Source organism: Myiozetetes cayanensis, unplaced genomic scaffold (genome assembly GCF_022539395.1).
Source record: "Myiozetetes cayanensis isolate MyiCay16 unplaced genomic scaffold, myiCay2020 scf23, whole genome shotgun sequence".
NCBI lineage: Eukaryota > Metazoa > Chordata > Aves > Passeriformes > Tyrannidae > Myiozetetes > Myiozetetes cayanensis.
The window spans coordinates 8,395,855-8,500,286 of record NW_026087445.1 but is presented as its reverse complement, the minus strand read 5'-3'; the positions used below and the strand labels follow the sequence as shown (position 1 = coordinate 8,500,286).

The 104,432-nt window shown below is 49.6% G+C and overlaps 2 protein-coding genes across 6 annotated transcripts; both read right to left on the bottom strand.

Moving 5' to 3' along the window:
- Positions 1-271: 271 nt before the first annotated feature.
- NACC2 (NACC family member 2) lies at positions 272-58,301 on the bottom strand. Of its 5 annotated transcripts, none has more exons than XM_050319868.1 (6): positions 58,128-58,301; positions 19,558-20,490; positions 10,622-10,789; positions 7,970-8,075; positions 7,557-7,654; positions 272-5,739 (listed from the first exon to the last, which is right to left on the bottom strand). In XM_050319868.1, the coding sequence occupies exons 2-6, from the start codon at positions 20,426-20,428 to the stop codon at positions 5,240-5,242; spliced, it is 1,743 nt and encodes a 580-aa protein (XP_050175825.1). In that variant the 5' UTR covers positions 20,429-20,490; positions 58,128-58,301; the 3' UTR covers positions 272-5,239. The 5 variants fall into 5 exon arrangements, with proteins under 5 accessions (XP_050175825.1, XP_050175829.1, XP_050175826.1 ...); XM_050319872.1 differs by lacking the exon at positions 58,128-58,301 and adding an exon at positions 28,066-28,151; XM_050319869.1 differs by lacking the exon at positions 58,128-58,301 and adding an exon at positions 21,963-22,579.
- A 17,146-nt stretch (positions 58,302-75,447) lies between these two features.
- On the bottom strand, positions 75,448-78,886 carry TMEM250 (transmembrane protein 250). The gene is made up of 3 exons (XM_050320181.1): positions 78,763-78,886; positions 77,529-77,699; positions 75,448-76,008 (listed from the first exon to the last, which is right to left on the bottom strand). Exon 3 carries the CDS (start codon positions 75,891-75,893, stop codon positions 75,474-75,476), a length of 420 nt encoding a protein of 139 aa, XP_050176138.1. The 5' UTR covers positions 75,894-76,008; positions 77,529-77,699; positions 78,763-78,886; the 3' UTR covers positions 75,448-75,473.
- Between the last annotated feature and the right edge of the window lie 25,546 nt (positions 78,887-104,432).

Genomic DNA, 104,432 nt, shown 5'->3' with positions numbered 1-104,432 from the left:
TGGAGGGAGGGAGGGAGTGTGTGATGTGTCCAGAAAAAAAGCCAAAGATGCCCAAACCACCTCAGGAGAGCGGGAGAGAGCCCAGAGCAGATGAGGGAACTCCAACAACACTTCCCCCTCCCCAAATTTGGGCAAAACCCTTCAATTGGCCAAGTTTGGGGATTGTTTCATACCTGGAATGGGAGCCTCTGAGTCCTGCCAGCACCTCTTAACAATCCGTCCTGTTCACCACCCACCACCCAGAAAGACAGAAAACAGAGCGAAAAAGACCTTTTAATTGTAATTTACTTTATTATTTTGTAAATGTGAATTTTACAAAGCGTTTTACAATTAATGATCACATTGGGTTGGTTGGTTTGTTGTTGTGGGTTTTTTTCCTTTTTTTTTTTTTTTTTTTTTTTAAATGGATTTTTCATCATATGAAAACAGCTATGAGCACAGTTCCAGCTCGGGGTGGGGTTGGGGGGGGGTGTCTTCATCTTTTCTCTCTTTTTTTTTTTTAGTTACTGATATATCGTGTCAGCCATGGCTACAAAATAACAGTCTGAACTATACAGAGTAAGAGCACATAAATACTAGTGAATAATGCACGATAAAAAATAAAATAAAATAAAAATAAAAAAAAGAAGCTAGCATCGTTCGTGGCTGAGACAGTTGAGGAACATAATTCAGTGGTACTGTGAGATTTCCTTACAGCACAGAAAGTATTTTTAACAGTCATGAATTACAGTACTACTTAATACCCTATGAAGACGCTTTAAAAACAACCTTGTACTTTAAGTCCTTTTTTTTTTTTCCCCAAACATTCTGTCCAAAGGATTAATGTTCTATTTGAATCAAGTGCCATCCAAATGTTCAAGTCAAAAATATTTATACATTTATACTCAGTTGTTTGGGGTTTTTTTGTACTTAATAATTAATTTTTTTAAATTATTATTATTATTATTATTCTTGTCTGCTAAAAATAGTATTGCAAGTTTTGGCTTTTTTTTTTATTATTTTTTTTACCTTGACGTAAAAATCGCGATTTTTATTTTTTACCTTTTCGTCTGTTTGTGTGTGCAAAACGCTTTAACAGTGGAAGAAACTCACGGGAGGAGTTGAGGGGTTTCCAAAGGGAGCGAGCTCGAGTCCAGAGCCCCCTCCTTGGGGTGAGTCTGGGGGTCCCACCCGCCCCTCCCTCCGGCCCCGGCGCGGGGGTCCCTTCTCACAGCACGACGATTGGGAGAGCAGGAACACTTGGAACAGCAGTTGAATCCCGGGATGGCTGCGGATGGCGATGGGATGCTGGGGGCGGGGTGGGGGGGACACACACACAGCCAGGGAGGCACCCGGGGCTCATCCCGGTTTCCCACGGGTCCTTCTCCACTCGCAGCGAGGGGATTTCCAGAAAAAACGAGGGGTCTGAGCACAACCCCGGGGGCCAAGGGCTGGCAGGAGGAGCGCGGGCTCCGCTCCCCCCAAGGCCGGGGGCGATTCCAGTTTTGGGGGGGAAAGGGGGGCTGGGTGGGGTGGAACCCCTGGGAGCCCCGGAGAGTGCCCAAGCTCAGCTCCCCGCACCCCGCGGGGAATTCCCAACTCGAAGAACTCACCCGTGGGGGCTGCCCAAAAGGACCCGCGTCCCATCCCTCCTTCTCCTGCTCCTCCCCGGCCCCATCCCACGCTCAGCCGGGACCAAACCGGGGCGGGAGCGGCGATTGAGCCGGCGTGGGGATGTCCCCGTCCCGCGGGACAGCGTGGGGGGCACGGCGAGCCCGGGGTGGGGGTCATGCAGCCCCCCCGGAGAAGCGTTAATTAGCGCTAACGAGGAGGAGAGCGGCTGGTCCTACACTACGGCAGCGGCAGGAACTGGGTGCTTACACTCTGCGCTCTTTTAAAAGGTGCTTGGTATAACTTTAAGATATATAATATACAGGTAATATTGCTAATAGTCAAGCATAAGAATAAAGGTGCAGACATACCATAAATACTGATGCTCTGATTTTACACTGTCAGACCTAGATGAATGCAGTTTCCTATTCACATTATTAAAGCAGCCCCAAATTCTAGAATTTAAAATAGTGTCGTAAACAAAGAGGAGGAAGGAGTCGGTTATGATCTGATCTTCTTAATCCGTTTTCCTTGGAAAAAAAATGATCAAGAAATTCTAAGGCACTCAGGAAAGCCGCATACAATCGATGGACTGCTCTGTTCTCACCTTACATTCAGTGTTTTAAAGGGGTTATTTTTTTTTTGCTTTTTTTTTCATTGTTTGTTTTTTTTTCTTTTTTTTTTCTCGGAAGAATACAATCATTACCATATAACATTTTCAAACATATCATTAATCCTCCACACACAGGAAACATTAGTGCAAAATGCTTGCCCTCATCTACCAAGATAAGGAAAAACCCAACGCCCTTCACATTTTAGAAGTTTGCCTTCCTAATAATAATAATAATAATAATTAATAAAACAAACCCAAATCAAAAAAAAAAAAAAAAAAAGGAAAGGAAAAAAAAAAAAAAGAAAGAAAAAAACACCCCAAAATATACAGGAAGTTGTGCTAGGTATAAAAATATATATTTTCACTGTGCAACTTGACTCTCTCCAGACTCTCTGTCCTAAGCCATTCAAGTACTTTGCTGCTGCCCCCCTGGAGGCCCTGCTGGCTGTCTGGGAACAGGTTTGGTCCAGAATTAATCCCTACAGCCAAGTGCAGCCCCCAGCTGGGGGGCTCAGCCTGCTCCCCACCCCCAGCAAGTGCCAAAAAGGAGGAGGAATCCTCTGCAATATCTTTTCTCTCTCTATATTTATATATATATATGCACACAGACACACACAGAAGGGACGACTTTTGATCTCTGACACCCGGATCCGCTCCCAGCTTGCCTCAAACTTTTGGCAAACCCAAACTTTGGGGCATCAGGAGGGTCCTCCAGCCAAACCTGACCCCCTGAGCCCCACCAAGGCACCCTCCAGCAGCCGCTGCTGGGGGGCACAGGGGACACCCCCCAGGGCCGAGGAGGGTTGGGGATGGCTGGGGACAAAGCAAGCCCACCCCGAGCTCAGCCCTGTGGTCCCCAGTTCCGTTTAGTGATGTGGGTAAAGTGCAAATAGAGCCCCTGGCTGTGCTCATTCCCACTCTTCCAAAGCATCCCACACCTCTCCACCAGCATCAGCCCCCTGACACCTGGTCCAGGGTGTCACGGTCCCCCCACGAAGCTGTGCCAAAACCCAAGGACGTGGGGCAGGACCCTCCCCCCCCCCGCTGATTTTTTTGTGTCAGGAGCAGTGGCACAGGCTGGGCAACCTTGTAATTACGATGCAAAAAAAAAACTGCTTCAAGTATCAAAGAAAACAAAACAAATGGCCAAAAGTTGGGTTATCCTCTCCCCGCTCCCCCTTTCCCAATGGAAATACAAAGAAGGAAGAAAACCCTGAGCAAAAGCGCTGTCTGGATTCGGGAACCAAAGCAGGGAAGTAAAAAGAGGAGCACAGCCACAGCAGCCAAAAAGTGACTCTTAGTGCACCTTGTTCCTAGTCCCAAACGTGTTAAAGAACAAGCTGCAAATGTCATTAAAGCAGGTCGTTAAGTCACAGTAAAAATAATCAGCATTAAAAAAGGAAAGATAAAAAGGAAAAAGCCAAACTTGGCTTTCAAGTCACTGCCCCCCAATCCCCTGGGGGCACCCTGGTCTTGGCATCCCTGTGGATGCCTGGGGATCCCCCCAGCCCAGCCCCAGCACTCTGGGTGGAACCACAGTGTCCCATTAGAGCCGGATCTGTGGAAAGGACTCCGGTCACTTTGGGGTTTGTAGGGGCAGAGCTGGTACCTGCTGCCCACCAGACTCCAAGGACACCCACAGTTCCCATCCCAGGGCCAGCTGGGCCCACCAAAGCCACCACAGCCTGGGGACATCAGCCTGCAACGAGAAAAACAAAGACAAAATAACTCCACATTGGGTTTTCCCCAGGAGGGGCTGTCGGAGGGTGAGCAGGAGGCAAAACGCTTCCTCCTCCCCAAAACCTCTTCACAGAAGGGCACAAATCTAGGTTGTTTGGGTTTTTTTAAAATTTTGCATTCAATACACTCCAAATTATTAGAAGCCAAGAGCCTGGCTGGCCTGCAGAGGAGGGAGGGGGCAGAGGGCGAGCCCTGCACGCCGGTGGCTGCAGCGGCGCAGCCTCCGGTGCAGACGCTGCCTGGAGCCGATGCCAAGATCTCCCGGCTCCATGCCCTTTGGAGCAAGAACAACGTGCTTTCCACGCTCAGATTCCTCCCTAAATCCCTTCCCAGGCACTGAGGAGGGGGTGTTCCCCCCCCAGGAGGTGCCCCCAGGACCTGCACTGGTGCAGTGGGGTGACGTGAAGGTGCAAACACGGAGAAGCAAAGGAAAAAGGAGTCTCTGGGAGAGAGGGAGGGAGGGAGAAACCAAACCCAACCCCAGCCGTATTGGGAAAAGAAACGAACAACAACCACAACTCCGGCCAGGCTCTCCACCTGCCTCCCAGGCTCTCCACCTGCATCCCACACAGTCCTCCCGACACGTGCCAGCCTGAACTCCCCCAAGGAACCTTCCCTGCTCCCGGGAGCTGGATGAAACTCCCCGGGACAACAGCAGCGCAGCCCTGCCCCGCAGCACCCACGGCCCGGGGGGCTCTCCCTCTGACACCAGATTTCCCCCACCCTGTCCCACTTGGCTCGAGCCCTTGCAGAGACAAACACGGCCAGTCACAGCACCTGCACCCGAACACACCTCGCTTTCCTGGTCAGTGACAAAACTTTTCCTTAGAGGACAAGGTTAACGATGGCTTTACTTCTGAGCTGAGTGATGGATGGGGTGATGACGGGGTGGTGGTGGGTGGGTGTGGGGGGGGGGTGGCTAGCTTTTCTCCTCCCCTTCTGAAAACAAAACGAGAAAAGAAAAAAAAAAAAAAGGAAATGAAAGGAAAAAAAAAAAAAGAAAGAAAAAGCTACAATCTTATAGACTAACCTCAGGAATATCAAAAAAGGAGCCCAATATTTTTTTAAGTAGGTCGCCACAGACCTAGTCGTTTACAGTATAACGAATGCGATTATTTCCTTCATAAATTTTAAATACAAGCAGAATAAAAATCACATTTTTTTCAGGCAACAGTAGCAGTTCAGTAGGTAAGTGGCTTGATCACATTTTTTTTTTGTTTTGTTTTGTATTAGTAATGCATGCAAGCAGCTTTAGTATTACAGATCCCTTATAGGTCATGAAATGTTTGCTCTCTCTTATAAAGTCCCTCCGTAAGTACCATCCTGTCTTCTCACGGGAGTCTCGGGCCGGCTGGAGGAGCCCGAACCTTGTTCGAAAGGTTGGGGAGTGCTTTGGGTATCCGATGCCATGGCATCTGTGGCAGCTGCCTCCTGGATGACAGAGCCGGCCCCCTCGGCGTCCTCGCTCTGTTCGAAGGACTGGTTGGATCCGTTGCTCAGCTCTACATTCACCGTGTTAGTTCTCAAGGCTACGATAGTTCCCGAGTCGCTCCTCCTCTCTGCATAGATCCGCTGCTCGAAGACCTGAGCAGTGTTGGGCTGGAATTCGGGATCCAGGGGGACACTGTTTGTGGTGGAGCCCATGACGGTGCGGTACATCTCCATCCCCTCCGGCAGCATGGACTTGATCTTGGGCAGCCAGCGCTTGCGGACGCGGCGCGCGTTGGTGCACATGTCGGCCGCGATCACGTTCATCTCGCTTTCCTTAAAGCTCGGGGCAAAATTCTGACAATACACTGCAAAGACAGGGATACACAGAGCTGAGGGGTCACAGCGACCGGCACGGAGGAGGTGGCACAAAGGCGATCCCGGCCTCCAGAGACCTGAGCGTGGGCAGGTGCCACGGGGCGGAGGCTCCCCCACGGAGCAGAGCCCTGCAAGGAGACACTTCCACACAAGGCTCCTCAGCTGGAGGCAGACACGGTCGGGAAGGGATAAAAACAGAAGGCATAAACATCCCAGGTGGCAGGGGAAGGGGGCTGGGCAAGGATAACTCACTCCCTGGGAGGCAGCAAACCCCAGAGGTACCGGGAGCTGCCTCAGGCTCCAGCCAGAACTGGCACCTTCAGCCACCAAACCAGAGAGGGACACAGGAAAGGTCACACAAACTCCTCAGCAGCAGCTCCACTGATGGCTCTTAAACACACAGTGCTGCAGGCACAGCAGGGGGCCTGGGAAATGCGGGAGCTGAGGGGGATGCACAAAGGGTTGTGCCCTGCCTGTCCCCTGCCTGGACCAGCGGCCCGGCCAGCGCGGCTGCTCCAGCTCCGCTGGCACATCCACTGGGATCCAGCAGGAGCTGTGGGACCCTACAACCCCTCACCCTGCTCCTCCCCAGGAGCCAAGCACCTGAAGTTACGGAGCAACATCCAAGGAACTGCCACGGTGAGTAATTATCAAGTAAAAAACTTGCACGCAGGGTGAAATCCAGGCAGGGAGAAGCCATCCCGAAACCTGCCCCAGGACACGATGCCTTCCCAGCCTCAGGAAGGACCACAGCTGGAAGGTCCAGAGCTGGGACTCTCCAGGGTGAAGCTGCTAACAGGGAGCTGACTGCACCACGTTCAGTCACGTCACTGAACATCTGCCACCTTATCCCTTTTCTCCACGTGCCACAGATCTCCCAGGGTGGCTGGAAGGCCTCCCGAGTTCCAGCAGCACAGCAACAGTTAGGGAGGGGAAAGATTTATCTTCCAAAGCTTAAAAAATAAATTTCAAAAACTGCCTAGACTTTCATTTTCCAGCACAGTAATATTTAGATAAAGATTTACTCTCAGAATTACTCTCCAGGCTGAGAGAACACACTGATTTCCACTGTATATAACGGGCTTTCTGTACCCCTCAGAGTTTCCTGCAGCACCCAGCTCCTCACTCCCCAGCACCTCCAATTATTTGCAGCAGGGCTCCCATTTTATATATATTTAAAAAAAAAATAACTTTGCAAATATATTTAAGGAAATAGGCTAAAACTAACAGAGCAGTTGATAGAGGGCAGATCCCACCCAGCAGGGCCGGAGCAGCTGGGGGTTTCCCTGGTTCCTGGGGGCCCATTTACTGCTGAAGACCAACAGCTCTAAATGTTGCCAAACCCATAATTTAAATATCCTTTTTAGAGCACCTACCAATAAATTAATTAACTGCAAAACGAGTGCTTTAAAACAGAGCAAACCAGTCAAGTAGCAATTATGGTTCATATGAAGATACTGCCAAAACCCACCAAAAATTAACTTCAGCCCCCCCACATTATAAATTCATAGAATGGTTTGAACTGGAGAGACCTTAAAGATCATCCAGTTCCACTCCCTATCATGGGCAGGGACACCTTCCACTAGCCCAGGTTGCTCCAGGCCTGGCCTTGAACACTTCTAGGGATGAGGCAGCCACAGCTTCTCTGGGCAATCAAAAAATGATGCAAACTAAAAAAAAATAAATTAATGTTCCTATAACTTAATTTCACCATTATTACACAACAGAGATAGCCCTCCCTGCTCAGGTCTGGGCTCTGCCCTTGGAATGCTGTCCCAACCAGGCAGCAGAACATCCCTCTCCTTACATTTGACTGCATTAAGGACTCTGCTGTCCAAGGGCTTCCTGCTGGGATCGCTCGTGGAGGACCGGATTCCAGTTCCGCAGCTGTTGGCAAGTGTGTTCCTGCAGGAAAGGCAAAGGAAGATCCTCAGAGTGGGGACTCCAGGGGACAGCCCTGTCCTCTCCTCCTCCCTTCAGACCCTGACGGAGGGATTACACGATTTTAAGGCAAGGAGTTGGAAAACCTCGCGCACGGGAATGGAAAACCGAAAACGGGGTTCGAGCAGTGCCGAGAAAAAGCCCAGAACTGAGAGCAGCCCGTGCAGAGGATGGAGCAAGGTTAAACCCCCGGGAAAACTAACGTGGTGCAAGGTTAAACCCCCCAGGAAACGACTGGAATTGACCCCTGGGAGAGCACGAGGAGCACAGGGGACGTACCGATCGAAGAAGGTGGCCAGGAGACGCCTCAGGAGGACCTTGTGTTTGACACCGGCACATAGGTGGCAATTCATCAGCTGCCCCCGGGTGATGTAAACGCCCGAGCCTGGAAGGGTGGAGAGGGAGAACCCAAAATTAAAGCCCTGTCACACTCACAGTGCCTCCTGCACTGCTCGGTCCCGGCACGGTGGGAGAGCGTTCCCCACGTGCTCCTACGGAAGCCCAGCAAGGACGGCAGGATTTGTGGGAAAGCCCAGCAGGGACTGTTATCACAGTGCCTTTGGGGCCTTGGCAAGTCCCAGCTCCTAATTTTATCTGTGCAGAAAGGAAGTCCATGGAAATCCAATGAAAGGACTCTTATTTTCTCACCAACACACACAGTGCAGGGCTTTATGCTGTGATTTTATATGTACAGATTATTTATTCTCTCTGAAGGGAGAAAACCCCAATCCATTTGACCTTTTCTTTTTTCCAGTGAAAGACTGTAGCCAGAAATGAAAGAAAAAACTCATCTAGCATAGAAGAGGTACTTGGTTACAGATCTAACCCTTTCCAAAAGCCCAGCCCATCACCTCTTCATACCTCTGGTGAGTGGGGAATTTTCCTTCTAATGCACAGGAATGGCTGACTTTGAACATGCTGCCTTTTAAGGATGTTTTCTGGGGAAAAAAAAGAGCTCCTGCAAAGCAGCTGGACACATCCAGGGGTCTGACAGAACTTCACAGCAGGTTTTGTACCAAACCCTTTTACTCTGCACACAGATAAACCATTCCTGCCTCAGCATCAGCTTCCAGGGAGATCTTATCCATTTTTCTCCAGAATTCTGCTGCATGAGAGGGTTTTGATATTTGCTTTTAATTAAGATTAAATAATGGGCCATATCCGGATCCAGAACACACTCTGTTCTCAAGATATAAAAACACCTACCAGAGAAATGAAATCACCTCCTGGATTTCCAGGAAAGATGACTGTCCCTGACCTCCTGGATGAGGCCAGAGCTGCAGAGCCTGAGCTTGACCCTCTGCCCCTTCCCTGCCACACTCAGGCCACCAATCCTGTCCCAGGATTCAGCATCCCATGGATCTCTGAGCCATCCCACTCCTCAGCCTCATCATCCATGTATTCTCTGCCATGTGATGAGTTTTTGGAGCTTTAGCAGTCTTAGTTTTAGCGGTTTTAGCTGGAATTCTCATAGTCCTATGAGCAACAGGGAGTTGGACTCAATGACCCTTAAGGGGCCCTTCCAACTCATTCCATGTATGTGTTCCCTGTTTTATTCCACACACTCCCTTCCAGGCACAGCCTCTGTCCCTCAGATGGGCTGGGATGACTGCAAGCCTTGTTGAAGACCCTCTCAGACATTGCTGCCCAAGTTTGCAGAATCAACCCTGGCAGGAAAAATCGGAGACAAAAGGAAAATGCTCCCGATGGAGAGTTGAGGAAAACTTTCCCAGCAGGACCAGGCCCCCCTCCCTCCAAGTCTCCCCAGGTTTGAGACAGGAATTAGCTGGTTTTATTTTGTCTTTTAAGAGATAAGGCATCACAGTGAACGCCAGACACCACTGAGGGGAACTTCACTTTAATAAATGATAAATAACCGAGGCAGCCACTATCGGTTACTGATATTAATCTGCTTTTTTTTCCAGATTGAAAAATGTAAATCAAGCAGAGCTGCCTCAAGCCAATTTGCAGCTCTCACTGTGAAAATAACCTGCACCACTTGATGGTTTTAAGAAGTCTCACATAAAATGTAAATGGGTACAAAATGAATATTCCAGATACAAAAGAAATACTTGTCGTTGTATGCTGTGCTTTGCCTTCCATCAAAGTCCCATCTTCCATCAGCTGCAAACCTTTCTGGGCATCCCTTGAAATCCTGATTCCTTCTACAGACTGAAAATAAAATCATTCTACTCACCAAGAGATAAATGACCAGAAAGGAAGAACAGCTGATTTGGATTGATTGTGCTGCCACACGTCCTTTTTGTACCAAGGGCTTTACAGGCATCGTATCAGCTCTGCACCACCAGTGTCATCAAAAGCTAAACAACTTCCACCTCACACTGGCCATAAATCCTTTACAGAGAAGGAGCAAATTCTCCCAATATTGTAAATTCCCCCCAAATGAAAATAAAGATAGAAGAAAGGACCAAACTCAATTCCTTCCCTTCCTTCCTTCCTTCCTGCTGCAGCGTTTGGCTGTTTAGTAAATTTTTAAAGAAACTTGTACAGGTTTTTCAAAGCTTGCTCACTGACACAAATTTTATCTCCTTTGCTTTGTAAATCTTATAATGTGATAATTTTTTTTGGTGGGGGGGAGGGGGTCTGTTGGGTTTTTAGATCTGAGCATCTAAATGAAAACACGCTGGCGCTGCAGCTCACACCGACCAGGGAGAACACAAGCTGCAGAATTCAATTAAAATGCTAAATTAATTCAATTGAATAAATCCTGTTAATGACACATTTTTCTATCAGCAAATTAAAGGAAACTCAGAACTTTTTTAAAGATGATTGGTGATGAATAATTCCAGAAAGACACGGCAAGGGCACAGCGAGATGCACGACTCCAGCAAGATGGAGAACGCAGTTCCAGGAGGAAAACATCAGCCATTCCCAGGTATTCCCAAGCAAGGAAAAGTTACCCCTCCTTACCTGCAACGAGCTCAAGTTTTTCTCCAGGATCTCCCTCTGAGTAGAGTTTTGGGTGGCAGCGGTATCCGATCTGACTGATGAGACTGGCTGGGAGGGCAACAAGATCCCGTCGGATGAGGACACAGGAGCGGTTCTCCAGCGGGATCTGCTCTGGCTTCTCCTGAGCAACTTAAGAATCGAAAGGGAAAACCATTAAAATAACTTCTTATGCAGGCACAACGCTACCAGAAGGTCAGGCTTCCACTTTTCCATGGAGCAGTTGGAAATATTTCCTCGCTCCAGATGCACGAGCGCTCGCTCGGCCGCCGGGCAGGCGCCACCTGCAAGCACGGGAAAATCCCCTGGTCTCCCCCACCATCCACCACAGCAGCCTCAGGTTCTGCAAGAGGGATTCCTAGGAACTAATTATGCTTTAACTTTTCCTAAGTTAATCATTTATGAAAATGGGCAGCTCTGCACAGCTGGCACCGCTCTGCCAGCGCAGCACACGGAGCTGCTTCCCAAACGCTCCCAGAAGAACGGCAGGTTATTTAAGCAGGGGGTTCTAAAACAGGCAGTAAATTGATAAACACCTGCCTCAGGACCATAACTACTTCTCTTGATGGTTTTTTCCTGCTGAAGTTAAAACCCAGACCCTGCAGACACCCTCTGCCCTGAGAAAGGTCACCAAAACCTCTCCCAAGGACTCACCCTCCAAAGCATCTTCTCTTCCTCTGCCTTCTCCAGGCCAACATTTCCTCTCAATAACAAGACAAAACCCCAACCAAAAGCCAAAAAAAAATGTTAGTGAGATGTGACTTCAAAACCAAAATACCAGATTTCCCCAGCTTGCCCCAATGTACCATCCCCAGAGCCCTCCACTGCCCAGTAGCAACCAGGTACATGGAAAAGCTGGAAGTACTGAGCAGACCTACCAGCATCCCCAAGTCTGGGACTGGTAGACACACATATTTGTTTCTAAATCACATTTACAGTCCAAGGCCACAGGATTGCTTAAAATGATAATTTTTGACAGCAGAACAGGTGTACATCAATTCCAGGGTGTGGTGGGAGCAGACACAGCGCTGAATTGCACCCCACTTCTACAATAACCCCTCATTTTTCCCCCCAAAACTGTTTGATGATGTGTCAAATGCCAAGTACAAAATCAAACCCAGCCCTGTGCTTCAATATCTGCGAAGGCAGAGAGGAGCAAAAACCCGCAGCAAGGAGCGTTTCTGAACTCAAAATGTCTCCTGCTCCAGAGGTGCCTTTCCCTGCGATTATTGCCGAGTCCTGGGGGCCACTTTTCCTCTCTCCAGATAAAATAACAAGTTTTGCAGAGTTGTTGCTGCAGTAACCAGGGGGTGATGGCTCTGGGACAATGGGAGCACTGTTCTAAGTAGGACATGCCCGGCACGCCGGGCTGTGCCGTGGCATCCTATCGCAGGCACGGGGCTGGGAGCATCCCACCCTCGGGGCTCCCTCCTTCCCTAAAAACTCCAAACCCCAGGAGGACGCCCCCTCCTCATCCTTCAGGGATTAGGGACCAAACAATCCACAGGATGCTTTTAAACCAAACTTCTCTTGCCATCACAGCCCCACTGACAGACAGAATTCTCCCCAGCTGCAATATTCCCTGTTTTTAGCAGCATTCCCAAGCATCCGGATCCAAGATCCTGTTGGAGATGGGGGGTCAACTGCTGCTCACACCAAGGGAGAATCTCAAAGATCTGAGATTTTGAGGCTTTCAGAGAGTGATAAGCAAAGTATATCCAGTTAAATACCAGTATTTTCCACATTTAACAAAGCAGAAAGGAGAGGGGTGGTGGGTATGGAGGAACCAGCACCCAGGGAAGTCCTGCTCTGCTGTCCTTCCAGGGGTTTTTGGCTCCCACCAGAGCCCTCTGCAGGTCACACACAGGTTGAATTAAAAGGTTAAAATTGCACTTTTAATATTTCATTTTTACTTCAACCAACTACGGAGGCCAAAAGCACCCACAGTGTTCATCACCCCCTAAAACCAGCAGATGTGGAGCTGCTGAAGGGAAGCTCAGACCCACGTGGGGCTCTCTGAAGGTTTCTTAGAGGCTTCCAGGCATTTTTTAAAGTGATGTAAAGGCTGAGATTCTCAAGGGAAAGTAGTTGCAACCAATAACCCAAATGAGACAGAGTTCAGAGCAGAAGGTCCCTGTAGTTTGTGATGGGAAGAGGAGAACTCAGCCTTGAACCTTCTCCCTTCTCCATCAAGAGCCTTCCTCAAGACTGGTGTCACTGAAGAAATTAAACACCTCCAACATCCAAGTGCAAACAGCTCCAGTGGACAAGGACAAACCCAGCTGCTCTGCCACCCTCCACAGGCAAACATCCAATACTACCCCAAATTCTGGGGTCAAAGAGTAGCAATAATGAGGCAGGGAGGAGAAAGATCAGGGCAAGCACCATGTTCATCCTACCTTCCCAGAAAAAAACCTGCATTTGGTGTCAAACCCGTTTCCTGAAAGAAAAGTAGCTTTTCAGGAAGACAATCCTGCTTGGGAGAGCTTCGCTTTTGATAATATTTCACTTCCTACACAAGGAGCCCCGGAGAAGTTTCTATTCCTTCCTGTGAAATCAAACACTCCTTAAAACAACCCAAAATTCAGCTAAAAAGACCAACTGTAACTCGACCCAGCCCTGGATTTTGGTTACATCTGCCCTGCTGACTCGCTGTCCATAAATCTCTTATTAAACATGGCCGAGAATCACTTTGGGGGCTTTGTTTCCATTCAGGCATTAGCACAAAATTCAACGACACCAAACAAAAACTGCGAGAGATTTTGGGCTTTCAGAGCCACCTCCATGGAGCAGATAGCCATCAGTTATGTAAAGGAGCAGGACACAAGAGCCACTCTGGTCCCTGTTTCCAAAGAAAGCCGGTCTGTTTGGCCTTTATGCTCCGGAGAACAGGATAGTATTTGCTTCTAATTAATCTGTATCTTCAGAGGGCAGCAGCTCCTTCCCTTTGAATGAAAGGGCAAACAATGGGAAGTATTGTTTGATACAGTTTTGTTCCTGACCAAGAAAGGAGCTCCCAGCCAGCAGAGAGGGGCAGGAAATCATTACGGAGGAAGCCACCAGAGCTGCCAGCCAAACACTGGAATATTTTATTTATTCAGATATATCCTTTCATCCCAAACTTCTGTGGATGCTGCAGCTGCAACAGGTGGTCCAGAATGGGAAATATCTATTTTTCTGGGTTTATTTTGGCTGGAGAAACAGCCTCAAGCTAACCCACTGGTCCATGCTCCACAGTTCCAGGCTCTGCACGATGCTGGGGCACACGCCCACCTTGTCCCTAGAACACATTGTCCTGTTCAGCAGTCCCTTACACCACCTTTGTGCTGAGCCCACGAGGGTTTGGGGACACCAGGATGGCTGCACATCCCACCTGAGGTGTTTGGGACCAGAGATGCTGAGCCCACAGTGACCCTCACTGGTGATGGGCAACAAGCGGGGGTCTGCCATCACTGGGAATGGCTGGACACACCCCTGGCACCAGCACTCACTTCTCTCCTTAGTTCTTGACAGTTCAAACACCAGGGCTTCAAAATTACTCATGAACCCCCCAATTCCCACCAGTTTGGGTTCTCCAAACTGCACACAAACTTCAAGATGTTCCTGTGGGCACGGAACAACTATTTGTCATTTAGGAAGGGAATTGGGAGATACAGAAAGATCAGAGTGATGGAGCCTCACTCAAAAGTTAATGTTTAGACAGTCCAAACATGAAACCACAAGTCTCAAGCCCTGAAGAAAAGGCCTGAGAAACCACCTCCCACCTGCTGCACCACCAGTCACCACGGATGCAGCACTTGGATGATTCTCCCTTGTTCCTTACATGGCAAGAAGTCTCTTTTCAAACAGCACCATTTTGCCAACATTTCTATCCCATCAGCCTATTTTCCACTGGCTGACTACCCCAAAAATAGCACCCCTGCCATGGCATCACCAGCATCTGTTGCATATGTAAACCTGTACCAGAGGACACACACACAGACACCACGGGACAGATCCATCACAGAGTCCCAACGGGGAGAGTTTACATTGTCCAAATAGCACATTTACAACAACCTACTGGAATGCAGAGATTTGATTTGTGACCTATTTATACAGGGAGGTAATCTGGAATTAGTATAGGAAAAATATTACTGGTTTATAAATACCCCTATCTTGCCTTCGCCTCAGATCTCAGCCAGGAGCGAAACATCTGCCAGCCTAAAATTAAACATCTGTGTTTTACAGGGAGGAAAGTGGGACTGGAAGTTTAATGCCAAAAAAGGCCAGAGGCTGCGAGCCCCTGGTGTGGGGCTCAGCCTTTCCCCTGAGCCTTCCTCCCCCTCAGCACCACCGGTCCTGGAGGTGGGACGGGAGATGCCAGCGCTGTCCGGCTCCTGTCAGCACAGAGAACCACAGAATCACGCTGGAAAAGACCTCCAAAATCATCCAGTCCAATCAGCACCCTGTCAACTACAGCAGTTGGGATGTCTGATCCCCCAGCAAAATCCCAAAGTGATCTGGTGGATAATCAGGGCATCCCTGGACCGCTTTGTTTCCTCAATAACCCCTCCCCAGGGTCAGATTGGACACTGCAGGGCGGGCAGGGACAGGTGGGACCCTGTAGGGTCGGGTCACATTCCTGCAGCTGGAAGCAGCTCCTCCATCAGGCTGCAATTATCCAGCAGCACAGCCGTGATTTACGTCGCTGCAGCGCGTCGGGCTCGGCTCGGGATCTGCACGGGCTGCATCATTTTGGATTCTGGGCTGTTCCCTGCCCTCTTTCCTTACTGTCAGGAATCAGAGGCCAGGAGAGAAAACTATTCTCTCAGCTAATTACCACAACTATTCTATAATGGCTATTTTAGATGAATTTTTAATGAAGTGTGCTCTTGTCAGTCCAGGATTTCATAACTTTCGAGTCCAGCCTTCACATTCCAGCCATTTGCTGCATAAAGATTTTTCCTCTCCCCTGCAAACCGGTGCAGCAGGAGCAGGGGGGGAGGAGGACGGACCCTCACACAACTTCACTTGTGCCTGTCAAAATTAAATTAACTGCATCTGCTGAGCAGGGAGCTGACTGACAACAACGTGGCTCAGTGCAGAAAAACGCCGAGCATCTGCAAGTCCTGCTCAAACCCACTTCAGCTCAGGCCCACGACGCTGTAATTAACAGGGATAAAAATACTTTGCTTTTGTTTAATATTTTCTGGAGTTGTGCATTCCTCAGATCAGATGCTGGAAACCTCATTAAGTCTCGCTCATGTCCTCGAGGCCCACATGTTCTCCACAGCCAGACCTACTTATGGAACCAGGAGCCATTTTACCGCAGTGCTCCCGTCCTGCCACCAGGATGGTGACACCACCAGGGCCACTGAGCGTGGCCAGAGGACAGTGGGAGCTGGGCCACCTTCTCCTACATCCCTCTGCAAGCTGCCACCCTGTCCACCAACACCTAAACCTGACCTAAATCTCCCTGTGTTTAACCCTGGGCTTGTCCTCTCGTTTATCTGCTGCTCCTTCTGCAGGTCCAACACTTGTGCTGGTCCCTCACACCAGAGCCACCACTGCAGGGGGGACATCAATGAACTCCTCACTCCCTCTTCTACCACCAAACCCTTGGCCAAGGTGATGATCTGCTCCAGTCTCACTGACCCCATCTACCTGGAGGGAGGTTGGAGTGAAGTGGGATCAGCCTCTTCTCCCAGGTAACAAGTGATGGGACAAGAGGAAATGGCCTCAAGCTGCACCAGGGGAGGTTCAGGTTGGACATTAGGAATAATTTCTTCATGGAAAGAGTGGCCAAGCACTGAAACAGGCTGCCCAAGGAGGTGGGGGAGTCACCATGGTGAAAGTGTTCAAGAAACAGCTGCACGTGGCACTCAGTGCTCTGGTCTAGTTGACAAGGTACTGTTTGGTCAAAGGTTGGACTTGAGGATCTTGGAGATCTCCTTTTCCCAACCTAAATGATTCTATGATTTGGAGATGTGCCTCTGATCCAGAATGGTTCTGACTACAAAAAGAGGTGAAGAAAAATAAATAAAAACCCCTTAGTCCTGGGGCAAGAAGAGGATTGATGACCCCATCACGGGTGATGGGCGATGCCCAAGGCAAGCGAAGAGCATCAGCCATGAGTGTCCCACCACACACTCACCAGCACAATCTCAAGCAACACTTCAGCTGGAGAATGAAACAGCAGGGAAAAAAGGAGGAAAAAACCCACCCCAACCAACCCTCTCTGAAATTCAGGGCTTCGTCTGCTCTGCTCCTCTTCGGCTTTGTTTTTGTTTTCCCAAACAGGGCTCTTGGAAACCTTGGCAATCCCTATTTTACAGGGCCCCCCCCCCTCCCCCAGGCCTTTGTGAGGCTGTCGGGATCGACATGCCAGGAGCAGGATTAGCCGCCTTCTCCCTTCCACCTCGCGGGGTTTATTATTCTGCACCTTTTGAGGGGACAGTTTATCCCCAGCAATTAAAACACAGTTAGCTGTACAAGTCCAAACCATACTGGAATAGCTTAGGTTTTTTTTTTTTTTGTGATCTCTTTCTGGTGTGCCCTCTTTTCCAGGAAGCCTGATACTAGAGCTGGCTCGTTTCAAACAGGAAACTCCCTCCAAATGTGCTGGTGAGGAAGAGGAATTTGAGCAGAAATGTGGGATATCAGAGCTTTACAACCTGCCTCGGCACTGTGACATGGTTTGAGTCTTCTCCCTACAGAAAACAAGCAGGAAAACTCGGCTGTGGGATGCCCGGCTCCGGCACGAGCTGCGGCATCTCCAGCGACACCCGAGAAAGCTGCTCAGATTTTCACTTTTCCAGCCAGGATGAGTCCTGCCCCGCAAGGATTAGGGACACCCTCAGAGCTGCTGGTCCTGCCCTCGCCTTCTGAATTGATTTCACTTTGTTTCTGCATGAACTGGCCCTGTGACAAGGATGGAAAACACCGTGTCCAAGGGCATAATCCCACTGCTCCGAGGAACAACGTGCGAGCCCAGCGCCGAGGGCAAACCCACACTACTCACCACAGGCTCTCCAGCAGGGAAGAGCAAAGCAAAATCAAACCAAAACAAAGGTGTGAGGAAACAGCCCAATTTCTGTTAAATCTGCCTCTAACAGCAGTTGTGGAGGAGACCCCGACCTTGTCCCCATCCCTGATCCCGCTCCTCTCCCGTCCCATCCCTGTCACTGGCACCTGAAGCACAGCTGGGAGGGCACTCAGGCTTTTGAGGCTCATTTTCTACAACTGCTGGTCCGCTTTTCTCAGCAAATATTTCCAATATTGAAACAGTAACCCTGCTACCAGCATGGCTTTCCCTCTTTTTCACATGGCTTGGTAAAAAAACTTGGAAAATACTGCATAGCTGCTCACTGTCTGGCAGGGGGGACATGCCAAGGGGTTGCTGAGTTCCTGCTCCATGGGATGGGATGGGACAGGATGGGATGGGATGGCACAGGGTGTCAGGGTGAGACTGTTCCCAGTACTAGGGAAACCTGGCTTGGGGTAACAGAAATTGTCCTAATTGCCAAATCTTGTTCCTTGGTTAAGACTAAAATCAAACCCCCTTTGAGGAAAGCTCATCAACACCAGCTCAGCAACACACCAGAGTGAAACACTTGCAACATCAGCCCAGCAATTCCAGGGTCCAGAGCAGGGAAGGCGGCTCCAGGCGAGCGGATGCCGCGTGCGGCCGGAGCCAGCAGGACGATGTCCCTCCCCAGGGAGCACTCCCGGATCAAAGCTGCTGCCACAAACACCTGCAGCTCTGACAGGGAGGCCCCTGCCAGGCTGAGCTTCCATGTGGGATGCTGCCAGCTTCGTCCAGGCGGGATGCTGGGAGCTGCTTCCACGTGGGATGCAGACCCGCCAGAGTCCAGCGGGAATCTCCTCCTCTGGTCCTGAGCTCCTGGCTCTGTACCTGCCCCTGATCCTCAAGAGGGTCTGAGCCCTCCAAGGTGCCTGGGAAAGGGGGGATGTGTCCAAGGAAGTGAGAGGGAAGGGGCCTCTCGTGCCCCTGTGCCCAACTGGGGGGATGAGCAGCAGCTCCAGGATGAGCAACACCAAAATGAAGCCACCTCCTCTGTCTCAGGTCCACCCAGGGATTCACCACCACCACCCTTAACCATGGATTCTGGAAGGGCAAGACAGGGATTTTACTCAGTTCTGTTTCTAATGTTGAAACAAAAAACCATTAACTCCCCAAAACTGCTTTTCCTTCCGACAGTGATGTGTGGGGCAAGGCTGGCAAAGGAGAGGGGGGAACTTCGGGCACTGGGCAGAAAAGTCCTCCTTTCTTTCTTTTTGCAGATATTCCTAAATAACATCTATTAAAATGATTTAGTTGATGTTTTTCTTCCTTATACATTTACCACTTCAAAAAAAAAACTCTTACTCTAAAACGCCAGGACAGAGGGGCCATGTCTGGCACCTCACTGCAGACTAATTCCCCAAATAACCACCCAGCCTTCACTGGGCCACCAAGGACTTCCTTTCACATGGATGATCACCCCTCTCAGATGACCCATGGCAGGAGAACTCAGTTATCACCTTGGGATGGGGTGTCACCACCACAGGGCTAACACAACCACCAGGCTCCTTGTTGGGAGCCTCAGCCAAAAAGTGAAGGGCTGAGCTGACTGTGGTGGACGATGTGACTGTGGTGGACGATGCAGCTCTCATCTAAAGGGCCTCTCAGTTGGGGACACAGCCCATGACCGATGGCACGGAGGGACCTGCCCATGCCACACCTGGACACCAAGCCCACCACGTGCATCAATTCCTGCACCACGCTACAAAACCCAACAAACGAAGCCCTCGGAGACAAAAGCCTGATGAACGACCCAAAACGACCCGCAGCAGCCAGACAAGGCCCAGGCAACCACTGAGGGGGAGCCGAAAACCCAAGGAGAGAGACGCCCATTTACCAGAGTAGCCTCCCGAGGACTTGATGTACATCTGCCCGTACTGCTCCTCCACCATGGTGTCGTAGGCCTCGTCGTCCTCCTCGTCCTCCTCGTTGTGGTAGGAGGTGGGGCTGTCGGTGGTGGGGATGCTGCTGGCGCCGGGGCTCGTCCGCTCCCCCTGCGAGTACTGCACCTGCTGCACGTTGGGGATGAGGGTGGCCAGGTTGGGCATCCCGTAGTAGGACACGCGGGAGAGCTTCAGGGGCCCGGCGTTGGCGCCGCCGCCGCCGCCCCCGGCCCCGTCCCGCGCTCCGGCTTCCAGCGGCCTTTTCCCGGCGCCGGCGGGCAGGGCGGCCGCCTGCAGCTCCATGTTCTCGTGCTTGACGCGCGTGAGGAGCGGGATGGGCATGGAGGGGGACATGACGTAGGGCGCCGAGGCCGACTGCAGCTGGTTGCAGGGGCTCTGCGGCTCCGAGCTGGGGTCTTCGATCATGGTGGTCTGAGAGTCACAGTGGGGCGAGCTGACCTTGAACATCAAGTCCGTGCCTTTCTCCACGATGTGCTGGATCTGCAGGAAGCCCGCCGTGTACATCACCACCAGCTGCTCGCTGGCGGCCATGGTCAGCTTCCCGGTGTAGCAGAAGGAGAGGATCTGCTGGAAGCAGGCGGGGGGGACGGTGCCCGGCAGCTCAAAGGCGTTTTTGCTGTTCCCGCTGAACAAGTCTCGGAAGTAGAGGCTGCTGGCGGCCAGCACCGCCCGGTGAGCCTTGAAGGCCTGGCCCTTCACCACGATGGAGACATCGCAGTACAGCCCCAGCAGCCGCTGCTCGTTCAGGCAGCCCAGAACGGTGTTCCCGAAGTTGGGAATCTCTATGTGCAACATCTGCGACATGGCTCAGGGTCGGCTGGAGCTCCTCAGACATTCAATGCGGGGATATCCAAAGTAGGGCACATCTGAAAAAAGGGAGAAGGCAGGGGGAGAGAAGGAAGGAACAGCGTTTTTAGACGGTTCACCAAAGCAGGAGAAGCGGAGGAACCCTCCTCACCCGACATCAAAGGCTCAAAACGAGCTCCGAGAGCCGACGTGGAAAAGCAGTCGCTCATAAAAATTACTTATCAATGTTTTCAACCCACGTTGGGAATGCTGTTCCAAGGATATTCCCCCAAAAAAACGCAAGTATTCCCTTCAAGTTGTGGTCTGTTTAAATAAAGCACCACTGATTTATTCCCCCGGGGCTTTTTACTTTACGCAGGAAAATCTGAACGATAATGGGAGAGAACAGTAAAGCAAACGAAAGACAGTCAGACAGATCTCGGTAGCATTATATAAGAAACACAACAACCAGCAGCTCTGTTGAAACTACAGAAAAGATATTTATAAAACAATGTGCCATTCTGCCCGAAATAAATACAGGATTCTGCCGGAGCGACAGCTCCCAGGAAAAAGCACTTTGAAAAGCAATCTTCCCATTTGCACCAGAAAGAGGGAGCATTTCAACAGTTAAACCCCTTCTCAACAGATTTATCCTCCAACAAAACCAGGCTTAGCTCCAAATTAAGCCAGATATTTGAGCCCCAATAAAACAAACCAAGTGCTGCAGCGAGCCGCCTACCAAGTTGTCTTTTAATTATCCCCCTCCCTAAACGCAAAGCGGGGCAGGGGGAGCCCCAGCCCAGCCCCTCCTGCGGACAGAGCCCCCCTGGCCGCCCCCAGCCCCCCGGGTACCGGCAGCGAGGACCCTCCAAGCAAATCCCCCCTCCGGGCTGGAGGTGACGGCTCCGGCTCCGCATCCCAGCGCGGCCGCTCCTCGGGGCCAGCTGTACCTTTTGGCCACGGGCAGAATTCCTGCTTCCACCACCCAAAAGGAAGCCTGGCGTTGGAAAAGGGACCTCGTGCAAACCCGCAGCAGGTAACGCCAGCGCAGCCCGAGCTCCGAAAACTCCAGCGGAGCAAATCACTGCGGATCCACCGACAGGAGCCGGAGTCCAAACCCTCCCCCCACTGTGCTCCCTCCCCGAAGAGTCCAGCAGGTTTAAAATCCTGTTTTACTTCAATACTACCGAAGCAAAACTACGGTTAACTAGCACTGAAAGCTCGGAAGAACGATATTTCAAAAAAAAAAAAAAAAAAAGGAGGGGGGAAAAATAGAAGTTTATCTGCGAAAGATTACAAAAAAAAAAAATCTCTGCAAAGAAAATAATAACCCACAAAGAGCTGCTCTGTTCCCATTGCTGGGGAGAAAAAAAGAAGAAGAAGAAGAGAAAAAAAAAAAAAGTCCTATCTGCAAGGCCACGGGGTAACAGGAAGAAAAGGGAACACACTCGGAGCCAATTTAATTGTATCTGCATGGTTAAAAAAAAAAAAAAAAAAATCCTTCCAAGCGAGGAAGTTCCCGGTGCCTTCGCCCGGCTGGGAGCGAACGTACCTTGAGCAGCGTCCGCTCGCCGAGGGGGCTCCAGGTCCCCCGATCGCTGCCACCGCCGAGGGCTCAGGGGATGGGGGGGAAATAAAACAGAGTATCAAGCCCTGGGTTTGTATCTGCTGGAGCTGAAGCTTTTACCAAGTCAAATCTCCCCGGCAGCGCACAGCATCTAAATGAATAGGCCGGATGCAGATTAACATTCAGGCTGCTCTCTGCAATGAATAGAGCCCTTTGATTAGGGACCTGAAGTAAATGCCAGTTTCAAACCGAAGCTTTAAAAACAGAGAAATATCAGTGCCAGAGGAATGCTCTCAGTGTTGGTACAAGACAGACTTTTGATGAGTCACTGCAATGCAAACAAAGATGGCAGAAATACTGTACTGTATGCTGATGAAATGCTTAGTGGTGCCACGGCAACTGAGACAGGTTTTAAATTTATAGTGCAGTTTTGCATATGAATTACGCTGTAAACTGCCTCCCCTGCCATCTAGTACATCCAGAGTGTCAAAGCATTTAAACTATTCCAAACAGTCTGCAGAGCTGGCACTGCTGCTGGTTAACTCCTGCGGCCGGAGGAAGGCACTGAGCAGGGGTGGGGAGCATCCCCTGCATCCCCCCAGCTTTCTCCTGTATCCCCAGCATCCCTGGTACCCTTCAGCATCCTCCTGCATCCCCTGTATCCTCAGCATCCTCCTGCATCACCCCTGTATCCCCCCAGTATTGTCCTGCATCTCCCCAGCATCCTCCTGCATGCCCTCAGCATCTCCCCAGTATCATCCTGCACCCCCAGCATCCTCCTGCATCAGCCCTGCATCCTCAGCATCCTCCTGCATCCCTCCAGCATCCTCAGCATGTCCCCTGCATCCTCCTGCATCCCCCCCAACATCCCCTGCATCCTGCCCAGCATGCCCTGAATCCCCCCCCCTGCACCCCTTGCATCCTCCCCAGCATCCTCCCACCTGCCCCAGCATCCCACTCCAAGAGCCCCCCAAAGCCACCCACCCAAAAGCAGAGCTTTGGGAATGCCCAAATCTGCCCAAAATAAAGGTGCTCCTTGGGCAGCCACAGTCCTGCCTCCTGCCCCCACCCCAGCCCCTCCCCAATACAAGAAAGCCTTTCAAAAGCAGGAAAAATGTTTACCCCTTGGGGAAAGCTTCTTTCAGTCTGTGGCTGAATCCACTAAAAGCAAATCCATTTGCTTAAGTAATGAAATCCCAGTCACATTGTCTCCTGGATTCAGATTTTAAATTACCTTCGCATTTATTGAGCATGTTTGGTGCTTTTTTTCTGGGAAAGAGGGTGGGGCCTCCCTTTGCTCACTTCTGCCTTGCCCAGGGTGTTTTTAGTTCTGCCCCTGGTCTCCAGTTTGGTTCAATTGCTCCGCTCCGATGGTCCCACACCAGTTCAAATTTCGGAGGTGGGAGGCGAACCCATCCTTAGTGGAGGGGCAACTGCAGGGAGCACAGGGCTGGCCATGCTCTGGCGTGACCCTTTCCCTCCTGATGCTGCTCAGATCTCCACTCCCACATCCAGAGAGATGAAGTTTGGTGCATGAAGTTCAACTCCAGGGCTGGGCTGCCTTCCCCTGCGCTTCCAGCAACTCCCCCAGCACGGCTGCTCTTGCATCCCACGGGACCTGCAGCCTCCTGACACCTGGCAGAGCCACCCCCTCCCAGAGCAGGACCTCTGGGCACTGGGAATGCTCAGTGACCCCACAGCAGGTCACTGGGATCTCTGCCTGCTGCTGATGAGGAGGAAAAGGCAAAGAGAGTGGCCCAAGGTGACATCCCGTGAGGAGGTCAGGGATAACCCCTCGACAGCCGAGCCTGAGAGCCCAAAACCTCTTCCCACCATCCCACCACCCATCTCTGCTGGAGGAGGGATGGAGTCTGCCCTGGCAAACACAGATCCACTGTGGATCTGTGAGAATCACTGAGAAAAACGTGCTTCACAGAATAAACTTCACTGCTCAGGCACCTGAAGGAAGCATCACCCAGACCATGGGTGGAGAAGGATCTCTCCTCCTCCTCTTTCCTCCCAGGAAGGGCTCCCTAAGAGCTGGAGGACAGACCAGGAAGGCCCTGGATGGGACCTCCTTGGACCCAGCAGGGCAGGACGTGTGAGACCAGCCAAGGACAGCTCAGTAGCACAGAACAAGCCAACTTAAAATAGATATTAATTATTAATATTGCTTAGAATTTGCTCTATAAACAAGCCAGGCATGCCAGGAGCAACCCATGTCTCCCTAAAAACACCAAAACTGAGCTGGTTTAGGGTAGGTTTAAGTCAGAGAGAAGGACCAGAGTGCCCCAGCCTCCCAAGTCCTTGGCAGATATCACGTACAACCTCCCAGCAGAGATCAGAGTTTGAACCAAGATGCTCCACACACCTGGTCTCTCCCAAAATATGGCTCTCAGGGAAAATGGTGAGAAAAGTAACAGCCTTTGGTCTAGAAAGTGCACTGAGGAACACAAGCCAAGCTGTACCAGCAAGCTGCAAAAGCCCAAACCACTCCAATAGACCTCCTGTCAGGACTGCTGGAATTTTTTCTCCTTCCTCCTCCCTCTGCCCCTGCCTTTTCATGACAGATTGTATTAAAAAAAAAAAAATCCAAAAAAACCCTACCCAAAACCACCAACAACCCCAAATCCCCCAAGAATCCAAGAAATTAAGGAAGTCTTGAAAGCCAAGGAGAGCCTGCTCACGACCAAACCTCACATTCCCTAAAACCAACAGCAACAAAATATTACTGTGACTGGATGGCAAAAGCAGTAACACTTGACAATGTCTATCTTAAAAAGATCCCCTACTAAATATGATTATTTTTCTTTTAAATAGAGCAGCAAGTGACTTTTGAAGGGTGTGAAATGGCTTCAGCCCATCTGACATTGGAAGAGCTGCGCTGCAGGAAAAATGACCTTTGCAATTCCAGATGTAAACTGTATTTTTCCAACCTCGTCTCCCAGGCTGAGCCGTGCCCCAAGGTGCAGGAGGAGCCCCCAGCACCCTCCCCATCCAAAAAAATCCCAGTCCCCTTTGGGCTGCTGTGTCCTACAGGTGACAGACCATCAACTGGACACCTCCAACCGGGAAAACTTGGACCAAAGTGGATTAAAACCAGCCAAGTGCCTCCTACTTTGATTATTTGACATATGTGACCGCTCAGGCAAAACATCATTTTGTTTTCTGGTGGTAGCCTCTTTTTTCCAGCACTTGCATACAGCAGGACAATTTGTACATCTCTGCCTGATTTTTGTAAAGTCATAGCCTTTGTCACAAGATGTTCATAAAAAATGCAGCTGTTATTTGAGACAACTTCCAGGAGAGTTTGGGAATTCTCAGCCTCTGCCCTCATCTGCTTTGGGGGGAAAGCAGGTTTGTTCTTTTCCAAACTAATTCCCTGCTCCGAGGCCTGAAAGGTTGGGAAGAGATGAGAGCAACAAAGGAAAAAAAGCATCGACCTGGAATAAGATGCTGCCATCAGAGCTCCCCCAGGAGTAATCAGAAATAATTAGATAATGTATTTAAATTGTCTTTTTTAGTTAGCCAAACAACATGCAGAGAGAGTCAGTGGTGAATCACCCCCCAAAAAAACCCCAAATATCCCCAAAGTCCTGCAGTTCCCGCAGGAAGGTGCTCTGGGCAGCAGCTGGGACAGGGACAAAGGGACAGGGACCCTCTGGGGGTGGGAGACAAAGCAGCCAAAGGCTTTCACCCCCCTCAGCCAAAGCCCCTCCAAAGAAAAGAGCTGAAAAGTCCTGCCCTTGAAGGCCCCAAAGGGTCAAAGGAAACTTCTCTTTCTTCTGTAAATGAGGAGAGAGGGGGGAAAAATCCCACCCTTGGATTTGAGGCTGGCAGGGGGATGTCACCCACCAAAGCCACCCAGTACCCCCAGGCACAGAGTGCCACCTGCCCTGCCCTCAGTCCACGGTTTTGGGGTTGTTTCCCCATCTTTGAATGCAAAGAAAATGCACTTTTATATAAACCCAAGGGAAAATAGGCAACAGCTTCCTGCGAACTCGGCAGCCAAGAACCATCCCCTGAGCCCAGAGCTGCTGCAATGCCTTACATAAAATAAAGAGTTAAATAAAATAAAGAGTTAAATTAAGTCAAATAAAATGCACTTCAGGTCTAGGCAGTGCATCCTCCCCCACACACACACACCTTGCACCGCAGGGAGACAAGAAGCCAAAAAGTCATTGCAATCCCCCCGCCCCCCCCAAAACTGAGCATCCCCCCACCCTTGTCAGGGCGAGAAAATCCCGGAGGGGAAGGGAGAGGGATCGGGGCAGGGCCGTGGAACGCTGTGGATGCCTGCACAGAGCAAAACAAGGTTAAGTTCAGTAATCAAATGCCAGTCCTAGCGAGACTCCTCTCCTGCAGCACCGGGAGCCGCAGCTCCAAAGTATTTATTTTTGAAATGCTGCAAGTGGCAAGCGGTGCGGCCGGCCCCTATTTTTAGTGCAGCAGCCAGTGGCAATGGGGGAAAGAAGATTATTTCTGCCTTATTAAGAGCCCGAAGTGAATTTGCAAATATTCCTGGGTAGCACCCCAGCAGCCCACACGCAGCAGACACGCAGCACGGGGCTCCTTCAGCCTGGAAGTTCGCACAGAAAGTCCAGACCTGCAGGCTCGGGCAGGGAATGGGGGAGAAGATGGGAAAGTGAGCTGGATTCATGCTTGATGATGCAGCTCAGGAGGTGTGTGTGTGGCCCCACTGCCAGGGCAGCCTGGGGTGGGGTGATGGGTGCTCGGCTTGGGGACCCCGGCACGGCCTCCAGGGCTTTGCTCAGGGAGCCCAGCACAGCTCCGGGGTCTCTCCTTGGGGACCCCAGCACAGCCCCAGGGTCTGTCCCCAGGGACCCTGGTGCAGTCTCAAGCATCTCTCCATGGGGACCCCAGCACAGCCCCAGGAACCCCAGTACAGCCCTCAGATCTCTTCCCAGAGACCCTGGGATAGCCCCCAGAATCTCCCCCGGGACCCTGGCACAGCCCCAAGAGGTCTCTCCTTGGGGACCCCAGCACAGCTGTGAGGGGTCTCTCCATGGGGACCCTGGCACAGCACTGGTCTCTTCCCAGAGACCCTGGCACAGCCCTGAGGTCTCTCCATGGAGACCCCCGGCATAAACCCAAGCACCTCTCCCTGGGGACCCCAGCTCTGCCCCAAGGGGTCTCTCCAGTACAGCCCTGAGGGGTCTCTGCTTGAGGACCCAGCACAGCCCCGAGGGGTCTCTCTGTGGGGACCCCAGCACAGCCCCAGCATCTCTTCCTGGGGACCCCAGCACAGCCCCAGGAACCCCAGCACAACCCTGGGGTCTCTTCCCAGAGACCCCGGGACAGCCCCCAGCATCTCTCCCTGGAGACCCTGGCACAGCCCTGAGGTGCCTCTCCTTGGGGACCCAGCAGAGCCCCCAGGGGTCTCTCCCCCAGGCCCCTGGCACAGCCCTGGCACAGCCCCGTTCCTGGGCTCTGTCCTGCTGCAAGGTGAGTCACCGGCAGCCCGGGCACATCGCGGCTCCTCGAGGTCACCCACCCGGCAGCCTCCGAAAAGTGCCGTCATTCAGCCCGGGCGAAGCGTGTTACTGCCATTATTATTTCATTAGTTGTTGGTTGGTTTCTTTTTCTTTCCTTCTCCCCTTCCTTATCACTGATTTTAAGAGCCTCTCAAACCAAGGAGAAGCAAAAAAAAAAAATTAGAAAACGCAACATTTTAATGTTGGGTTGGTTCCCCCCCCCCCCTCCACCCCGACTGCTGCAAGGAGAAGGGAAAGGGAGAGACCTGGATTAAAAAATACAATTATCCAGCAGGACGGAATATTTTGCCACCTAATAAAAACTCAAGACCCTGAGTAAGTTGCAGCCAGCAGAAAGCAAACAGCAACCCCATCACCCTGCCTCCAGCATCCCGGCACAAGCACTAATTCCCATCCGTAACACATCAGAAAGACAAGTGCCATGCTGAATCCTATTCTCCTCACTCCTAGTACACAACAGCAGAGCAGGCAATATATAACATGCATGACTCAGTCCTACCACCGTGCCACTACGGAACAGAAAGCTTTAAAATAAAGTAAATATCTTAAAAGGTCAATTAAGAAAAGCTTACAAAACATCAGACGCTGCTTCGTGCTAGAGCTCATTACCTAGTATGGTGGAGCTGCCTGTGTGTTTTTTTTTCTTGTGCAAGTTAGTCTGTGAGTCAGCATTAACACACATGAGAACATCAGGAATACTGCCTAGTTCTGATGCAATGGAGGTTGTAAAAAAAAAAAAAAAAAAAAAAAAAAAAGACAGAGAGAGAGAGAAAAGAAGAAGAAGAAGAAATCGCACTCGGTTTGGACAGGAGCCTGTAATTCAATTGCCTTTACTTTTCAATTACTGCATAGCTTACCCTGACCAACCTGCAGAGGGAAAGGAAACTTTGCTTACATCTCTGTCTTAAAATTAATGACTTTTACTTTTGGCTACAGCTTATTCTCCCTGCTTTTAAAAAAAAAAAAAAAAAAAAAAAAAAGGCATAATATAATTAACCCTTCAAGGGCAGCCGAGCCTGTGCAGCAATCGGGATCTCCGTGGTTTTTTTGGCAGGAATTTCAGGGCTGGAAAACAACCCTGCCAAAAAGTTCTGGCGGAGGGAGGCATTTATACATTAAACTTTTAATAGTCTATAAAGCAAAGCTACAATTGCATCCGAGCTTGATCCTTAATGGAAATATAAGCTTGCAGACAGGGGAGGTTATAGACTGCAGACATTTAACTCTGGGCTTCTGGGCTTAGAGGAGCAAATATGAGACTGCACAGGAGGTTTTTCAAGAACAAGGGGTTTGGTCGTTAAGCAAAACCCCTGAAAACCCTAAAATTGGTGCCCTGAGATGCTCCCCTCAGCCTGATGCCCTCTCTCCCCCAGGCAGATGGAGGCAAAGCTGAAAACCTGCGTTTTTCATACACTGCATTTACCGCCTGTACTTCAGCAAACAAATCCCTCTATCCCCCCTTCCCAGGGGGAAAACCCCTCCAGACTGCTCCCTGCTCCCAGGATCACTGCAGGACAGTACAGGAGCCTCAACACTGACTGTTCTTTTCTGCTTCCTCTGCTCCTGCAACAAAACCCTTCACTGAGGCAACAAACTGTGCCCAGAGCTTCAGAACGTGCCTGTTTCTGTAGCACACCCTGAAACACCCCCAGACAGCACTGCAGCCCAGAGTATTGTACTATACAGGTGATGAGGAGGATAATTCTAGGATTATATATATGAAATATCAGAGTACAGATCATATATGGTCAATATATTTATATATATAGATGGTCAACTACATCTTCTGAGCCAGCACCAACATGTGACAAGTTTTGTGCTGCTGTGCAGTCCCTGGGAGAGCCCAGCACAGACATTCCTTAAATTTGAGGGTTTTACAGAGATTTTTACAGAGGGTTTTACCTCATGCAGCAGAGGAGGGTCAGAGGTTGAAGGCAAAAATTTCCCCCCAATATTCACACCATGCTGCAAACACCGAGCTGATCCCACAACAACAAACAGCAACCAACCATCCAAAAAACCCCAAGGACAACTAATGCATATGGATTAATAATCCAGTGGATCACAAAATATGCTAAATCCCAGCTTAGTTTGCTTGATGTTTTTAGGAGCAGGCACAAACACCATAAAACTTCTTTTTTCAAAGTATAAATACTTATTAATGCTGATTAACCAACACAGAACATCCCCCCCTCCAATATCAGAGATCAATCACTTCTGCAGCTTCTCCCCCAGGCAAGGGTCTGTCTCAAACCACTGTGAGCCTGGTGGGGTTTTTTTCCTCCAGCATGTGGGATACTTGAATACAGATGAATTGAGTTTTAAAGGGGAAAAAAAAAAAAAAAAAACCCAAGCAGCAACTTCTGGGCCAAGTTCCTGTGTGCCAAACTTTTCAACTGCCACAGCACAGCTCGACAGTGTTTCAAAAGAATTTAAGCACTGTTTTGAATACTGCTGACAATCTTCCTCATCAAAATTTGTAATTTAAATACCTCAAATCTGAAAAGCACGCTCCCTGGGGCATGCTTCGTTCTCCCTCCCCACCGCCCACCCTCCCCAAGCCCCATTTGGAATAAAAATCCGTTGCTTTCCGTATCTGGTTGGTTTTCCCCCTCCTCCCGCAGCCCCCCCAGCGCCCGCTGCCTCCCGCGGGGGACCCCGCTGCTCAGCAGAGCTGCTTCTCCGTGGATTAAACCTCTGGTGTGCGCTGCTGCACCCCAAAAACACCGGCACCTTCCTCCTTCAGAACTCTGGTGCTGGTTTGTGATAGAACCAGCCACCGGTTTAGAGAGAAAACACGGATTTAGAGTTAAAACCGGTCACCGGTTTAGAGGTAAAACACTAAAACCAGTCACTGGTTTAAAGCTAAAACTGGGCTGTCCAGACTTCTACACCAAGAAGGGGTTAATCCATTCCCACCCCTGTGTCCAGTGGGTAAGATGTTCCTTCAGATGTGCCAACAGCCCCCCAGATAACCCTCTGTCACCAAGCCTGACTGGCGAGGGGCGGCCGAAGGGGTTTCTCGGGGTGCCTGCGCCGTTGGGAGCAGCAGCTCCATTTTGGCAGGAGCGTGTTTAAGATTCCCTCCCAGTGCTGCAAAAGCACCTTGAAAGGTCGAACGAGGCGCTTTCATATTCTCAGATCCATCTCCGAGGCTGCAGCAGATGAAACGGATTGACCTAGACGGGAACTGAGAGAGCCCCCTGTGAAATAATCCATCACCACCCCTCCGCCAGCCGCAGCCGCCTTTGTCATGGGAACGCTCGGAAATCTTCACCTACCTATTGCAGCCGGGGCTGGAGAGGGTTTAAATCCCAGCCCTGCTCTCCTGGGATGTAACCAAAGCCTGCACGGAGAGCTGCGGAGCGCCGAGCCGGCACACAACATAAAATACCTCCATATTAAAGTCTACGCAGAGCCTGTGCCCATTACCGAACTCATTAAAGACAGTGATACTTTGTAACATACTCTAATCTTTAATATTCATAGCCTGCCTCATTTGCATATCATGCCATAAATAGTTGAAGCAGAGGTAAAACACAAAGCGCTCCACTTGCATTTCTAATTACGCCTAAAAATCAAATGTAAATCACAACACAGCCAAGACACGGAAAAATATTAAATTTGCTGGCTCTCAGTTAAAAATCTTTTTTAAAAGAAAAAAAAAAAACAAACAAAACCCCACACAAAATCAAACCCGAACTGCACGCACAAACCTAATTATTTTTAAAAAGAAATTTTAAAACTGTGAGTATTGTGAGTGGCAGGATGACACTGTTTTAAGAGGGGAAGATGACACATCCCAGCCCCAACCCTGCTGATGGACCTTGGTGCACTCTGGCCATGACTTTCCGGGAACACCAGCTCATCTCCCCAAAAACCATCCTAAAAACCTGCCTGTCCCACCAAACTGGGGCTGCAGCCGCTCATTTAACCTTGGTCCCTGGAGAAACAACAGGAGCCTTTCCCTGCAGCATGGTTGGGAAAGCTGATCCCCGGCTAAGGAGGCAAATTTGAAGAATCAGCTCGAATGTGAACTTGTGCCCCTGGGCTGGGTTGGCTGGAGGTCGGGGCTTTGGGAGGGAGAGCAGCTTCCAGGGCTGGGAGCTGCTCCATCCCAAGGTTTAATGGGAAAAGAGGTGTTTTTGGGGTCTGGCATGTCCAGAGGGAACAGATTTCTGCTCACAAGGTACCAAAACCACCCTGAGGCAGCACAGGGTGCTTTTCTCTGCTCTGTTTTCTCCCAAAACATGGAAGAGCCCACGGAGCTGGGAGCTGCCCCACGGTGCTTCCATGGCACCCCCCTGGCATCAGTCTCATGGAAAAGCCTCAAGATCCCATTCAACTGCTGCTGATGCTCTGCCATGGAAAGGTTTGGCATCAGGGAGCCCTGTGCTCTCCAGATACATCCCAGATGTTATCCCTGCTCCAGCAAATTCACCTGCCTCCCTGGAAAGGATCGTGGGGAATTCCTTGGTGTCAGTACTGGCTCGTGGGACTTCAGTCCCAATTCACCACCATCCTGGAGGATTGGTTTCCACAACAACTCTCAGTTCATCGACTTTGAAAGGAAAAGCGTGGCACCAGCTGAGAAGCCAGGCTGTCTCCAGGGTGGAGACAGGACACAAGGCCTGGTGTCCTCACCTGTACAACCAGACTGACCCCACCTCCCCAAGTCACAGAGGCATCAGAAGATTTTATACCTGTGAAGCACCTCAATATCCTTGGATAAAAAGAGTTATTAGTACATTACTGCCAACAGCATAAATAATTTCCCTAGGACCACTTGCTTCCTCATCAGTAACCACAAAATCCTCTTGATTTTATGGAATCCCATCACCACCAATACGTGAAAATGCACGTTTTTAGTTCAGGGGCACTGAAACCCCAACCCAACCCTGGCCCTGCTGCCACGCTCCTGGCCCTCCCCACTCCTAGACACTGATCCTCACCCACCACACTGACCCAACACACTTCTGTTGTTCCCAGGAAGCTCAGAACCTCCCCAGTCTTCATCCCTGTCCCTGCTCCTCTTCTACATCCCTCTCCCTGCTCCTCCTCTTCCTCTCCCAGGAAGCTGCTCACAACACAGAGGCGCAGCATCCACGGGACTCAAACCAAAGTTTTACAGATTTGTGCCCAAAGATTTAATTAAAACCAACTGAACTAAATTTTGCAGAAGTAGGACAAACCCCACAACTTTGGGGAAGCCACAAGGACCCCTGGCCCAGCAAAGGAATGCAGAGTGAGGCGGGCTGGATCCCATATGGCACGGCTGGATCCTTTCCCATTTACCTTCCCCTTCCCACTGGGACTCCAGCTGTATAAACCCACTAGGTCTTACTGAAAGGCTTTTGTGGGTGGCTGTCCCTGGGGAAAAACGCATTTTTAAGTGATTTGAACCGAGACTGATATTGAAAAGGGAGTTAAATATCACCAAAGGGAGCCGGGCACCTGGCGGCCGCTCCGAGACATCACCGCTCCCTTAGGAGATTCCTCCCGTTTAACAGAAGGCTTAAAGAGACTTCTGAGAGTGAAAAGTGGAAAGAATTAAAAACCCCACAATTATCAACACCATGTTCTGCTCCTTGTACGCTGGCTTTCCAGGGTCCCCAAATCCCATCGGTGAGCGGGTCCGGGGATCTGTGTGAGGGTTCCCCAGCCCCGTTCTCATCCTCCCCTGGTCCTACAGTATATCCTGCCCCTTTCCAGAACTTGTGCCCAGCTCGGCAACAACATGGCATCAGCTCCAAGAAAGAGTTAAAAAAAAGATCTTTCCTGCAATACCAACTTCCAAAGAATTCCAGAGACGTCATTAAATTTTAACCCCAAAAGGTGAGCAACCGCTCCGTGCCCCCTGCCCGAACCGAGGGAGAAGTGAAAGCGAGCTGCTCACAGCCTGCAAAGCTTTTCTGCTCTTCGTATGTACCCTGGCACCCTGCCCAGACCTATTTTTAAGCCCATTTACTAGAAATCCCACAAATTAAAGGAAATACGGATAATGTTGTAAGAATCCTTTGGGCCAAATAAAAGCTACACATAATTTTCCTTGTGCATCAGAGTAAGATCCTTAACCACAAAAACCAGATTTCCCCAAAGCTCTTTTGCAACAGCGAGAAGAGAATCTTGTTTTGTAAAAAAGTTGCTTTGATTCACTCCTGGATTACAGGGAGCACGGCGGCTCCGCTGCCTCCCGGCCAAACCCAGGAGTGATTGCTGTTATGAAACAGAAAGGTGTTAGGAGAACACAAATAAATTAAACATCTCCAGCTCTGGAATAGGGACTGCAATGACAGCAAGGCACAAAGTGCCGTGGGGAGAAGCTGAGGATGGGTGTTGGGGTTGTTTTTTTTTTTCTCCCTAGAGGAGATTTATTTTTCAGCTTCTTTCAAAGTGTCTTTTCGTGGTGTTCACCAAGGGGTCAGCGTGCTGGGAAGTCTCTTCCCTGAGCACACCACCATCCTGGGGAAATTCCTGCTTGGTGCACTCCATCCCTGCTGTATCCCAGCCCTGAGAAACCCCAATAATCCTGTTCTGACAGTCCATCGAACAAGGAGCTCACAAAACTCATCTCAGCTGCCCTCGTACTAAAACATGCCCTGTTCCAGGCAGGACAGTCACCATAGAGCTGCTTCTTCATCTCCAACCCCATTCCTTACTGCATCCCAGTGCCACGGTGGGGCTGGAGGTGCTGCCCACCTGTATCCCCAGGACAGGGGCAGGATGATGCCGGTGCAAGTTGTGCATCACATCACCCACAGCATCTCCCTGGGGATTCTAAGAGAAGCAGTGATTTTATACAAAAATAAACCTATGTTCTGTATCTCTGCACTGAAACAGTCACAGTGGGGTCTCTCGTGGGGTGAGCACGAGGGAGGGGGAGTGCAGGAAATAAAGGAGCATCCAGCTGCAGCGGGGCTTTGGGAGGGAGGGGCGAGCCTGCATTTTATTCAGCAGTCACAATCTTAACTATGCAAAGACTTTAAATAAACTCCAGTAACAGCTCTTGTACTGTGGTAGGACTAAAAAGAAACCAACAACCAGACACACATGTTCCACTACAACTCATCAGACGAGCAGAAACAGCCCCGAAACACAACGGTGGAAGCAGCATTTGTGGTTAAACCTGGCGGGGAGGGGATGAGGGGAAGGTGCTTCCTTCCCAACAGCGATAGCAAAGCCATCACCATCCAACCTGACCCTGCCTTCACTGACTTCAAATGTCCTCCTCACAAACATCCCAGCTTCCTAAAAAGAAAGGTAATTATGCAGGGGAATAACCACTCATATCCCGCAAACGCACGGATGCGAACACTTAAACATGCAACTTCGGGAACTTTTCCAAGATTTATATGTTTTGCACGGAAAGCAAATGTGTTTTTTTATTTATTTTTTTTTTCCCCAGCCTGGGAAAATATTTAAGTGCTAAGTTTATGAAGCCAAGTCCATTTATTCCTGGTTTATGCTGCTGCTCAGATGGAATCTAATTAGTGATTTAAGCAGCAGCGGGGGATGAGGCGCCAGCCGACGCCGCGAGCCCCCGATCTAGGGCTGTGCCCGCATGTGGCTCTGGGAATTCTCACCCAAAAATGGGTTTTCTCCGTGGCACAGGATGGCAGGAGTGGCTGAAGGTCAGCCACCTTTCCCTGGAGCATCACAAAGCTGGACAGCAAAGCAGAAAGCCCCAGGTTCCTTTCCAGCCCCACCAGTTCAGCGCCATCGCGCTTTTCACACAGCAAAAAGTCTTTTCACAGCAATTCTCTTGGAAATAGCAACACTTGATTTGCATTTTCCTGTGTACTGGCCCATTTTACTGAACTGCTGCCTTCCCTGAGCACAGATGGAAACTCCTCCCTGTCCTCCCAGCTTGGAGCAGCTCTCAGCTCCATCAGTGCCAGTGGGACCTGGTCCCACGAGCCAAGGCAGTGGTGGGGAGCAGTCCTACCCCATCCCTGGAAGTGTCCAAAGCCAGGTTGGATGGGACTTGGAGCAACCTAGTCCAGTGGAAGGTGTCCCTGCCCATGGCAGGGGGTGGAACTGGATGATCTTTAAGGTCCCTTCCAACCCAAACTGTCCTGGAATTCTACAAACCCCTGAAAATCATTCAACTCACTCGCTTAAACCTGGAGACTTTTCACCCCAGACACAAGGCCCTTCGGCTTTTCTTTTGCAGCAAGGCCGCAAGTGCTTTGCCTCTATTTTTCCATTTCTTTGTGTATTTCTGCAAATCTTTCTGGCCAGTTAAACCAGAGCCATCGCCATTGCGAAATCCAGGAAATTTGCTGCAACGCTCCGAAACTCTTGCGAGGCAATTAGCCAAAACCTCACACAAATAGGCTTTTTTGCCACACCGTTCTAACCACCAAGCATTAACCCATTTTCTTAGGAAACAACATCTGCTGAAAGAACTTCCTAATCTAGCAGCAGGCGTGGAAAAACCCCCACTGCAGCATCTCTGATCCCTGGTAAAGAGAAGCTGCTGATTTGTCCCACTCAGAGTGGCCCCAGCTGAGCCAAAGGTTCTCACACAGACCCTCTCCCTGGAATATTCATTCCCTGGGCAGGAAAAGTGACAGGGTCCAAGTTTTCCCTGTGGGATTTATATCCTTTAAAGACAGAGGCGACGGTGGAGCATCCTGGGAGGATGTGGTGCAGGATTTACATCCCTGAACCCAACTGTTGTGGGGTCTGAAATCCTTGGAGCTAAAGGAACTGCTCTGTAGTTGTGGGAATAAATCACAGCACAGGCAGGACAGTGCCTGGGCATCATTGGTTATGAATAAACCACTGGGCAATAAAGCAACCATTTCCATTTCCTACCTCACATTTACATGGCTTCTCTTCCTGGGAAGGCCTCAACACAGAGCAAAAATTAAGCTCCATGATTTGCCCAAGGAAACACTTATCCCAGCGAGACAAACTGAGGCAGAGCAGGATAACACACCCAACATCACACAGGGAGCCCGAGCTTGCAGGCACAAAGACAGAAACCACCCTCCACACTTTTTCCTTATTCTGGGCCATTAGTTAGAACTCATCTCCTCCCTTTTTCTCTGCCCCTGCTTTCTCCCCCATCCTGAAAAACCAATAATATAAAATAAAATAAAATAAAAGGCTTCCTTCTGGGAACGCAGAGGTAATAACACCGCTCCCATCTGTTGCTAAGTCCAAGGACCTGCACGGGGAGGAAAGAGGCTGGAAAGCTGAAGGGGAGTCAAGTCAAGTGTTTGCCTGGTTTTACTGAGAAATGAAATCCAGCTTTAAACACAGTAAATCGGAGACTATTCTGAATCACCTCTTGAATTTTTTAATGCTACTCCTGGGAGCACTGAAGGTAAATATGTTAATTTGACTTCAATCATGGTGCAAGGAAAAAAAAAAAAAAGCAGCACACTGTATTAGTTTAGGGTACCAAGTCTTAAAACTATTCATGCATTTCTGCATATTTTATACTCAGCAAATAAAGTTCCAAGGTTCTATAAGGAGGCTGTGAAATTATTCTGAGTAAGCAATAATGAGCTGTGCATTATATAAGGCTGATACTAATGGTAATCTATTATTAAAATTTAAGAGTTAGAGCAGCTACAGAGTCCGACAGAAGGTTTTCCTCTCTAGGAAGGGAAAGCAGCACCTGGAGGAGGGAGGCTGGCCAGGCAGTGGGTTTTTGGGAGATGCTCTCTGACCAAGCTGCACCCCAGGTCATTGGGATAATCTCTCCCATGTCTAATTAACTCTTCCACAGGTACCACCACGGCCACAACCTCATCCCCCAGCCCAGGCACGATCCCGAGTCACGGCAGGTTCACATTCCCGGTGTGTTTAATTCTCTGCCTGATGTTTCAGCGTAACAGATCCCCCAAAATGCATTTAAAAATTAACAGGGTTTCAGGTTTGTACACCTCAGTGATCCCCAGGGTGATCTTGACCCTTGATTCCTGCTGAGATGCCCCACTTAGGCTGCACAGAGGGCACGGATGTGACCACTAAAACACAATTTGCTTCTCCTACCTGTGCCTGCCAATCACCTCCACGACCTCCAAAGCAGCACCATGCCATGGAGCATGGCAGTATTCAAACACAAGAAGGAAGAGGGCAGCATCACATCCCAGCAACTGGAATGTTCCCTGCCCATGACAGAGGTGTTGGAATGAGATGAGCTTTAAGGTCCCTTCCAACCCAAATTGTTCCATGTTTCTGTGATGCTCAGCAAGTTCAAGCCAAACTTTGCTTGATGTTGGTGTGAAGCAGACCTGCTCTGGCCCTCTCCCAGTCCCACTGCTTCCTGGAGTCAGATTTTGTGGAGCTTTGGGACCCATTCCAGTGAGTGCTGCAGATTTTAAGGACAATTCCTCCTCTACTACAACATCCCCTCTCAGCACTGCTGTGAGGGAAACAAACAGCAAAAACCCCAGAGTTTGGCTCATTTTCCTCCTTCCTACATCTTTTGGTAAGAATCAAAGGAGCCTCTGAGGGCTGGAAATCCTTATCTGACAAACTCATACAGAAACAGGAGCACCAGGGAGGGACCAGGGTGCCCCCACATTTAACCTGTTACAGCCCCACCTCAGGGCTCAGGGGCCCTGAACACACCTGGGAACGTGGTGGTCTCACCTCATCACCTGCCCCTTGGAGGAAAACCCTCCCTTGGTTTGCAAGAAATGCAGAATTAGATTTTTGCTGCATCTCAGGGCGCGTTGCCAGCGCTCGGCCAAGTTCCTTTTTGTTTCTCCAAATGAAGCTTTGCAGTTAAGTGCAGATCCCGAAGGCAACGTTCTGCCCAAACCAAAGCATAACGAAGCATAATAATTCCAGGAGAAACAAACTTAGTCTGAGACCTTTCAGCACTGAGAAGGATCTGAAACAGCCACAAGCTCTTTGCTCTCCAGGCTGAACGAGGCCGCTGGGAAGGAAACCAAAGCAGAGAGGATGGAGCAGGTGGGATTTGCTGGTTGTTTGTGGCATCCACCCTCTCTGCCTGAGCATTCCCTGCTGTATCACACCTACCTGGGCTGAAGGAGTTAACAGCTCTTCTGGGATGTAACAGGAGAAGGGAGTTAGTCATCTAGGCATGTCCGGATCGGTATGAACCGGGAGCTGCCTATGAATGAAGTTGCCTTGGAGATGCAGCCAAAACCAATGACCAGATATTAACTTTTCACACTGGGCTGCCAAGGCAGACAGAACGAGTGAAACCAGCAGGACAGCTTCCAGCAGAGGTGGGAGCATCCAGATACAACATGAGGGACCCCCGAGCCCCCCCGGAGAAGCAAAACCCTGCGTGTCTTTGCTCAAGGGGAAGGAGAAACTTCCCCTCGCGCAGCCAAGCGGGTCAAGGACTGGCAACAAAACCCTGCTGTGGGACCTTATGGAATGAGTAATTAATGCCCAGATGCAAGATGGTGTCTTCCCTAGGTCTAATTTTACAGTAGATGTTAAAGATACCAGCACCAAGCTCCCTAATTCTTTCTGGAATGAGCCTCATAAGCAGAAAAAGCTGCTACGGGCACCTTACCCAACGCAGCCAAAATGAGATACCGTGAAACAAAACCATTAACAAGGAGTTCAAAGGCTGGGCTGGTGAAGGATCACACGCCTGCCTAACCCCAGCACTTCATCTGCACTTCCAAGGGCAGGTTTGGGGGTGGGTGAGCAGGAAGGAGCGGCTGTTCTGGCCATCTGCTCTTCCAGCTCCTGGCGCGGTCACTCAGCAGGAGGAAACTCAGCTTTCAAGCAGAGGTTTCTCAATCTCAGCTCAGAGCAAGGTGGCTTCCTACACAGCATTTCTGCCCCCAGTGAAGGTGACCAGCCCACTTCCCAAGGGGACTGTGTAAGGAGGACAGCAGGTGACCAAGGAGGTGGAAAGTTGCACCAGCAGGAAGAGCATCCACTAAAACCCAGAGGTGAAGACCAACTCACCTGGGCCTCAGCTCCCTCCAAACTCACTGGAGCACTGCACATGGAAAGAAACAGCTTTTCAACCATGACAAGGCTTGTTCTGCGTGAAATAAATCAGGGCATGATGAGATGAATCAAACATCACCCACTGCTGGGGAACACACACCGTCAATGGGGACACCACAAACCCCAGGTTCCAACCCAAAGTCCAGCCTCTGAGGGGGAATATTTTCAGGCCCTGCTGTGAACTTCACACGGGGAATGACTTCCAGGAGATCTACAACCCCCCATCACTGCTGTGCTGGACACAAAGCTCAACCCCACCACCTCCTCCATTGCCCCACCAGCAACAAAAGGGCCGTCAAACCACACCCCAGGCTATTGGGGACACCACAGATGTCCCTCATTGGAACAGCATGAGATGAAATGGCCATCTCTGCATCAGAGCAAATGCTCTGTTCCCATCCACACAGCAGCCCCTTGATATTTTTTCCCAGAAGGAAAAACAGAAGATGCTTTCCATAAGCAGACGATTTCAGCAGCTAATTTTACCATCACTTATGGTCGACTTTATGACTAAGATTTCATGCTGACTATATTAATCCTGTCAAATTTCAGAGTGAGAGAGAAATGATACTGTATATTTTATGGCTGCAATAACTTCTAAGCCATTAGACATGCATGCTGACATGAAAGTAATCAAATTGATTTTTTCCTATTACAATGAAGAACTTTGTATGAGCAAATAGTCTTTCTGGCACAGGAACGAAGAGCCAAGAAGCCTCTGCTCACTCAGGAAATTGGGAAATCGCCACGAGCCATCCTTCAGAAATTTGGGTTTTCTGCTTACTCACATTTTATTGTCACCAAAGCTGAAAGGAACATGTTAGCCCAGCGAGCCATTGACAAAAGCCAACATGAGGGATAATCAGGGGGTTTTGGAGCCCCGTTAAATGCTGCAGAAGCTGCAGTTCGTGGCTTTCCCAGCATTAAAGGCTCCCCCCATCCCTTTTTTAACCTCATCAGACGCAGAGCCCCTCGTACAGGGCAGCAGATCACTGGCCACTCCTCCAGGTGTTGGGGGGACAAGCCCCATTAGGTCAGAACAGGTTATTTAGAGGGCTTTTGGCAAGTCCTGGAGACCTGGAAACACAGAGTCACTGAGAAATCCCACGTGCCACAAGGTCAGGTGAGAAAACCAGCTTTGCTTTCAGCCCAGACTCTGCTCCATCTCCTCTGCAGAAAGCACAGAAAGAACTCCTTCAGATAACTCTTTAAATGTAAATAGCCCTTTCAGTATAATTTCCACTTGCTTCGTGTCATGTTGGGTTTTTAAACCCAACCGATCGCTACGCTGGGAACGTGGAAGCCTCTCTCTGACTACCCAAAATTCCAGTTTAAAACCCTTTAATTCAACATGTTTGTCAAGTTCTAAAGGAAGTCAGGTCAAAGTGGACCCAGACAAGTGCCAGGGCAGTGTCCTGCCACGTGCAGGATCCTCCCCACGCCAGGCCACTCCACGGGCAGGGGCAGAGCCAGGCAGGGCAGGGGCTCAGCAAGCCAGGCCTTGCAGGGACGGGAGAACCTGTCTGAAAACCTGCCAGGTGAAAAACCCGTGAAAACCTGTTTTCTTCCCCTGATGGGTGAGGACACGTTGGGTGTGAGAGGACAAGATCACTGAGGCTCAACACCTTGAAAAGCACGGCAACCAGGAGCAATTAAGTGCTGATAACACATGCAACATAACAGGCTTAGCCAGCACCCTGCAGGCACAGTCACCTCCCTTCTACAACCAATAGAGTTTTTCTTTTAATTTTCAATCTGGATTTCATACCTTTCTGGAGAATATTGATATCAATCACTAAATAATGTCAGGTCTTTCAAACCAAGCAATCTGCACATAAAAAAAATTGCATAGGGATGTGCCAGAGCTGTCTAAAGGCTCACAGGAAGATGGGTGTGTGTATATTTGTGTATCTTTGGGTATGTATAAATATACATATATGTATGTATATTTGGGATTAGCAAAGGAATTGCTGATTTAACATGAATTCAGTTGCAAATCAAAATGCTTTGAGGGCTCTCCACCAAACCCATTTATTTTTGGGTTATGTTTTCTTTGTGGCATCTGGGTCGTTTTTGAAAACAAAAAAAATAACTCAGAAATACAAAACCATAAACTCATGACTGCATGGATCACCTCAACCAAGACTTGCTAAACGCCAATATTAGTGAATTCCAATCTTAGTGAACTCCAATTTCAGTGAATTCCTTTGTCCTACCACACCAGACATCTGTAAAGTCATCAGTGTTGCTGCTGCATCCAAACATGTAAAATGTCTCCATACATGCTATTAAACAAAATGAACTGTTTGAATTGCTGTTACACTTTTTTCCCCCCTTTAAATCAGAATTAAAGCTAATTTAAGATTTCACAACTCCAAGTTCACAAGGACTCCCGTTTGCAGCTGCAAACCCCTTGCTGCAGTAGATGCACTTGGATATCAATTCCTTACCTTGCAGGGCCCAAATAAAACCAGCTGTGGCTCTGCCACCATCTCTTTTGGGAGAGGAGAGCTCTGCCCAAGCAGGGCATGTGTGTCCCTGCCCACATTCCCCTGCAGTGACTGCATCACTCAGCACCCTCCGTGCCTCCAGCACCACCAGCGCTCCCGGCCCTGCTACGGACACCGAGGGAAGGGTGACAGTCCCAGCCGTGCTGGGGGACAGGGACATCTTCCTATTGCTACAGCTCCAGCTCCCACCACCCCTGCAATTAAGAATCACAGAATCATGGAATGGTTTGGGTTGGAAGGGATCTTAAAGCTCATCTCACTCCAACCTCCTGCCGTGGGCAGGGACACCTTCCACTAGGCCAGGTCGCTCCATCCAGCCTGGTCTTAAAGAACACAGAGTTGGTTTTGTTTGGTTGGGGGTTTTATGTTGTTGTTTTGGGTGGGTTTTGTTATTAGCTTTTTGGCTGTTTTTTTAAGTAGACATAACCAAAACTAACCCAAGTCCAGTTCCATCCCAGAACACCGAGACCCATCAACCAGCACCAACAGAACAGGTCCCTCCTGCTACACAGGAAATTTATAAGGATTTCACCCTCCACGGAGCAAGTCTGGTCCATGCACCAGTTGGGATTCTGGTGCCCAGAGGAAGGTGACCGGCAAGCCACGAGCCCACCACCCCCTTCCTCTGAACCCCTTTCAACCAAACCACCACAAAACGGCGCTTCCAACTTCTTCCCCAAACCCCTGCAAACCCACAGTTCCGCAAAGGTAGGGGAGAAGCCCCCCGGGAGAGGCGGCGAACAATATCCATGAGTTTCTCGTGACCTTACGGAGATTGCCATGACAACACCACTTCGATCCTCCAAACATGGATATATTCATTTGCACAAGTGTGATTGAGAATAATTAGAGCGAGATTCCCCGAGCCGGGGGAAGTCGCAGCCGCGCCCGGCTCCGGCAGCGAGAGCCCCGAGTTTCAAGGGAAGCAGCCTCAAATTTAAATGTAAAAAAGAAAAACCCCGACAAACACTCTTTAGAGCCTCGTGACCTAATTCATTATAAAGAATGTCAGTTAGCAAACCTCTTAAATAAAACATTAAGCTAGAGGTAATTTGAAGCCTTGTGGATTTTGTTTTACTCAATTATTTTCTAATGCTCCGACTTCAAGAATAAATATGCAGAAATCACAGGGAAAAAAAAAAAAAAAAAGGAGGAATGCTGAGGGTTTCATTTAATTCTTCTTTCAAAAGAAATGAAGACATTCATACTAAACCAAAATACCCTCAACCAAGCCAGATTTTTAATTAAAACTTTTATGTCCTACAAGATTCTTCAAGGTTATAATATCTGCTCCCACATCATGAGGCAGCATCACGCTCACAGAAGGGCAAGCCCATAATTCACATTAAAATAACCTGTGCTATGCATTGGTATAACTTATATCCAAGACACAAACCCACAAATTAAACCAGGTTTGAATACTATTTTTTTTCCCCTTCCCCATAATTTCCATAACCAGTTGCAATTTTCATGCTGGCCTCTGCTTTGGTTTTATTAATGACTGATGGTGAGAACATGGTTATAGCGAGGCAGGTGGGAATAGAAAACCTGTAGAGCAGTGAAGAATAAAAGCCACTCTGGATATGAACAGTCTGAAATGAGGTTAATTGAGAAAAGGGGGAAAACAGAAGGAATCAGAGATTTCCAGAATAGTTTGGATTGGAAGGGACCTTAAAGCTCAGCTTGTTCCCACTCCCTGCCATGGAAAGGGACACCTTCCACCAGCCCAGGTTGCTCCAAGTCCTGTTCAACCTGGTCTTGGGCAATTCCAGGGATGGGGTAGCCACAGCTTCTCTGGAAGGAGCTTGATGATCAGCACTGCAAATGCTCCTCTAAGAAATACTATAAACCCCCAAGAAATACAGTCAAAGGGAGGCATCCTTGGGAGAGGAAAAAAAAAAACATAAAAGTTTAGAGTTAAATATTTGATTTGTATTTGGCAGCATCACCCTTTTCCAGGGGCCACCAGAGAGAGAACTGCAGGAATGTGTCTATCACTGCTCCACCAGCAGGCCTGTGCCACAAAACATTCCAGAAGCAAAGAAACCCTGAAGATAAAAAGATTCCTTTCTGCCATCCTGTTTAGAATCAAACATCTCCCTATTTTGATTCATCCTTTCACCCAACCTTTGAGAAAAAATAAAAAGTCATCCTTTCCCAGTAATTCACCCGTGGGTTCCATGCTCAACCTGCAGCTCCCTCGGGGAGCGGGTTGGACTCCGGGAGATGCCCAGGGCCGGCCCCGGGAAGCACAAGGCACAGCCAGCTCATGCAATGCCTCACTGCCCTAATTATCACATCCCAACCACACCCCGGGGGCCACTTTCGGGGTGTTAAAAGTTCCCTCGTGTCACCCCCCCAAAAAAAAAGTATTTGGTGTCGGTAGAAGGTGCGAGGGGTGGAATTCACGGGGTGCATCACACCCGCCCCAGGGCACAGCAACCCTGCTCGCACCGAGGGCTCCTTTTCCAGGCAGCAAACTCCGGATAAATCCACTTCTCTGCAGCAGGGAATAAACAAGGATTAGTATTCACCCGTTCATAACAGGGAAACCCTGCAGCTAGAGGTGGAGTCACTCAGCGCTGGAACATCCAGCCTAAGTTGCCTGACGAATGCTAACTACGACTTCCAACTTATTTATCTAATTTGGGTTGATTTTTAAATATTGAGTTATCTAACCAGACACAAAAAAAGGGAGCCTGAAAACTTCTCGTCTTGGGGAAAACTCTCCCTGCCATTTTATAATGCTGTAATTCAATCTACATGTCTGAATATTACTGGCTTTTCTCAATCAAATTTGTATTGAGAAATGCCTGAAAAAAAATTCAGGACAAATGGTAAGTTTTTATAAAATGGTGTTAAGTGCCTGGAAAAGGGGGCTCTACAGCAAATGAGCCTTTCCAAATCTGACTGCAGTGCACAGCCTGCAAATATTTCAGTCATTTACAATATTTATTAGGGTCTATTTTTGCCAATCAATCTGTAACAACAGCAGAACAGCCGATACCTCTAAAGCAATCCGCTCGATTTTAGGAGACTCTGGTTTCTGTGTGAGGGATGGGGCAGCTCTGAACTGATACAACCAGTCTGTAACACACACACAAAAAAAATAGATGGAGGAGGGATGAAGTCAGTGGTAAAATCCTCAATGACTTCAGCCAGGCCAGGATTGCCTCCAGGAACATGCTGATGCTTAGAGAAATGCAAGGAAGATGCCAAGGCTGGAGAAAGGGAGGCTCAGGTAAGACCTTCTTGCTTCACCTGAAAGGATGTTGTAGAGAGGTGGGATCAAGCCTCTTCTCCCAGGTAACACCAGGGTAAGAGGAAAGGGCCTCATGCTGTGCCAGGGGAGGTTCAGGTTGGACATCAGGAGGAATTTCTTCCTGGAAGGGGTGGTCAGGCCTTGGCAGGGGCTGCCCAGGGAGGTGGGGGAGTGCCCATCCCTGGAGGTGTCCAAGGAAGGACTGGATGTGGCACTCAGTGCTCAGGGCTGTGGGACAAGGTGGGGATGGGGCACAGGCAGGACTCAATCTTAGAGGTCTTTTCCAACCTCAATGATTCTGTGAAGGCTGGGAGGCCTCGGGGCAGGACCACCCATCCCATCAGCAGCGTTCGTGGTCCAACCTCCCATTGCTCACAGTGCCCCTCGTTCAGGATGGTCTTACTGGTACCAGTGACCCCGAGGCTGAACAGGGCAATAAATGGGCAATATTGCACATTTGGGGAGCCTGACTCTGCAAGGTGCATCTCAGCCTGGTCCCCCTGAGGCGCTGCTCAGGGCGAGGGTGACGCTGTGACCCCCAAACCCACGGGATACGAAACACCACCAAATAATTCCAGCGTGAGGAACAGCTGAGAACTATCAGAGCCTGTAATCACTACCAGGACGGATCTGAAACACTGATCTAAGCACAAACCACCTCCCTGTCTATTCCTGAACCCACGAGGTACAATACACTCCCCCCAGCCCCGGCCCTCATTTTAAAATTCAGCCTTTATCAGCTTGAGTTGAGCAAATCCAGTGGAAAGGCAGAAACGGATTGTGCTAGTAAGCAGAAAAACTGTTACATCTTCTGAATGTAATTTTGCCAAAAGCCTCTGCACAATTTTTTTTGTCACGCTTTGCATTATGAAGGAAATTTCTTTTTAGAAGAACAGGAGAATGATTTGCATAATATTCTTTGCAAGTTAATATCAGCCTTTGATAATGATCTCTGCATAATGCAAAAACGTTTGAGAAGACTGTTACAACACTAAGTAATCATATTTTAAATTATGTTTCCCTTTATAGAAAGGTGTTGCAAAAACACACAGACATGAAATCTGTCTGTTGAAGTCCCAAGAACCACCTGACCATCTTCCCACTATTCTACTGTTACAGATTGCAACACTGCCTTTCAAAATCTTACAAAACAAATTACGCTGCAACAGTCTGGCTTCACAGAAGGCAGAGCTTTTTTCCTGTGCTGCTGCTCCAGCACATTACATTTCACAAGAGCCTCTGATGTACTGCACGAGTTAAGCAAGGACCTGGAAATTAAGCTGTAACACAATCAGAGGCACCGCAACAATTAAGGCGGGCTCTCCACTCGCACCAGCGCCGAGGGGAGGTGGCAGCACCAGGGCATGCCCTACCTGCCACCAGGGACTGGGAGCACTGGTTTGGCTGGGTTATTACTGCTTTGGCCCAGTTGGCTGCAGGGCCAGCGGGGATTATGGCTGTGACGCCACTGCCACGTCCCACCGTGCCAGGTGTCCCCTCGGGCAGGCAGCGATCTTCCCGAAATCTCGCTGCTTGATGCGGCCCTAAGATCTCCACCAACGCCATCGCTCATGGCTAATTAGGTCAGGAACTAAACATAAAAGCAGAGGTCCAGGAGGAAGCCATTTATACAAGTATGCCGGGCAACATCCTAATAGATGTGGGCACCAACGATTTCCCTCAGCCCATCTGCAGCGGGGGATGTGGGTGGGAAGCTAATGCACTTGGATATTAAATACTTAATATGTCACTAAGACTAAACAACCACAACCAAGTGGTTTAAACCTGAGCTAACCTTCCCTGAACTACAAGAGAGAGGTTCCTGGGACAGCCCTGGCACGCGGTGATCAAACACAGGAGTCGGACAAGAGGCAAAGAAACTCTGAGATGGTTCCATTTCCTCCGACTGGGAGGGAAGCATGGAGCAGGACCCACGGTGTAGGCTGTGCTCCCAAGAGCGTTGCCTTGCAGTGCCAACACCAGGATGTGCCCCAGAGAGAGCCAGTGCCCCCAGCCTCTGCCCATGGACCACATGCAGAAAGTACGTAGAGTCCAGCCAGTGCTACCCACGCCTGTGACACACACAACAGGGCATCATTCAGCCTTGAGGGTGGGTGGTTCCTCTCCCACCTACAAAACGAAGACTAAAATTCAAATATCAGATCTGTGCAGCCAGGGCAAGGAGAAAACAGCCTCTCAGATGTCAGCTCAACCGCTGCCCTCGGTGTGAAACCGTCACAGGCACACGGGATCATTCCCCTCCTCAACAAGTTTTGGAAAACTTGCAGAGTTTGTCCAACCACATCCAGCAACAGGCAGGAGAACGACAGGGAAAGTTCTCAGACCACAGATCAGCTACAAAGCGTTTCAGGGAGCGTTTCTGCAGACACTCATCCCTTGGTGGCTTGGCTGTCACAGTGTCATTAGCCCAGGAACACGCTCAGATGTTTCTGCAGGGTCTTCACACACCAGCTGTGCCAACAGATGCTCTGGCACTGTGGGTACAAACCCTCCACCCCCATCCTGGCAGACAGTGTGGCAGCGTGTTGTCAGGTCCCAGAACACCCCACCTGGAAGAAGGTTAATCCTCCACCAATCCTCCACCCCATCCCATCCTCTCCTTTCCGTACCTTTTAACGAGCATCAAGCAGTTCCTCGCCACGCCTCGTTCCAGCCTCCCTCAAACGGGCTTGCCAGCAAATCTCTCCCTTCCTTCCCCAGACTGACACATCCATCCCTACTGCTACCACCAGACTCAACTCCTAAGCTCCCAACCCACCTCCTCCATGCCTGACAGCCACCACCTGGATGCCAGCAGGGAAACCTTCTCCAAAGTCCCAAAGCGAACAGCGCAGCCGTCGAGGAGCTCACGAGGGTGTGGGAACCGCCCGGGGAACCGCCTGAACCAAATACCTGCGCTGCTAATGCTGCACATCACGCTTTACATAACATTCCTGAGGCACGCAGGAGGTCAGGAGCAGGCTGGAGGGTGGGGAGGGGACAGCCTGTGGGACACCCCAACCATTCCAGCAGCACTTATCCGTGACGCACAGCCAAGGGAGGCTGCAGGAGCTCGGCTCCACCTGGGCTGGCACTCGGCATTAACTCGTCTTGCTTTATAAATATGTTGCAATTGAACTGCGTGGAAGGTGCTTGAAGAATTTTGGGGGGAAGGTGCAAGGGCTGCAGTTCCCTTTCCAGGTGGAAAAAGAACCTACAGATCACGACTTTTGCCTTATAAAACCTTACAAAAGAGTGGTAAAGGCTGCTGGAATATTTTTGTTGTTTAAAACCACTTGAAAATCATCAAGATGCACTGTGGACATCCCTGTGGTACATGGAGTGATCCTCTGTATTTTGATGGTGGTCAAGCAAAAAAATGAAGCTTGTTGGTGGGGTGATGGCCTGGACTGGATGTGCTCAGGCTGCAGGTTCACTTGGTCTCTCCACCCCCTCCAAATCCTACTGCAAGAAGTTAAATCCTCCCTTCTGCATCATTTCTCATGCCAAATCCAGATCAGCCATCAAGTACTGCAGGATACACCTCTCCTAAGGCACTCACAAACAAGGCAACAGCCAGTTTGGGATCTTTGAGGGAAGGTAAATGAGGAAACTTCCTAAACTTCATTGTAGAAATACTCACGAAGACACCACACGGCTCAGGTACCTCCAGCTGCTCTGCTGTGGCCACAGACTCCCAAGGGAATGCCCAGGTGCTTTCCCAAGCCTGGGAAGGGTCTTGGGCAGGGACTGTTGGACATCCCAGGAAAAGGATGGATACTCAAGATGCAGCCAATCCTGTGCTCCTCTCCAGGCTGGTCCCAGCTGGGGAGCAGAACAGGATGGGGCATTTCAGGCTTCTCCCCAAACTGGTTCATGAACCTTCAAGGACATGGGACTAGAAATCCTAACACCACCATGTAAGGACATAAAAGTGCTGCAATCTGGAAGTAGAAGCATCACCACCATCAGCAGGTCTGAAAACCACCCAGAGCCAGGTCCCTTGAGCTGGTGGCACAGGGTCTCCAGCCCTCACTGCCTGACCCCAGAGCAAACCAGCCGTGGGCTCAGTGCTCACACTGCCAGACCAAAGCACTACACTGGGCTCAATCTACATTTTCACAGTTGCACAGCGAAAAACACCAACAAAAAAAAAAACCCAAAACCTCAAAAAAACCAAACAACCTAACAGTTGCCTGAAAAACCAGTTATTAGATTGCTTGAAATGAGCTGAAATGAAATTCCCAGAGATTTTATTGGCCTACTCAGATATTGATTCTGGTGTGCTCGGTCTGCAGCACAGAAATTCACCTTGCTAGCAATCCCACCTGTGTGCTGGGCCACAAACACGCACTTGCAATGTCTAGGGCTGCTTTTTCTTGCTTCCTCTCCCTTGGCCTACAACTGCCAGTGCACATCAATAAAATAAGGCAGGAATTCCAGACAGTAGTTCCTTTGTTCCCTGCCACCACACAGAGAGATGGAAGAGCAGGAAAAGGAGAGTGTGACCCACACCAGAGCTCCCATCTCCATCCTGGTGGTCATCACCTGGCTGCACCTCTGAGGGCTTCTGGACCAGACTGCCAGGTAACCCTTAGGAGCCTGCCAGCCTTCCTGCTCCCAGGAATTCTCTCCTTGCACGGGATCCCCCGGGACTGTAGCATCGGGAAGGCACAGACAGGTCAAACACACCAAGATATTGTTGCTCTGGTGGGTTGGTTTCCTTTCCCTTCCCTAAGGCAGTTTAACTTGAGAGGCATAAACACTGCTGGCTTCACCCACAGGCACAAACCAACCCCCTGTCCCAGAACACATCCCCAGTTCATCCAACTGCATGAGCTGGGACGTGGATGGGTCACGCTCCGGGCAAGGTCTCCCCCGTTCCTGCCATTATTTGAAGATTCTGGATCCTCATCCCAAATTCTCTCAGGTTATAAATCCACGCGCTGCCTTGACACAAAACAACAACACAATAAATTATTTTTTTACCCACATAAAAAGAGAATAAAACAATTAAACCCCAGGCTCTGCTGTGTGCAAAGAGCTACTCCAGGGCTCCAAGAAAGCCCTTCCATCTCCCCGGCTGTCCAACACCCGCGTCCCTGTGATGCGGTGCCAGCAGCACGCTCTGTGCTTCATGGCTCACTTCACAAGGCATGAACCCAGCCCCCAGAAACTGCCAGCGTGTTCTCCCGAGCCCTGCAGATGTTTCAGCTCCAGTGGGCTTCCCAGGGAGCCCACCAGCATCCCTCCCTGCTCCCCTGCCTGCATGGTAACGCACGGAGCGACGGCACAGCGAGCGGGGAGGACAGCGGAGCGGCTGGGAGACGACAGCTCTGCAGCTTCCACAGTGCTGTTTGGCTTTTTGCTTGATATATATATATATAAAAAAAATTAAATAAAAATTCATGCTTGCAGCATAAACACGAGCTGGGCTGGTACTCCACTCCTCCCTCAGCGGGATGTGCTCATCCTTCGACTTCCAGCCCATCCAGTCCCGAGGCGCATCCCTGCCCGGACAGCAGCGCACCCTCCCTCCCAACGACTCCAAACCCCGTCCCCACGCTGGGAAGGACAGCTGTGTTCTTCACGAAAGGACCTGCCCTTCCCAATTCACCCAGCATCCCACGGGAGGTGCAGGAGATGTGAAGTTCTTGGACAGCACAAGCAAAGCTCTGGAGAAGGTGCCCAGGAGCGAGTCTGAGCCTCAGACTGAGCAGCACAGAGTGTTCTGGAGGGGCTGGAGCCTTGGAGCAGCCAAGCACAGCCCATGGCCCTGATGGAGCCATGGCACTGATCCTGGGAGCTGTCTGATGAGTCAAGAAGTCCTGTTGTTGGATTCACTACACAGCCTGTGAATTAGTCAATCCTCCTCTTTCGCCTGGGGAGGGGGGGCTGGCCCTCACCCAAATATTGTGTAAGCTCAAAAAGAGCTACTTAAAAAAAAAAAAAAACCAACCAAACACCCAAACCAGATAAGATGTAGAAATACTATTTCAGAGGAACAGGGGAAAGCTGAAGCCATAACAGCAAACGATTACTTGCTGATCTCCCATCCCCTTCCTCCGAGAGCCTTAAAAAGGCTTCGCACCATCCGGCTCCGGCCCTGCTCACGTTACACTGGGATCAACCAAAGCGGAGCCTGGTGCTCGTGTCCTGCCCAAGGTCACGGTGACAGCCAGCTGCCAAGGAGCCCAGCACTTCCCAGAGCTCTGCCCCAGCCTCCAACACCAGCATTCCCTGGCAAGACCTGCCCAGTGGAGAGAACACAGGACTGAGGAGCGATGGAACCGTGGGGTTGGTTTCTACGAGGTTCATTTCCATGGACACCCAAGGCAACCTTCCCAACTTCCACTTTTTTCCAAGGCTTTTCTCTCTCCCTCCTTTTCTTCCCCCCAGTTCTTAAAATCCAATTATAGCACGACTCTCTCAGCAGGGGTCAGTGTGGAATAAGAATCGCCCGAGTTAATGGACATGAGACCAAGAAAGATTAATGCCTAAATGGTTTCAAAAGTTGTATGATGCCGATTTCATTAACATTTTAATTGTAATGTATCTTTTTAATCTTCTTTCACACTAATGGTTTTATATGCTTCAGAAAAAGAAAAAAAACTGCTGACAACAAAAATATCAACATACCAAAATTAACAGACGGAACTGAGTGCTGTAATGGGAACTGAATGCAATGCAGAAAACCATGTTAATGATACATTAAGAGTAGAAATCGTGCTCAGACAAGAGTCAAAAATTCAGTGCTACACTTGCATGCCCTGCTTTTGTCTTCCCCAGGTGTTCAGCACGACCCCAGGTGTCTTTCAGCAGCGCTGTGCTGAAGCAATAACCCCAGCAGCATTACCCAATGCTTAAATTTGTCCCAAAAAAAGGGTGCTCTAAACCTGGAAATTAATCTAATTTAACCAGAGGAGCAGCAGATTCAGAGGAGGTGGCTTGCTGCTGTCCATCACCCCTTCACTGAACAGCACCACCGGGGGCTCAGGTGGAACCACAGCAGAATCCACGGACGGGAGAGATGGTGCTGCAACCGCCATGCAAAATTTTATTTTACTTCATTAGAAGACAATTAAACCTAAGCAATAATGTTTCATTAAGCATGGGCATGTATTGATGGTGTTAGCATGGATAAACGGGGGGAGGCACAGAAGGAGAAGATAATTGCAGAGCAGACAAATGAAGTTTCAGACAAGTTTTGTTCGTAGAAAGGAGGGAGTGATGCAGCTGCCGGCACCTGCCCGTGGGGCTGGGCTGCAGCCCCAGGGCTGATCCAAAAACCACAGTGTTTCCCTTCACAGCCCATCAGAATTTGTTAGAAGGGACAAGATCCAGTCAGAGGGATGCAGACCCTCATTAGCAAATCGCCATCAGCTTCACATTTGCAATGAGAATGGGATTCCAACCACAACACAACAACCAAGTCCTACTCAGATTTAGTCCTTCAGGGTTGCTGCAGCTGGTGCAGTGCACAGGGAGGTTCCCAGTGAAGGGGTATCTATGGAGAGGGGTTACTCCTGTCTGTGGGAATTTCATTCCCACAGGAACTCAGTTTTGCACCCAAGAGGAACACCTCTCCCCAGGAAGGATCCACGGTCCTCCAGGACAGCCAGGCACATCCTACCCCACTGGAAGTCTCCCACCAGTGCTAGCCAGGTCTCTTCCCTCAGAAATCAAGTCATTTTAACCACCTTCAAGTGCATAAATCCTCGCTCCCCATCTCTTTTGGGCACTGCCTTGTGCATGGCACACCTTGAACCACCAACCCCTTATTTACACACCTGCACGTCACACCTCAGTGCAGCCCAATGCCACCAGAGCTCTGAGCACCGAAAACATCATCACTCCTCTGCCATGTCACCACCCAACAGCATCTCCCAGAACATCCCTGCAGGGAACGACGCTCCCTCCGAACCCCATCCCCGTTTTCCTAATGCTTCGTATAATCAGAGCGTAAATGTTTGTCCTATGACAGGGAGAACTGGCATGTAAAACATGTCCCCCCACACACAGAGTATATATATCCAAGGCTGCCATATGCTTCTCCAGTGGATACCATGACAGGAACGGGCGTGTGGAGCGGAGCCAGCGCTGGCACCCGAACACAGGGCCCACCACGGCTCTGCCACCCGAGGAAGCACAACCTCCATCCCACCTTCACTTGCAATTCCCTGCACAGGGCTCTTCCCTGTGCTGCTGAAACTCGTCCCCCCCACCCCCCAGACACCCATGGATGACAAACATCTGGCTCCTCTCCCCCTCAAATCGATACACCCAGAAGAGCCCCGGCCGCTCCAGAGGAGACGCCACGCAGAAAAGCAGGAATTTTCCCCTCTGCCGTTTTAACAAATGATTAATAGATCCTGATATCGGCTTTATGGCCGCGGGGATGACACCGGGAGGTGAAGTATTTAATCTCATCCCAGTGACTATATATGGTCACTCTGATGGAGTCACCTCCCTCCCCTCACGCTCCGCTGCCCTTCGCTCCTGGCACCGGGCTCTGCAGCAAAACTGGCAGGGCTCGGGCACGGCGCCGGCGCGCCAGAAGTCAGCAGACTCCCCACGTTCCTGTGCTCTCTTCTCCCCCTTTCCCAATTTTTTTCCGGCTTCTAAAAATCTTAAACCGGGAGGAAGACCACAAAGAAGGCACAAATGCTCAGCAAAAAAAAAAAAAACCCAGAAGCCTAAAATATTTTAAGAGTGATTTAGAGAGAATTGTTGCACGGGGTGGGGGGGAAAAAAAATCAAACCTGTCAAGTTACTTATGCTTAAATGTATAGTTCATAATCACTTAGAAATTTGGTTTTTTTTAAATAAAATCAATCTTCTGGTGGAAAGTGTATCAATTTGTTCAGCCCACACAGACTGGTTTGTTAGGGGAGGGTGGTTTGTGGCTGCTGAAGCGGGAGCAGCGAGTCCTGCCCCCCCCTTCCCTCCCCCCAATCCACCCACCTAGGGGGAAAAAAAATGCACTGAACTATTTGTCTTCATAGGAAATCTAACACACAAAAATGTACTTGACACGCAAAATTCTTTTCAAAGTCCGACGTGAGGACCTCGGCAAAGCCCGGGGCCAAACTGCGCCGGCTGCTCGCGGCCCCGGGAACACACACAGCACAAAACCTGGGCCAAGGGTTGTTTATCTTCATTTTATCCCATCGAGCCCTGAGCTTTTGGGGGGGTCTCTGTCACCACAACAAAGATTTGCTCCCCACACCACTGTCCCAACACCTCGTGCTGCCATCACCAGCATTCCCCTCGGCCCCGCCGGGGCAACCTCCACCCGAACCTGGTGATGAGGAGGAGCGGGGAACCTTCACCAGGCTGAGCCCCCACCAAGCAGGGAAAAGGAGGAAGCAGCTCCACACGCTCCTTCCATCATCTACATGGCAGGCTCTGTCCCAGCAGTCCGATTTTTATCACCTCCGTCCCCATTTAGGAGCAACCACATGACAAACCCGAGCGCAATCCCGCCCGGGGAGCTCGCCTGGGATTGCCTCTCCCTCCCTGGGATCACAGCATTTTAGCAAGTTTTCCCTTAGCAGCAGAATTTGCGGGTACAAAGAATGCAAGATTTAATTTTTCATTATTTTTTTTTTCTTTTAAATTCCTGTCCTGCCTCCAAACATTCACTTAAAAACAAGTTGGACTCAAAAAAAAAAAAAAAAAAAAAAGGAAAAAAAACCCAACAAAAAATAAACCGCTAATGAATCACAGTTCCTAGCAAATGAGCAATTGCAGTTGACACAATGAATTATGCCTGAAGCAAGCTGGGAAACATATTTTGCAAATGATCTCATCCACAGGCAAACCTGGCATGACACTTGATTTGCTAAAAAAGACACAAAGCCTGTCAAAATTCCTGTCACTTCACAAATAAAGTCAGGTAGAGAAAACCAACAGCCTCACCCTCTTTTAAGCACGCTTCACCTATTTCTCAATTGCTTTACAGGCTTGATTTAATAATACTAAAAAAAAAAAAAAACACACCACCCTCCTGTAGGTGTGCCCATCCCAGTGGATGCTGAGGGCTATTGGATCCGCTGCCACTTCCCTGGATGAGGAATAAATGGGCTGGGAAGCTGCTCTTTGGATGCCAAACACAGGCTCAGCTCGATTTGAAGCCTAATTGCAGCAAGATCTGATGCTCGCTCTGGCCATTAGGTATGGCAGGGAACTCACAATTCCCTTTAATTTCCTCCAGCTGAATGCCTGGGGTTTATTTCTTACGCTGCATTCAAGTAAACTCAAAGAAAGGTAGGAAAAGGGGGGGGGGGGAAAAGTCATTAAAGTGCAGCCCCCCTTGCTCCTCAGCATCCCTGGAGCTCTCTGGGAGCGGTGCCCTTCGGCCCAGCACATCCCACCCTACTTCCCCACCTGAAAAGCTGCTGGCTCAGAAAACCTGGAAAAATTCAAACCCGTGGCTGAACCCTCCCTTCTAACCCCATTTTGTCAGGCTTGAGTATTTTTAAACACAGAGCAAAGCAGGAGCCGAGTCCCAGCACCCTTTTTCACAGGTTGTTCCGTGCTGCTTGTCCCCAATCCATGTCACCCCTGTGCCAGGCTCAGTCCTGGTGTGTCACCAGAGCCAGCACATCCCTGCCGAGCCTGGCACGAGCCCTCCAAAGGGTCTGGCAGGGCCAAGGGCCTTTAGAACAAGACAGTCTGAAATAAATATTTCCATTCCAAGGTGAGCTGGTTTGTGTTCCCTGGCTGGGAAAGCACAGGCCAGTCTGGAGGTTTCTCCCAAGCCAGCCCAGAGTTCACTGGGTGGATCAGGCTCTGGCAGGAGGTTTCTTGGCTCTTCTTCCCTGAGCACCTCCCGACACCCCAGCTGGGATTTGAGCCAAAGCCCAGGCCAGAAGGGACTCACCTGGATGCTCCAGGGAGGATCAAGTTCAAGGAGAGGGGATTTTTCTTCCCTGGACTTACCAGCAGGGAGGATGCTCTGTGTCTCCTGGACCTGTCACTGGTACCTGCTGAGAGGAAGCAAAATCCACCCTCCAGCCCCAAATCCCAGCAGACTCCCCCAGGAAAGCACAGAGTCACGGCTGGGGAGAGGAAAAGGCTTTTATATTGCCAGAGGGCTCCAAAAATATCACTTCCAAAGTGATCCAGCATCAACGCATGTACCTGAGCTAATGGCATCCATCTGCTAGAACAAGGGGGGCTCTGGGGAAAGTTTGAGGAGCCCTGAACAACAATTTGGGGAATTCTGCACAGCCACAGCCCAGCCAACACAGAAGGGGTCCCAGTGGGACCCCTCCAATGCTGCAGAGACCCCCTTGCTCCTGCCCTGATGCCTGGATTTACCCCCCTCTCTGTATTTCCAGCCGCCTTGGGAGGGTTTTTTGACAAATTTTAAGTTCCAGAAATCCATCCTCACCCTCCAGTGTCCCAATGAGACAGCTTTTCCCCCCATGAAACCTTAATTAAAAGGCCTCTGCAGGAGGAAAAAACCCAAAACACTGCAGTTACAGCCACAGAAGCACATTTATTCTCCGGAGGAGAGGAAGAACCCTAATTATTTTATATTTGCCGCTTACTTCAAATCCAACTACTATCACCTCCATTATCCACACCTTGGGGTCACAGACTTATTATCCTCAGCAATTCAGCTCATAAGGAACAGCTCAGCTTTATTCTTTTTTTGGTGAAAAACTTATATAATTTCAGAGCAGGCTGTGAATCAGGCAGGAAATTCGGGCTTAGCCGTGCCGGGAGGCTGCAGTTTGGAGCAGGACCGCGTCTCCCGGGGACCCCACTGCCAGAGTCCCCCCAGCTCTCCCCGTGGAGAAGCAGCAATTTTCCCGGTTTGTTTACCGATTTCCAGCTTCTCCTGCTGTTTAATATTTCAGCTGGAGAAGGTGAGCCGGCACGCCAGCCCCTCAATTACCCAGGGCGAGAGGCAAACACTTGGCAGGCACAGAGCACATCAAGCTGCCCGCAACCTCGCAAATGCCTCCGGAAAGGAGGGGGCGGGGGGAGGGGGAAGAAAAGAGAATATTCAAATTAATGACCCGGCGGGTAATGGAGACTTGGCTGGAAGTGATCCTGCACTTTGCCATCGCTCGGGCCGGCGGGAGCAGCACGCGATGTACCGTTGGCGTTTGGGTTTTCCTACGGCAGGGAAGATGTTTGCAGAAGTCCTTGAGCGCTGTAACTACAGCAGCTGCAGTGGGCAGGGGAGCGCCGGCGCTCCCCAAATCCAAACCCAGCTCCTAGCCCAGTTTTTCCACCACGAAGCTCACGAAGCCCCTCGGGACAGAGGGGTCCCCGCGCCGGGATGGGGGGCACAGTCCACGGCGAGACCCCCATGAGCTCCCTCCAGGAGGGCACCCACCCCCACCCCCCAGGACTCGGGGGTCCTCCCCCAAACCCCAATTCCAGCGTTCCGCCGCCTTTTCCTTTTTAATATCCCCCCTTTCTCAACGTTTTCCTCCCCGCGGGAGCGAAAGTCCGCATTTATCCCGATCCCGACCTTCAGCCCCGCAGCCCCTCCGAAGGGGGGGAGGGTGGTGGTGTCCAACAAGCCCCCCAATTCCCACCTTGCTGCAGGACCGGCAGGAACTCCGCGACCCCCCCCCCAAAACCCCGCTGGGCACGCCGGGGGTGGGAGTGTGTGTGTGGGGTGTCACCCCTTCCCCTCCCAAGCCCCGCACCCCCGCACCCCGCGGTGTGACCGAGCCTCGCAGGGACCCCGGAGGATGCGGGCGGAGGGCGCGATGTGCGTGTGTCCCCCCACCACCTCCAATTCCCTCCCCCCACCAAGCCCCCAGCGCGGAGCGAAGCGCCGCAGCGGCCCCGGGGGCTCGCTGCAGGTGCGGGGTGCGGGGTGCCCGGCCGGGGGTGTCCCCCCCCGAGCGCGGGGTCCCCGAGCGGCGCTCACCTGCGGGGCGCCGGCCCCCGAGGCTGCCCTGGGCCTGGCGCGGCGGGGCCGGGCGGCGGCAGGAAGTGATTCCAGCCGCTCCTCACATGGACTTTCCCTGACCTCGCCCAGCAGCGCCGGCAGCCGCCGCGCAGACCGGCCCGCCGGGACCGGCACCGGCAGCGGCTCCGCGCCAGGGCCGCCCGGGGGCGGGCGGGGACAGGACGGGGCGGAGGGGCGGCACCGGCCCCTCCGGGGGCACCGGCGGGAGGAGCCGCGGGGGCGGGACCCCGGAAATCCCCCGGGCCCCGCTCACCCCACCCGGGGCCGCGGGAGGGGCGGGCACGGCCCGGGAACGGGGCGGGAACGGCGGGAGCCGGGATCGTTCCCTCGGGATTTCATTTATTCTACTCATTGTGTTCTATTTTATTTTACTTTATTTATTGTTTATTTTATTTTATTTATTTTTATTTATTTTCATTTAATTTCATTTCTTTAGTATTCATTTTATTTATTTATTTATTTATTCTTTTCAGGTCAATTCATGTCATTTATTATTTATTTAATTTTGTTTATTTATTTGGTTTTATTTATTTAGTTTTTTATTTTATTTATTTTTATTTATTTTTATTTTATTTATCTTATCATTTTTATTTTTATGTATTTATTTTATTCTACTTTATTCTATTTTATTCTTTACATATTTTATTTCACTTATTTTTATTTTATTTTACTTTATTATTTTATTTTATTGTTCCTTTGTATTGTACTTTGTTTTATTCTTTCATATTTTCTTTTTTCTTTCTGTTTTTTTCATTTTTCATTCCATTTTACCATTTCCTTTTTATTTGATTTTCATTTCCTGTTTACTTTATATTTTTCCTTTATTTTTTTCACTTAATTTCACATCTTTTCACTTAATTTTATATTTTTCATTTAATCGTATTCCTTTTGTTTTTATTTACCCTTATTCCTTTATTTTATTACTTTATTCATCATATATTTTTTTCTTTGATTTTATCAGTCTTGGTGCATTTGCTGAACTTTGCACCGTGTGCATCCCCCAGTCCCACCAGCTGGGATTCTGCATCCCAAGGGAGCACTCCCACCTCTGGAACCTTCCCCCATCCCCACCACTCAAGGGCTCCCATCCCTGGGAAAACCCACTGGAATTTTGATCTTTAATGGTCTCACAGCCCAGATTTTACATCACAAGAAGTCATCCCTGGCAAACTGAGACCTGTGGACCCCCAGCTCCCGATATCCCGGGCTGCTCCCTTTTCCCACACCCTTCTCCCACGGAAAAAGCCTTTTAAAGCATCCCAGAAAAAAGCAGAGTTCTCTGAGGTGGGACTGCTCCAGCCTTGCGGGCACATTTCCATTCCAGATCTCGTCCTCTGGCCTAAAAAAAATAAAAAATCATTTTGCTTTGTTGCTCCTCTAAGCCCAAAATATGAAAATCAGCACATTTGCATGATGAAAGTGCTGGCCCAACCCTGCTAAACACATTTCAAGGGAGTAACAAACCCCCTCTGTTTGCTCTTTGCATGCGAGATCGGGGCAGAACTTCTTGGAATCTGGAAGTTTCTTTCCTCTCACTCTCCCGAACATTTATCATTTCGAGGCTGCCTTAAAATCTGCAGTGAAATATCCTCATATTTTAAAAATCAACATTGGATGCCTAGAACTGCTCAAGGCTGAGGAATTTCATTAGCACTTGACACTTTAAAAAACAGTGTCAGGTCAGGACAAACACATTTTCTTTTCTGCTCAAGATAAAATCGGGGTGGGTTTTTTTGGTTTGGGTTTTTTTTGTTGGTTGTTTGGTTTTTTTTTTAGAGATGATGCATGAGAAACATGTCCCAAAACTGCATTCTGAGACAGAGCAGTTGTATTCCCTTCAAATGTGACATTCCCAGCTCCCCCCCTTTGGTTTTCATTGAAGCATCTCAACGTCAGTTCATCGGGAACTGTAGTAGTAGGAAAAGGGGGAATGGATTTAAGCTGAAAGAGGGCAGATTTAGATCAGATATTAGGAAAAATTTCTTCCCTGTGAGGGTGCTGAGGCCCTGGCACAGGTTGCCCAGAGAAGCTGTGGCTGCCCCATCCCTGGAAGTGTCCAAGGCCAGGTTGGACGGGGCTTGGAGCAACCTGGGCTAGTGGGAGGTGTCCCTGCCCACGGCAGGAGGTGGCACTGGATGAGTCCCTCCCAACCCAAACCATTCTGGGATTTCATGACTCTGCACCTGCATGGACACCCACTCCCCTTGTCCCTCCTTGAGCACCACAGCCCACACCAGGTCATCCCCAGTCAGAGAGGACGTGGGGACACCACTCAGGTCATTTGTGTCACCCCAAGATGCTTCACTGACCAGCTCAGCGCTGGGAGGTGGTTTTGGAATCCCCCAGCACCTCTCCAAGGGTCCCAGGAAAATCCAGCCACGTCCACGGGGAGCTGCACAGAAAACTCCTGTTCTCCAGTGCTCAAACAGGAGAGAAAACCCGAGCTCTGTGACTCGCCTGGGGCCTCCCCAGCTCAGAGAGAGCAGAGAGCCCGTTAATGCTGCAGCCCGGGGAGCATCTTCCCTCCCTTCAGCCATGGACATTTTAAAAACGCTCTGTGATGGAGAAAGAAACGTTTCTTAAGTACCATTTGATGTCTCAGAATGGCTCCGGGGCGAGAGAAAACATGTTTATTTACTACTATGCTGATTTTAATGCGAGAGATTGGTTCAGTGACTAGAGGAAACAAAACAGGCAACATTTTCCATAATGTCTGCAAAGTGTTCTTGGGCTGCGGAAATATTTTCTTTCTTTCTCTCTCTCTCTCTTCTCTGCATTTTTTTTTTTCAATCTAGCATTTCAAATTGAAAAATGGCTTGAGGGCTGAAGAAATCACTTGATAAAATACCCAACATTTACATTCTTGCAGGAGCAAAGCTAACTTTTTTTAAAATTTTATTTATTTTATTTTTTTTTCCCCCATCTGAACAGTGGTTTAGTGAAGCAGAAGAAACAATCCTGCAGCATCCCACGTCCCTTTAACCCTTTCTGGCTGCAGCTCTTCAGCTAAACTTCAGCTCTTCACTGCAAAGCTTTAGAGATTTTATTCCTTCTCCAAATTCTGTGGACTCTGAGGACACTGAAGGGGGTTGAAATACACTTTGTACCTTGCTTTCCAGGTGCATTCCTGGATGCCTGTGCCTGGCTGGGAACCAGCCCATGCAGCAATCTCTGATTTATTTTGTGCAGGGATGTGACTTTCCAGCAAACCTGGTTATGAAAAAAACACCTTCAAGGTGTTTCCAACTTTCCTGCCTGCAGAGATGCTGCTGTGGGGATGCCCATGGACACTCAGGAGTGCCATGGGCTGGTCCCCAGCACTTTGCTGTGGTGGGAATCACCCTGAACACCCATCAGGGCAGCTCCAGGTGGAAGAGGACTCTGGAAGAGGTGCAAAAATCGAGGAGTCTGCCGAGAGACTCATTTTCCTGCAGCAATCCTTCAGAGGACTCTGCAAAGCAGATACAACGCTCCTATTAGGAGGAATTTTCGTAGTTTGCTTTGTTTGATCTCCCCAGCCCAACACATGTGACCAATATTTGTGCTGCAAGGCCATCTGGTAGGCAGAGAAAATCACCTGCTCCCAGAGCCCTTCCCTTTGATGGCTCATTTAGCCACCACTTGAGCACAATTGGTGTTCAGGGAGGGAGGAGAGGACAGGCAGCCCCATTACAGCTGAATAAAGTTCATGGGGATTAACATAACTTATGAATAGCTGCAAATAACAAAACAAAACTTACTCAGAACCCCTTGTTTACCTGCTTTATTTATTTGTTCCGGGGGGATTTGCCTCTTCCCCTCAATCAGCAGAGTAGGGCTGAGTGCTGTGGGAGGATGTGCAGGGTCTGGTCACAAGGGGCAGTGACTATTTGGGTCCACACATCTCCACCCGGGTCTGGAGGGAGGTGTAACACCTGCCTTTCCCTTTGGGAAATGCAGATAAAGACGTTTGATGACAACCTGTGGCCATCCCAGGGCTTCATCTGCTCCGCCTCTGCTCCTCACCCATGTCGTGGTGTCTTCCTTCCACTTCCCGCTCCAGGATTACACTCTGCTCCCACCAGGGAGCCTCCCTGGCGTGTATTTCACTGGGAAAGCCTTAACCCTGCTGCAGTAAATCTCTCCTGGGTCACGGGGTGGGTCTCATTCCAGCCCAGCAATGTTTTCAGGTCAGCCCCCACAGCTCCCCTGGGAGGCCCAGGGCTCAGAACTGGCACTTTGATGGGTCTGAGCTGCCTGAGCCCAACCATGACCCTGGGATGTCACTGCCATCCAGCCCTCTGGTAACATCAGCAATGATGAGCAGAGTACCCGGTGCAGCCTCTGGGACCCACCACACGGGAGGAGGGATGGGGCAAAACACCACATTTTGGGACAAGCCCTTGAAATCTTTGCTCAGCCAAAGCTGCAGGAGCCAGGGAGATGATTTCCTATCTGAGAAAGCCTTTTGTTTGTTGTCTTTGGTGGCTGTTCAGCTCAGTCACTTTTTCCCCTCCTCTCCAGCTTTGACCAGGGTCTGATGGCTCCAGTTATCCCAACTGGCTCTGCTCTGGCTCCCATGATGTCAACCAGGAAAAGGGAAGCACAAGCTCTGCCACCTCGCTGCTCTGGGCAAGGCTTTCCCACGTCAGCATCCCTAAGAACATGATGAAGTCACTCATGGGATAAAACACAGCTCAGAGGGAGCTCAGGGGATGGATTTGGATGTTCATGGAATCACAGAATGGTTTGGGTTCGAAGGGACCTTACAGACCATCTTGCTGTACTCTCTGTCATGAGCAGGACACCTTCCACTACCCCAGGTTGCTCCAAGCCCCATCCAACCTGGCCTGGAACACTTCCAGGGATGGGGAGGAGTTGGAGTTGTCATTTTTATAAATGAAGTACATAAAGTTCTGAATTCTTTACACAAAGCACCTACACAAGGCTCGAGCATCGCCCCGAGCCAAGCAGCTGATTCGGTGCAGATGTCGATTATTTTGACTCCAACCAGGCTTATTTGATTTGCATTAAAGTGATTGGGAATAAGTTAAAACAAACAGAAATGAGGGTGTCTCCAAGGCGGCCTCGTGGTCCCGACTAAACTGGCACAAGGCTGAGTGTAAAAAGGCTTTGCTTGTTAGTAAATAGAGAAATCCCTCAGATCCTGCTGGGAGAATTGCTCCAGAAGCTCAAGGCACCGCTTGTTTCCAGCTGGCTCCCACGAGGTGAGAGTGGGACAACAACAAAAATCATGGATCTCTGGTCTGTTTTAGCGATAATTTATTATATAATGGTGTGGTGACTGTGCAGGAGGGAGCAGAGAAGCCCCAGCCCTGGGAGGCATTTTCTGGCCGTGTTAATTCACGGCAGGTACTCACAGCCCTGGCTCGGCTGAGGCTGCCAGGCTGGGATGCTGGGAGGCTCCTGACCTCCCTGGACACAGACTGCAGGCTGTTTTCCCAGGAGCAGCATTAAAATAAATTTCCATTAAAAAATCTGCTTTCATCTTAAAGACTCGACGTGCTGGTGGATAGAACCCTGCTTGGTAAATGATCTTGATGTTTAATTGCCTCTAACGCTCGGAAACGGCGATTAACTGGAGCTGGGGCAATTCACAGGACATCACAGGCCTCCCCCTGCCTGCCTGCTCTCTCTCTGAGCTCTCACCAAACTCCCTGCAGACTCTCTCAGGCCTCTCACACAGTGTGGCTCAACTCTTTGATACAACCATCACTTTTCCCAAGCCTTTCTTGGCTAATAATTTGGACTGATTTAAAGTTGACCGCTCAGTTGACCGCGGAGCAAATAAACGCTGCTCACGCTCTCCCCACAGTTCCTCTGACATCCCTCTCCATCTGGGGTTGTAGGTGCACAGAAACACAAGCAAGGAGCCTTAAATCAAGCAGCTCAGGTCAGCCTTGGAGGGCAAATAAGTCTGGCCAGGTGGAAAGGGGAGGGGGTGGCTGCGTGGCTGCTCTGCAGGAGACGGTGACGCCCTCGAAGAGAGCGTGAAAACTGCCTGAGACAGAGTCAGGCATTGAATTTCTCCTAGCTAAGCATGTAAATGAGACTGGCATAATCGGCCTGTGTTTCCCCTTCCTTTCTGTAGAGGAATATTTTGGGTTGAAGTGTCTGTGATGTGACTGATGCAGCAAGTCAGCGCTGTCAGAGCCGTGATTCACGAGTCGGTGCTGCAGTGCTGGAGGTGGGAGCGGGTAACCTTGGCTCCTGCTCCTCCTCCTCCTCCACCAGGATCCCCTGTCACCGGCAGGGGCTGCTGGGAAGGGGCTCTTTCACCACTGGAGGTGGGCTGGTGCTGGAACTGAGGGTTTGCCCTGCTCGTGGTGGCACCTGCACAGCTAAACCAACAGACCTGGGCTCCTGTCTTGGTCAGTGAGGATGGGCCAGGCAGGGGATGGAGCCTCCCACAGCTCTGGGCTTGGCCCAGATGGCTCCTGAAATATTGCTGCTGGACATGAGATAGTCTGGATTTTCGTTGCAGGGGGTTGAGTGACTCTTGCTGCTGAAGTGAAGCCAAAACTCTTAATATTTCCCACACAACCAGAGTGTGATCTTATCACAGGATGGAGCCCGGGCATTGGCACAGCTCCTGGGCTATTGTTAGGAAAGTCTTGATTTGAGGAAATTTAGGGTAATAATGATCCCTCCTGCAGCCAATTGTTACTCTTTATTCTGAATTTGCCCTGGTAGCTGCACCTTTGGACCAGAGAGGACAAGCCAAGAAAAGCCATCACTCAGGACAACACTCCAAGTGAGGGGAAACAGCTTCACCAGCCAAAGACCTATTGGAAAGAAGACTTCAGGCAATTAATTTTCCAGGTTTCCCACAAGTGTTTTGAGAGCTTTTGTTTCCCTTTGTTGTAAGACAAATTCCTAATCCACTCCTCATTCTGATCCACGTTAGTGACGTGACGTCCCCCCGGCTCCCAACCCCATCCATCCCCCAGGGATGTCTCACACCTGCTCCAAGGTGCTCCCACTCCTGCCCAGCCTGGGCTGGGCTCCCAGAGCCAGGCAGGAGGAGGAACTGGAGCACCAGTGAATGCACACAAAAGCCTGGGAAAAAAACCTGCTGTGATTTACCCCCACGGAGTTCAATAAACATTAGATCTGATGGCATTCATCGTTTTTTCATAGCAAGCTCGATTACTGCTTCAGTTATTGCTCAAATGACATCATTCCTGGCACAGGAATTGATTGATTTTTTAATGAATATTCATATGGCATTTCAGCCAGGAGTAGGCATTAATATTCTAAGAAAGAAGAATGAAACATACACCCTAATTTAATGAATGATTGTAAATATGTATCTGATGGATAATGTGACGATGAGCATTTGAAAAGGCATCCATAGTCACCTCAGGGACTCTTCTTGGGAACAAAGGGGCAACCAGGATGCAGGTGGGGCAAAGAAGGAGAGGGGAGGACTGGGACACCCCAGACCTCAACACACTCCTGTCACTTGGGTTGGAGTTCTGTACCCAGCCCTTAAATGCCCTGAGACAAACCTCTTAATTATTGCCATGAAATTGATAACAGTTACTGACCCCAGGTGACACTGGGGCAGTGACCTGGTGAGCACTGGAAAACACTGATGGGACTGAGACGTGAAGCTGGACAAAGGGACAGGAGACAGCACCCATCCCCTCCCTGCCCAGTGGGTGCTGGGCACCCATCCTGCCCCCCACCAGCCGCTGCCATCCCCCCCTGGAGGTCTGGGGGGCTGGTTCCAGGCAGGCAGGTGGAGCACTGGCTCTATCTCCCCCTGGAGCCCTGTCATGTTCCATTCCCTTCATCGCATTCCGGATGCGAGGCCCGTGGTCCCCGAGCGCACATACGTTTGTCAGACATCCTTAAGATGTCTCCCCGTTCCCAGCACTGATCCTTTGTGAAGGCAACAGTTGTAGTGCTTAAACAGCAACAAAAGGCTCGGCTCTCCCCCTTCTCCTCTGCCAGTCCCAGCTCTGGAAACTGCTAAAACCTGGGCTTGGTGTGCTGCTGCTCAGAGCCTCCTAAACGGGAGTTTAATGTGAACGTGTGGTCGGTCCCGTGGGGAGAGCATATGCACCTGAAGCATCCTCTGGCAGCAGGGATAAATCAGGGCATCGCCATGAAAGTCACCGAGGTGACAGGCATGAAAGGCTATTTATACCCAGCAGTGTTCTATTGTGCAAGGGAGAGAGCAGGCCCTTCTGCTGACAAAGCACAAACTGCCTCAGCCCCACGTGGAAGGCAAAAAGCAATCCCTGAAATTCGCTGCAGCCTCGTGGAGCTGCAGCCAGGACCACACTGGCACCTCCCTGGCGTGGGCACCGAGGAGTGGGGACCCCCAGCGGGAACTGAGCTGCTTTTTCTCCCCCTCTCCAATCAAACCAACCCCTTGCCGCTCCTCTGGCAGGGAAAAGGGATAACCTTTGGAGGGCAGCTCCCGAAACTCTGCCTTCAGAGAGCAGCCAGGGCTGGAGTTTGCACATCCTGATGCGTGGGACTGAGTTTGCCGATAAAAATATATCCAGAGTTATGCCTGGTATGGAACGAGCAGGCAGTCGCTGCCGAAGGCTTCACAACATCCTGCTTTTGGCTCTCCTCCAGGACACCAAAACAAAACAAAATTCAGTTGGCATCTCTGCAGATTGAAGCGAGTTTGCTTTTCTGCAGCAACTGCTGAACAAACGTTTCGATACTTGTGCCACCGCCCCCGTCGCTGCTTTCTCCCCCGAATCATGCGCTGGAAGGGTGGAAAAGATGTTCAAGGTCATGGGCGGGCTGTGAGCAGTCACAGAACCACTGAATCACAGAAACACAGAGCCACAGGATCACAGAACCACAGAATCACAGAATCACAGAATCACAGTCACAGAGTCACAGTCATAGAATCACAGAGTCACAGAATCATTTAGGTTAGAAAAGACCTCCAAGATCATCAGTTCCAACCTGTGACCCATCCCCACCTTGTCACCTAGACCAGAGCGCTGAGTGCCACATCCAGTCATTTCTTGAACACCTCCTGGGATGAGGTGTTCCTCATCCTCCACCACCTCCCTGGGCAGCCCCTCCTAATGATTAACCACCTTTTCTGTGAAGAAGTTCTCCCTTAAAAAACCTGGTCATTGCCCATCTCTGTCTTTGGTGCCACCACCGTGGAGCTCAAGCTGTGGGCCGTGGATGCCTTGGCCCAGCAGGACCTTGTGGAGGTGGTTTCTCCAAATCACTCATTTCTTGTCATGCTGGGGGCTTTTGGACTTCTCCATAGGGAGGTTCAGCTCTCACATCTGGGCTGAATTCAACCCCTTGTGCTTGCCCTTGACATGGGAACAGCAAACTCATCTTCCTCCTGCTGGTCCCATCCATGTGCTGTTCCTCGTGCCAGCCAGGAATTGCAGCAGCAACCCGGGAGCTACAGCAGAGTCAGCCTGGGAAAAATCCCACAGCAGGGACCTGAAATGAGGGAATTCAGGGTCTGTGGACTCATATTTCTTGTGTGACACAGGACACAGATGATGTGCATCTTCTGTACGTGCCCACTTTACAACTTGACCTCGTGGGCTCTGCTTTCACCTGGTTTATTTATTTCCCCAAGAACAGGCAGGTTTGTCTGAGAAGGGACAAGGTGAAACCCTGACCTTGCTGAAAGCACTGAGAGTTTGCCAGTGACTCCAGCAGGACCAGACATTTACACAGATCTATGATCAGGGTTTCAGGTCTTGGTTCTTGCTTCAGTTCTTTGGTGTCTGATGCTTTAAAGGAAGAGACCAAAAGTCCTGCAGCCCCCTCCGTGCATGCCCACTGTGCCCAGCAGCACCAGGCCCCCCTGCCCTCTCTGGAAGCAGTGACAGCTCTCAGATCATGAAATCTGCTGGTCCTTATTGTAGCACTTTGCCATTGTGTCCTTACTGATCATAAAAATGGTCCTGTGTTTTCCCCACCCTGAGCACCGTGTGAGCACGGGTACGATTCAAACAACCCCTGTGGAAACCACCCCCTGCTCCTGCCAAAGAGCCCTGAGTGCTCCCACCTGGCCTGGGGCAGCCAGAGGGCAGAAATACATCTGTTTTGGTGATTTTTGACCCTCAAAACCCTCCCACCCAGCAGCCCCCCAAGCTCTGCAACAGCTCCTTTGCAAGCCGGGCTCCCCCTGTACCCAGAGGAGCTCTTTGTACAGTGTCTTAATCAGTGCATAAAATGCTCTCAGTGAAATGCTGCCTTCTTCTGTTTATTTGTCACAACTGATGCTCTGCTGAACAGTAAATAGGAAATTTGTTGGCAAACCAGCAACTCCCAGTTTGTTGGGAAAGGCTGGAGAGCAGGACAACTGTGAGCCCGTCATGCCTCAGTCCTTGGGGCTCAGCGAGTTGTCCAAATCCTGAGGACACATAAATCCCTCCTAAACAACCTGGCAGAACCAAGACGTGGTTATGTAATCCTTAGCACTTTTTGTGTTGCTAAAAGGGCTGATTAAACCAGCGGAGGCACGAGGGCTCCCCGTCAGCTTTGCTGGGAAAACTCCCCGTGTAAAATTCCGGCCCTTTTGGCGGTGTGTGCTGCCCCCCAGCCCCCTCCTCCCCCATCCCACCCTGCTGTTGCACAACGCTGGTTTCGTGTTTGCCACCAGACAGTTTGCAGTCAGCCTCCCAGGGAAAAGAGGGAAGTAACAGTGCCTACACTGCACAGAGCTGTGCAAGCAAACGGGTTTCCAAGAAACTATTAAGCGGTGCTCATTTGGAGTTTAAATGAAGAGGAGAGAAAAAAAAAAAAAAAAGAAAAAGGAAAAATCTTGGAAGGGTTTTTCTTGGCTCGGAGCTTCTTATGAAATACAGATTTGAAGGGAAACGTGGCCAGGCAGCATCAGTGATGCAGCACAGGGAGGATGAAGGCAGGGATGTGCTGTCTGGGGCTCTGACAGATCCAAGGGATCCAAGTCCTCCCCAGTGCCAGCCACCTGCCAGGCCTTTCCCTGGAGTTATCCCTTTCCAGAGGGGCTGCAGGAAAGAGCAGTGACCCCTCCCTGGACATTGTCCCTTCCAGAGGGGCTGCAGGAAAGAGCAGTGACCCCTCCCTGGACATTGTCCCTTCCAGAGGGGCTGCAGGAAGGAGCAGTGATCTGCACCTCCCCTGGCATCCCAACATTCTCTTACCTGGCAGTGATGGGAAGGGGCTGCCAGGGCCTGGGCACAAGATCCCTTCTCCTGAGCCTGCCTGGCACCACTGTTGGCTCTGCCATCGCCTGCCCCAGCCCAAGTGCCTCCCTGCTCCATCACTCCACTGCTCCCTGAGCCCCCTCCACGGTCTGGGGTCGGTTTTTGGTCCCAAATGCCAGGTCAGGGTCAGCCAGGGGAGCAGGATCCGGGCCCTGCGTGGGTCCCTGTGCCCAGGGATGCTGGCAGGGGCCCAGCAGGATGTGTGAAACAGCTCCTTTGTGCAGCAACACAGCAGCAATTGTTCCCTGGGAGGTTTGCATGGCCGAGGCCACTGTCCCCCGACAGCTTCAGACACCCTTGATGTCAGAATAAATGAACAGGCAGCATTAAAGGAACCGCATCAGGCTCTTAAAAATTTGTGATTTTATTTTTTAAACCATTGCTCATTTTTAGAGGCAGGGAGATAAGACTCCTCTGGAAAATGAAAACACAATCAAAAAAAAAAAAAGCTCTTTGCCCATCTAAATTCTCCCCATTACCGAGCAAATGGTTTGCAACAACAAATTTATTCCTTGGCGTCTCCTGTGCTCTTTTTTGTTTGAAAAAGCCACAAACAGATTGTGATTTTCTCTAACAGATTCACCATCTGGGAAATTTTTCATGCAGCTCCTTTCCTCACTGGGAGCAAGTTACTCAGAGGGGAATTCCCAGCAGAGAGCAGACTCTGAAGGGATGGGTCGCTCATTTAATTAGCATGCATAATCTGGATGTCCTTACTCAGGCAAAACTCTCACCAGGGCAAATGGGAGATTTCTTTTTTTTTTTTTCCCCCCCCCCTCAAGAACCAGCTAAGGACTTTGGTATTTGTCTCTGGGTGTTCCATACAGCATTTTCCTTGCAGGGAAAACGTTGGCTTTGGGATGTATCAGAGAGCCTGATTTACTCCAGCCTTGTGTGTGCAGGCAAGGTCAGGATGTGGCCCCTGCAGGCTCCGGCCCAAGGCCGAGCGCTGGCAGGAGCAGGAACAGCTCCCTTTCACACACTCAGCCAGCCTGGGGAACATCCCATCCCAGGGCTTTGGAGCACAGTCTGCACGGCCAGGGCAGTGTGGGGAGGAGGTCAGCGGGGGAAGAGGCTCTGCAGAAGCCAGCACTGAGAAGGGTCCTGTTTACACAGCCCTTGTGCAGGACATGTGGGGGTTTTTTTCCCCTCTGGGAGGTGAATTCGTGGCTTGGGGAGATGCAGGAGGTGCAGGGATGCTCCTTCTTATCACAGCACCCACAGCCAGGCTCGGAGCAGCCCCCACCAGCCCAGCCCTGCTCTCACCTCAGCGCAGCTCAGAGAGCTGCACAAGCAGATCTGACACCAAACAATTTTCACGGGCTCGTTACCGGACAAAACCGCGCTTTGAGCTGACGTTTTCTGGGCACGACGAGCGCTTTGAAGCAGGAAGACAAAATTAGTGCAGAGAGTTGGCAGGTGAAGAAATGACAGGGTTGTTTTTTGTTGGCTTTATTTTTTTTTTTCCTTTTTTTTTCCTTTCCCCCAGCAGCAGAGCTGTCCAGGAGCTATGGAAACCTTGTTTGGCTAAATGAAACCCCAGAAAGATAACAAGGCTTCATATTTTCCAGCGACGTGCTCACTGGAACAGCGTGTTATCTGGCCGTGCTGGAGGCTCCAGAAGAGCCAGAGCTGTTCCTGAAAGTAAACGTGCCGTGCTCTTTTCCACAGCTGGTAGTAAAGGCTGTCTCCTGCCCCCTCAGGAGGGAGAGAAAGAAAAGTTGCCACTCAGGAGAACCCTGGGAAGAACTGCAGTGAGTTTTCAGGCTGCTAAAGGGCTGGTCTCTTCTCCAGTCTGCTCCCAGTGTCTTCTGAGACTCACAGCTATAAATTGGGTCAAAACTTGGCCCCAAAGCTCCCTCTAGGAACTGGGTAAAAGACTCCTTCCTCAGGAGATGGCAAAGGCTCAAGAGATGTATTTAAAAATAACATTAATAGTAGAAAATTCACATTTATATACATTTATGTTTTTGAGCATTGCTGATGGTTTCCCCTGTTCTGCTGAAAGGGAAAATACATCCAGCCTTGCCCAAATCATTCTGTCTCTCTCCTGGATAACTCCTTCCCCTTTCTTTCAGGTCCTCCACTGCAACTCTTCAGCTGTTAGATTGGGATAACAGGAGAGGAGCATCTCCTACACACATGGGGATGGGGGGTGCTCTGCCCACACAAATATTTCTGCAGATTGGTCTCCAACAATCCTCTCCATGCAGGAAGATTCCTCTATTCCCATAGGAGTCATCACAACTGTGTCCTTACCTACAGCTCTGCACTGCAAGCTCAGCTCCACCAAGGTGCCTTCCAGTAAGGAATGATGTGCCCCTCGATGGGATGTGACAGCTCCTTCCCATCCCCTCTTCCCTGCACTCACCCTGACTGTTCCACAGAACCACTAAGGTTGGAAAAGACCTCCAAGATCAAGTCCAACCTTCAACCTAAACTGCACCCCTGCCCCACCATCCCATCAGTGGGAAGAGGAGCCAGGACATCCCCACACCAGAGCGACGCCACCAACAGGAGACGAAACTCTTCCTTTTTTCTCTTCCCGAGCAGCAACATGTTAAAAAAAAACAAACCCAAGTTTAATGTAGGTGGCATGTTTCATGCAGGATTCTGCAGGCACCCAAAACACCAGCTGGTGCCATGTTGGGAGGAGATAACGAGGTGAAGCTCCGACACTTCAGTCTCGTTCCCACATTCACAGGCTCCGCAAGAGGCCACGGTGGCTCCGCCACCGCACGGATCAGCCCCGGCCCTGAGCCGGAATTCCTCCGGCACCCAAACACCTGGAAGGCTCTGGAGCGAGCAGGACTCGTGGGGGACATTCTCTGAAGGGGCTGGAACAGCTCTAGGATGGACACAACTCTCCCAAATCGATGTTTTCCTAATTACTCCCCAGGCCATTTTTAACCCACTAAGTAGAATAACAGCATTTAAAGCTCAAACGTGGAAAGAGAGAGGAAAAAATTCCAACCAAACCAACCATCTGCTCTTGCTGTTCTGGATGGAGTCAGCATGAAGGAAGACTGGAATGAAAATTTCTGTTACTTCAGAGTTAAAAAACATCTACACAGTAAAAGGGAAGACTTGACACATTTTGGGGCCTGGTCCATCCCTCCCAGCAACGATGAATTTGGAAAGACTCAAAAATCCAAAGGAATATGAACTTTCCCCAACCAGGCACAGTCTGCAAGAAGCTGCTCAATGTGAAATATTTCTGGCAAATATCATTATAAGCCACTTGTTTGACTCTGGAAAAGCAGGAAATTCAGCTTCCCCTTACTTATAGTTTTGTGTGTGTCCCCCCCACACACTTTAATAAAAATTGCCAGTTTTTTTCAATTAAACTGAATGTGGGGGGAGGAAAAAAACCAGGTAATTCTTTGCATAAACTTAATTCAATGTTTAGTCTGACTCTTTCTCCTCCCTCAGCTGTGGCTTGGCTCCCTTTGAGCTTGTAAGAACCTTTTAGAATCTCAGCTTCTGGAGAAAAAAAATACCTTGGCAAAATAATTCCAAAAGCTTTAAAACAATAAAATTAAACCCAACAAATTTGCATTCTGAACCCTTACCAAGATCTTACTTATTCTGCAACCTCCTGGGGATGTTGGGAGGTTGAATCAGCTCCAGCTGGAAAATGCTTTGAAAAGTGCCAAGTATTGCCCCACTCAGGTAGAGCTAAAATGTCTGAATTATTACATCATAAACCAAATAATTTGAAAATTAAGTCCTCTTCCTTGCCAGCATGACTTCACAGGGACCTCACTTCCCCCCCTGTGCTGGTAGGATCGCACCATCTGGGTGTTTCAAGGTGTTCAAGTGCTGGTGAGGACCAAAAATGAGAGGTTTTTTGAACTTCATGATCCCTTGGAGGCCTCCTCAATCCCTTGATTGTGGGGTTGTCTAACTAAAATCTGCAGTTTGCAAGGGGTCCCTCAGCTTCCAGGAGTCACCCTGAGAGGTGTCCCAGCTCTAGGGGGGATCCCCTCCATGCAGCAGCTCCAAAAAGGCTCCCTCAGGCTGTCATATTTATGGAATAAAGCCCCTGGCTGGCAGTCAAATTACCAGGGCTGAAAAAGGTACATATGAGACTCCTTGTACCCACTTGAACCTCCTTTGTTCCCTGACCAAATTAGTGCTGGAAGAACCACCTGCTATTCATGTGTTAATCACATGGTCTGGTTTTACAAGCTCTGCACACATCAAAGCTCGGTGTCACCCTGTTCCTGGGGGGGGTTTTCAGAGCACAGGTTGAAATTAGAGAAGTTCACGACCTGGGAACAGCCCAGAGCTTCATTTCCTTGGGATCCTGAACCAAACCTCCACAGGTTTGGCCCAGCAGGTGAGTGTGTCCCTCACAGAGCACCAGGCAGGCAGGAGTTGGGGTCAAGGCCCACAAATCACCCTTTTACTCAAGGGGAGCCGAAGTTCAGCCACTCCCAGGTGAAACAAGGACTGGGATGGGAGTTACTGGGCCCAAAAACCAAAGTGTGCCAGCAAAAGGCTGGAAAACTCACAAGCTGCAATGGGAAGCATCTCTCCCTGTGTGCAGACTGGCCTGTTCTCAACCACGCTCACAGCTCAGCCCAAGATGATAAAACAACAGTCATGCACTTCCAGTCCTGCTTATTCTGCTGTGATTGACCCCAAAGGTTGTGTGGAGGGAGGGAAAAATGGTCCCCATCACTTTCACCAACTTGTTTTTAAAGAATTGCAGGGGAAAGAGCAACATTCCCTCATCAGGAAAAACAAACAAACAAAAGCAGGAGAAAAATAAACTTTAGGCCAGTTTTCTGGGCTCCATAAATAGAGCTACTTGACTGACTGCACAGGGACATCTCAGATAAAGACCAGTAGAGCTGAGCTTAATATTCAGCTCCCTTCTGGAGCTGAGGGTAAAGCTCTGCAGTGACCCCCCCCTCACTGATGTGTGTCATTCCAAGGAACAATTATTGCCTTTTCAGACCACACTCAGCCCTCCATCCCTCCAGGTAAGACAGTCTCACCTCACTGTACACCCCGAGACAGAGGAATCCCTGTGAGAAAAGTGGAACTAATCAATCCAGGGGAAAGCAGAACCAAAAGCCACGATCTAAACACTGAGGATCATTGCCATGGGTTCCCCTTAATCACTGCAAAATGAGGACATATCTGCCGTGACTGGGAATTTTGAGAGCACGTGACACCAAGCCCTGCTCCCATCCCTTCCATGGATTTGTGCTGGTAGGGAAAGACTCAATTCCTCAGCACTAACTGCCTGAGAAGGACAAAGCCACTCAAAGCTATATAATGACCTCAAAGTGGACAGAACAATATAAACAGGAGGAAAAAAAAAAACAACCTACAGGAATATGTAAGTGTATGGAATTTGGCCCCATATTCTTAGTAGGGGATATGCAAAATGCAAACTATATAAGGGACAAGTCAAGAAAGATAAATATTACATGCCTGAGAGCTCAAGGAATTTTTAGGAGAAGGGTGAAGAGGGATTAAGGGCTGCAAAGTTATCTGGCTTCTGTGCTCCAGATAAATCACTGCCTTTTTCCTGTCCACAGGAACAGCAGCAAAACAGGCTCCTGTGGCCTGAAAGAAACTTATATTAAAAAAAACCCAAACCTAAAATAAACTTATATTCAAGAAACACATTCTTTGCACTGCACTGCGCAAAGAGCAGAACAACTATTCGAGTGTTGCACTTGGATAATTCAAATGGCACCCCAAAAAAATATAAATTCTAGAGACTAAAACACCTATTCAAGTGTTGCACTTGGATAATCCAAAAGGCACCTCAAAAAGGCACAAATTCTGGAGATTAAAACCTATTCAAGTGAGACTAAAACCTGTTCAGGTGTTGCACTTGGATAATCCAGAAGGTACCTCAAAAAGATAAACATTCTAGAGACTAAAACACCTACCCAAGTGTTGCACTTGGATAATCCACAAGGCACCTCAGAAAGGCACAAATCCTCGAGACCAGCACGTCGATTTACCGATAAAAACGAGCGCTGACGAATAAATTAATTTATATCAAAAAGAGAGTTATCGGCACATCCCGGGGCGGAAGAAAAGCCACCCGCTGAGCCCACATGCGCTTGGTTTTTATTTACATATCCACAAAAACCATGAAACACCAGCCCAGCCCCCCCACGAGCAGCATGGTGACGTGGATGCCGTAGATGAGCAGTTCATTCAGGAGGCTGAAGTCGACGCGCCTCCGGCCCAGCAGGAGGAGGATGATGGAGAGTTTGTACTGGAAGCGCAGGAAGATGCGGATGCCGAGGTACTGGAGGCAGAAGAGGACCGAGAGTGCCACCCAGAGGATGGAGGTGAAGAGGCTGCAGCTGAAGTACAGCAGGAAGCGGATGAAGCCGTACATCCAGCGCGACTTGAGATAGATGTCGAAGTTGTTGTACTTGGTGCGCACCAGGTGGGTGGCGCGCACGGGGCCGCAGGCCGAGTGCAGGCAGGTCGTGTGGGGGCCGTGGAAGGAGCGGACCCGCCGGGGGATGGGGATCACAGGCATCGGGCACCCCCCCCGGCAGCCACGCCCCACATATCACACGGGATCCCTCAGCGCGGGGCACGTCCGACAGCCCGGGAACAGCAACTCCTGCCGGGATTGCCAGGGAGGGACAGACCTGCGGGGGAAGGGGGGGGGTTAAATATCGTACACTGAAAAAGGCTGGTAAACCGTGCACATTCTGGGTGATTTATTAGCATGTGCATTTTATGCAACATATGCATTTTTTTAAAAAAAGTTTTAAGATCTTAATACACTAACACTTAGCTAGAAAACAGGTAATAAAGCATTAATGCAGAATTATTATATTGTTATTAATGCAGTTATCCGTGCTTCTAATGTAACAAGAACCTCGTATTTTTGCTTAACTTGCCGGGAATTTCTTAGTTCCAAAGGGAGAGAAGGAATACACAGCTAACAGCCCCAGCTGGAGAGGCCACACAGCAGAGACTCTACACTTAAACCTGCTTTACAAACCTCAGCTTCTTGCTTAAAATGACTTTGGTTTGCTTATTTACTTACAGTTTAAAACAAATGCTTTGCTTCTTTACTTATAGTTTAAAACAACTTTGGTTTTGCTTCTTCACTTATTTTACTTCTTAATCAAACAGCCACCCTACAACAGTCCAGCCCTTTGAGCAGTGAGATCAATGGGAGAGCAGTAACATTAAAGCCTGTATTTGCATTTGGATCATATTTCCTTTAAAAGCTAAAAAAAAAAAAAAAAAAGGAGTTCTCCAAGTACTTTTGCAAGCGAATTCCAGATTTCTGCTCCTTTCCAAACTTGGCAAAGCTTCCCCAAATAAACAAAGTGAAAATAATGGAAGGTCCTGGAAGAACAATGAGGCAGTCATGTTTTTCACACCCCACAGGATGTCCCTCCCCTGCCCAGGCCAGCCCTCTGCTCTCCCTGTCCCTGCAAGGCCTTTCAAAGGCACCCCCCAGTTTATTCCTCCCCCTGGGGCCTGCAGAGAGAAGTGAGACATCTTGATCTTCTGGAGTGTTTGGGATTTATAACCTCAACATCCTCCCACACAGCCATTGTTGCTGTGTGAGTGATGAGCAGGAGCCTCTCAGCTGCTCTCTGCTTCACCCCAGGCTCCCCACGTGCCAAATTCCGGGAATTATGAGATGACAATGCGCTCATCTGATAATGCTGGGGAACAACAGGCACTTCCCCAGCTCCTCACACACCCAGATCTTTCCTCTGCTGAACCAAAACCCCGACTGCTTTTAGAAGTAAAACTCATTTAGAAGCGACTTGCAGAGTTTTTTAGGTTCATTACAAGCAGAACTAATCACAGGGTCAGTGGCAGAGCTGCAGGAAATTGTGCTTTGATATCAAAAACCGTCGTCACTGGGAAAGACTCTGTGCTGCTTCCTGCCTCAAATTCCAAGGAAATGGGAATTGCAGCTCTGATCTGTCCTGCTCGGCCCCAGGTCCTAATTCCTCTCTGCTGTTAAAGGAATTTGAGGCAATGTCTCGGCTCTGCATGGATCAGGGACTCAGAAAAAGGAGTAAGGGTTAATCAAGGATTTAAGGAACTTAGCAAATTTTAAAACCCTCAAATATCAACACTGGAACAGCCACAAGCAGAGGGATAGTGTGAAAATACAATAAATTGGATGAGTTATTACATTGTAAGGGTGCTGCCATCCACTCAGCAGGTCTGGACTCCACTGCTGTGCCAGGACACCACGGAATTCTTGGAACAAGACAGTGAAGTTTTCCTGGGACACCTTCTAGGAAGAGTGACAGACACTGCAAAGGTGCTTCATAGACTCACAACACTCTACACAGGAGCTGATCTGAAAGACAAAACGACAGAGTTAAGCTTCAATTTTAAAGTTCATAATTACCAGGCCCCTCCTCAAACGTGAATTTTTAATCCCACAAAGGCTCTAGAAGGAATCCCACAATCAATAAAATAAGGATTCCAGCTGACTGATCCATGCCAGATAGAATCAGTGAGCTGGAATTCACTGCCAGGACAGAGAAAATCACAAAGAGCTGTGCTGGTCACCTCCTCTGGTCACAGATTGTTCATCCACACACAGCCAGCACTTCCCAAACCGAACATGGATCAGCAGATCCTTCCCTGGGAGGGTGGGCAGGTCCTGGCACAGGTTGCCCAGAGGAGCTGTGGCTGCCCCATCCCTGGAAGTGTCCAAGGCCAGGTTGGACAGGGCTGGGAGTGACCTGGGAGAGTGGAAGGTGTCCCTGCCCATGGCAGGGGGTGGCACTGGATGAGCTTTAAGGTCCCTCCCAACCCAAACCATTCCATGATCCCCCAATCCGTGTGCTGCCACACGGTGCCCACAAACAGATCTGGAACGCCAGCCACGTAATTTTGGAGGCCTTTTTGTCTCAGAGGACACCACTGCGAGGTCGGAAAGCCAACTCTGCCTCTTGCGGGCACCATCCCAGAGCTCCAGGAATTCCGGCTCCAGGCACCTCCTCGTCCTCCCCGCCCCGCACTTGGAGCGGCCTCACCGGGGCGATAAAAACCTGCAGAACTGCCCGTCTGCGGGAGTTCTCATCCCCGTCCTTTGGGGAGAAGCAGGAACACAGCGCCGCTTCCCCGCATCCCCCGGGCATTCCCGGCGGGACCCGCCGGGGCGTTCCGGGAGGAGGGACCCGCACCGGGGCCGGGGGAACCCCGGGAGAGCCCCCCCAGGGCGAGGGGATTGACACCCGAACGGGGAGCACCGGGGGGAGCGGAACCAGCTCCTCCTGCACCCCGGCGATCCCGGGGGAACCGCGACCCGCCCCGGGGAGGGCCCGGACAGGGCCCCGCGGGCCGCGCCCGCCCGCCGCGGTCCTGGGGCCGCTCCCCCGTTCCCCGGTGTCCCGCGGTGTCCCCGCACTCACCGCGGTGCCCATGGCCGCGCCGGGCCCGGGCGGAGCGAGGCCCGGGCCGCGGGCCGCGCGCTCTGCGCATGTGCGGGGGCGGCCCCGGGGCCCTCCGGTTCCGGCGGCGGCGCGCGGGGATGGCGTCATCGAGCCGCGACCCCACCCCAACCGGGGCCGGAAGCGGAGGGGGACGCGTTGCTATGGCAACAGTGGCGGGGGGCGGCCGGGCCTGGGCCCAGCCCGGGACACAACGTGGGGAACGTGTAAGGGAGGGGCAGCGCAGGCTTGTCCTGAGAAATCACGGAACGGGTTGGCTCGGGTTGGAAAGGAGCGTTAAGAGCATCCGGTACCACCCCCTAGCACACTCCCACCTCCCATAGCCCGGGCTGCTCCAACCAGGCCTTGGACTCTTCCAGGGATGAGGCAGCCGCAGCTTCTCTGGGCAACCTGTGCCAGGGCCTGCCCACCCTCACAGGGAACAATTTCTTCCTGACATCTAACCTAAATCTCCCCTCTTTCAATGTGAAGCCGTTCCCTCTTGTCCTGTCACTGAAAGCCCTTGTAAATAGTCCCTCTCCATCTTTCTCGTAGCTCCTTCAGGCACTGGAAGGCCACAGTTAGGTCACCCCGAAGCTTCTCCAGTCCCAATCCCATCTCTCCCACTCTTTCTTCCAGAGAGCTGCTCCATCCCTCTGGTCATCCTGAGGCCTCCTCTGGACTCGCTCCAACATCTCTACATCCTTCCAAAGTCCAGGGAAGGGAAAGGAGCTGGGAAGGGGTTGGAGCAGCAGGAGGGGCTGAGGGAGCTGGGGGGGCTCAGCCTGGAGAAAAGGAGGCTCAGGGGGGACCTTCTGGCTCTGCAATCCCTGACAGGAGGGGGGAGCCGGGGGGGGTCGGGCTCTGCTCCCAGGGAACAGGGACAGGAGGAGAGGGAACGGCCTCAGGCTGTGCCAGGGGAGGCTCAGGTTGGACATCAGGAGGGATTTCTTCACAGAAAGGGACCCCGATGTCCTGGCAGGTCACGAAGGTCTCCAAGAGTTCCTGAAAAACAAACGGGTGGACGAAAATTCAAAACAACATATGGAGAAGGGAAAAAAAAAAGAAAACAAAACCAAGAAAACCCACAACAAAACCCCCCAGCAAACCACATCCTCCCTGCTGTTTTCCCTTAGATTCAATCAGGAATTACTTTCCATAACGGAAAGAATACACAGCTCTGTCGCTGGTTCCCTGCCCCACTCGCAGGCTGGGCAGTGCCACGGTGGAAAAACATTAAATAATAATAACTCAGGCCATCTGCCACAGCTCAGAGCTGCTGCCCTGCACAGGAGTCAAAACACATCCCGGGGTCCTGGGGCCTCCCTGTTCCACTGCCCTGCAGAGCAGTTCGGTCCTGAAACACAGGGAGCAGCCTGTGGTGCAGGATGTACATCCAGGGGGAATTCTGGGCAAGGCACTCATTGGGGTCTTCTCCTGGGAAATTGGCTTCTCTGTGTCCCCCCCCCACAAAGATTCTGATGTGAGGGAGTGGAGCTGGAGAGTTTTCCCAGTAGCCAGGAACTGGGAAGGTCTGTTTGGTGACCGAGTTAAGCAGGAGAGCCACATTCCATTGACTTCCCTCTGCCATTCCCTGGGGCTGGAGCCACAGCCCAGAGTGATGGGAATTTCAGCCCAAGCAACAACATCTATGAAGGTTCTTCAGCTTTTCCAGCTTTGCTGAATGCAAGTGTGACAAAAGGGTGTCCTGCAGGAACCCCTTGGGTGGGAAAGGGCTTTCCTGCCCTCCAGAAAAACCCAAGGAGCTCCACTGGACACCCTGCAAGCCAAACACGTGTGTGCACTGGTGCTGAGACCGACTCCAGGCTGACCTTCAGCTCCAGGCCAGGTTGGAGAGGGCTTGGAGCATCCTGGCCTAGTGGAACGAGATGACCCTTTAAGGTCCCTTCCAACCCAACCCATTCCACGGTTCCATGACCAAAAAAAATCAGGACGGCCCTATTCTATTTTCTGCCTGGCATATTTTGACCCCTGTGCTGCTGAAACACAGGGTGTGAGCATCCAGAAACAACGATCTGTCCTCGGGCCGGGCAATAATTGGAGCTTTGACATTCACAGGGATCAGAGCCCAGAGGAGGGACCCGCAGGGGGGACCCGCCCACGGCTCCCCGGGGCTGTATTTCTTCCCCGTGCTAATTTTCCTAAAGACACAACTCATATTCCTGTTGATTGAACAGTTTTCTGTGCCGACAGCTCTGAAGATTTGTGGTGGAACTTATCACCAGCCCCGAGAAGGGGCCATTAGTCCCCGTCAGAGCGGCCGGCGAGGGCTGGGATGTTTTATGGCGCCCTCCGAAGACAAACACGCACATTTATATGTCACTTGTTGCCATATAAATGCTAACTTGTACTTCTTTCAAAACTTTTAATGAATTGTGCGCATTTCACGAGATTTATAGCGGGAGCCCGGCGGCTCAAAACATTGCTTGAAACATATTTGTCACTTTGGCAACAGAACAAAAAAAATCTGGGAGATATTGCGTTGGGAAATAAATCATAAATATGTGAGTCTTAAAAGAGTTTATTTTGGTCATTAATAGCTGATGCCCCCCCCTCGCCAGTGCAGGATTTAAAGTTAAATTATGCAAAATCAAAAACAAACCTTATAATACTTAATCAAACATGCATAAAACTGTCAGGGCCAAATAAATTCTCTCAATTAACTTGCTTCAGATTGTGATTGCATTTACTAATTTAATCAACACTGGAATAATTTGGAGGCCGGGCAATGATGAATGGCCATGGTGCTGCACGTGCAGGGCCGCTGAGGTGGTTGTGCTGAGACAGGGATGCAGGAGATGAGGCTGAGGGCAAAAAAGCAGCCTCTAGGTCATCGAGATCGTTTTGTAGCAGAAACATCTTTTTTGTTCCCATTCGGAGGGGGAATTTTTCCCAGCAAAGAAAAGCCTGTCATGGACAGACCTTGTGTGGATGGATGAGTTCAGCCTGAGCCCACAGAGTCAGTCTCGTTTCAGCCTGGGATGAGCAAAGCAGCCAAACCTGTGGGCACATTCCCTGCACATTTTTGATGGTTCTGTGAATTTGATCTGCTCTGGGAACTGCGGCCTCGGGCTTTCACCTCAGACAGGTCATTTAGGCTGGAGCTGGAGTAACAACCCTGTAATATCGAGATGTCCTTTAGCTCAGTCCTTTTGCACTTTGAATGGATCTGCACTCACAGTAAAACGGGCCCGACCCCTGCCTAGAAAAGCTTTCAGTGCCATTACTCGTGGAGAGCCGAACGTGGCATTTCTGCAGGCGTAAGCAGGGTTTTATGGAGAGCTGCTCATTTCCAGGTTCGTGGGAAGGAGGCTGTAAGGTGTATTCAACCCTATAAAACACCTGGACCTCAGGAAATAAGACCCTTATTTGGTCTTTAACCTTTCCACACCTGTTTTACAAAAAATAGCAATGTCCGTGTAGCTGCTGAGGAAACAAACTCATTGCAACACTCTCTCTCTTTTTCTCTCCCTCTCTCTCACTGCAAAATACACTTTCCATAGGCTAACTGACCATTTTGGTCAGTTTTTATTTCAAATGGGGATTGTGCTCTCTAAATGTCTGGCACCCAGCACTATTTGGTCCCCAGCAGAAATTAGTAAATAAAAACCAATGTGCTGAAAAGTGCATCCAGAAAAACAGCCACCGAGTTTCCTTGGGTGACCCAGAAGCAAGTACTTCCACAGCAATTCTGTAGCCATATAAACAGACATAATTCTTAGGGTTTAAAGATAATAAATGTGTTGACAGGGTATTTTTCAAGTCGTATCCAAAAGCACCATTTGAAACCAGCAGCTCCTGGGTTTTGCTGAGCCAGAAATATGACAAATTAAAGGAGTTCAGTCTTTCCTTTTCCTTAAAGCAGATTTAGGATGGAGTTTGGCCCTTAGATTTTAACTGCAATTGATCTAAAGTGCAAAAGCTTGTGAAATAACTTTTCCCTCATTACTCCTTTCCAGGCCCCGTCTCGCAGCCGAAACATCGGCTTTAATCAGCTCAGGGAGATTTTGCACGTGGTAAATAGTAATGCAGCCTGGTAGACTAATCAAATAAAAATACATGTAGCAGAAAGTGGAAGTGATTCCCAGTTCTGCAGCTCTTCAGATGCAGAGAACACCAGACCCTGCAAAGCTGGGGAGCAGCAGTGCCAGGCACACACGAGGTGCCAGCGCAGATGGTCGGGCTGCAGAGCTCGGAGTTGTTTCCATATCCCTGCAGGAATCCTCCCTCCTGTAATATTTTTATGGATATATATTTTACAGGTGACTGGCGAAATATAAAACCAGAGCAGTCTGCAGTTTGTAAAGAAATAAATGATTGGTGTGAGGCTTGGTGAGACAGTAATGTTTGATGCATTCCAGCTACGTGACACATCAACATGCTTTGGGGCATAATGATCTGCTGCCAGCCCTCGCTGCACTGAAAACCAGGCAAGCCTGGGGGATGCTCGAGGGGCTGGAGGGCTCTGCCCTGAGAACTGCTCCCTCCCTGCTCTAGGAATCGGGATAGGAAGTGAAAGCCCAGTCCCAGTGAACCACAAAAGCTTGATGTTCACCAAAAATGTGTGTTGTCCTACAGCGGGGACACTTTACCCCAAAAGACAGAGCCTCACTCAGCCCAGCCATTCCCTCACCTCTGGAGAATGGGAAGGCAGTTATTTTAAAGGGGCTGGAGTCATGGAAAGATTCCTGCTGAACCTCCAGGGGCTGGAGCAGGAGCCAGCTGCACACATATGGTGAGTGAGTAACTGTCTCTAAAACAAATGAAAATAGATTCGGGTGCTCTGCCAGGGACAGAACTCCTGCCAAGGCTTGTTGCTGCATCATGTTGGCGAGTCCCGATCTGGCTGATGTCAGAAACTGCCTATTATGCAGAAAACTCTCGAGGAGAAGTGTCATTGCTGCCTTCTGTTCCTTTGTAGGCTGAGCCTAATGTAAGCACGAGGCAGTAAACCAGCCCCAATCCATCCCTGCCTTGGTGGGCAGGAGCATGAAGCCTCCCAGCTCCTCTGGCTCTGCCAAGAGCTTCTCAAAGGTATTTCAGGGTATTTCAGGGCAAAGTAACATCTTTCCTCTGGGAATCTCAGTTTCCTGGTTTTCCATTCATTAAAACTGTATCTCAGATTGAATCAGATGGGTCCTCATTGTGTGGATCCATCAGGATCCTCCTGTGTGGATGAGATCTGCCTGCTCTGGGGGGCATTTCAGCCTCAGCAACCTGTCCCTGAGTCAGCAGCAGAGCTGGGCCAAGTCTTGTCTCTGGCATTTCCAGTGCCCCCATCCCTATTTTCCGAGGTATTTGAACCCCCAGGAGGGTGCTCAGCCCCACACCAGCCTATTCCTTAGGCATCATTCCAGAGCATCAGTCAGTGCCGAGCACCCACTGCTGGGATTAGCTGTGACTGTCAGCACTAAGGGATCCACTGGGCCAGGAATCCAAAATACCACGTGCTTCTCGATAGGATGCTCAAAATACGTCCAGAATATTTTAAGGTAAATGATTGTCGAGTTCTTTTTCCATTAGCACTATTATTTTTTTGAAACCAGATGGGAGGAGCAGGTGAGCTCCCCCGAAACACACCCTAAACCCACGGGGACAGCGCATTGCGAGGGTCAGCCCCGATGCCCGGCAGCCCCCCGAGGGTCCCGGTGGCGTGGGCAGCCCCCGAGGGTCCCCGCGGCGTGGGCGAGCGCGGGGCTGTGCCTGCGGCCGCACCCCACGTGGCGGTGCTCCTGCCCCAGGGATGCTGCGGCTGCTGCGCCGCAGCCGGGAGGGAGCCGTGGGACGAGGAAAAGCGGCTCCAGAGCATTGGAAGCTTTGAATTCAGCGCGAAACTTCTCGCGGTGAACCACGCGCGTCCCCCTTGCCTCCAGGGTCCAGGGTGGTGGGTGCTCTGTCCCGTCCCTCCTGGTGGATCCAAGATGCGGGATGGGAATGAGGTGCCTGTGGGAAGGACCCTCAGTGGGAACGCTCTGCATCATCCGTGACCCTGAGCCATCTCCCCCTCTGCTTTTGGGGGGACAAACTGCACCCTCTGTCCCTTTGGCTAAGAGGAATTTTGTCCCTGTGTTCGCAGGGGAATCGGCTCTGGCAGCCCAAGGGGCCTGAGAATAGTTTGGCTTCAATTTAGAAAAATGCTTTGCTGACAGTTTGAGAGAAATTTTTGGTGCTCAAAACCAGCCTGGAATCTTTTGGACACTGATTATGCTTAGGCTGTGTAGTGCAAAGGAGAACATGACTTTCCAGCATCAAAACAGCAGCAAAATCCGTATCAATAAAAATTATCAAGAAAAAAGAATTTACAAGATATAACTCTCTTCGAGTATTTCAGCATCTATTAGCAGTGTCTTTTCAAACTGGGGGAAATCGTTGCAAGGAAATAAAGCTTTGGGTGCAAATCACAACACTTCCCCTGTCCTTATAATTTCCTCTGAACTGGGGAAATGTGGATCTCGGTGGCAAAGTTGCCCCTGCATCAAAAGAAATTATATTCATCATTCAGGGGGCACAGGAATAAAAGTTGAGAACACTGCTCCCAAAAATGCCACACTTCAGGTCACCCAAGGGACATATTTTGCTGGAGTGTCCCTGCAGTTCCCTGCCCGGGGAGCAGAGCAGGGTGACTCCTGCTCCTTGCTCCCGAACTTTCCGGAATTCACTTCCAGCCTGGAACTTAGTGGTGCAACATTTTGCAAGGAAGAACATGAAGGAGACAAAAACCCAAAGCCCTCATCAATCACAGCCTGGCTCCTGGTACAATTAGCAAGTTCTATTATCTTAAGAATGACACTTGTAGCACGGAGCAAAGCCAGGCGCTCCCAATATTCTAATTCTGCCTGGAAAAAAGGGAAGGCTTGAATTGCATTAGCATTGCATTAGATTCCCATGACTTTTTATATCAGCACTTGTGAGTTATTTATGAATTCATTTATTTACAAGGACAGCCCTTTCTGCATTCAGTTGCCATGGTTGCTTTAACTCCTGTATCCTATTAATTCTGGATGTTATGAAATAAATATAGATCAGACAATCATTGTGTGGTGGCAGGGTTGGGTTTTTGTTTATTATTATTCTTATTTTACTGTTTGATTCCCTGTGTCCTGGCCAGAAAGGCTTTAACACCCAGCATCTCTCCAGAGTATCCACTGCCAGCTGGCTGGGGAGGTGGAGTTGGGGCACTTCCCAGAGCTCTTCCCCCTGCCAGTCCTTTTTGGCACAGAGATGCAGCCAGGGCTGGGGGAAACGATTCCTAAACGGAGCCACCACTTCAGTCTGAGGCAGCAAGCGAAGAGCAGAGCTGGGAGCAAAGAGGGAATTCGGGAAAGCCAAGTGCCAGCCCCTCTGGGTGGCACAAGGAGAGACTTCATGGGACAAGGGGCAGAGCTTTGAGGCTGCTATTCCAGCCAGGACCAACCCCCAGCCCCTCAATGCCTGGGAATGTCCTGGGAGGCTCCGGAATCTGCCTGGCCAAGGAGCTCATGGTTTGCCCCTCGGAGCGGGCAAAGGTGCTGTTTAGAGGGAAGGATGGTGCTGGAGCCAGGATCCCAAAGCCAACATGCTGGAAGTGTTTTGTAATAGAATTCCACAAGAAAATTAAATCAATTACCCAGTCTAATAAAGCTCTCAAGGTTTTTAATTAAACTAAGTTTTAATTAAGGCAGCAGGAGCCTGTGCTCTTTTGATATTCTGCCTCAGACCCCAGAGGATTGTGACTCCTTTTTGTAATTTACACGGGCTGGATCAATCACCGAGTCACAAAAATGTGAGAACTGTGTCAGTTTTATGGGGTGAAAAGCTGGACATCAGCCTGGAAACTCTGGCAGCTCTGGCTGGGAGAGGTGCCCCAGGAAAGTCCTCTCCCAGGCAAAACTCCTGCCATCTAATCCAGGAGGCTGCTGTTAGAGGGAAGTTCTACGAGCTCAATAATCCCCCTGTGCCACACCAGAGCTGGTAGTTTTGCTTCCTAAAGAACATTCCCCCCCTCTTCCCTCAGCAGCACTGATCCAGGAGCCAGGCAGGAGAACTGCAGGCAAGCCAGACCCATATCTTCCAACCTGGACATCTGGTAAGTGGCCCCAGAATGTTCTGTCTCTATTTTAGTCTTGTTTTGCACACAATATGCCCAAAACATGCTTTATTTCTTAAGGAGATAAGGATCTTTATGTAACCCATTTTTCCTTAACGCTAAGTCCTTTGTCAGGATTAAAGAATCCTAAAACATCTGTACGGGCTTGGGTGGCAGATGTATAGAGCAAGCAGCCTAAAATAACATGGAATATTAACCTACTAAATGAGGTATTAAAACAAAAAATAAAATAAAAGGACCCTCTTGCATTCTTAGTTACAGCCAATTCCTGTCCCTGGCTGCCACGGTGCAGGTGGAAAACAGCAGTGTGTCATCCACAGGGATTTCCATCTGGATGGTCCAAGGATTTTTATCTCATGCCAGATCTCAAGTTTGCCACAGTCTCAGCCATGCTGGAGGGGCAGAGATGCCACACAAGGCGTGTCAGATCCACCTGAACTGCCCCAGGATTGCATCCATCCCTCAGGAGAGTCGGAGCAGCTGGCCCAAGGCACTCTGTGAACACCTCTGGACAGAGGCAACTCCTTTTAAGTTTACTCAATGCTACTTAAGAATCACGTGTGAGAGAGAGTTACTTACATGAGTTTTCTAAAATCAGCAAAGAAGAACAAACACAGCAGGGAGAAGACAAGAACCTCCCATGGTAGTGGTGAAAACACTGAAGGACTGAAAATAGGGTAGAAAAAATGTCTGTGACACCCAACGGGGAGGGAGTTGGGAAGTGCTGAGGAATATTAACTCAGCTTCCAGCCTGGAAGTTACTGTGGCCTGGCTGGGGCTGTTCAGGGTTTATATCCTGGCTCTCCTGTGTTGTGTTTCTTCCCCCTTCACTTTTACAGAGCACTGCAGGGAGCAGCTCTTTTGATTAAAAAAACTACCCTTCCATTAAGAGTTCATGAAAAGTGCATTTGCTTTAAAGAAGTCAGTGAGGAAGAGAGGGGAGAGGAGACCAAGGGAATCCTGCCTCCAGCTTTGCCCTGGCAATACCACGGTGGTGGGAACCGTTGTCCTTGTGCTGTTCCTGGACACCACTGTCCACAGCTGGGCTGGCAGGGAGCCCCTCTCCAGTGCTGCTGGTCCAAGAGGCTCAGCAGCAGCGTCCAAGAAAGGCTGGGAGCTGTGGGAAGCACATGAACTGCCCCAGCTCCCCCTGCTCCTGCTGATCTGGCAGCTCCACGGGCTCTCCTTGGTTTTAAGAACTCGATGTGGATGGATGGACACAGGGTGTGTGGGTGGGTGGCTGGGTGGATGGATGGCTCAGAGCACTCAGTGACTGCCCTGCCAATACCTCTGATCAAACCTGATGCAGCTAAAAGTCTCTAGAGTGGGTCAGAAATCACCTGCAGTGCCTTGGCCAGTTAGAGCCCAGTGTTAGCAGCCTCTCCCATCCTCATCTCCCGGCCCATTTCCAGCGATCCATACAGGTCCCCATCAGTCCTGGCCACAGCCAGCTCCCTCCCAGCCAGCCAGCCAAGGCCATTAGTGTGATTACTGGAGGTCATGAAGTTCAAACCAAAATGTCAATTTTCATTTGGAAGAATGGTCCCATTTTAGGAGCAGAGGGAATTTTTTTCCTCCCTCAAAGAGACCCCGACTGTGAAATCATTGCTCCCCAAAGACTTGCAAATTCCTGGCCAGCAAAAGGTGCCAATAGCTGCTGGAGCCAATAAAAAGATTAACAAGGGTCACTAGTGCTTTCCTCTTCCCCTGCACTCAAAGGCTCTGGGGCCTATTTGGAAGATATTAACCACTGCCTTTACCTTCTGCACGTTCATCATCGGGTTTGGGGGCTTTATGGATTTATTGACAAGGACATTGCCATTAATCTTACCCCCAGAATGCCAGCCTGGGAGTCACTCACTCAGGTTACATCACCCCTGCAGACAGGAGTGTTTGGCCAGAGAAGTTTTAACAGGAAGATTGAAATGAGACAAAGTGGGTGGTGGGTGAAGGGCCCGGGGACAGGGAGGGTGTCCTGCAGCCTCTGCCAGGGTGTGACAGCAAAGACCTGACCTTGGGGAGGCAGCTGGGCCCTGCTCATTGATTCAGCAGGGTCAGGATGACCCCTCTGTGCTCCAGGGTTAATGATCCACATCTGGGGGTGATCTGGGGGAGTGGAGAGACAGTGAGAAGGTGGGTGTTGACCCCACTTGGAGCATGCCGGGCAGGGGTGGGACCATGAGGTCACTGCAAGTTTTGGTTGTCTCCTTCCTGGAGAAACCCAAAACAGCTCCAAAAGGCCTCTCTCCCATCAGGCTGCTGGGAAGCCTGGCTGGGCTGGTGGCACTGTGGGGTGGCACAGGGCAGGGCTGGGTGGGCTCCTGCCCACCTCGGAGGTGTCACGCTTTTAAAGGGATTTTTTTCTTCTATGTCATTGTGTTAAATAATTAAGTCTGCTCCATCTTTACCTACTGACAATGTGGCACTTTAATTAAGTGGTTTAATTAGAAGCTGGCAGCTTTAATTAAGTTTAGGACTGTGGAGGTGACTGGGAGCCTCCAGCCAAGTCACAGAGCCTTTCCCTGGGGCAGCGACGTGGTCTGGTGGAGAGGGACAAACCTCTGCTGCTTTGTCCATTGTCCTTAGTCATGCCAGGGAGGGAACCACCATCCCACTGCATCCCCCAACCATCTCCCAGCCTGTGAAGGGCTGGATGGTTTAGGCACCCCTTGCTCAGACATTTAGGAGAGTCCCTGGGACCATGGAGCAGGATGGAGCTGGGAAGGATGTGGCCAGAGGATGGGTGGGCTCAGCAGGAGGGGGGTGTTGGGAACCACAGGCTCTGCCTACTGTGGCTAAACTTGCTGCAGACCTGGGATGGGAGGCTGTGAGCAGGACAGGTATCACAGTGGGCTCAGGAGCAGCATCTGCAATTCTACACCATGCACGGGGCTGTCTAAAAGATGTATTGCTTTTTAATAATGTAAATATGTAAATATTACCGAGGTGCCATTAATCCTCATTGCCTCAACATGATACCACTCTTAAGAACAAATGTAATAAGATATTATTAATATGCAAAGTAATAGTACATTAACCTGACTAACAGCAATAAATTGCAGAGCTTAGCACAAAGTGAGAGGTTGCTCAGGGAGCAGCCTGAACCCCACTTGCCTTGGGCCACCTCCAGCAGCACCCTGGGCTCTGCATTCCAGAGGAATCCTGGTTTTCCCTGGAGGATCCACTGCCTGGGGAACTCAGGCAACTGGGAAGGAGCAGGGAAGCTCAGGGAGAGGGGGTGGGAGCAGCCAGGGCTGGGCAGACCCTGCTCCTTGTTAGAGCCCTGACCACTGAGGGTCCTTTTCCAAAGCCTCACGTGCTTTCCCAAGGGATTTCTTAACCCCTTTTCATGGCAGATTGGTTTTAAATCCTAAGTGTGTGTTAGGAAGGAGAGTCTTGGTTCCAGAAGTGTGAGAGCAAACCCAGGCTTTGTGCCAGATTTTCTGGCTGGACTTGCAAAGAGGTGGCCAAGCCTGCATCTCCTCAGAATTTCCCCCCAGGATTTTGTGCCTCTGTTCACAGCCCCCAAATCCAGCTCTGTTCAAAGCTTCCAGCCCCCCACTCAGGTCCAGTGCAGCCCCACTCTCACTGGTGCCTTTGCTGGGGTGTTCTCTCTTGGAATACAGGCACATACAGGGATTACAAACTGGAATGAGTGTCCATTTGCCAGGCTGTGAGTGCAGGTTGCTGTCACCTCTCCCTGGCCCTTGGCAGGGCAGCTTTTGAGTGGGAACAGAGGGAGGACACACAGCAGACCAAAAGGAGCAGGGGAAGCCATAAAGTCTGAATTTAGGGCTTGAAAAGGAAATTATTCTGTGCAAATGGCAGCTCCAGTTCAAATCAGCCCTGCCTTGTAAATCCTGCTCATCCCTCTCACGAGGGAAACCCCGTGAAACAGCCAATATTTCAGCAGCACAGACTCCTGGAGACCTTCACCTCTCGGTGTCCTCTGAGCCCCACACGCGGGCAGGGGCCTGGAGAGCAATTCAGGCACAGACACAGCCGTGGCTTATGCAAAAATTAACCTGTTGCCCTTACTTGGGTCAAAGTAATTCTGTTTAATTTGGTAATCTGGGCTCTTTATCATTAATGAGTCCTTGGGGGGGTGGGGGTCAGAGCATCTCTTTTTTGGCTGAAGAGAGCAGTAGAGATTACTGTTAATATTCAGGCTGTTCAATAGAGCAGAAAGACCTTTTTGCTATTGACAGCACTGCTGGTTTTCACCTCATTGGTGAAAGGAAATTGCCAAATTAATCTCTCATTAGATCTGAAATTAATCTTCAATTTACTGATTAATGAACCTCAGAACCACAGATTTACCTGGGTAGAGTATATTGAGAAATTGTACAGGGTAGTTGTCTGCAAATAATCAAGACAGTATCCAAGCAAAGGAGTAAAACATGGTTATGTTCAGTTCCTCTCTGTGGAAGAATGAGGTGGCACACAGGAAAGTCATCAGGCAGAAGGCTGATTATTTTTTTTCCCCAGAGAATTAATGAACCATGGAACTCACTACTGGAGGATCTGTGCAAGTATCCCTGGGAAGGAGCTAAGAGAAGACTATGCAAATTCATGCATTATGTGTCTGTCTCCTGCTTTTGACCCAGGAGGTCTCTGGTCAGCAGGTTGCTGAAGGCTGAAGTATCAATTGAACCACTCCAAGCTCACATGGACAAGGCTTTAGGCCAACCAGAAGAGCTCCAGTCCATTTGCCTGAGAAGTTTCTGTCTCTGCCTCTCACCAATGCCCTCCCTGCACTCTCTGCCAGAGCCCCCAGTGCTCCACTTGCTCCTCTTCCTCAGCCAGCTGCAGCAGCCGGGTGGAGTTCACTGTGAACAGCTCCGCTTCCCTTTTCAGAAGGTGAACCTTCCCTTTCCTCCCAGCGTGTCTTTTATGCATCATCATTTTCAGGAGGCCCTATTGTGCTGGAAATCTGTTTGCCACATGTTAGCTGGAGCTCATCTGCTCAGCTCCTTGGTTAAATATTCATGGGGAGGTAGCTGTTGACCGAGGGGCAGAACTCGGGTTACACAGCGGAGATGAGAAGGGTGTGCTGGCACAGGAGAGCCACTCCAGATCAAGTTAAAAACCCTGGTGGAAGTGACTTACCCCACATAGGGTCTGGGCATGGAGAGGCAGGAAAAAATAATCCTGATCCCATTGTGCTGCTGAAATGCATTAATTACCTCAGGGTCACCCAGGAAAGTTTCATACTGGGCAAACTGGAAGCCCTGAAGCACATCTCTGTCAGCAGGGAAAAGTCCTGTGTGAGGTTGTGGCTGTTAAAGAAGTGAGAGGGAACTTTCAAACGGGTTGAGCTTTGAATGGGGGAAGAAAAATTACATGTCTTTGCATGGCACGTGGCCATGCCCACGTGCACAGGGCAAGGAGATGGGTTGGATAGGGAATAGCATCAAACCTGCTGTTCCAGTCCAAACCAGCAACTCAGGTGCTGCTGCAGGGAAGAGGTGATGCTTGAGCAGGGTGGGGGCTGTGGGCAGGACAGTCCCACTGGCTGGGGACAGGACAGGGCCCTGTGCCTTTGGAGGAGGAGGAGGCTGGGGACAGACCACCCAGCCAGCTCCTCTGCACCAGCCATTAACTCCCACAGCCTGGGGACAGGAACAATAAGGGCAAAAGGACAAGGGAGCAGAAGTCAGTCTGGGGTGTCAGGTAACCTGTTACCTGAGCTCTGCCCAAAGGTAACTTCCTCATGAATAGCCCACAAGTGCCCATCCGAAGAGGGCTGGTGAATTATGCAGCGTGCTGAGCAGATGGCATCGCTGCTGTAACCTGAGCAGCCACACTACACAAAACACAAAGCCCAGCAATTAACCTTTTCGAAGGTTTCCTCTTGTCCTGGGGATTAAACCTCCTTCAACCCCCCTGCTCTCCACTCCTGCCCGAGAGAAAGGAGTAATCCCCAAATAAATAAGGCAAATAGGTTTTGATATCTCCAGCAGCCTCTTGAGATGGTCACACGGGCTCCCAGCTCTCCACCCAAATTCCAGCGGGTCTGAGGAGGCTGCAGGAGCAGTCACTGCCTGTGGCACTTCCCAGCTCTGCAAGAGTCCCACCCGGGTGGGCTAAAGACAGGGGAGAAGTGGATCCTGTTCCCTTTCACCCCACGCTGGTGACCACACATTGCAGGGGGGAAGGGAAATGAACTTGGACAGTGATCTTCCATTTAAAGGCAAAAAATATTTGCCACATGCAAGGCATTCACCTTGGTGTGTGACAAAAGCCAATATTTTAACTACGATACTCGATCCTCTTTGTAATTAAACTGATTAATTCACAACAATGGAGCCTATATTGCCTAATACTTTTAATTAACAAAGTGTTGTACATATACTGGCAGAGCATTACTGGCATGCTTCCTAGGCAATACACTTAATTCTGTAATAAATTATTAGGACAAATGACTAAGATACATTGCTCCCTGGAAGAGACTGTCAAGAGAGAAGGACTTTGGATTCTTGGTCACTGGTTGGACCATCATGGAGCAGAAGAGTTGCCAGATCCTTTCCTTATTTTCTGTGGTGGACAGTGCCTGTCCCTGCTGGGGACACTGGTGCCTTTGCACATGGCAGTTCTGCTCCAGACCTCAGAGATAGCCAGGATACTCTCTCCTTTGCTTTCCAGGGATGCTGCCTAGAGAAAAGCCAGGATGACAGTTCTTTATCTCGGCACAAAAGGCACGTGTCCCTACAAGATGGAATAGTTTGCACCACTTGACCTGGAGGCTTTGCTTGTTTCCCAGCTGGATCCTCATCTGACTGATTCACATGTGGGGATTTTGCCTACACCAGTTTTGAAATCTGAACTGTTGCTGCCCAACAGGGTGTTCTTCACTCAGGATCTGCTTCAAAACAGCAATGTAAGGTACAAAAACAAGTCCATAACATCAGTGCACTGAGGTCAGAGAAGGATGAAAGTTTTACAGTCAGCACAAAGTTTAATGTGATAAAGTCACTGGACTCCTTAGGGTGCCTGAAGAAGTACAGTGACACAGCTACAGCACCTTCAGAGAGAGCTGACTGCAGGTCAGTTTAGAGCCTCTGTAGGTCTGAGAAGGAAACTGTGTCTTGTAAAGTAAGGATATGAAGGTTAATGGAAGGATTCCATGTTTTCCCAGGTTTCTTACAAATCAGTTAAGAGATAAATACCCTGGGGCCACGTGCAAAGCAAAATTCATTCCTGCAACTTTTATTGGATCACACTTGAAGAACCTTCACGGTCAGGGGTCACCTGTGTTACTTTAAGACACAATCACTGGGGTCAAGCTAATTAGCACCAGGGATCACATCACAGGCTTTTCCCTTTCCTCTTTGTTTCTGAGTCCTCTCTGACCTCTGGTCAGAGCCTCCCAGCCCGTCTGACAGACCCTGGCTCGCCTCAGACACTTAGCTGAAGAAACCTCCAGGTTATTCTCTCTTTCAGCTCAGTTTGGAACCAAACAGGAGACAATCCACAGCAATGACATCCCTCTCTCCAAATGGTGCAAGCCATTTGCTGGAGACACATACAGCCATGACCAGTTCTGGGTGAGAGCCCCCACAGCAAGCACAGCTGAAGGGTTTTTCCCAGCTGTGTGGAAAGCCTGGATTCCTTGCCTGTGTTTGCCCTGGGATGGCCCTGCAGAGCCCCTGCTCCTGCTACACAGAGATGCTGTTTTTCCCTCCTTTCCCTGGGCAATGTGGGCCAGCACCACTCTCCTCTGACTGGCAGATCTGAGCCCAGTGTGCTTGGTCAGCACATCACAAAGATGAGTTTCATGCAAAAGCTGAGCCCAGCCCCAGTCTCATAAATTTGTTATGCATTACTTCCAATTAATGTAAATTATTACAGTGACTAAATAATGGCTCTGCCATCAGACAAGGGAATAATCATAATTGAGCCTGAAACTGTCCCAAGGTCCAACAGAATTAACCCTTTCCCCTGACTCCACTGGACCTGGTGTGAGAGTTGGGTACCAGCCCAGCTCCTTTGGCTCCAGGAGCTGAGCCTGCCTGATCCAATGCTCTTATCACCATCCACGAACGGTCTGGGCAACACCAAAACTATCACAGTAACTGCAGCTGCCCCCATCTGTCCTTCCAGTCACCCTGCTCTGGTGGGAAACACTTGGAGAGCAAGGCAAGATCCCAAGCTGCTGCAGCTTAACTCAACAGCAAGGCCAGAGGAGGGATCAGATATTTGTTACACCAGGGAAGGATGTGGATGGAGCAGTGGAAGAAGAGAAATGCACAGGGAATCCGTTTCCTTCTGGTGTGTGTAACATGCCCTGTCTCTGTGGACATGGAGCTCAGGTGGGCACAGAGCATTGCCTGGCAAAGGCAAACGTGGAAAACATAGTCCTGTCTCTGAGGCAGATTTAAGGTGGGCTTTTGGGGGCCGGTGGTCAGAGTGCCCCGTGCAGGGAGCTCGTGCTCATCAGAAATGCCTCCAAGTGTCTGTGCTGCTGGCACCTGGAGGGACCCTGGTGTGTTTTCAAGGCAGAAGTGATCATCAGTGTTTGCAATAATTCCTGGCCTCAGATTAAATGGAATAAAGGCATGAGTTCAGAGCAATAAATAAATAGCCCTCTCCCTGCCTCAACTTGTTTCTCAGGGATTCTTTCACAAGCTTTCCCTCATCGTCCTCCTCGCCTTGCTTGTGCCCAGCTCCTCGTGGTACCTGCTTTACCTTGGCAGAGCAGCCCACAAATCATAGTGACACACCAATCAAGAGATCTGGAAATTTTTACACCACTCTGCCTCTTGAAAGATGAGTCACCTTCTGCACCACGTTCCTGGGCACCCAGATAAATCTGTCACAAACTTCTCCTTCCCTCAAGGTGCAAAATCCTCTGCCTTTTTCAGTAGAGCTGTATTTCCTCTTTTTAAGCTCCTCTTTCTTGCCCCAACACACATTCACACCCCTCAGCCATCTCAGTATATTTCTCCCTTTGTTCCTCTTTCACTGACAACTTCATCCTAATAGTCTCCTCAAAGGGATGATGAATGCATAAGCTGCATATTGATCACTGCAGTGATTGATTACTGGATCTCTTTGACAGATGAGCCTACTAAGGTAGTTGCCAATATGGAGGTATGGATGGCAGGGCCCCCTTGTACAACAGTCTAATGGTATCTGACCTGATAGGGCAGAAAGGCAACTCCCTCATTTCAGCAGGAAAAAAGGCCTCTTTATACTCTTTATAAAATAATTCATAGGAAACTTAAAACACTCAGACACAGAGAGATTGCAAATGGGGAAATATGATGGATTATGGGTTGAAAGGAGCCGACTTCTGGAAGCTAAATTGATCCCCAGGAAAATGTTTTTGTCTGCTGTGAAAAATGGGCAATATCTCAGCAGCTCTGGAGGGCTATAATCTGGAAAATAATTTGCTTTTGATTTCCTTTAGTTTCATGCAGCTTTTTTTTTTATTTTTTTCTTTAAGTTGGTTCCTTGCAGGGTTTGTTGCTCAGCTGGGAGAATCAGTGCTGGAGCAGGCGAGGGATTAGCTGTGCTGACAGATACAGGCTGATCCTTACTCATGGTTACAAAGCCCTCACCCCACCCAGTGTCACTTATTCCACGGGAGATGTTACAGCCCCTGCAAGAAATGCTCTGCCTACCAAAAAAACCCCAAAGCCAAGCATGAGAGAACTTGGAGAATCTCTATCCCTTATCCTGCAGAGCTCTGCAACCAACTGATGTAAATGGGACACACACACTCCTTTTCTAAGTGTTATTTATTGCTTCTGCCCCTCACCAAGGTGTTCTGCCTGCCTAGTTTAGGGTCTGGCCAGAGACAGAACATGGGGTTGGGCAGTAAAACACATTTAGAAGCCTCCCTTCAGAAGAGGAGCTTCTCCTGCTCCAATTTTTTATTCAGCTTCCCGCTTCTACTGCTAATAACGAGAAACGTTTTGGCAACAACTAGAAGAGTTTTCTCCGAGTTCAAAGTGCTAAGAATAAAATTTATAGGAATAGTTACAGCCCCTCAGTGCCTGGAAATTCCTTGGCAGTAGGCTTTTGCTCCAGAGAAATATTGAATCAATGGTGTGCTAACAGCTCAGGAGCCTATTACAATAACACGCATACCTTGAGTCCAGACAATCAATAACTCAGCAGGATGCAGCCACCAGAAAACAACAACAAATTAGTTACATTTCCATAGACTATACATTTGGTGAGTAATAATCTGTAAGTGGAAATGAACCCAGCCTGGAGAGACCACTGAGGCAAATGGAGATCTTTTATTCATGGCTTCAGGTATTCACAGAGCAGGATGTTTGGGGAGGGCTTCAACCTCCTAAATATCCATGTGCATGTTTGACTTTCCACGGATTCCTCCCGAGCCCAGTCACTTTGTTGCCCACAGGGCTTCTGTTTGCAAAGGTTTTCCAGTATAAGCCAGGATAAAGGCCCAGTAGTGAGAGGCTGTCAGGTTTAAATTTAATGTATCTTATCATTTGCACATTCCTACTTTGAGGTATGGCCAGAGATGCCCTTTGCCTATCTGTAAATACGGTCCAGAGGTCAAATCTTTCTCAGTTTACATATTGCTGCTGCTGTCTTATATCCTTCAAAGTCAGCCAGGATTGACCTCTGGCTGCATAAAGCACTTGGAGCACGAGAGCTCTCGAAGAGCAGAAGCACAAATCACCAGGTCTAAGTGCTACAAATGGTTTTGAGGCTATTTCCATGGTTTCTATAGAGGCAAACTCCTGTTTTCTTGGAGAGCTCTAAGTTTATTTTTCTCCCTCTAGAACAGAGCATTTTATTTTCTTCATAGTCATAGATATCTACCCAAAGCTGGTCAGCTCTTTATTTGTGGAGCTTCTGTTAAGTGAAGCTAAATGATAAAGCAAACTACAAATTACACTTGGCAAAATTCAAAGCAGCTCAACTTATTCACCCAAGTGTAAAATTAAATCAGAAAGTAGCTACAGAGCATCAGAACATTAAATGTTTCTCACGCTCTCCCGGTGGGCAATTTCTGAGGAGCCAGATTTCACAAGCTGGGAGCTGATTTTATCTGCTCAGGTATTTAAAGTCTCCTATTCTTGACAGATTTTTAGGAGCCTGTTTCTTAATACCAGGTTTTATTTAGCAGTAATTTTTCCTTCAGAGCAAACCTGAGCTCGGTCTACTCAGATCCCTGTAGCTCAGAGCCTCTCAGGATATTCCTACAAATCAACATAACTTATACCTGCAATGTCTAGGTATTTGAGCTCCCTAAAAATCGATATAATTCCTGGAATCCCCCTAAGATTGTACCTCTCAGTAGAACCAGCCCTTGCAGCTTCACTAAGACAGAGTACTTGGTTTATTCACTATCTGATCAGAAAGGAAAGGAAAGGCTGCCCTTGCCTGCAGGTCCCAAAGGGCTTTTCCCAGCCTGCAGTAGAAGGTGGCTGGCTGGGAAGCGGTGAAAGGGATTCCCCTGGAGGCATTTACACACTTGTGGGCTGTGAAGAGAGCCCCAAGTCTCTCTGCCCTGCAGGATCTGTGGTTCTGCTGGTAGGAAGAGCTTTAGGAAGCAAGTCTAATAAAACACTTTGTACAGAATTAATTAGGAGTTTTGCTACCTAGTTAGGAAATGACTTTGCATCTGAGGGTTGCTGTGGCTGCTCTGATTTGCATTGCCAGCTGAAACACAAATACCAGACAGGATGTGTTACAGATATATCAGCTTATGGTTTTTAGTCAAGTCCTTTATTTCGTGTTCATTACGTAATTATTTTTAATTTGTAAGAAACACAAGTTTTCGAAAAGAAATAAGAGCCTTTACAATAGCCCAAAACTTCTGGGGATTCTACACCCTGCACCACGCTCAGATCCAAGCTGAGAACAGGCAGGAAGGATAATCTTCCATGAAGATATAAAGATAAGTGGGTGCCTATCAGCAGAACATACATTAAGCAGCTCTGAGAACACATGTACCTGTGGGGGTGTCGGGGAGGGCCCAAAATTGTGGATTCCATTTCAGAGAGGCATTTTCATATGCATGTGGGGAAGCTTTCAGCAGTGTCAGGGAGTGATCTATGCCTGCTGCCGACAGCAGCAGCGGCACAGCCCAGGCACAGGCACTGCACTGAACTTCCACACTCCTGCACGTGCCGCTATTTTTCATGGAGCTGATGAATTCTGCAGCGCCGTTCAGAGCAGTAGGACACATTATTGCCGCAATATATGACTATCAGTAACACCTACAAGCCTTTAATATTCTGCAGCTGAACTGTGGAAACAGAAGAAAGTCGCCTGTAAATGCCTAATTCACAGGGTAAGTGGGTTGTCTGTCAAAATAATGCTCGGATGTGAAACTTCAAGTAGGAAGCCTAAAAATCGGAAAAATGCAAGGAACTTCTTGATGAATGTTTAAAGCAGTTTGGAGAAGAAGAAAACGACCAGAATACTTTTTTGATTTCATCTTCATCACAGAGTTTCAATTAGCTCTGTCTGTATAGGTGTCTAATCGTGGAATTTCTGCAGTCTTGGTGCCTCTGGTAGCTGGAGAATAAATAGAGTTGTTTCAACCGACAGGGCTTTGTGGGCAGAATATGGCAAAATGGGTTCTGCCCTTCATTTTCCCGCTGTAGGAAATGTTTCCTGCTAATTTGTATCTCACAGTTCATTTGTTTCGATTGGAATGCTGGTTCAGTGGGCTGTGCTCCAGGACTCACAGCTGCACTCCCTGTTTCTCTACAGATAAAGCTGATCTCTGTCAGAGCACCCAGTCACTCACAGGAACAGGTTTTCAAGCCTACCTTTCAGAGAGAGCACACAAATTAGTCGCAACACAAAAAAACCATATTAAAAAATGAGCACTCTGTGTTATTTGAAGGGATTGTCTGCTCCTGCCTTGCTGCTCCTGCTGCGGGATCAGGGTGATTCGGAGCCTGTGAGTCCAGACTTCACCTGTCTCTCCCCACCTGCTTGAGCTGCCCCTCCACGGTGCAAACAACGAGCAGGAGCCGTGGGAGCAGCAGCACAAAGCAAGGGCTGAAGGGAGCTCCCCTCTCCTGCGTGGAGATCCAGCAGGACACATCCTAGTTGGCATTCCCGGCATTGGAGCTGCCTGATGGCTCTTTGCATGAAACATTGTCCAAGGGTTTGGCAGGAAGTTGTGCTTAACGACAGACTCTCATAGGAGGCACTTGATTATATTAGACAGATAATTATTGATCCAGCTATAGTTTATCCTTGCTGCCTAATTTCAATAAACAGCAGCTTGGGGGAATTAGCAAGGGATTCTGTTCCCCCTCCCCCTGCTTCTTCAAGATTTGTCAGAAACAAGATGATTTATGTGTATTCCAGTAAGATTCTCGTTTGTTGGCAGGCTGCAGGGATTGTTTGGGGTTGGAAGTGCTAAGCTTTTATATTTAAATGCTTCCATGAGAGTATTCATGGGTCTCACTGCCTTGCATTGTAATATCTGAATAATAACTGTGACTTATGCAAACCAGTTTTCAGCTGTTCATCGGGATCAATTTTTCATTTTAAGCAACTCCCTGCCAACCCAGGGAAAAAAAAAATCTGATAGGTAAGAGGAGCAAGATCCAGGGAAGGCAGTAATACTCTTCCCCTTTTAAATAATGCACAACTCATTTCTGGAGCACTTTCAAATGTGTTGCTTTTTATTAAGCGCAGATAATATTCTGAGGATGTTCCCCCCTCCTTTCAGGTGAGGCTTTTGGAACAGCAAAGGTCTGGCTGGTGAGCACAGGTCAAGGCCTGGCTGGGAAAACATCCTCAAAGCACAGGCAGGATGGACAAATAACTTCAGTTCCTTCAGGGAACACCACAGTGTCTTTTCTCTTTTTTTTTTAATAAAAGCCTCCCCCTTGGAAGCAAAAGATAATTCTTAGTACTAATAGTTAGATCTGTGCTGGTAAATAAGTTTTATAAAAACCATCCTGGACTTTATTCCCACTTCCCACCTTGTTTGGGAGCCCCTGTTGCTGGAAGACTGTCAGGGATTTAGTTCTCTCCTACTAGTACCATTTGGAAGCCTCCTGGATAATAAACACTTCATTAAGCACCAGACTGATGAGTTAGGACACGATTTACAGGGGAGAGCCTGGGAATGATCTGCTCACTTCCAGGCCTGGGTTTCCCAGTGGGAACCACATCGCTGCTCGAGTTTTTCTCAGGGCCAGTTAGATTGATGCTCTGGTATTTCACCTTATGACCACTAGTCCTAGTAGCCAAAAATCTTCCCTGAGCTGCCAGATACAAAGGTCACACAGAAAATGGCTTGCATGTGCATCCCTGAAAAACCCCTGAATGGGTAATATCCAGGGACTCACGGTTAGGAGGAGCCTGGACTCCTTGCAGGCATCAGCAAGGAGTCCTTTTGTGTAGAAAAATACAAGATACAGAGATTCTACACAAGGCATGTAGTATTTCATACTGTCACTTGATTATTTACTTTACTTTCAAGAAACGTTTCAGGATAACCTTTAAAAACTGAGAACTAATTAAAAAAGACCCAAAAAGCCCCCAAAAACCCCACCCTCTTTCTGTCTTAATTCCAAGGGCTCCTTACTCCTGAGTCATAGCCACTCATAGGGATTGTAAATTTTGCCTAGAAAAAGGTGAGAGAAGGATGGGTTGCAACTGGGAATCCCAAAATAAGCTGTAAAGCTGGGCTGGAGCAGCCTGCCCTTTTCCTGTAACCTCCCACAGAAGGAATAAAGCCCTTTTCCAGACATTTTTGCAGCAGTTGGGTAAGAGAAGAACCTTTCAGCAGACACCTGACCTGATTTTAAAGGCTTCAGTGGGGAACATCAGCACAGCCCATGGGAAGTGAGCCCAGCAGTGAATCACCAGCACAGCACTGCTCGAGAAAATTTCACAGGTTCAGTGAAAAATTACTGGAGCGAGACAGTTCTCACAAAATATTGAGGCTCTTTTAGAAAGGATCCTGTGTTATTTTTCCCTCTCTTGCAGCACAAGGTTTCAGGATCTCCTTTGCTGAATATTTAGTGAACAGCATCTGCAGCATCTTAATTACAGTAGCTGTTCTCATCTTAATCTCTTGCTTCAGAATAAGGTTAAGTGTAATCTGTCCTAGATTCTTATACAGATGGTTCGTTTCTTAAATACTTGAGAAGAGTTTAGTCGATCTTTAATTCCTTAATCTGGGAACCAAGACCAACCAACCTTATTCTGAGTGATATTTTAGCAGATTTTACAAGAAAAATGTAACACACACACACACACACACACAGCATGGGTTTATTCCGTTTCAATATTATTTATTTTGTTCTAATGAAAGTTGCTGGAAGTGAGAAGATCCACATGACTCTCCCATTAACCCAAATAGCTACACAGCATTATGGATAAAGAGCATCCAAGTGGCAGGAGAAGCTTGCAAGTACCTTTTTCTTTAGTTGAAATACAGCAGTTTCCAAACAGTTCAATGATATATCCAGCAGATTTTGTTGTCATCTACAGCCAGATTGCTGGCATTGCCAAAAACTGCAAATCCTGATCGGACAGAGATTTCCTTTCTGCAAGAAAACTGCACCTTCCCAATTATGATTCTGGCAAGGAGCAATCTAAGACACCTAATGGCAGTTTTCAGTTTGGTTCATATTGAAATACAGCTGTGAAAATTGCGGATATAAAACTTTAAACAAGAATTTTGGTTTTTAATTATTTATCTGAGTCTTGAACCAAACTTCTTAACCTACATGCAGCCATAAATAATAATAATAATTAAAAAAATAATTAAAAAAAAAGGTAGATTTTTCATTTGGATTAAAGGAATAAAAATCTCAAGGGTTCTGATTACACTTTTTCTTGTCTGGTTCAATTTTCCTTTATGAGTGGGGTTACTCTTTTATTCTCAGTACTGCACCAGGGGAACCCAGCTGATATGAAAACACAGTTACTCTGCCATCTCCCAAAAGCAGCCAGAGGAAGTTTTTTTTTTTAACCTCAGCTGTGAAATGAGAAACCACAACCCCAAATTCCTGCAGCAGGGCCAAGCCAGGACTCCTCATCTCCAGAGGCACAGCTCCATGTCCAGCACACAGCAATTCTCTTCCAGAGGAAATAACTCTTCACCTCTTTAAGCTAATAATCACCTCAACCATTTTAATTCCCCAGCTCTTGGCTTGTGTTTATGATTTCAAGCTTTGCATTGAGTAAGACCCTAAAGGAAGCTCAAGAAATGAGCTCCCCAACAGTCCCTTCTCTTGGTGAACTCTCCCAGAACTGGCTCTTCCCGTGCTGACCTTTGGCAAACCTCCAGGGAAGGCATTTTGCCACCTTTTCCAGCAATTCTGGGAGCTCCACATAAGGATAATTGAGATGGTTTATTTCCTTGCAAAGTTAGGGGGGTTTTAGGGTGGTTTTTTTTCTGAGCATTTAAAAAAACAGCCATGATGATCATGGAATCATTAAGGTTGGAAAAGACCTCCAAGATCATCAAGTCCAAACATATCTGAAGGGGTCCTACAAGGAACATGAAGAGGGACTTTTTGCAAGAGCGTGTGGTGACAAGACAAGGGGGAATGGCTTCAAGCTGAAAAAGTATCGGTTTAGATGAGATATCGGGAAGAAATCCTTCCCTGTGAGGGTGGTGAGGCCCTGGCCCAGGTTGCCCAGAGAAGCTGTGGCTGCTCCATCCTTGGAAGTGTCCAAGGCCAGGTTGGATGGGGCTTGGAGCAACCTGGGCTGGTGGAAGGTGTCCCTGCCCATGGCAGGGGGTGGAACGGGATAATCTTTAATGTCCCTTCCAACACAAATTATTCCATGATTCCATGATCAACCCAGCCCCACAGTGTTCTCCACTAACCCACATCCCCAACTGCTTTATCCACATTTTTTCAGCTCTTCCAGGGATGCTGACTCAAGTACTTCCCAGGCCACACTGTTCCAATGCTTTACAATCCTTTCCATGAAGAAATTTTTCCTAATATCCAAGAGACACAACCTGTCACCTGTTTCCTGGGAGAAGAGACTTTGTTGCATCACTTTCTGATTCCCCAGACTGGAGCCAAACAGGGGCTCCTGATGAGCAGGAGACCCATGCCCACCCTCACCGTGCCCTCGAACCCTCACATATTAACTCATTGATCCGAGTTAACAATAATCTTTATTTATCTCCTCAATAAATCAGCAGCTCCTCAGGCCTCAGTCTCCTGGCCGGACCCCTTCTGGAGCCGGGTCTCTCTACACAGTCTCTTTGTCACATCCCCTTCCCCCTGCACATGCTCAACTTCCCCAACTTCCTTAATGTGCCTCTTGGCAAGCAGCAATTTTTCTCCGGGATTATAAATTTCCGCGGTTGCCCTGATCCGGCAGCTGCCGGGCTGCCAGCGCGCCGCGATTGCTCCCCGGTGACACGGAGCAGATCGATTTCTCGCCTCACAGAGCGCGGCCGGATTAACACAGTGATAAATGGCTGGGGATTGATTTGCACTTAATTGACAATTTGGTGAACCTGCTCTAAAAAACCCCGAGGTTTGGCCCCGGGTAATGGAGCGGGATCGATCCGTGAGGGATGGCGCCCACAGGGGGCGCCAGAGCCTGAGGG

What these genes read in the sequence shown, in the direction of transcription:
- NACC2 (XM_050319868.1), bottom strand. Translation starts at nt 20,428, where the DNA reads ATGTCGCAGATGTTGCACATAGAGATTCCCAACTTCGGGAACACCGTT. An exon ending in AAAACTTGAGCTCGTTGCAG is followed by an intron (nt 8,076 to 10,621) that starts GTAAGGAGGGGT and finishes CCACCCTTCCAG; the next exon opens with GCTCGGGCGTTTACATCACC. An exon ending in CTGGCCACCTTCTTCGATCG is followed by an intron (nt 7,655 to 7,969) that starts GTACGTCCCCTG and finishes CCTTTCCTGCAG; the next exon opens with GAACACACTTGCCAACAGCT.
- TMEM250 (XM_050320181.1), bottom strand. Translation starts at nt 75,893, where the DNA reads ATGCCTGTGATCCCCATCCCCCGGCGGGTCCGCTCCTTCCACGGCCCC.